This window comes from Triturus cristatus, chromosome 1_1 (assembly GCF_964204655.1).
Source record: "Triturus cristatus chromosome 1_1, aTriCri1.1, whole genome shotgun sequence".
In the NCBI taxonomy this organism is placed as follows: domain Eukaryota; kingdom Metazoa; phylum Chordata; class Amphibia; order Caudata; family Salamandridae; genus Triturus; species Triturus cristatus.
The window spans coordinates 1,043,237,816-1,043,381,994 of record NC_140579.1 but is presented as its reverse complement, the minus strand read 5'-3'; positions in this window follow the sequence as shown (position 1 = coordinate 1,043,381,994).

The following is a 144,179-nucleotide window of genomic DNA, read 5'->3' as shown; positions in this document are numbered from 1 at the left end:
TGGTTTTCACCAGAAAATTTTCTAATTGTCCATTTTTGAAATGTACTAATATTCCTCTAAAATGAGCCGAACTACGAATTCCGATTTACTCACCTGTAATCAGGAGAGAACCCAGTGCTGCATCTTTTAGCCCAGCACTGACCCTGAAAAGTAATTCTAAGCGTACTTACCAGTAACTTGTATCTCCTTCCATAGGAATCCAATGTGTGGTTTTCACCAGAAAAGTTTCTAAGTGTCTATTTTCACAAACTAAAAATATTCCTAAAAAATCGTCTGTATGACTTAAACACATTCTTTCAACTGTTTACAGGAGGTTGGCCAGTGCTGGATCCATGATCCACCACTGAGTAAGAAAAAGTAACAATAACACTACTTACCTGTAAAGTGAATTTTCTGCCATAGGATAACATTGGTGATTCTATGGGAAAAAGTTTCTAAGTGTCAACTTTTAAAATACAATAATATTCCTTAAAAATTACTACTGTAACCAAAGTGCTTTTACTCAACTGTTTACAGGAGATGTCCAAGGACTGAATCTAGGATCCAGTCCTGTGGTTAGAAAAGTAATCCATAAAGTAACTAATTTTATTTAACTAGAAATTCACATTGAGCTCAATGTTGCTTTGTGTTTGAAATTGTGTTGCCCATTGCAACAACTGTAACTACTGTAATTAAAAGTCTGCTGCCTATTTGCCAAGTATTTAAACTAAAGTAATTCATTCTGAGAAAGTATATTTTGTATTGTAATGTATAATGTAATTAAAAAAATATATCTAAAAATAAATAGTTTAAAAAATGTAGTAGATCAGTATCAAAAAAATCAGTTTAACAATTAATACATTCAAAATTGTCATTTACAAAACCTTTGAAATTCACTGAAAAAAACATAGGTTTCAACCAGATATAGTTAGGAATTAGCATTTAAAAAACCTTTGAAATTCACTGAAAAAACTATAGGTTTCAGGGGCGCTATAGTTAGGAATTGGAATTTAAAAAACCTTAGAAATTCACTGAAAAAACCGTAGGTTTCAGGGGCGTTATAGTTAGTTGGACATTTCCCGCGTACCAAACCCTAGAAATTCCCCTGTTATAGTTAGTTCAGCTAACTATAACTCGCGCCCCCGCAATGCACTGCTGATGACGTCACATATTACATCACTCATGACATTTTCAGTGAATTTCAAAGGTTTTGTAAATGACAATTTTGAATGTATTAATTGTTATACTGATTTTTTTTATACTGATTTACTATATTTTTAACTATTTATTTTTAGATATATTTTTGGGAGTGGCTGTATGTGCCATAGTGCAAGGATATCTGTGTCATGTGCTGTTTGTTTTTTCTGCAGAAAGACACAGCATTTGTTAGTATTTTTATGAGTAAGTGAACTTGAGTGTGTTTAACTGTATAGGTGAGTAAATTGGACTGTGATTAATTATTTGCATGCTGACTAGATGTGTCAGTACCTCAATGGATGATTGGCGGTGTGTGAGTGTCTATATAGGTGTATAAATGCACAGAGTGACTGTAAGTATGAGTGACTGTAGAGGTGAGTGAGTGGACATGTATGTAGACCTAAAAGTCAATGAGTGGGTGAGTAGTTATTGGTATTGGAGTATCTATGGTTGTCAAAATGGCCGCCTGAAATTTTGAGTCAGTGTATCAAAGATTATATTAGGGTGTGAGAAGATGCACTAATTTATCACATGGATGACGTCATCAGTGATGTCATTTGAGATGTCATCAGTGATGTCATCAGTGATGTCACTGACCATGTCATGAGTGATGTAATATGTGACGTCAACAGCAGTGCATTGCGGGGGCGCGAGTTATAGTTAGCTGAACTAACTATAACAGGGGAATTTCTAGGGTTTTGTATGAGGGAAATGTCCAGCTAACTATAACGCCCCTGAAACCTATGGTTTTTTCAGTGAATTTCTAAGGTTTTTTAAATGCCAATTCCTAACTATAACATGCCTGAAACCTATGGTTTTTTCAGTGAATTTCAAAGGTTTTTTTAAATGCCATTTCCTAACTATAACGTGCATGAAACCTATGGTTTTTTCAGTGAATTTCAAAGGTTTTTTAAATGCTAATTCCTATCTATAACTTATCTCTGAAGATATCATGTTTAATGATTTGATTGGATTTCTATATTTTTCAAATTCAGTGTGTCATTTCATTAATTACATATTTTTTAAAATACTTTTTTATCACCATTTTTGAACGTATTTTTTCAATTAATTCTTTTAAAAATTAAAAAATATTATTTGAACTTAATGGGTTTTTCAATTTTTTTTAAATATTTTTCAAAATATTTTTTTAACTATATGTGCAAAACTTTATTTTATATATTTTTTTCCATGTTTTTGGATCTGCGCACCCTGCGCGCACCGTTCTCGGTCCCTACGCGATAGCATCCGCGCATGGTATGCGTCGGGTACATGGTTAGTGCGCGATTCCAATGCGACCGGTACGCGACTCCCAGCCTATACACGACAAGTTCGATGTACGTAACGCAACGTTTACGCGCTTCCGCGATGCGTCATCTGCGTCTATGACGCGGTGGGTGCGCGGATCCCGCGAAGTATTTAACATTTAAAAAAACATATTTATGTATTTCATCTGAATATTAATTGAAGACAAACTCTAAACTAGTCTTAAAAGTAATATATTTTGACATCTAATCCTATATTTCGCGGATGCGTGCTTGGTGCGTGCTGCCTACGCGCATGGTGCGCGGATCCCATGTGACCTCCAAAAAAAGAGATTTGATTGGATCATTACACTTCCTGTTCTAACTACTGAAAGACCCCACCCATTTCAATCATTCTTCTTTGAGCTTCTTTGGAGAACCACCTCTTTGGAGAGAAGAAGATTTTTTAAACTAAGTTTACACTTAGCTCTAACTTTTTTCAACCAAAAATGGCTTCTGGGCAGCAGGCATCACCTGCATCATCTCATAGTTCTGAGGATGAATTTTTGCTGGAGGCACCACTCAAAAAACGTTTTTCTTCAGTGGTGTGGAAATGTTTTACTTTTCCCGAGGGGCAGAATAAGACCAATGCCACAAGATTTGCAAAAGAGTACTATCGAGAGGGGATCCTAACAAGAAATACTCTTGCGGCACGGCAAGTATGATGAAGCTCATGAGGACCCTTCATCCACACAATCTTGCAAAAGAAGAGTGCCGACGGATGAGAAACACTCCTGCTCCTGCGCCATCCACCTCATCGCAGCCGAGCACATCAAGAGTGCATGCATCAGCCCAAACCTTGGACATCCCTCCTCAATTTAAATTTTTAAAAGTGCTCTGCACTAAGTGCAATAAGACTTTGTGCTATGGCGAGCAGTCGATCGATCTGATCTGCCGCCGCCAAGAAAGTCATATTTGCTAGTTTTTTTTCGTTTTTTTTATTGTTCCCTGAAGTTCATTGTTTGGTTTCTCCTGTTTTGTTTTTTGTTTTTGTTTTTTCAGAAAAACCAAAAAAATATATAAAAGAAGAAAGAAGAAAAAAAAAGTCCTTGTAAGAACTAACTTTCCTGGTTTAAAAAAAAGAGCTAAATTTCTTTGTTAGTGTGTGAAAGTTTAGATGAATGTATCTGTAGTACGTAATTGACTGAATGAATGCATTAGTAGCGTATGGTGAATGTATAAGTGCAGAACTATAAGGAAGTGCTGCAGCATCACACAGTAACCTCTTTAACTGCAGTGTGCTGTAGTACTTCCGAAGCACAGGGATGCAACATAGGTACATAAATATGTTGCAAATCTATGCTTCTCTCTGCACGGCTGCTTAAACTGCAGCCATGTGGTGACACAGGCACCCTTGCACCATAGTGCAAGGATATCTGTGTCATGTGCTGTTTGTTTTTCTACAGTAAGACACACCTTCCTGCACAAACACAATGAGAAAATGCATTTTTCTCCTTCAATGTATGCTGAACATTTCAGCATGCATTGAAGATTAAAAATGTGGAAAAATTAAAACAATTCTCTTTGTTGTGCTTTCCTACACCAATTTTAGAATGGTGCACCATTCACACACATATCGAGATTTATGATTTCTGATAGATCTAGACATGTGTCTTGTATTGAGTATTAAGTGCAATCATGCACAACAACACTTATAGAACACCCTTTCAACACAAAGTGGTCTAAATGATGAGGTTGTATTTACATGGAGTATAAAAAGTGCACAGAGTGCCTTTTCCTCTCTTTGTAAATACAAAAGAGTATCTTGCACAATAACTATGTTTCAAAAAGTGACATATTTCCGTTTTTAAATTTCCTTGCGAATGATAGAAGGTAATTATAGAGTTTTGTCTGCAAAGATGTTCAAAGAAGAATGATTGAAATGATTGTGGTCCTTCAACAGCTAAAAACGTAAAATATTATGAACCCCTCAAATCTCTTTTTTTGCAGGTCACATGATATCTGATTATGGTCAGATTTCAAAATTACATAAACAGAGTGTTTTTAGAGACGTGTTTCAACTTTATAGCTTCTTGCAGGCCTCTTCATTCTGCATATTGAGACTTAGTTAAACTTACCTTCACAGTAATAGGAATAAAAAATTGTATTCATTTTTTGCTGTTTTTCATTCAAATATAAATTCTTAAAAATTGCTTATTTTAAAATTTGGATCTGTGAAAGAAAAGAAAAAAAAATTATAACATATAATAATACATTTTTTACAACACAACATAATTTCCACAAAGTAATTTGTTTGCCTTTTTTGCTGTTCTCAGAATATATTGAATTTCACTCGAAATAGTGATTTCAATGGTACTCATCACTTAACAGTGGGCAAAAAAAAAAAACAATCAGAAAGATTGTTAAAAAAACCCAACATACTGTTCTCAGTAAAATACCAGAAAATACAAATCATACATATATGAAATGCTTACAGATTACAAAATTGTATACCTTTAACTTATAAAAATTGTAAATGTTGCCGCATTAAAATAATCACCGAATAAATGACCACCAAAAAGTCCATAATTCAAAAATATACCTTTCCTTGAGGCCAAATGGTATTTTTGCACTTCTTCTTTATGTAAATGGTCCAATGGTAGTCCTATTAAATTATAATAATAAATTCCTCAGAGAGTAAATTATCTTCCTAAAACGTTGGCTTTAAAAATATTAGGTAGGAATTTAGTAATTCCCTAGGCAAACGTTGTTTGAAAACCAACTGGGCATCATTACAAAGTGTCCAGCCTTTGTCACATTTTAGATAGGCAGTGTAATGACCCGATTTGGTGGAAGGACCATCATGGAAAATTATTGCAATTGCTACAAAAGTCCTTCCTGATATTGATAGTTGTGCTGCTACAAATTGTTTTATTAAAGTATCCAATTTTCTTCAGTCAGCTGTACAACGTTGCATCATTAAAATTATGTATTTTCCATATTTTCTTAAGAATAATGTGGATAACATTTCTGATTTACATTGGCTACACTCCATGTTTTGAATTGCACTAATTTATTGAAAGACACTGATTTAGAGTCTGGTAATGTTAAATACAGAAATCTCTCAGTGTCTACATTGGTGCTACATGTATACATGCAATTTTCACAATAATGTTCCCATTTAAAAGAAAGGCCCAAAATATTTTCTATTTCTACACCTTCATTTTCAAAAATTGTAAGCATATACATAAAAAATTCCTGAGCATCTTGTTGGATATTTTGTGTAAATTGTGTAGAACCAGAACACACATCCAAAAGATTACGAACATCTGAAACAGATTGTTTTTTACTTCCATCTGTTGTCAATTTTTCATAAACAGAATGCAACAGAGAACAAAATCTTTTTTCCCGATTCTGCATAATTTGTGCTTGCAAACCTTCCAGATAAAAAACAACATTGACCACTACATTAGCATAGCAGTTGACACCAGAACTATTTTCAAACTGATAACCAACAATCTCTTCAACAGTGTCCAATTTCTTTTTACCTGCAATCACAACATTATCTTGTTCTTTTCCCTTTTTGACATCTTCAGTACAGATATTCTCTAACCTTCTTTTTCGACCAACCACACGCTTTTCAAATACAGAATATTGACCTAAATTGGGAGCATACACCCTTCTTAACCTATTATACTCTTTTACACAGTTTGCATCTGCAGTAACCTTTGTCTCATCAAAATCAATCAAAAACAAACCAGATAATGTTCTGACTCGAGACAAAGCAACATATGCCATACCCTCTTTAAATACAGTAGATCCAATGTTCACCAATGCACTGTCTAACTTAATCCTTGAGATTTATGAATAGTCACTGCATATGCCAGAGAAAATGGAAATTGTTTCCTACGGACATATAAATCTTTAACAAGCAATAAACGAACTGAACAACGACCAATTTCTTTAACTTCATCAAGCTGATCAAATTTAATTTTTAAAAATTCAATTCCTTTTTTTTTCTGATAATTCACAAAATCCACCACTTTGCCCATTGCACCATTAACTAAACCTTTCTCTACATCCAAATTACGCCTTAAAATTTCCCGACAGTTTACACATACATACAGTGTCTTTTCCAAACCAGCAATTTTAGATTTTTTTTTTCTAAACAATCTAGTTTTGATCTCAACTTACCCGTCAAAATAATAGTGATTCCTTCATGTAGTATTTGATCGATGGCTTCCATTTTTACAATTTCTTCATTTTCCAATTTTAATAGTTCTTCGTTGAATATTGAACACTCACGCAGTGTCGGCATTAAGCAAATCACTGACTTATTTTTAGCAATTTCCACGTACACTTTTGCAGCAATAGCAACTGCATTTTCATTTGGAAAGACATTGCAAAGTAATCGACTCTCCAAAGCTTCTTTCCCTTTTTTTGAAAGAATTCCAATTCTTATATCTTGAAGAATACTTCCATATTCAGCATCATTTGCCTGTCGCATATTTGTTGTCAGTTCTTTGTATTCAAAATTACTCCACATGTTCACATTACCAACACTGCCAAGAGACTTTCTGGTATCTTCAAAGGCAAGTGTTTTAAATACCGGTTGTCCTTTTACCGGTGTCAGTTGCAGTAGATCTCCAAAAACTATGACATGTTTTCCTCAAAATAACACGTCATACTCTGTTTTAAGAATTTGCTGCATTCTTAAATGCACAAAGGCAAGCATCAAGTTTGAAACCATGCTCACCTCATCAATAATGAGAAGTTTCATTTTCTTCAGCACTCTTGAAACTTCACTACAAGCTTCTCCAGATAGCTTGTGGTATTCCAATTTGTTCTCATGCTCTACTGGCAGCATTAGTAAACGATGTAAAGTAATTCCTTTAATGTTATGTGCTGCCAACCCAGTTGGAGCAGTGACAACACAAGACAAATGCGACTCAGGTGTTTTTTGCAGATAACTTGTAATTACTTTAATTAAGAAACTCTTTCCTGTTCCAGCTTGACCACTCACATACATTCGGATAGGTTGAAATGATGTACATGAGCACACTCTCTTTTCATGAAGTAATCCATGGTCAATCTGCTCTTTCACTTGCTGATATATTTGTTTCTGTTCAACATTTAGTTGCTCTTCCAAGTTTCCTATCTGTATTGCATCTTCTTGTGCTTGATACATTGCTGTTTCCACCTCATTCATTGCAATCGCTGCTTCATTTTCAACAATTGGTTGTCCTAGTGGATCTTGACTCAGTGCAGCAGAACTTTGACTGTCTGGAGAACTGTCTTTAGCAATCTCCGCTGCAATTGTAGCTTCTTGATCAATTTCATCATTCAACATTTTCACATAATTTGCGAAAGCACAGCATTGTATGCTATCTTTACAAGCATTAAATGAATCTTCATAGCTGGGAAAATCTCCAAGTAATTCCAGTTCAGAGCGCCATGGTTTGAACATTTGCAAAAGGGCTAAATAGTAAAATTCCCTTTTGTCAGCAGTGTCGCAACTCAGTTTTCTGTGATTTATTAAATTTCCTTTCCTTTGTTAAACCTATTTTCCATCGTTGATGTTCTCTGTAATATTCCGTTTAAAAGTGTAGTTTTGCAGCACTTCATAGAGACACATGTTCTCAAGATGATGACTTCTCTTTGGATAGTATGTGTCCAACATATTGGTTTTCAAAATATCTGTACTTTCACGGTCATTTTCTGCTCAATATTCAATTTCTTGAACAGATTTCAGTACCCGATTTTGCATTCCTGCAAGACCTAGACTCACCCAAATGATTCTTCTACTTTTGGAATATAGACTTGCAGATGATAACCGATCTGAACATTCATATGCTCCAATTTCACGATGCGATAACATCTTCAAACTGAAACTGTATAATTTCTTACTTAGAGTCTTCTCGTGAGAAATCTCTTCCAACATTTCTTTCAATTCAGTCTTTTCTGATTTTGTCCGCAACATACTGAATATCCATGTTAGCGTTCCACATGGATAAAATAACTGGCTTGTAGTCATTTATGTATTTTGATTCTTCGCTTCTTCTTAAGTTGTAGGTGTTTTTCGGAGACTTTCTTGTGATAGTATGTCGTACAGCTGACATAAAACTGTTCACTCTTCCTTTGGCTAATACAGGACGTGGAAATCCAAAACGACATTTGGTATAGAACTTTGACGTGTACTTTTGTCTACAGTATTTTCCACACCTATGGCTTTGAAATCGTAAGACTTGTTTTAAGTTTTTCTCTTCTCTACTATTTGGAAGAGCACATGTAGCATAATCTTCAATGAAAGACAAAACAGTTTCATCTGAATCTGTTCCAAATTTGGGGGCGTCCTTGACCCATAACAACATATGTATGTGAGGAGCACCTCTTGCTTGATACTCCTTTCTCCAAAAGAAATCCACAACTTCTCCAAGAGGAGGATTCTTTTTATTGCAGATGAAAGACATCCTAGCTTCAAATCTATGATCGAAATATCTGCATACATTGACAGGATCCAAAGAGCACAATTCTCCAGGTGTCTTGTATTCAATATTTTTTATATTGGAATTTGCCTCTCGAAGAAATTCAAGTAAATCATCCCAGGCATACTCAGCACAGCTTAGTGTAACAAACCATGTAGGAGTTCCCAAGTTCAGTAGCATGCATTTCGGTTCTCCATGTCGATGGTACCAATATTCATTAGTGCCACGCTGACATGCCATCAGATTAATCAACTGAGATTCTAAATGATCATCTCTCTCTGCCTGGATGAATTTATAAGTGGTAGGCTTTTCGCACAGGGAATGGATTAGTACTTGGTACTGAATGGGTCACCAGTAGAGTGCAAAGGGAGTGACAGGATGTTTGCTGGATTATATGGATACTGACTAGGGAATTGAAAGTGTAAAAGACAAGTCTCTAGGTGGTTAAAAGACTGCATGCATAGTGCATATGGGTTTGAAGCAGTCCATGTGCTAAGGCCTGGCTCAGTGCATGAATACTTAGACAGTGACTGAATCATTAGAGTACTGGAAAGAGAGTGTCTTGGTGAATTTATAAGTGTTTGGGTTTTGGCACAGTGAATGGATTACTACATGGTGCTGAATGGGTCACTAGAAGACTGCAAAGGGAGTGACAGGGTGTTTCCTGAAAGTGTATAAATACTGACTAGGGAATTGAAGGTGTGAAAAACAACTGTGTAGGTGGTTAGAGAACTACATACATACTGCATAGACATTTGAAGCAGTCTATTTGGTAATGAATGGTTCACAACATAAGTACTTAGAAACTGACTAAATCATCAGACTACTTCTAGGACAGTGCCTGGGTAAACATTTTAAATTTTCAGTTCTGGTGCAGTGAAGACAATACTACATGGTACTGCACTTTAGTGTCAAAGCATGACTCATTTTATCAATGCATAAGCAAACACTGGCTTCTAATGCTACTAAAACTTGACAACATGACAGGTTTTATAACAGTTATCTGTCATCAAATACACAATGTTACCAAACGCTTCTCTCACAGTGGTTCCCAAATGCACACAGACTCACTGTGTGATTCTAGACAAGCACCACTATCCCTAGGAGTTTACCAAAACTCATTCACTACACTGGAAGTGGTAAGGGAACTGCACACAATCTACATATTTCACGACTACACTTTACTGTCAATACCTAACTCATTTAATGAAAGCATAAGCCATAACTGTCTTCTAATGCTACTAAAACTTCACAACATGGCATGTTGTAAAACAGTTATCTGTCAGCAAATACACGATGTTACCAAACGCTTCTCTCACAGTGGTTCCAAAATGTACACAGACTCACAGTGTGATTCTAGACAAGCACCACTATCCCTAGGAGTTTATCAAAACTCATTCACTACTGTGGAAGAGGTAAGGGAACTGCACACAATCTACATGTTTCCACAACTGCACTTTAGTGTCAATGCCTGACTCATTTAATCAATGCATAAGCAATGACTGGCTTCTAATGCTACTAAAACTTGACAACATGACAGGATTTAAAATAGTTATCTGTCTGCAAATACACGATGTTACCATATGCTTCTCTCATATTGGTTCCCAAATGTACACAGACTCACAGTGTGATCTAGACAACAACCACTATCCCTACGAGTTTACCAAACCCTATTTACTACTATGGAAGTGGTAAGGGAACTGCACACAATGTGCATATTTCAAAAGTGCACTTTTGTATCAAAGCCTGGCTCATTTAATCAACGCATAAGCAAAGACTGGCTTCTAATGCTACTAAAGCTTGACAACATGACAGGTTTTAAAAGAGTTATCTGTCAGCAAATACAAGATATTACTAAACGCTTCTCTCACAGTGGTTCCCAAATGCATACAGGCTCTCTGTGTGATTCTAGACAAACAACACTATCCCTTGCACTATACCAAAACACATTTCTTCATCTACAAGGAGTACTACATTTTACTGCAGAAACATAACTCATTTCACAAATTCATAAACAATGACTGGTTTCTAATTCTACCAAAATATAAAAACTGCATAGTTATTTCTCTACAAACACATGAAAAAACAAATCCTTATCACAAAATGGTTTCTACATGCACACACACTGTCAATAAGATTGTAGAGAAAAAAAAGTACTCCCTACACTTTAGCAGAAGAAATACATTACTCTGATTAAAATAAAAATAGTCTACATACATCCCCTCAAAATTAAATACCTCACCTTTCAAGATGTTTTGTAGATTAAGAAGTATATCAGTCACACACCAGATATCAGTCACACACCAGATTTTCTTATACAGAATCTCTGCACTGTGCACCTGTCAGCAGAACCAAAGAATGGCAAAGTTTCCCTCTAATTTTCCACACGTATACATGTAAACATCAAATCACATTCCTTCCCACATAAATTCAAAAAGCAAACACGCATTTCTATTGGTTAAACATTTCAACCTTTTCCAAATGACATAAACTTCAACCCTTCCCCCAATCTGCCTTCTGCCCGTTACCATAGAAACAGGTCATGGAACACTGTACTGAGCACACAGGTCCCAAGTTCAGCACACACAATGTTTCTAATCAAAACAGCAATTGTGCTTGACTTCTCAACATATCAGCTTATCATATATAATGTTCCTTACAATCAGTTTTTGTTAACCAATAAGAATCATGCGTTTAAAAAACAGAAATATGCACCCTACCTTTCAGTGTAGAAGGTTGTTAAACAACCAATGATTTCTTGTCTTTTATAAAATTGCATCTTAGCCACCATTTTAGAAACATCTTACTTTCCATACTGCCATTTCATTCACAGAGACCATCTGAGTGCATCCAGACCTCCTTACAAGATGCTTACAGTGTGGATTGTGGGACACAGCTACATTTTCTGGAGCCAAAGGTATGCAGAAAACAAAGGCATTCACAAAGACCTAGGTTTGCCAAATGTAGACATTAAATGGATTGGACAGAGAGTTAAAGTGGCACCAATTGATGCCATTGGTGAAATCCTTCATGCAAATCCAACACCCTGACCTCATAATAGTGCACTGTGGTGGCAATGACCTAGGCACTTTGACTGGGGTAGGTCTGGAAATGCTTATGAAGGACACCTTTGCAGAACTGATTTCACTTTTCCCTAAAACTGCCTTTGTGTACTCTAACATATGCCAAAGGCAAAAATGGAACTGGTCCGATCATTTTTGTCCACAGATTGAGAAAGCTAGGAAACATGTGCATAAATCTGTTTCTGCTTTTCTCCGAGACTACAGAATGGGGTCCATTTACAATAACAATCTGCGCTTTCATATGAAAGAGATGTATAGGAGAGATGGAGTACACTTTACTGATGAAGGAAACAGAGTCTTCCTCAACAACGTTAGACTCTGTATAGGTACTTACTTATAAGTACCAAAAACTCTCAATGAACACAACGGCTCTTTTTAGAGCCACTCAAGAACAAAACACTTAAGCTTAATCTTTATCTCCCGACAATTTCATTTTTTTCCCTTGGATCCGCGAACCCACCGCGAGAGGATCCGAGCCTCCAAGGCGATAGGATGCGCGCATTTTGCCGTTTTTGTTTTTAAAATAAGGGGGCCCCAGGGGGTCCCAGAAGGACCTCTAGAGGGTCAGAGTATTTCCACTCTGCCCCCTTTCTATGTTTTACACACTTATTCCCCTTGCTTCTTCAGCCTCGCTTCTACCGAGGCAGAAAATGGCCACCAACAGTTCCTGGTTTTGAATGTAGAAAGACACTCAACAGCCAATTAGCATTCAGCGCACGATCGGGAGGGTGCGCGCTTGGTTCGGGGAGGGTGCGCTTACGGTGTGTGTACGGTCCGCGGATCCCCTCGGCCATAGATATCACTAAGTGTTTTACCTTCATTTTCTCAGGAACTACTGAACAGATTCACACCATTTATGCAAAAGGCATGAGTCTGAACTGAGGACTACCTCTTTGCCAAATTTGGTGTCATTCCGTTCAGCGGTTCAGGCTGTAGCTGCGACAACAGATCCTATGGGAAATTGCATGTGGAAAACGCGTTTTGGGACCCCCCTTTTTTCTCGGCCCCCGCTTGACGAATCACCACAAAAAATTCAGGGTAGGAGCGGAGCGGAGCTGGCCAAAAGTTTGGAAAATTTCACGAAGATTCGTCAATCGGCGCCAGACTTATTGGGAATAGAATGCTGCGGGTTTCCTATGGAAAATAGGTCCTACCTATAACTATCTACTGGCGACCGCCAGTAGATAATATGTATGTGTATAGGTATGTGAATGCATATTTTTTTGAAGATGTATTTTAATGCATATATCTTTATTATCTACTGGCGGTCGCCATTAGAATGTTATAGTTAGGACCGACTTCCCATAGGAAATCTGAAAATTCTATTTTGAATAACTTTGGCGCCGGTTGACTTATCTTCGTGAAATTTTTAAAACTAATGAGGCGCTCTGCTCAGCTCCTACCCTGAAAGTCTCGGGGTGATTCGTCAAGCGGGGGCTGAGAAAAAAGGGGGGTCCTAAAACACGTTTTCCCGATGCATTTTCCCATAGGACCTTGAGTCGAAGGTACAGCCCGAACGGCTGAACAGAATTACTTGAAATTTGGCAAAGAGGTAGTCCTCAGGTCAGGCATGTGCCTTTTTGCTTAAATGGTGTAAATCCGTTCAGTAGTTCCTGATAAAATCAAAAGTAAAATCACATATATATCTGGGCGGAGCCTGACCACACATCTCATCGTGAGATCTGATTGGCTGTCAGCACTTCATCCAAGAAGTGTTGGCAGCCATCTTGGGACCAATATACATGATAGCACCTCATTAAAAAGCATTGCAGTTAATAGAAGGTTTAAGACTTTAGTTACATTATAAATCATTTGTTGATGGTACCATACTCATTTTAGGAATTGTGGTGTGTTCTAAGGTAATTTTACCATGTGAAAAAGCCTTCTGCTGTGATATCATGAATCATGTTTGAGAGAAAACTATTTTCTCATGCTTTTCCCACAGAGGTTTAGAAGGTGATCTATAGGCTAACTGAGAGCATATTTTCTGTAAATTCACATTATCTTTCTCAGTCATGTGAGAATGAAGTCTGACATTCTCAGTAAAACATGTATATCCAACAAGGGCAGAGACTGTCAGTTGATTCCTTTGTGTTCTACTGCAGCTTCCCAGAGTGTTCTAAAGAACAACTAGAGCGCTAACAGTCCTACTTATGACAAATGTATGGCACACCTGAAGCCATCTTGGTTGGAATAAAGTGGTAATTCTTAAAACATTTAATTTAAAAAGGAACAAAATGAGGGGGTTCGTTTTGCCATAGAAAGTATGATTAGTGCTGCAGAAAGAAAAATTAGGGCACATTTTGAGTGACTTCTCAAATCCTCTTCTATTTCATTAAAAAATTCTGACATACAGACTGAAACATGCACTTTCAATACCAGCAGCAGACTTCCCTGGTGAGCAGTAGCTTTACTACAGTGATCTAATAAGCAACTAGAGTGCTAACATTCTGAATTTATGGCAGATTTGTGACACATCTGAATGCCTTCTTGAAGGAATCAAAGTAAAAATTTTGTTACAAAGGAACAAAATGAGGGGGTTCATGTTGCCATAGAAATTATGATTAGTTCTGCAGAAAGAAAGATTAGGGCACATTTTGACTTCTCAAATCCTCTTCTATATCATAAACAAATTCTGACATGCAGACTGAAACATGCACTATCAATACCAGCAGCAGACTTCCCTGGTGAGCAGTAGCTTTACTACAGTGATCTAATAAGCAACTAGAGTGCTAACATTCTGAATTTATGGCAGATTTGTGACACATCTGAATGCCTTCTTGAAGGAATCAAAGTAAAAAACTGAAAGTATTTCCTACTGAGGAGACTGTAGTAAATGAGGAAATTAGGAAACATCATAACAAATAAGTCTCCCAAAATGACCACCAGAGACAAAAGAGCCCAAATGTAGCCCAAATATCACCCAGATGTAGCCCAAGAATAGCCCAATGACAGAATGTCCCAGAGTGTTCTAACGAACAACTAGAGCGCTAACAGTCTTACTTATGACAAAAGTATGGCACACCTGAAGCCAATCTTGAATGGAATAAAGTGGTAACACTTAAAACATTTAATTTACAAAGGAACAAAATGAGGGGGTTCATGTTGCCATAGAAATTATGATTAGTTCTGCAGAAAGAAAGATTAGGGCACATTTTGACTTCTCAAATCCTCCTCTATATCATAAACAAATTCTGACATGCAGACTGAAACATGCACTTTGAATACCAGCAGCAGACTTCCCTGGTGAGCAGTAGTTTTACTACAGTAATCTAATGAGCAACTAGAGTGCTAACATTCAGAATTTATGGCAAATGTGTGACACATCTGAATGCCTTCTTGATGGAACCAAAATAAAAAACTGATAGTATTCCCACTGAGGAGACTGCAGTAAATGAGGAAATTAGGAAACTTCATAACAAATAAGTCTCCCAAAATTGGCACCAGAGACAAAACAGCCCAAATGTAGCCCAAATATCACCCAGATGTAGCCCACGTATAGCCCAATGACAGAATGTCCCAGAGTGTTCTAACGAACAACTAGAGCGCTAACAGTCTTACTTATGACAAAAGTATGGCACACCTGAAGCCATCTTGAATGGAATAAAGTGGTAACACTTAAAACATTTAATTTACAAAGGAACAAAATGAGGGGGTTAATTTTGCCATAGAAATTATGATTAGTTCTGCAGAAAGAAAGATTAGGGCACATTTTGACTTCTCAAATCCTCTTCTATATCATAAACAAATTCTGACATGCAGACTGAAACATGCACTTTGAATACCAGCAGCAGACTTCCCTGGTGAGCAGTAGTTTTACTACAGTGATCTAATGAGCAACTAGAGTGCTAACATTCAGAATTTATGGCAAATGTGTGACACATCTGAATGCCTTCTTGATGGAACCAAAATAAAAAACTGATAGTATTCCCACTGAGGAGACTGCAGTAAATGAGGAAATTAGGAAACTTCATAACAAATAAATCTCCCAAGATGGCCAGCAGAGACAAAAAAGCCCAAATGTAGCCCAAATATCACCCAGATGTAGCCCAAGTATAGCCGAATGACAGAATGTCCCAGAGTGTTCTTAAGAACAACTAGAGCGCTTACTGTATTACTTATGACAAAAGTATGGCACACCTGAAGCCATCTTGATTGGAATAAACTGGTAACACTTAAAACATTTAATTTAAAAAGGAACACAATGAGGGGGTTCATTTTTCCATAGAAATTATGATTAGTGCTGAAGAAAGAAACATTAGGGCACATTTTGAGTGACTTCTCAAATCCTCTTCTATTTCATTAAAAAATTCTGATATGCAGACTGAAACATGCACTTTTAATACCAGCAGCAGACTTCCATGGTGAGCAGTAGCTTTACTACAGTGATCTAATGAGCAACTAGAGTGCTAACATTCAGAATTTATGGCAAATGTGTGACATATCTGAATACCTTTTTGATGGAATCAAAGTAAAAAACTGAAAGCATTTCCTACTGAGGAGACTGCAGTAAATGAGGAAATTAGGAAACTTCATAACAAATAAATCTCCCAAGATGGCCACCAGACACAAAAGAGCCTAAATGCAGCACAAATATCACCCAGATGTAGCCCACATGTAGCCCAATGACAGAAGTGTGTGAAACACTTATTTTTTGTGTATTTGCAGTTTTATATAGTGCAGACTTGTCAGGTATTGGAATGCTTTAAATGAGCATTGGTTACATCACACAAGATCAACAGAGGCAACAATTTGACCACACTGGGCAGGCAGGAAGGGCAGTGGCAGCACAACAGACTATGGAGGGCAGTGGAAAGGGGGGCAGGGGCAACAAACCAACAATACAGGACTGGCAAGAGAGGCTGTGGCAATATAATAGACCATTGTTGGCAGAAGGAAGAGGCAGTGGTAGTACAACCATACATGCCAACAGACCCGTTTCAGCCAGGAAACGTCCAATGTTTTTAAGCTCAAATGGGCTTTATTTGATCTGTCTCCTGTCTACAATCTCCTCTTTTTCAATGTAACTCAAAGGGTAAAATCAATACCCCAGTTTAATTTCAAAATCTCCCTCTTACCAAGTTCAAAATGTTCGCAAGTATGGTACATTGAATCATGGTAGGCAGGAGGAATTGGGGTAGGGACATGGACTCGGATAACAGAGGACAGGAGGGACATGGAGAGGTGCACCAAACTGACCCTACAGGGCAGGCATCAGGGTTTGCAGCAGCACAATACACCACACAGCGCATGCGGGACGGGAGTGCAGCACAATAATCCATAGAAAGCAATAGGGAGGGGACAGGACCATGCACATGGACAACAGAGAGCAGATGGGAAAGAGGCAATGGTAGCTAGCAGCCACCAGGTGCTTCCAGTAAGCACCACTCCGCTGCATTGCAGAGAGGTGGTCTAGGCCGTGCCCCTTTTTACATCTCTCTGCAACGCAGCTCTGTGGCGCTTACTGGAGGTACCTAGTGGTCTAGTTGGACCCTAGGGACCCTCAGGATTCAAGGGGACTTAATCTCCCAACTTAAAATGGCCACAGGGCGTGTTTACACAGTGGGGAAGTGAGGGGACGGGGCCTGAGGTGACGTGTGCAAACACGCCCTGTGGCGCGTTTTAAGAGGTAGTTTTAATCCCCTGCCCTATTATATACTAGGGGCTTATAGAGGAGGTCATGCTGATCACAGGGGACCCCAATGCATAGTGTTCCCTAGTGTATGTAGGTGTTTTCACTGTATTCTGAGTGTCTTTTAACATAGCACTGGCTCTAGGACTGGTTAGTCAGACTCAGTTACCACCAGTATCCGTCTGAAAAAGTTGAGGGTACAGGATGATTTTGCAACAAGGCTTCTTTCTGCTCTTCTGTTTGTTCTTTCTGCACGTTATCCTTCTTCCTGCACTTTTCTTCGTCTTTGAGGACTTCTGTTGCTTCTTTATGCATTTCTGTTTTTTTCTTTCTGTGCATTTTTTCTTCTTTCTTCACATGTCCTATCTCTGTAGGCATAGTTAGAAATTAGCATTTAAAAAACCTTTGAAATTCACTGAAAAAACCATAGGTTTCAGTCACGTTATAGTTAGGAATTAGCATTTAAAAAACCTTAGAAATTCACTGAAAAAACCATAGGATTCAGGGGCGTTATAGTTAGCTGGACTTTTCACTCGTACAAAACCATTGAAATTCCCCCGTTATAGTTAGTTCAGCTAACTATAACTCGCGCGCCCGCAATGCACTGCTGATGACGTAACATATTACATCACTCATGACATGGTCAGTGACATCACTGAAGGGGTTAAAACGTGCCATAGTGCGTGTTTGCACACGTCACCTCAGGCCCCGTCCCCTCCCTTCACCACTGTGTAAACGTGCCCTGTGGCTGTTCTAAGTTGAGAGATTAAGTCCCCTTGAATCCTAAGGGTCCATAGGGTCAAACTAGACCACTAGGTACCTCCAGTAAGCGCCACAGAGCTGCGTTGCAGAGAGTTGTAAAAAGGGGATTGGCCTCAGAACACCTGTCTGCAGCACAGCTCCCCGGCGCATACTGGAGATGCCTGTTGGGCTAGTTGGCCCTCAGGGACCCTCAGTATTGAAGAGGAATTAATTCCCGAATTTACAACTCGCCAGGGGGCGCGTTTGCAGAGTGCTGCAAGGAGGGGGCGTGGCCTCCGGCACGATGCCAGTCTTTTATTTATTTTATTTTTTTAAGAAGGGGGGCTGTGTGGTTCCCCTTCTTATTCTAATTTATTGGCCCTGATGACCCCATCCCCCAGGGCCTGTCTCCTAATTATATTTTTTTGAGAAAAAAAATTTGGAAGGGCGCCGCGTGGCCCCCCTCCCAAGGCCTTAATCGGCCCCAGGGACCCCAATCCCCAGGGACGGCCACTGTTTTTTAATATTTTTAAAAATATATATTTATAGACACACCTAGGACATGCTGGACAAACCGTACGTACCTATCACCATGACGATTTGCGTGATATTCATTAAAAGGCGACTATGCATGCAATGAATCCACGTGGAATGTATTTACACCACTAGTGAAGCTCTGACATGTCTGATGCCCTACCGTGCCTAATCCCGGTAGACACCCTTGTCGTTTTTTTATACAAACATGGGTAGCTATTGACAGGCACATTTAATACACACGCAAAGCAAGCCATTCAAAGGGGATTCGACAAAAATTCGACCAAAACTATGCAAGAAACCCCCCTCACGGTTAATAAAACACACATCCACTGCCGGATGTGTAATACTTTTTATTTTACTCTCTGGAAAGGGGACGAACATCACTTGAGAGTCACAGCGCGCTCCTGGCAGAGCCCAATGCTGTGTTCCACCCACAATTGCCTGCCGAGTGCCACACACCTCTGTGTTGTATTCCACTAGCTAGTGCATATGCTATGACACTCTCTAGCCCATATGCACTGTAACACCACCCCGTGAATATGTCATGCCACACTTGTCTTCGCACGGGTTATATTGCCCCATCTAACGTGCCTTCCTCGATGCCTATGTTATAACGCACAGTGCTATGCCATACATATTACAATCTGGGATCCATATCTTTGTCACAGTGCATATGCAACGTTACACTCCCCAGCACATATTTTATATTACAACTTTAGAGACTAGCTAGGTTACACAACACTGCCCTGTGCATATTACACTCCAAGGCGCATATCGCATAGCACGCGCTAGTGCCTGTGCTATCTCGCGCTCTCCAATGAATCTGTCACTGCGCACAATGTATTGCATATTATATCACGCCCGGTTCATCTTATATCACACTTTTTGGTGCATAGTTTAAACCATACACTATATCTAGTTTTCATTTTCAATCGTGCTCTCAGGACTATGTTCTATATAACACTGTGTGCACCTACCCTTTTCACTGGCATTACATTTTGCGATAGGGGGTGGAGGGTCAGGGGGTGTTTCTGCCAAGTGAGCCCGGAGTCACAGTCACAAACGTCCTCTTCTTTCTGAATAAAAGTGAGATTATGCTGCATACTTGTTCATATTTTAAGGAGTTCGCACAGACACGCGTTTTAAAAACAATATAGTTCCTAATACCCGCCTTCTCTGAACAGTTAGCTTGCTGCCCCATCCCCCTCCTCCCTATCCTCTGTTGTGTGAATCCATGGACTAGCCTCCTCCCTCCTGCCATGCATGGTCTGATGTGCTGCCACTGCCCTCAATTTAGTATGATGTACCAGTCCACTCCTCCTGCCCTCCATTGCCCAATTCTATGCCCCATCATTGACCTCCTGCTTAAACTCTGTGCTTAGCTTGCTGCCCCTATTCTCCTTCCCCCTGCCCTCTGATTTTTGTGCATGCCCCTGCTCCATCCTTTTTGCCCACCATGTTCCATGGACCTGACACTCCTATCTACTCTGAGTGTTCTGTTGAGCTGCCACTCCCCTCCCACCTGCCTAGCATTGTCAGATGACTGTAACCTGTCCCTGCCACCTTCACCCTGCCTGTCCACATGCCATGCCCCTATCCTCTTCCTCCTGTCCTACATGGTCCATTGTACTGCCACACCCTTCTGCCCTCCCTGGTCTGTTGTGCTGCAACTGCTCCTCCTGCCTGCACCGTGTGGTCTGTTGTGAGGTCCCTTCCCCTGAACTTTCTTGTCTTTGCACAGGTCCTGACCCTCCCTTCTATCCTCCATCGTCCTTTGTGCATGCCCCTGCACCCACCTTCTTGCCCATCATAGCCATTGTGCTGCCACTAACCCTCCCACTTGCCATGCATGGTCTTCTGTGCTGCCATGGCCCCTCCCAACTTCCCTGTGTGGTCTGTTAGCTGCCCCTGACCCCCTCCCACCTTCCTTCCATGGTCTGTGTGTATGCCATCACAGTCTCACTCTTGCTCTTCATGGTGTGTTTTGCTTCTAGTGCCCATCCTGCCTGACCTCCATGGTTATCTTGCTGCTCCTGCCCTGCCCCCTTACCCCCAGCCCTCTGTTTACATGTGCAGACCCATACTCCCTCCCTCCTGGCTTGTCTGTTCCATTGTAATGCCCCTGATCTGTCCCTCCTGCCCTTTATGGTCTGTTATGCTGCAGATTTCTCTCCAGTCTGCCATTATGGTCATCTAGCTACCATTGCCTCTTGCCCTTCTGTTGTCTGTTGTCCATGTGCATGGTCCTGTCCCCTCCCTCTTGCTTTCTATGGATTGTTGTGCTGCACTCCCGTCCCGCATGCCCTGTGTGGTGTATTGTGCTGCTGCAAACCCTGAAGCCTGCCCTGCAGGGTCTGTTTGGTGCACCTCTCCATGTCCCTCCTGTCCTCTGTTATCCAAGTCCATGTCCCTACCCCATTTCCTTCCATGATCCAATGTACCATACTTGCGAACATTTTGAACTTGGTAAGAGGGAGATTTTGAAAAAAAACTGGGGTATTGATTTTCCCCTTTGAGTTACATTGAAAAAGAGGAGATTGTAGACAGGAGACAGATCAAATAAAGCCCATTTGAGCTTAAAAACATTGGACGTTTCCTGGCTGAATCGGGTCTGTTGGCATGTATGGTTTTACTACCATTGCCTCTTCCTTCTGCCCACAATGGTCTATTACATTGCCACAGCCTCTCTTGCAAGTCCTGTATTGTTGGTTTGTTGCCCCTGCCCCCCATTCCACTGCCCTCCATAGTCTGTTGTGCTGCCACGGCCCTTCCTGCCTGCTCAGTGTGGTTAAATTGTTGCCTTTGCACCCTCCTACCTGCCTTCAATTTTCAGAGTCCGTGCCCCTGGCCTCTGCCTCTCAACCGTATCCTAATGAACAACTAGATTGCTAACATTCTATATTTATTACAAAAGTGTGGAACGCCTGACGTCATCTTGATGTAATCAAATCTGTAATACCTAGAGCATTTACTTTAGAAATTACATATATGAGAGGGTCTTATTTGCATCAAAATTATGGTTAGTGCTCTAAAAGACTAAAATAAGGACATATTTTCTGAGTTTTCAAATAGCGACAAAGCACTTTTAAATTATTTGTTATCTTTATGTTTTTTTATCCAGTTGACCACTTGATTAAATGTTGCACTTATGGGAGAGGATGTGGTGTTACTTCCAGAACTGCAGACTTTGCAACTGGGGAACCAGGTTGGAGTTTCTGCTTCAGCTCGACATTCTGTTTTTCTGGTCAAATCACTTAATCTCCCCATGTCTACAACCAAAATGAATTTGTTCTTGTGTGGTGTAACCAATGCTCATGTAAAGCACTCCAATACCTGACAAGTCTGCACTATATAAAACTGCAAAAACACAAAATAATAAGTGTTTTGCACACTTCTGTCATTGGGCTATATTTGGGCTACATCTGGGTGATTTTGGGCTACATTTGGGCTCTTTTGTCTCCGGTGGCCATCTTGGGAGATTTATTTGTTATGAAGTTTCCTAATTTCCTCATGTACTGCAGTCTCCTCAGTAGGAAATGCTTTCAGTTTTTTACTTTGATTCCATCATGAAGGTATTCAGATATGTCACACATTTGCCATAAATTCTGAATGTTAGCACTCTAGTTGCTCATTAGATCACTGTAGTAAAACTACTGTTCACCATGGAAGTCTGCTCCTGGTAGTAAAAGTGCATGTTTCAGTCTGCATGTCAGAATTTTTTAATGAAATAGAAGAGGATTTGAGAAGTCACTCAAAATGTGCCCTCATTTTTCTTTCTTCAGCATTAATCATAATTTCTATGGAAAAATGAACCCCCTCATTGTGTTCCTTTTTAAATTAAATGTTTTGTGTTACCAGTTTATTCCAATCAAGATGGCTTCAGGTGTGCCATACTCTTGTCATAATGAAGACAGTAAGCGCTCTAGTTGTTTTTAAGAACACTCTGGGACATTTTGTCATTGGGCTATACTTGGGCTACATCTGGGTGATATTTGGGCTACATTTGGGCTCTTTTGTCTCTGGTGGCCATCTTGGGAGACTTATTTGTTATGAAGTTTCCTAATTTCCTCATTTACTGCAGTCTCCTCAGTAGGAAATACTCTCAGTTTTTTACTTTGATTCCATTAAGAAGGCATTCAGATGTGTCACACATTTGCCGTAAATTCAGAATGTTAGCACTCTTTTTGCTCATTAGATCACTGTAGTAAAGCTACTGCTCACCAGGGAAGTCTGCTGCTGGTATTGAAAGTGCATGTTTCAGTCTGCATGTCAGAATTTTTAATGAAATAGAAGAGGATTTGAGAGGTCACTCAAAATGTGCCCTAATTTTTCTTTCTGCAGCACTAATCATACTTTCTATGGAAAATTGAACCCCCTCATTGTGTTCCCTTTTAAATTAAATGTTTTAAGAGTTACCACTTTAATCCAATCAAGATGGCTTCAGGTGTGCCATACGTTTATCATAAGTAGGACTGTTAGCGCTCTAGTTGTTCTTTGGAACACTCTGGGAAGCTGCAGTAGAACACAGAGGAATCAACTGACAGTCTGTGCCCTTGTTGGATGTACATGTTTTACTGAGAATGTCAGACTTCATTCTCACATGACTGAGAAAGATAATGTGAATTTACAGAAAATAAGCTCTCAGTTTAGCTTATAGATCACCTTCCAAACCTGTGTGGGAAAAGCATGAGAAAATATTTTTCTCTCAATCATGATATCCCAGCAGAAGGCTTTTTCACATGGTGAAATCACCTTAGAACATACCACAATTCCTAAAATGAGTATGGTACCATCAACAAATGATTTATAATGTAACTAAAGTCTTAAAATCTTCTATTAACTGCAATGCTTTTTAATGAGGTGCCATCATGTATATTGGTCCCAAGATGGCTGCCAACACTTCTTGAATGAAGTGCTGACAGCCAATCAGATCTCAGGATGAGATGTGTGGTCAGGCTCCGCCCAGATATGTATGTGATTTTACTTTTGATTTCCTCAGGAACTACTGAACATATTGACACCATATATGCAAAAGGCACATCCCTGAACTGAGGACTACCTCTCTGCCAAATTTCAATTAATTCTGTTCAGCCGTTCGGGCTGTACCTTGGACTAAAGGTCCCTATGGAAAATTGCATGGGGAAAACGCGTTTTGGGACCCCCCTTTTTTCTCAGCCCCTGCTTGACGAATCCCCCCGAGACTTTCAGGGTAGGAGCGGAGCGGAGCGCCCCACCTATTTTGAAAATTTCGCGAGGGTTCGTCAACCGGCGCCAAAGTTATTCCAAATAGAATGTTGCGGATTTCCTATGGAAACACGGTCCTAACTATAACTATCTACTGGCGACCGCCAGTAGATAATATATATATTTTGCATAAAGAGAGACAGTTGCTGGTACGTGCCTATTCCCTCACCACGAGCCCTGGAAGAAGAAAAGATATTTTCGAAACGCGTCGGCGAGAGTGGTGTTTGACTGTGAAAGGGAGCTGGTTGGCGCCATCTGCACCGATAAGGGGGCTAGTGCTTGGAGCCCCGAGTTGATGTTCGAGTGCACCTCAAGCCTTTTGGACCCAAGCCTGAGCATTGATATTTGGCGGTGGCCATAACCGCCGAGTGTGCACCACCTCAGTAACCCATGGGGGCCACGGGGGCCAGTATACTACAGCCTCTGCATGTGGAGCATCAATGTTGGATTGAGGTGACGCTTGCCAGCTGAGAACTCATTCAGCGTTCTTTGTTTACCCACAGATAATGTACGCACGGATTGAAATGCATCTGGCACTGCAACCTCCAGGATGCCTAGCGCGGACTCATCCAGAGCAGCCCATCAGAGGGCGCGCTTATTTTGCATAAAGAGAGACAGTTGCTGGTACGTGCCTATTCCCTCACCACGAGCCCTGGAAGAAGAAAAGATATTTTCGAAACGCGTCGGCGAGAGTGGTGTTTGACTGTGAAAGGGAGCTGGTTGGCGCCATCTGCACCGATAAGGGGGCTAGTGCTTGGAGCCCCGAGTTGATGTTCGAGTGCACCTCAAGCCTTTTGGACCCAAGCCTGAGCATTGATATATATATATATATATATATATTACCTACTGGCGGTCGCCAGTAGGTAGTTATAGTTAGGACCCTGTTTCCATAGGAAATCCGCAACATTCTATTTGGAATAACTTTGGCGCCGGTCGACCGATCCTCGCAAAATTTTCAAAATAGGTGGGGCGCTACGCTCCGCTCCTACCCTGAAAGTCTCGGGGGGATTCGTCAAGCAGGGGCCGAGAAAAAAGGGGGGTCCCAAAACGCGTTTTCCCCATGCATTTTTCCATAGGACCTTTAGACACAGCTACAGCCCGAACGGCTGAACAGAATTACTTGAAATTTGGCAGAGAGGTAGCCATAAGGTCAAGGAAGTGCCTTTTGCAGGTCTGGTGTAAATCTGTTCAGTATTTCCTGAGAAAATAGCATTTAAATCAATATATATATGTGGGCGGAGCCTAACCACACATCTCATCCTGAGATCTGATTGGCTGTCAGCACTTCATCCAAGAAGTGTTGGCAGCCATCTTGGGACCAATATACATGATAGCACCTCATTAAAAAGCATTGCAGTTAATAGAAGGTTTTAAGACTTTAGTTACATTATAAATCATTTGTTGATGGTACCATACTCATTTTAGGAATTGTGGTATGTTCTAAGGTGATTTCACCATGTGAAAAAGCCTTCTGCTGGGATATCATGATTGAGAGAAAAATATTTTCTCATGCTTTTACCACAGAGGTTTGGAAGGTGATCTATAGGCTAAACTGAGAGCTTATTTTCTGTAAATTCACATTATCTTTCTCAGTCATGTGAGAATGAAGTCTGACATTCTCAGTAAAACATGTACATCCAACAAGGGCAGAGACTGTCAGTTGATTCCTTTGTGTTCTACTGCAGCTTCCCAGAGTGTTCCAAAGAACTACTAGAGCGCTAACAGTCCTACTTATGATAAACGTATGGCACACCTGAAGCCATCTTGCTTGGATTAAAGTGGTAACTCTTAAAACATTTAATTTAAAAAGGAACAAAATGAGGGGGTTCATTTTTCCATAAAAAGTATGATTAGTGCTGCAGAAAGAAAAATTAGGGCACATTTTGAGTGACTTCTCAAATCCTCTTCTATTTCATTAAAAAATTCTGACATGCAGACTGAAACATGCACTTTCAATACCAGCAGCAGTTTTCCCTGGTGAGCAGTAGCTTTACTACAGTGATCTAATGAGCAAAAAGAGTGCTAACATTCTGAATTTATGGCAAATGTGTGACACATCTGAATGCCTTCTTGATGGAATCAAAGTAAAAAACTGAAAATATTTCCTACTGAGGAGACTGCAGTAAATGAGGAAATTAGGAAACTTCATAACAAATAAGTCTCCCAAGATGGCCACCAGAGACAAAAGAGCCCAAATGTAGCCCAAATATCACCCAGATGTAGCCCAAGTATAGCCCAATGACAGAATGTCCCAGAATGTTCTTAAAAACAACTAGAGCGCTTACTGTCTTCATTATGACAAAAGTATGGCACACCTGAAGCCATCTTGATTGGAATAAACTGGTAACACTTAAAACATTTAATTTAAAAAGGAACACAATGAGGAGGTTCATTTTGCCATAGAAATTATGATTAATGCTGAAGAAAGAAAATGAGGGCACATTTTGAGTGACTTCTCAAATCCTCTTCTATTTCATTAAAACATTCTGACATGCAGACTGAAACATGCACTTTTAATACCAGGAGCAGACTTCCATGGTGCAGTAGTTTTACTACAGTGATCTAATGAGCAACTAGAGTGCTAACATTCAGAATTTATGGCAAATGTGTGACATATCTGAATACCTTCATGATGGAATCAAAGTAAAAAACTGAAAGCATTTCCTACTGAGGAGACTGCAGTACATGAGGAAATTAGGAAACTTCATAACAAATAAATCTCCCAAGATGGCCACCGGAGACAAAAGAGCCCAAATGTAGCCCAAAATCACCCAGATGTAGCCCAAATATAGCCCAATGACAGAAGTGTGCAAAACACTTATTATTTTGTGTTTTTGCAGTGTTATATAGTGCAGACTTGTCAGGTATTGGAGTGCTTTACATGAGCATTGGTTACATCACACAAGAACAAATTCATTTTGGTTGTAGACATGGGGAGACTAAGTGATTTGACCAGAATCACAGAATGTCGAGCTGAAGCAGAAACTTCAACCTGGTTCCCCAGTTGCAAAGTCTGCAGTTCTGGAAGTAACACCACATCCTCTCCCCTAAGTGCAACATTTAATCAAGTGGTCAACTGGATAAAAAAACATAAAGATAACAAATAATTTAAAAGTGCTTTGTCGCTATTTGAAAACTCAGAAAATATGTCCTTATTTTAGTCTTTTAGAGCACTAACCATAATTTTGATGCCAATAAGACCCTCTCATATTTGTAATTTCTAAAGGAAATGCTCTAGGTATTACAGTTTTGATTACATCAAGATGATGTCAGGCGTTCCACACTTTTGTAATAAATATAGAATGTTAGCAATCTAGTTGTTCATTAGGATACTGTTGAGAGGCAGAGGCCAGGGGCACGGACTCTGAAAATTGAAGGCAGGTAGGAGGGTGCAAAGGCAACAATTTAACCACACTGAGCAGGCAGGAAGGGCCGTGGAAGCACAACAGACTATGGAGGGCAGTGGAAAGGGGGGCAGGGGCAACAAACCAACAATACAGGACTTGCAAGAGAGGCTGTTGGAGGGAAGATCTATTACGGGTCAAGGAAGCTAGGGGCGGTCCCCAGATCCCCGGGAGCCACCACAGAACTGAGCAGGAGAGTGAGTCAGGGACAAAAGGGGCACCTTAATTTGAGCCGGGGTGCCTAGGAACGCTTGCTCCAAAAATGAAGAAAACAGACATATGAGACATGGAATTGGAGGCAGAATACAATGGCAGTTTAATGAGAAGATGCAACTTCAAAGAAACCGCAGAATAGAGACATAAAGTACAAAATACAGAATCCAGATAATCATACAGCTGTCATAATATTCTCTGTATCTCAATTAATGTACTGACAGAGAGAGAGAGAAAACACATCTATAAATGCATCATGAGAAACAAGTTACACCAAGGAAAATGTTACCTAGGAACACTCACGTTTACTCTTAGAGCAAGCATTCCTGCAATTACAATACAAAATCTTTTAAATGCAAAAGTAAAGAGAACAATGGTTAAACATAACATGACATTTCATATAGGTAAAATAGAATAAGATACTTCAAGCAAAGCAGAGCAAGACATTTTAAGCAAAGGAAGACAAGAGCTCCCAGCTCTTGGGGAAAACCTGCACTGCCTGTTAACCTACATACAGACGGCGAGGTAGTCCGTCGATATCTGTGGGTGCTCCCTTTTTATATCATTTTGTGGGCTCCTTTGCACGCTACATCTACCTACGTATGCTACCCAAAAGCTTCGTCTGCAGATTTTACCAGACATTTCGTCATTTACCCACTTAATGCTGACAATGGACTGGGTGAAAAGGTCAGTCTCTCAGGCCAATCGCTTATCGTAAGTTCCATAGAGCAAGCAGAAAATAATGGGTATTGTACGGGAATTCAATATATTCATGTATAAAATCTCCTCAGTTCTCCTAACTTGACGCTCTGCGGTTGCCACTTCCTTAAAAGGGGGAAACCTGCCCAGGAAGCAAGTACCAGTCCAGGATGCAGCCTACTGTATGTCGACAGCTTCAGGGGGATGTTGAACTTTGATACCGAGCACGGAGCACTCGGGTAGGGTGGGGGCTACTAGTTTGGATCAGAAGGCCTCGCAGACCTGCCTTCAGACTGCTATACACTAAAATTGCAGAGCTATGGTCAATTTAACAAAGAGGCCTACATATTGAACAGAAGGGCCTACACAGGGGTTTTATGCTGGCTGAGTGGTAAGGATGTCTCAGGATAATTATATAGCAACACAGGACCCGCTGGTCAATTTAATACGGCCTACAAATGCAGCTGGCAGGGCAAGGACAAGGGTCTCATACTTCAGGTGTGGACAGAACGGGTCAGGGGCCCCCTGTGATACAAAATCTACCCTCCTTCAAGGCTGTGGCAATGTAATAGACCATTGTGGGCAGAAGGAAGAGGCAATGGTAGTACAACCATACATGCCAACAGACCCGATTCAGCCAGGAAACGTCCAATGTTTTTAAGCTCAAATGGGCTTTATTTGATCTGTCTCCTGTCTACAATATCCTCTTTTTCAATGTAACTCAAAGGGGAAAATCAATACCCCAGTTTTTTTTCAAAATCTCCCTCTTACCAAGTTCAAAATGTTCGCAAGTATGGTACATTGGATCATGGAAGGAAATGGGATAGGGACATGGACTTGGATAACAGAGGACAGGAGGGACATGGAGAGGTGCACCAAACTGACCCTGCAGGCCAGGCATCAGGGTTTGCAGCAGCACAATACACCACACAGGGCATGCAGGACGGGAGTGCAGCACAACAATCCATAGAAAGCAAGAGGGAGGGGACAGGACCATGCACATGGACAACAGAGAACAGAGGGGCAAGAGGCAATGGTAGCTAGCTGACCATAATAGACAGACAGGAGAGAAAGCTGCAGCATAACAGACCATAAAGGGCAGGAGGGACGGATCAGGGGCATTACAATGGAACAGACAAGCCAGGAGGGAGGGAGTAGGGCTGGGGGCAAGGGGGCAGGGCAGGAGCAGCAAGATAGCCATGGAGGTCAGGCAGGATGGGCACTAGAAGCAAGACACACCATGAAGAGCAACAGTGAGACTGTGATGGCATACACACAGACCATGGAGGGAAGGTGGGAGGGGGTCAGGGGCAGCTAACTGACCACACAGGGAAGGTGGGAGGGGCCATGGCAGCACAGAAGACCATGCATGGCAAGTGGGAGGGTTAGTGGCAGCACAATGGCTATGATGGGCAAGAAGGAGGGTGGAGGGGCATGCACAAAGGACGATGGAGGATAGAAGGGAGGGTCAGGACCTGTGCACAGACAAGAAAGTTCAGGGGAAGGGACCTCACAACAGACCACACGGGGCAGGCAGGAGGAGCAGTTGCAGCACAACAGACCAGGGAGGGCAGAAGGGTGTGGCAGTACAATGGACCATGTAGGACAGGAGGAAGAGGATAGGGGCATGGCATGTGGACAGGCAGGGTGGAGGTGGCAGGGACAGGTTACAGTCATGTGACAATGCTAGGCAGGTGGGAGGGGAGTGGCAGCTCAACAGAACACTCAGAGTAGATAGGAGTGGCAGGTCCATGGGACATGGTGGGCAAACAGGATGGAGCAGGGGCATGCACAATGACATCGGAGGGCAGGGGGAAGGAGAATAGGGGCAGCAAGCTAAGCACAGAGTTTAAGCAGGAGGTCAATGATGGGGCATAGAATTGGGCAATGGAGGGCAGGAGGAGTGGACTGGTACATCATACTAAATTGAGGGCAGTGGCAGCACATCAGACCATGCATGGCAGGAGGGAGGAGGCTAGTCCATGGATTCACACAACAGAGGATAGGGAGGAAGGGTATGGGGCAGCAAGCTAACTGTTCAGAGAAGGCGGGTATTAGGAACTTTATTGTTTTTAAAACATTGTGTCTGTGCGAACTACTTAAAATATGAACAAGTATGCAGCATAATCTCACTTTTATTCAGGAAGAAGAGGACATTTGTGACTGTGACTCCGGGCTCACTTGGCAGAAACACCCCCTGACCCTCCACCCCCTATCGCAAAATGTAATGCCCGTGAAAAGGGTAGGTGAACACAGTGTTATATAGAACATAGTCCTGAGAGCACGATTGAAAATGAAAACTAGATATAGTGTATGGTATAAACTATGCACCAAAAAGTGTGATATAAGATGAACCGGGCGTGAAATATAATATGCAATACATTGTGCGCAATGACAGATTCATTGGAGAGCGCGAGATAGCACAGGCACTAGCGCGTGCTATGCGATATGCGCCTTGGAGTGTAATATGCACAGGGCAGTGTTGTGTAACCTAACGAGTCTCTAAAGTTGTAATATAAAATATGTGCTGGGGAGTGTAACGTTGCATATGCACTGTGACAAAGATATGGATCCCAGATTGTAATATGTATGGCATAGCACTGTGCGTTATAACATAGGCATCGAGAAAGGCACGTTAGATGGGGCAATATAACCCGTGCGAAGACAAGTGTGGCATGACATATTCACGGGGTGGTGTTACAGTGCACATGGGCTAGAGAGTGTCATAGCATATGCACTAGCTAGTGGAATACAACACAGAGGTGTGTGGCACTCGGCAGGCAATGGTGGGTGTAACACAGCATTGGGCTCTGTCAGGAGCACGCTGTGACTCTCAAGTGATGTTCGTCCCCTTTCCAGAGAGTAAAATAAAAAGTATTACACATCCGGCAGTGGATGTGTGTTTTATTAACCGTGAGGGGGGTTTCTTGCATAGTTTTGGTCGAATTTTTGTCGAGTCCCCTTTGAATGGCTTGGTGTGCATGTGTATTAAATGTGCCCGTCAATAGCTACCCATGTTTGTATAAATAAACGACAAGGGTGTCTACCAGGATTAGGCACGGTAGGGCATCAGACATGTCAGAGCTTCACTAGTGGTGTAAATACATTCCACGTGGATTCATTGCATGCATAGTCGCCTTTTAATGAATATCACGCAAATCGTCATGGTGATAGGTACGTACGGTTTGTCCAGCATGTCCTAGGTGTGTCTATAAATATATATTTTTTAAAAATAATAAAAAACAGTGGCCGGCCCTGGGGATTGGGGTCAAAAAAATATAATTAGGAGACTGGCCCTGGGGGATGGGGTCATCAGGGCCAATAAATTAGAATAAGAAGGGGAACCAAACAGCCCCCCTTCTTAAAAAACTAAAATAAATAAAAGACTGGCATCGTGCCGGAGGCCATGCCCCCTCCGTGCAGCACTCTGCAAACGCGCCCCCAACAGGCATCTCCAGTATGCGCCAGGGAGCTGCGCTGCAGCCAGGTGTTCTGAGGCCAAGCCCCTTTTTACACCTCTCTGCAACGCAGCTCTGTGGCGCTTACTGGAGGTACCTAGTGGTCTAGTTTGACCCTAGGGACCCTTAGGATTCAGGGGGACTTAATCTCTCAACTTAGAACAGCCACAGGGCGCGTTTACACAGTGGTGAAGGGAGGGGACGGGGCCTGAGGTGACGTGTGCAAACACGCACTATGGCACGTTTTAAATTGGGGATATAATTTCCCTTCAATACTGAGGGCCCCTGGGGGCTAACTAGCCCACCAAGTGCTTCCAGTAAGCGCCACTGAGCTGCATTGCAGAGAGGTGGTCCAGGCCATGCCACTTTTTACACCTCTCTGCAACGCAGCTCTGTGGCACTTACTGGAGGTACCTAGTGGGCTAGTTGGACCCTAGGGACCCTCAGGATTGAAATGAACTTAATCTCCCAACTAAAAATGGACACAGGGCGTGTTTACACAGTGGTGAAGGGAGGGGACGGGGCCTGAGTTAACGTGTGCAAAAACGCCCTGTGGCCTGTTTTAAGAGGTAGTTTTAATCCCCATGCCCTATTATACACTAGGGGCTTACAGAGGAGGTCATGCTAATCACAGGGGGACCCCCACGCATAATGTTCCCTAGTGTATGTAGGTGTTTTCACTGTATTCTAAGTGTCTTTTAACATAGCACTGGCTCTAGGACTGGTTAGTCAGACTCAGTTACCACCAGTATCCGTCTGAAAAAGTTGAGGGTACAGGATGATTTTGCAACAAGGCTTCTTTCTGCTCTTCTTTTTGTTCTTTCTGCACGTTATCCTTCTTCCTGCACTTATCTTCGTATTTGAGGACTTCTGTTGCTTCTTTCTGCACTTCTTTTGTTTCTTTCTGTGCATTTTTTCTTCTTTCTTCACATGTCCTATCTCTGTAGGCATAGTTAGAAATTAGCATTTAAAAAACCTTTGAAATTCACAGAAAAAACCATAGGTTTCAGGCACGTTATAGTTAGGAATTAGCATTTAAAAAACCTCAGAAATTCACTGAAAAAACCATAGGTTTCAGGGGTGTTATAGTTAGCTGGACTTTTCACTTGTACAAAACCATTGAAATTCCCCCGTTATAGTTAGTTCAGCTAACTATAACTCGCGCGCCCGCAATGCACTGCTGATGACGTCACATATTACATCACTCATGACATGGTCAGTGACATCACTCATGACATCACTGATGACATCTCAAATGACATCACTGATGACATCACTGATGACATCATCCTTGTGATAGAGTGGCAGACCTCCTCTCACCCTAATATAACCTTTGATACACACATTCAAAAATAGAGACTAAAATTTTCAAAACAATGGACATACCAATACCAGTTACAACAACCTCTTCAGTAATTCTAAGATCCACATACACATCCACTCATTCACCAACAGTCCTATACAGTCACTCATACATGTACTCACTCATCATATGTACTCATACACCTATACATCCTGTTACACAATGCCACTCATCCATAGAGTTACTCACACACATAGTCACTCATGCTAATAAAGAATCAAACATACATTTACTTGCATATACAGTTATACACACACCACCATACTTACTTCTACGGAAACTTACACATACTTAGTCTTTTAAACAATCACTTATAGAAACACATACTTATTCATACAGGAACTCTTTCAATCTCTCACTCTCACATATACTCACATATATACACCAATAGTCACATATACTAGTTTAAAACATATGTAGTTACTCATAAAGACACTATTGAGACAGTCATTCACTCACTAACACACCCATACACACACTCATCCACCCATACAGTCCTGCACACATGCTGTGTTCAACACATACAAACAGTGAGTCACTCATTCATGCACCTATGCACTACGTAATACCCCCCACCGAACCATGCAGACACTCAGACTGATACTCAAAAAACCAACTAATAACCTATATAGACACCCATGTAGCTACTCACCAACCCATGCAGCCACTTATACACAAAGTGAGAGACTGATACAGATATTTACATATTTAAACATTACTCACTAAGCCATGTATTCACTATGATACACTTAATCAGTCAGTTACACAATCAATTTTTCAAAAACAAATCATCCAATTAGACACTTATATACCCATTTATTCTTCCATCGACCTTGAGATATACATATATAAAACATATTTAATTTTCAGAAAAACACACATTCACTGGATGATGTCATCAGTGATGTCATCAGTGATGTCATTTGAGATGTCATCAGTGATGTCATGAGTGATGTCACTGACCATGTCATGAGTGATGTAATATGTGACGTCATCAGCAGTGCATTGCGGGCGCGCGAGTTATAGTTAGCTGAACTAACTATAACGGGGGAATTTCAATGGTTTTGTACAAGTGAAAAGTCCAGCTAACTATAACACCCCTGAAACCTATGGTTTTTTCAGTGAATATATATATATATATATATATATATATATATATAACCTACTGGCGGTCGCCAGTAGGTAGTTATAGTTAGGACCCTGTTTCCATAGGAAAACCGCAACATTCTATTTTGAATAACTTTGGCGCCGGTCGACGAATCCTCGCCAAATTTTTAAAATAGGTGGGGCGCTGCGCTCCGCTCCTACCCTGAAAGTCTCGGGGGGATTCGTCAAGCGGGGGCTGAGATAAAAGGGGGTCCCAAAACACGTTTTTCCCATGCATTTTTCCATAGGACCTTTAGACACAGCCACAGCCCGAACGGCTGAACAGAGTTAAATAAAATTTGGCAGAGAGGTAGTCCTCAGGTCAAGGAAGTGCCTTTTGTAGGTTTGGTGTAAATCTGTTCAGTAGATTCTGAGAAAATAGCCTTTAAATCAATATATATATCTGAGCCAGCTTACGGTGCGCTTACGGTGCGCTTACGGTGCGCTTACCGTACGCGTACGGTGACGTGCGCGAGCGCGATTCTGATTGGCTGTTAGATCTTAGTAAACATTCGAATCGGTCGAAACCAGGAAGCGGCGGCCGCCATTTTGTGTGTTTCACTCAGAAAAAAAAGGGTGATAACTTGAAAAGGGGGCAAGGAATTGAGTTACAGACCCCATAACATTTGAAAGGGGGTCAAAGAAGGACAGAAAAGTACAAAAAAAACATTTATTAATTTTAAAAAAAAAAGCGGGGTACGCGTACGGTAAGCTTACGGTAAGCTTACCGTACGCGTACGGTAGAAAAAAAATAAAAAAAGAAATGAAATGCAGATTTAAGTGTTTAGATATTAGGGGGCTCTAAAAAGAGCCGTTGTGTTTATGAAGTGATTTTTTAGTGGTACCTACAAGTAAGTACCGATGCAGAGTCTAAGGTTCAAGAGGAAGACTCTGTTCCCTTCATCATTGAAGTGTACACCATCTCCTCTATAAATGTCTTGCATGTCGTAACGCAAGTTGTTGTGGTAAATGGAACCCATACCATAGTCTCTGAGGAAAGCAGAAACAGATTTGTTGACGTGCTTTCTTGCTTTGTCAATCTGTGGACAGAAATGATTGGACCAGTTCCATTTTTGCCTTTGGCATATGTTAGAAAACACAAAGGCAGTTTTAGGGAAAAGTGAAAACAGTTGTGCAAAGGTGTCCTTCATAAGCATTTCCAGACCTACCCCAGTCAAAGTGCCTAGGTCATTGCCACCACAGTGCACTATTATGAGGTCAGGGTGTTGGATTTGCATGAAGGATTTCACCAATGGCATCAATTGGTACCACTTTAACCCTCTCTGACCAATCCATTTAATGTCTACATTTGGCAAAGCAAGGTCTCTCACCATACCTGTTTTCTCTGCATACTTTTCACTCCAGAAGACATAGCTGTGCCCTACAATCCACACTGTGAACATCTTCAAAGGAGAACTGGATGCACTCAGGAGGTGTAACTCAGTAGAATGGTAAAAACAAATGAAAGACAGTTTGGAAATGGAGGCATACATATATTTTTTTTTTTTAAACTGATTGGCTGTTTCATACCATTCTACAATAAAAACTAGGCTGTATGTGTAAATTTATAGAAGCATGTTTTGTATTGGTACAGAAAAATGTGTTACCAAAAACAGTACTATGGATTTGCTGTTAGGTTTGAAAAGTCAAGCACTCTTGCACTTTGAAAATGAAACATTGTCTGCTGAACTTCTGACCTGACACCACACAGCAGTGTTCCATGAGCTGTTGCTATGGTAGCAGGCAGAAGTCAAGTTGGGGGAAGGGTACTAGGCAGAAGTCAAGTTGGGGGAAGGGTACTTTTTGAAAAGGGTTGGTTTTCAACCAATAGAAATGTGTGATTACATTTGAAAAAAAGGGGGAAGCACTGAGATTTGAAATTAACATGTATATGTGTGGAAAAAGAGAGGGAAACATTGCCATTATCTGGTTCTGCTGAGAGGAGAGAGGTGTACAGAACAGAGATCCTGGCTCTGATAATCTGCTGTTTGAGTGCCACATTTCTTTCACAGCTAACTAATTTTAAAGGTGAGTTTAGAGTTTGAGAGGGGATGTATATGGTAAATTAAGAAATGAATAATAGAATTGGAATTCCTTTTGTTGAAGTTGTGTTTATCATTTTCTGTTTTGGGAGAAATTTAAATGTGAGGAACATGTAAAATAATATGGACTATGTTTTCACGATAAATTAAGGTGTACTGGTATAAATAAGGAATACTTTAAGGGTTTGAGGTTGCACTCAGTAATGCAAATACATTCAGCATCAGTAAGGCTGGTTGCCCTTGCTGGAGTGTAGTCAGTCACCCAGGCTACACATGTTGCTGGTCTCAGAAAGCTGTTTGGTATTGCTCTGGTGATTTTACATTTGCATTAGATGGAAAGGGGGAGGTATTTTTTTCTGCAGAAGCAGACTCTTAGCACACAGCTAGCTGCATATCCTGTGGAATCATGCATAGTATTCACAACCGAGTGGGGTTTGAGGTTTCAGTCAGTAATGCAAATACATTCAGCATCACTAAGGCTGGTTGCCCTTGCTGGAGTGTAGTCAGTCACCCAGGTTACACATGTTGCTGGTCTGAAAATGTTGTTTGGACATGTGCTTTTTTAAGAATCTGAAAAGTGGATTCATAATGTGTCAGTCTGTAAAAGTACTTATCACTTGCCAAAAAAAAGAGTAGTAAGTGTGCTTTCAAATTGGCAAAGAAATTTCGTTTTGTGACTAATATGAAAACATGACTCTGTGTGCAAATAGGAATTACAGGCAGAGATTTATTGCGTATTGCTCTGGTGATTTTACATTTGCATTAGATGTAAAGGGGGAGCTATTTTTTTGTGCAGAAGCAGACTCTTAGCACACAGCCAGCTGCTTATCCTGTGGAATCATGCACAGTATTCACAACCGAGTGGGGTTTGAGGTTGCACTCAGTAATGCAAATACATTCAGCATCACTAAGGCTGGTTGCCCTTGCTGGAGTGTACTCAGTCACCCAGGTTACACATGTTGCTGGTCTGAAAATGTTGTTTGGACATGTGCTTTTTTAAGAATCTGAAAAGTGGATTTAAAATGTGTCAGACTGTAAAAGTATTTATCACTTGCCAAAAAAAAGAGTAGTAAGTGTGGTTTCAAATTGGCAAAGAAATTACGTTTTCAGACTAATATGAAAACATGACTCTGTGTGCAAATAGGAATTACAGGCAGAGATTTATTGCGTATTGCTCTGGTGATTTTACATTTGCATTAGATGTAAAGGGGGAGCATTTTTTTTATGCAGAAGCAGACTCTTAGCACACACCCAGCTGCTTATCCTGTGGAATCATACACAGTATTCACAACCGAGTGGGGTTTGAGGTTGCACTCAGTAATGCAAATACATTCAGCATCACTAAGGCTGGTTGCCGTTGCTGGAGTGTACTCAGTCACCCAGGTTACACATGTTGCTGGTCTGAAAAAGCAGTTTGGACATGTGCTTTTTTAAGAATCTGAAAAGTGGATTTTAAATGTGTCAGACTGTAAAAGTATTTATCACTTTCCAAAAAAAAGAGTAGTAAGTGTGGTTTCAAATTGGCAAAGAAATTACGTTTTCAGACTAATATGAAAACATGACTCTGTGTGCAAAGAGGAATTACAGGCAGAGATTTATTGCGTTATGCTCTAGTGATTTAACATTTGCATTAGATGTAAAGGGGGAGCTATTTTTTTATGCAGAAACAGACTTTTAGCACACACCCAGCTGCTTATCCTGTGGAATCATGCACAGTATTCACAACCGAGTGGGGTTTGAGGTTGCACTTAGTAATGCAAATACATTCAGCATCACTAATGCTGGTTGCCCTTGCTGGAGTGTAGTCAGTCACCCAGGTTACACATGTTGCTGGTCTCAGAAAGCTGTTTGGTATTGCTCTGGTGATTTTACATTTGCATTAGATGGAAAGGGGGTGTTATTTTTTTATGCAGAAGCAGACTGTTAGCACACAACCAGCTGCTTATCCTGTGGAATCATGCACAGTATTCACAACCGAGTGGGGTTTGAGGTTGCAGTCAGTAATGCAAATACATTCAGCTTCACTAAGGCTGGTTGCCCTTGCTGGAGTGTACTCAGTCACCCAGGTTACACATGTTGCTGGTCTGAAAATGTTGTTTGGACATGTGCTTTTTTAAGAATCTAAAAAGTGGATTCATAATGTGTCAGACTGTAAAAGTACTTATCATTTGGCAAAAAAATGAGTAGTAAGTGTGCTTTCAAATTGGCAAAGAAATTTTGTTTTTTGACTAATATGAAAACATGACTCTGTGTGCAAAGAGGAATTACAGGCAGAGATTTATTGCGTATTGCTCTGGTGATTTTACATTTGCATTAGATGTAAAGGGGGAGCTATTTTTTTGTGCAGAAGCAGACTCTTAGCACACAGCCAGCTGCTTATCCTGTGGAATCATGCACAGTATTCACAACCGAGTGGGGTTTGAGATTGCAGTCAGTAATGCAAATACATTCAGCATCACTAAGGCTGGTTGCCCTTGCTGGAGTGTACTCAGTCACCCAGGTTACACATGTTGCTGGTCTGAAAAAGCAGTTTGGACATGTGCTTTTTTAAGAATCTGAAAAGTGGATTTAAAATGTGTCAGACTGTAAAAGTATTTATCACTTGCCAAAAAAAAGAGTAGTAAGTGTGGTTTCAAATTGGCAAAGAAATTACGTTTTCAGACTAATATGAGAACATGACTCTGTGTGCAAAGAGGAATTACAGGCAGAGATTTATTGCGTACTACTCTGGTAATTTTACAGTTGCATTAGTAGGAAAGAGGGAGCTATTTTTTTATGCAGAAGCAGACTCTTAGCACACACCCAGCTGCTTATCCTGTGGAATTATGCACAGTATTCACAACCGAGTGGGGTTTGAGGTTGCACTTAGTAATGCAAATACAAACATGTAAAATAATATGGACTATGTTTTCACCATAAATTAAGGTGTAGTGGTATAAATGAGGAATACTTTTAGGGTTTGAGGTTGCAGTCAGTAATGCAAATACATTGAGCATCAGTAAGGCTGGTTGCCCTTGCTGGAGTGTAGTCAGTCACCCAGGTTACACATGTTGCTGGTCTCAGAAATCTGTTTGGTATTGCTCTGGTGATTTTACATTTGCATTAGATGGAAAGGGGGAGTTTTTTTTTATGCAGAAGCAGACTCTTAACACACACCCAGCTGCTTATCCTGTGGAATCATGCACAGTATTCACAACCGAGTTGGGTTTGAGGTTGCAGTCAGTAATGCAAATACATTCAGCATCACTAAGGCTGGTTGCCCTTGCTGGAGTGTAGTCAGTCACCCAGGTTACACATGGTGCTGGTCTCAAAAAGCAGTTTGGACATGTGCTTTTATCAGAATCTGAAAAGTGGATTCAAAATGTGTCAGACTGTAAAAGTACTTATCACTTGCCAAAAAAGTAGTAGAATGTGTGCTTTCCAATTGGCAAAGAAATTTTGTTTTCTGCCTAATTTCAAAGCATGACTCTGTGTGCACACAGGAATTGTTTTTAGATATTTAATTTGTGAAGGTGTTATTGTGATTTTCACTTCTAGGAAAGGGGTACTTAGTATTTTAAGATTTGAAAAGATCATAAAAAATGTAGTAATATATTTAAATAAAAAAAGGAATTTTTATAAAGTTTTTTTCAGGTATTGCTGAAGAGCAGTGAACAAAATTTAAGATGCCTACAAAATCCAGAGTAAGGAAAAACCACAAAAAAAAACTATATTTGAAGACAACTGGAGGACCTAAGTTAGTTGGAGATGCTCATGTTGGGAAAAAGAGAAAGTCTTCTGGTAAGCAGACAAAAGATTTTTTAAAGAACATCTTCAAAAAAAGGAAAAATGTACAAAATGTCTGTACTGGAAAGAATGTTTTCAATAGAAAAGAACAGGAAAAAATTGAGAATTTAGTTAATGCAAATATACCTTCTGCAATAACAAAGATTAACTTAAACAGCAAAACAGCGTTTAAAGAGATACGTAGAAAAATGTTTCAGAGAAGAGTTATGTCCAATTTGATAAAGGATGTGAAGAAATATAAGAAAAAGGCAAAATATTACAAGAGAAAAAAAGAAATTGAAGCCATTGCAGCAAAGGCATTAGAATTAAAAAGGAAACTATTCATTTTAATTTTGAATAGGATGCGTACATTAGATAAAATGGTTAATGTACTGAAATCACAAAGCAAAAGGAAAAGAGTAGTGAAATGAACAAACTTTTGTAAAGTGTTTTTAGGAGAATGGGTGCATAGTTCAAGTAGTGAACCTTTTTTTAATGAAGAGAGTTATTTTCAAAGTAATAGTTTGCTGCATGCAGTTGACACCAGAGGTCGTGCTTATGAAGTGAAAAATGGTTGCATAATGGAGAAGGAGATAATGGTTCCAAGAGATGAGGTACAAGTGATGGCGGATGAGGCTATGGGGAGACGTCCTAAAGCCCCAGTGTACACTTGGAATTGTAGTAGTATTTGCACTGTGCGTCAGGAATCTATTGATAAATTTCGTGAGTTTCTAAGAGAATATAGTAAAAAAAGTGTAAAACAGAAGATTAAGGTGCTTCAAAGTCTAGATCCATGCAGAGTGAGAGAGAATACTGGTTTGCAGGGTCATTCTCTGGCTTGTCTATCTAGAAAAGTGTGTAATAGTGTTTTCCATCATTTTAGGATGCTGGCTGTTCATCATACTGAAATGAGAAAGTTTGTGAGACGGTTGTATTTTGCTAAAAGTCCAGCAATAAAGTTAGATGAATTGAATAGGGCTCTGTTCCGTGGATCGGTATCAGATGTAGAGAAGGTTATTGATGAAATTCAGTTTTGTTACTTTGGTCCTGAACAAGACAGTGCAGAAAAGGACACAGTAAATGAGGAAGAAGTGGAAGAGAATGTAGAACCCTCTGTAAGTAAAACATTTAATGATCACATAACAAAATTTGCAATAATCTCTAATGAAAGACCAAATATAACTTGTATTTGTTGCCGCAGAACTCATTATAGAAAACAAACTAGGAATGTTGATCTCTACAGAAAGAGTGAAAATTAAGATAATTATAAGTGGAAGGATTTTGCCACATATATATTTCTTGAAAATTGTTTTGAATTGGGTGAAGATCAGCGTATTTGTAAATACTGTTACAACAAGTTAGAGGAAAATAGAATGCCAACCAGAGCTGTACATAATAATTTAGAATTGGATGTTATTCCTGCCGAACTTTCTGAATTAAATACATATGAGTCTATACTTATTCAATGTGTTCATCCGTTCCAGACCATAGTATGTATGGAGCCCAAAACTGGTAAATTACCTCCTTCAGATTTACTGAGAGGTTTAAAAGGTAGAGTGGTGTATTTGCCCTTGGATTTGAAAAAAAAATATGGAAACTATTGATGCAGATACTTTGGAAACTGAACCATTAGTTATTCTGGTTAGTGGTGTACCTACAAAGAATAAGAAGATTTGGCAGGAGCTGGTAGATGTACGGAAAGTACAAAGAGCAAATTTGTATTTGAAAAAGAATAACAAATGGTATGAATCAATTTATATAGAAGAAGAAGAAGATTTACAAGAAGACACAGAAACACCAACTGGACAAATTGAAAAAATGGACAAGTCAAAGGAAGAAGAAATTTATGAACATTTTAGCATACATCCTCTACATTCAAAAGAAGTTATGGGAGACGATATTGATCTGTTTCAGATGAAGAAAGCAAAAGGAACTCCCGTGAGTGTATGGGAGGAGAGCTTAGAAGCTCGATGTTTTCCCCAGCTGTTTCCTAAAGGAAAAGGAGGACGATACGATGAACGTCCAGAACAGATTCCAGCTTCTGAGTATCGGACTACAAGACTATATGCAGAAGATCCCAGATTTCGGCAAAGTATTCCTTATTTGTTCCATCTTTTATTTGAAAGCGACTTGTCTGCACTATCTTATGCAGTAAATCACATTTTAAAAAGTGGAGTACATTTACAAAATGTGTCTGCTAAGGATTTTATGGAGAAAGTGCAGCACCGAGATGATCATTTGGAAACACAACTGATCAATCTGATGGCTTGTCAGCGTGGGACAGATGAATATTGGTACCGACGCCATGGTGAATTAAAATGCATGTTACGGAATTTAGGAACACCAACATGGTTCCTTACCCTAAGCTGTGCTGAGTACGCTTGGGATGATTTACTGGATTTTCTACGAGAGGCAAATTCAAACATTAAAAACATCGAATACAAGACAGCAGGAGAACTGTGCTCATTGGATCCGGTTAATGTTTGCAGATATTTCAATCATAGATTTGAGGCTATGATGTCCTTCATCTGCAATAAAAAAAATCCACCTCTTGGAGAAGTAGTGGATTTCTTTTGGAGAAAAGAGTACCAGGCAAGAGGTGCTCCTCATATTCATATGCTGTTGTGGATCAAGGATGCCCCAAAGTTTGGAACAGATACTGATGAAGCAGTGTTATCTTACATTGAAGAATATGCAACATGTGCTATACCAGAAAGCACAGAAGAGAAAAAGTTAAAGGAGCAAGTTTTACGTTTCCAAAGTCATCGGTGTGGAAAATACTGTCGACGGAAATACAAGAGCAAAGATAAATACTACACTAAATGTCGATTTGGATTTCCTAGACCTGTTCTTTCAAATGGAAGAGTAAACAGTTTTATGTCATCTGCGAGACATACTATCACAAGAAAATCACCTAAGAATACCTACAACCTAAAAAGAAAAGAAGAATCAAAAAATATAAATGACTACAACCCAGTCATTTTATCCATGTGGAATGCTAACATGGATATACAGTATGTAGCTGACAATTCCATTGCTGTTGCTCGATATGTAACGTCTTACATTACTAAATCTGAAAAAACTGAATTGAAAGAAATGTGGGAAGAGATTTCTCACGAAAAGACTGTCAGTAAGAAGCTGTACAGTTTCAGTTTAAAGATGTTATCGCATCGAGAAATTGGATCCTACGAATGTTCAGATAGGTTATCTTCTGCAAGTCTCTACTCGAAATCAAGAAGAATAATTTGGGCAAGTTTAGGCCTTGCAGCAATGAGAAATCGGGTACTGAAATCTGTTGGAGAAATTGAATATTTGGCCGAGAATGACCCAGAAAGTACAGATATTTTGAAATCAAACATGTTGGACACATATTATCCAAAAAGAAGTCATCATCTGGAGAACATGTGTCTCTATGAAGTGCTGCAGAACTACATTTATTCACGGAAAGCCGCAGAAGACATCAACAATGGAAAATATAAAGTCATTGGTGAGGAAGGATGTTTGGTGAAGCAAACAAAAGGAAGTTTGATAAATCACAGGAAGCTGAGTTGCGACACTACTGACAAAAAGGAATTTTACTACTTGGCTCTTTTACAGCTGTTTAAACCATGGCGTACAGAGGATGAACTACTGGGAGAATTTCAAAGCTATGAAGATTCTTTTAATGCTTGCAAAGACAGCATACAATGCAGTACATTCTCAACTTATCTGCAAATGTTAAATGAAGAAATTGAACAGGAAACTACAATTGCGGCTGAAGTAGCTAGAGACAGTTCTCAAGACAGCCAAAGTTCAGGAACACTCAGTCAAGATCCCCTAGGACAACCAATCGTTGAAAATGAAGCATCAATAGCCATGAATGAAGTGGAAACGGCTATGAATCAAGCTCAAGAAGAATTTATAGACTTACAAAATTTGGAAAGACAACTGAATGAAGAGCAGCAACAAATTTATGAAGAGATCAGAAGCAAAATTGATCACGGATTTCTACATGAAAAAAAAGAGTGCTCATGCACATCATTTCATCCAATCAGGATGTATGTAAGCGGACAAGCTGGAACTGGAAAAAGTTTCCTAATAAAAGTCATCAGAAGCTACCTACAGCAAAAAACGGATTCTACTTTGTCTTGTGTGGTTACTGCTCCAACTGGGTTAGCAGCATATAACATAAAAGGAATCACCTTACATTGTTTGCTAATGTTACCAGTGGAGCATGAGAACAAAATACAATACAACAAGCTAACTGGAGAAGCATGCTTGGAAGTTTCAAGAGTATTGAAGAAGATGCAAGTTCTCATTATTGATGAGGTGAGCATGGTATCAAACTTAATGCTTGCCTTTGTGCATTTAAGAATGCAGCAAATTCTAAGGACAGACTATGACGTGTTATTTGGTGGAAAACATGTCATAGTTTTTGGGGATCTTCTACAACTTACTCCAGTTAAAGGACAACCAGTGTTTAATACTGTGACACATGAAGACACAAAGAAGTCATTGGGAAGCATCGGTAATGCAAATATTTGGTCCTTCTTTGAGTACAAGGAACTTACTACTAATATGAGGCAAGCAAACGATGAAGAATATGGAAGTATTCTGAAAGATATAAGAATTGGACTACTCACAGAAGTTGGCAAAAAAGCATTACAGAGTTGGCTGCTACATAATTTATTTCCAAAGGAAGAAATAGTTGCAGAGAAGATATACAAGAACATTGCAGAAAAGAAAAGTGTCATCTGCTTAATGTCAACTCTACGTGAATGCTCAATATTCAATGAGGAGCTTTTAAAATTGGAAAAGGAAGATATCAGGAAATTGGAAGCAGTGGACAAAATTGAGGATGGAAGAAATACTATCACATTAACAGGCACACTGAAAAATAAATTGGATTCACTAGAGAAGAACATTTCCAAAACAGCTGGATTAGAAAAAAATCTATATGTTTGCATGAACTGTAGAGTATTTTTAAGGAGAAATTTGGATGTTGAAAAAGGTCTAGTTAATGGAGCTATGGGAAGAGTTGTGGGTTTTATTAATTATCAGAAAAAAGATGGAATTGAATGTTTAAAAATAAAATTTGATCAGATAGAAGAAGTTAAACACATTTGTCGTTGTTCAGTTCGTTTCATGCTTGTGAAAGACTTATATGTACGTAGGAAGCATTTTCCGTTTTCGCTAGCATATGCTGTAACTATTCACAAGTCTCAAGGATTGACTGTAGATTGTGCTTTTGTGAACATTGGTTCAACTGTGTTCAAAGAAGGTATGGCTTATGTAGCTTTGTCACGAGTGAAAACATTATCTGGTTTATTCATGATAGACTTTGATGACTCAAAAGTTAGTGCTGAGACAAATTGTGTAAAGGAGTATAATAGATTAAGAAGAACCTATGCTCCTCATTTAGGTCAGTATCCTGTGTTGGAGAAACGTGTAGTTTCTCGTAAAAGGAGAAATGAGAATATCTGTAATGAAGATGTAGAGAGGAGGAAAAAAAAGAGGAGTGATGTAATTGCAAGCAAAAAGAAAAAGGAAAATGAAGAAGAGGTTGTAGGATGTCATTTTGAAAATAGCTCTGGTGTCAACTGCTACGCTAATGTAGTGCTGAATGTTGCATTTTATCTGGAAAGTGTGCAAGAGCAGATAATAGAAAATCAGAAAAAAAGATTCTGTTCTGAGTTGAGTCTCCTTTTTCAAAAGCTGAGTAATGATAAAACTCAAATAGAAAGTGCTACTGAAATTAGAAAACTTTTAGATGTATGTTCAGGACGAACACAGTTTTCTCAAAATGTACAGCAAGACGCACAGGAATTCTTGATGTTTTTTCTTCAGGTACTGGAAGAAGAAGGGGTTCCCATTGAAAATATGTTTGGTGTCTCTTATAAATGGGAACATAGTTGTGAAAACTGTTACAATACATGTGGCTCTAATGTTGATTCTGAAAGGTTTATTTATTTAACATTGCCAGAAAGTAAAACAGTCACTTTTGCTAAGTTAGTTAAAGATGCTAATCATAACATGGAATGCAGTGAGTGTCAATCTGAAATGTTTTCAACGTTAATTTTAAAGGAATACGGACAATATGTAATTTTAATGATGCAACGATGTAAAGCTGATGGTTCAAAATTGGATACTTTAATAAAGAAGTTTACAGGACAGCAATTATCAATTTCAGGAAAAACCTTTGTAACTGTTGCAATAATTTTCCATGAAGGACCTACTGTTACTTCTGGACATTACACAGTTTATCTTAAATGTGAAAAAGGCTGGACACTGTGTAATGATTCCCAATTGATTTTCAAGCAACGTTTGCCTTTTGATTTAGCAAATTCCTATCTAATCTTCCTGAAACCTAAATTTTAGAGAGACTTGGCAAGATCTGTACAAAACACCTTTACCATTTTATTGGATTACCATTGGAATTTTCAAAAAAAATGATTTTTCAAATTATCATTTGGCCTAATGGAAAGGTAACCAATTGTAATGTGGACTTTTTAAATTTTTAATGAAACTTTGGAAAACCAAAAATTTAGACAAAATCGGTAACATCTGCACAATTTAAATTTTGGAATGTTATTGGATTGCCATTGGAAATTTATTCAAAAAAGATTTTTAAAATTACTATTTGGCCATGAGGAAAGGTAAACAATTGTATTGTGGACTTATTTAATTATTAATTAATCTTTCGGAAACCAAAATGTTACAAAGAATCAGTGAGATCTGTACAATTTAAACTTTAGAATTTTATTGGATTACCATTGGAAATTTAATCAAAAAAGAATTTAAAAATTACTATTTGGCCTAAAGGAAATGGAACCAGATGTATTGTGGAGTTATTTGAGATATATTTTTGTGATTATACTTCTGAAACAAAAATGTCAGACGGTATTTTAAAGAAATAAGTATTGATATTAGATGATATTTTTTTAGAATATTATGCATTTCTATGATGTTATGTTTAAGTAAAAAGAGATTGTGGGCTTTTTTTATACAATCTTTGAGATTGTTATTTTTTTTTTGCCCGCTGTTAAATGATGAATGCAATTGCTTTCACAATTTATAGTGAAATGCAATATATTCTGAAAACAGCAAAAAAAAGGCAAAACATTTTTTTGGAAAAATATGTAAATACGTGTACTGTGTTATATATTGATTTATTAAATATTAATACTTTTTTCTTTTTTTTCAGATTGTGAAAGAAAATTTTAAAAAAAAAAACAACCATTTTTTCAAGTAATTTCAATTACATTTTAATTAAAAATTAAATTGTTGGGTGGGACAGGTAACTGAGAAATTAGAAGGTCTCTTTCTTCCACTTTATCTCAAAAAGATTTTTAGTATTTAGTTATTAATTCCTCAAGGATCTTGAGATGTGGTAATTGATTTTTAGTGTTTTTAAAAAAAAAAAAAAAAAAAAAAGTTTTAAAGAAAAAATAAAAAAAAGTTGAGAGGTAAGGTTGGCTCTTAAAAGAGCCGTTGTGTTCATGCAGGGACAGAGGAAAGGAAGTATGGGAACATTAGCTGGTTGGACATTTGTGCTGGTCTATCTTGTTGTTAATGAGGGGAACACTGGTCTCCCTATGAACAATTAGATCATGGCAAAATGAACACCGCATAGTAACCCTACCAAACCGAGGGTTCGTTTCCAGAGGATCAGAAAAAGGTGATTGTGCCCCCACAGATGAAGGGCTCTGCTGAGCTTCCGAAGAAGGACTCGGCTGAGCTGCTGTGGATGTGCTTGCTCGACTTACTGAAGTGTTGCCCCTAGTATGTCGTGCATGTGTCCTAGGATGCACATCCTCAAGGTGTCTCAACATAGTGTGATTCCCGAAGGAATACTTCTTGTTGGGATTACCTCGCGAAAGTACACGCTGGCACAGCTTGCAAGTCACCAAGGCAGCATTGACTTTTTTCTCACCCTCTGGAAAACTGAAATACTCATATGAAAGAGCTCTTCTGTTTCCTCTTTCTCTGCCTGATGGTGGTGCTGCTAGCCTCACTCTCAGTAGAAGAGTGCTGGTCTGCCATCGTATCACAAAGACAAGTCAGCTCCTTCTCCTAAGGGATCACAAGCAGAAATGAGGGGAATGGGTGTGGTGTAGGAGAGTTCTAGAACTGAAAGTATTTTCAACCAATCAAAAGCTGTGTTTCATGATCACATGACCCACCGTGCGCGTACGTTACGCTTACGTTACGCTTACGGTGCGCTTACGGTGCACTTGCGGTAAAAGTGCGCATGCGCGTAAAAAAGACATGCGCAAAACAGTCACTCCACAACACTTCCGCATAACGTGCGCGTTTAGCGTACACGCCTACGCGCCCCACGCACAGTACGCGCGGCTATGCAAATTGCGTAACTATACGCAAACAGAGTAGATAAATTACGGACATTGCGTAAACCGTACGCTTACCGTACGCTTACCGTACGCGCACTAAAAAAAAAAAAATATATATATATATTTTCTATGTTATACTAATATATCTTACCTGTATGGTAAAAAAAAAAAGAGAAAACTTGATATATTGCAGATTTTTTTTAAAAAAACATAGTGTTTTAAGAGAATAAAAAGTTAAAAAAAAACTTGTTTTTTTTTTAAAAAAAAACACATTTAATATAAGAATTTATAATAAAAAAATCATACAAAATCAATAAAAAAAAATTGGAATCACATATGTTATAGGTAAGAATTAGCATTTAAAAAACCATACAAATTCACTGAAAAAACCATGGGTTTCACACACGTTATAGTTAGAAATTAGCATTTAAAAAACCTTGCAAATTCACTGAAAAAAACATAGGTTTCACACATGTTATAGTTAGGAATTAGTTTTTAAAAAACCTTGCAAATTCACTGAAAAAACCATATGTTTCACACATGTTATAGTTAGGAATTAGCATTTAAAAAACCTTGCAAATTGAGTGAAAAAACCATAGGTTTCACACACGTTATAGTTAGCTGGACATTTCACTCGTAAAAAACCAATGAAATTTCCCCAATATAGTTAGTTAAGCTAACTATAACTCGCGCGCCCGCAATGCACTTGTGGTAAATAATTTAATTACCGGGACTTAATTTGATACGGAAACATAATAAAAATAGCTCAGTAAATAAGAGGCAGGATCCGTGGTATTAGAGGTTCTAAATGGGCTTTATTCCAATGGTCGATTATAATCGGTTGCTCCAGGTTCCATCACCACGAAGGTTCAGGAAGTGAAGTACATACGTTATTGACAATCAATTACTTTTATACAATAGGCATTACAGTGAGGCCAATACAAGAGGCGTAACAATTGATAGTGGTGATAATATATTCATACGTAGCAAAAATAGGCGTAACTGGGAGTGATGAAAGAACGTCATCAGATGTGATGTCATAAGAGGGTGGTTACATGAAAGAATTTCGCAATGTCAGCAGAAATATTTGGCAGATATGCGCGCGCAGCAGTATGACGTGTGATTGACGTGCAACTAGGGGGTGAAGGGGACTTGATATTTAGCTCTACATGTGGCGACAGAAGTCTGGAGGGTCAAGTCAACCTAATCCCAAATCATATCTAACATCCTATGTTTAAAGAACTATGTTATCCAAAAGAGAGGTCTCTTAGAGTAGAATCTTATTCTATACTGACTATACTGACGGTTAGTGCGTGTACAAGCGTCTAAGTGTCTACACTAGATGCGAGGGCGGAATCTTCCATAGTAACAGGGCTATGAATTACTTGTATGAAGACAGAGAAGTCGGGCCTTTGCTTGGTAGCTGGAAGAATGTTTACTTAAGCTACTAGACAGGAATGCATTGGGCAGGGAGCGGAGCAGATAATTTTCGAAGGTGAAATACAGTTCTTGGCAGGCAGCAAGCTGATGTCAGGCTTCGTGAGCCGCGCAGAGAATGAGACAAAGTTCATGGTCACAGATGCAGGCTCGGACTGGAGCTTCAAAGACAGAAAGCAAGAAGAGTTCGATGACAGAATCAGGGCCTACTTGCCTGGACTGTAAAAATGGCATAAGTGAACCATATAAAGGCAGTGGCCTTTCGTACTTAGGAATGGAATATCCGGCCCATTCATGGCGGATCAACAGAGGACATGTTAACGGTGGACGCACATGTATTTGCGTCTTCATAACTGGAACTGGAGGGAACATACATGTACTTGTAACATGCACATAGAACCGTTGGGGTCCAAGATAGGGGACATAACTGACCAGAAAAATCCATATTTCCACATTCCCTCCTTGTCCCCTACTTGCCCGTCAAGAGATATCAATCTTCATTAATCCATTGATCTGTTCATATAGCATCATTTGTTCTTCTTTCTTCTTCCGGGATCTTGAATGAAAATCTTGATGTGGAATGCACGATGTGGCACACAGACCACAAATCGCTGGTCCACATTGCAGGCATAAGCAGCAACTGAATAATATGAGAAGGCCAATACCTAGGAAGGATAGAACTCTCCATCCCCAGGCTGATATCACGCTCCAAAACCAACCGGACCAAGTCCAGGTGCCTGGATTCTGGTGTATCTGGCTTACAATCTTATGAAGGCGGGTTATGGCCTTATATACAGATGGCGAATTTTCTGGTATGAATATGCAACAGCTTGATCCGATGACCCTACAAGCTCCGCCCCTATCGGCCAGGATGACGTCAAGGACAAGACGATTTTGAAGCACAACAATCCGCATAGCAGACTGCTCTTCTGTTAAATTGCCTAAGGCGGAAATAGTTTCGTTCACTACTGCTTCAAGGGTTCTAGTCAATCTACGTATCAGCTTACTATTAGTAACGGTACCTATATAGGGAAAGAGACCTTTATTGAAATCTGTGTATTTTTCCCATGCCGTTTCAGTGTAATCGACTATTGGGAGATCTCTCCTTTCTCTATTGTGTACTAAATGAGTATTTCTGTGATAATCAGGAGGAGCTAGGAAAACAGGTGGCAAAAGGAATCCAATGTAGCAGGTACCATCCCAATCTAGAGGCAAACGTACATATGCCGTCTGACCACATATAAAATAGGAATGGCGGGAAGCTCTAAATGTAGACTTGCCTTGATCACTAAATTCTACTACAGTGGTGCATCTACTATGGCCCATATGTATGGAACCATTCTTTCTTACACATAATTCACCTTTTACTGGAAATATTGACATAGCGGGCAAAATTGGAGTAGCTTCGGATTCGACATTTAGGATCATAAGATTAAGCGTAAAATTACCTAATCCATATACTTCATTTTCTAGATCAGTTCCTGTTCTTTTGGGAAGTCCCTCCTTGTTAGGATAGCAGACCTTAAGTAAAACTAAATTCAAATGTCCCCATACCCAGTTATCTTGATAAACTGCAGAATTCGAATCCAGAGAATTAATTAGGCTAAACCATGCTCCACAGGAGCCGTTGTGTGTGAACGGGTATGGAAAAAGAGGTAGAATTCCTTTATAGTTCTGATGGGGAGGGAGTCGGCCACATATCCAACAATTTGTAGCATTGCTAACCTGATGGGAATGATGTAACATACTAATAAAAGTGTTATTGCGCAGCGCAAATCTGTATGACAATTCAAGCGGAGGTAATTCACTAAAAGAATGTTCAGCAGTAACATTGTAAACATGTCTAGAAATAGGATAATATATGTGCAACAATATACTTGCAGTAATTATTAAAAGACTTGAGAAAAACAAAATTAATAACGTCACTATGCAATGACTACGCAGTGATTTACAGTACGCCTGTCGTTTCAACATTTTTCGGGTGCTTTCTCTATTCAGGTCCAAGGGATACATGTCAGAGACAATTCAACCGCTTCACCTTGGAGAGGACTTAAACAATCAAATTGCTCGACTGATTGGGCCTGAGCTTTAATTTATAAAGTTCGGAGTCACTTTTTTCCACAAAAGGAAGTTTTGAGTCAATGGGTGAAGACACACAAGGTGTGCTATTCACATCTGATTTCAGTCCATGAAATTTCTTGATATGACTTGAATGAATCCATCCTTTTCTGCCTTCGATCTTCACGGCTGTTCTTGTTGTGAGCAACACCAGCTGAGGTGACCTCCACCTAGGTTCCAGCTGCGTCTTTCGATCAAAGTTCCTCACGAGGACTAAGTCTCCCGGAACCACGTCATGGGGTTTCACCTCAGTGTTGTCAGGAAAAGCTGCAGCTACCTGTGAACGACAAGATTGTAGTGCAGACATCAAGGAAGCCAAGTAATCTGTCAGCATGTTACAGTCAATATCAGTTATTTTGCGTGGTATAGGCGTCCCCCACATATTTGGTGGTCTGCCGAAGATCACTTCATACGGGGATAGCCCTGTTCGAGAGTGTGCTACCATTCTTGTGTAAAAGAGTGCAACTGGTAATGCTACTACCCAGTCGACACCTTTTTCTCTGCATATTTTGGATAATCTTATTTTCAGAGTCTGATTATGTCTTTCTACGAGACCCGCTGCTTCGGGGTGTCGGACACAGTGGAATTTCCACTGATAGCCTAACAAAAGTGAAACGTGTTTCATTAATTCGGATGAGAACGGCTGGCCGTTATCTGAGTGAACAACACGTGGTAAACCGTATCGTGGGAAGAATTCTCGAACCAACTGTTTGGCAGTAGTCGGGGCAGTGTAATCTGAAACCGGGTATGCCTCCGTCCAACGGGAAAGAGCACACACAACTACGAGAACATATTTGAATCCTCTGCATCGTTCCATCTGGATATAATCCATCTGGAGGACTTCAAAAGGGTGATCAGGAGGCTGAAATCCACCCTGTTCTACGGGAACGCTTTTTCCTGGGTTGAACTGGCAACAGATCAGACAGGTACGAACCTTTTGTTTGGCTGCAGCTCGTAAATGCTTGTTGAACCAAATATGTTGAATGCTGTCTAGCATAGCTTTCTCTCCTAGATGCGCTGGACTATGGATAGTGTTAATAATGACTTGGACCATTGAATCAGGAAGGAACCACACAGACTTTTCCTTCATCAACCATCCTTGATCCGTTTGGATCCCTCCTAATTCCGTCCATTTCTTTATTTCTTCTGGTGTAGCATGTGTCTGTATATCAATTACGTCAAGAGTAGGATCTTTAACCGTCATACAATGTGTTGGCGTCGGGACTATTGTCTTTGTCATATCGGATGTTTGAGTTTGAGCAGTCTGTTTAGCTGTTCTATCAGCTAGATCATTGCCTTGAGAAATGATATCAGTAACTTTCGTATGTGCTTTGCATTTCATAATCGATATTGCAATGGGTAAATGTATTGCATCTAATAAGGCATGAATGAGGGGTCCGTGCTGAATGTGGGCACCGTGAGAAGTTAAATAACCTCTCTCTCGCCACAGCACGCCGAAGTCATGTACGACTCCGAATGCATAACGTGAATCAGTGTATATGTTGACTTTTTTATTTGTGGCTCGAATACAGGCTTGTGTCAGAGCGACGAGCTCTGCTGCTTGAGCGGACAAGGTATTTATGCAATTTGTTTCAATGATTTCAGTATCTGTTGTGACTGCGTAAGCGGCCACTAACTCTCCTGTACTTGTTCTCATACATGAACCATCTACATACAACGTCAGGTCTGGGTCTGACAATGGGACATCTGTCAAGTCTTGTCTGGGTTTCGTTGTGATTGTAATAACATCAATACAGTCATGGGCTAGTGGGTCTGTTCCATTTACAGGTAAAAGTGTGGCAGGATTCAATGTGTTACAACGTCTGATTTCTATATGTGGCTGAAACAGTGTTAGTTCATACCCTGTAAGTCTTGCTATAGTCAAATGTTGTGTTTGCGTTCGATTCACAAGAACCTCCACTGCATGTGGTACTTGTACTGTCAATGGATGTCCTAACACTATGGCATCGCTTTGTCTGATTGCTAAAGCTGTCGCTGCCACTGATTTTAGGCACGCAGGCAGAGCCTGAGCTACGGGATCTAATGTACTAGAAAAATAAGCACATGGTTTGTGTGATCCTGCTTGTTCCTGTGTGAGTACTGACAAGGCAGTACCTTCGCGTTCTGTAATAAAGAGTGTAAACTGTTTACTGTAACATGGTGTTGCTAAAACAGGTGCTTGGCATAGAGCTTTCTTTAAGCTTTCAAAAACTTGTGTATGTTCCTGAGTCCAAGGGAGAACAGTCGATGTGGCTGCCTCCTGTGTTGTCAACTGAATGAGTGGTTTTGCTAGAAATGCATACTGAGGGATCCACTGTCTACAATATGAAGTGAGGCCTATAAAAGCCCGCACCTCCTTTTGTGTCTTGGGTATTGGCATGTTAGCTATTAACTGAATGCGGTCTGGTGTAAGCTGCCTTCCCTCCTTGGACAGCGAGTGACCAAGGTAAATAACTCGCTGGACACAGAATTGCAGCTTAGAAGGGGACACCTTGTGCCCCTTTTCGGCTAGAAATTGTAAAACTGTCAGTGATGCTTTTTCACATTCAGGTTCGCTTCGGGCGGTGATCAGCAGATCATCGACATATTGAAGCAAGGCAGTGTTAACTGGCATGTGGATGCTGTCGAGTTCTCGTTTCAGTGCTTGGCTATAGATGCTGGGGCTTTCTGTAAATCCTTGAGGTGCGCGTGAGAATTTGAAGCTACGTCCATTTAAACTAAATCCGAACAAATATTGGCTTTCCGGATCTATTGGGACGCTGAAAAAGGCATTTTTGAGATCAATTACAGTAAAGAATGTTGCTTCGGAATCAATAGCTGTCAGTAATGATGAGATATCGGGGACCACAGGGAATTGTGGCACAATACACTTATTTAATTCGCGCAGATCAACAACCAATCGATATACTGGCGGGGCCTTCGGATCTGTTCGTTTGAGAATCGGAATTATCGGTGAATTACATATATTGGAGTTGGTTTCTACAACCACTCCTTGGGCAATGAGTTCGTCAATGATTTGCAGTAAAGCCACTACAGCATCTGGTGGTAACTTGTATTGTCGCATTCGTGGTAGTACCACTCCTGCCTTTAGTGTGACTCGATATGGTGTAATATTCATACAACCAACATCAGTAGGGCCTTGTGCCCATAAATATGTAGGTAAAGTCTGCAATCGGGGATCCATGTCTCTAGACACATAATGACCTTTAAAATCACGTAAAAACAATCTTACTCCTTCCGGAGAACAACATATTATAGCTCCTAGAGCCTTCAGTGTTTTTATTCCTAACAGGTTTTCTGGACATGATTTAGTAAGCAATAAATCTGTAGTTCGGGTCAAAGGTCCTATCGTAAGTGGAAGAGGTTGTGACACTTCATTAACAATAGGTTTTCCTGAAAAACCAAGGGAAATATTCTGTGAGCCTGAGAGGGGTGCCCCTGGAACTTCACTACGTTTTATGGTTGTTCGACTTGCCCCTGTATCGAGTAAAAATTTCCTGTCTTGGCCTAATAATTCACTATGTACATAAGGTCCTTCTTGATCTACAGGGATCTCGATAAGGGGTAAGTCAACTTCCCTCTCTAGGCTGGTTCATGCATATCGTTGATAATCAGGATAGTCATACTGTGCGGTCTGGTACAGTTGTCGTGTCGTGGTTTGCGTGGCAGCAACAGGCAGCGCTGGTGCAGCTGGCACAAACTGTATAGTCTGTTGTGGAGCTGGCATGGACTGTGCATGCTGCAAGGCTCCTTGTTCATTCTGATCCTGTCTAAGTGGCCGTGGTCTTTCTTTTGTAATGCCCGTGGCGATATTACGCTTCAGGACTGGACAATCGTGTACATGATGACCTAGTTGTTTACAATAGTTGCATGTCCCTTTTACAGGTCCCGCTAAATCGCCAGAATGTGTCGTACCCTTTTTATGTCCTTCAACTGGAACTGTCTGGGAGACTAGCATTTTCATTTTCGTGTCTTTCATGCGTCTTTGTTCATGATCTTGTTCCTCTCTAATTCTATTGTGATGATACTGTAACATTTGTAAGATTTGTGATGGAGTGTTACCTTGCCAGGTACTCTCGAATTTTAATACTCTGTTCTTCACTTGGGGCAAGGAATTTCCAACTAATTTTGTCACAAACAGATGTGGGTATGATTCGCTACTTGCTTTTATACCACTATTTATACCAAAACATTTTTCAAATCGTGCATAGAAATCACTAGTGTCTTCATCTTGCTTTTGTTTACAGGCTGAAATTGCACCCCAGTCTTCCTTTTTCGTGGTTAATAAACGTGGCAGTACCTGTACTAGTAGACCTGGTAGTGCTTTAGTTTTGTCCCCAAGCCCCGAACCTGGACCTCGGGCCTTTTCTTCTGCTTCTAATGCTGTCCAATCTATCTTTTGTTCTCCTACCTCCCACTCTTTTTCCTTGAGTTTTTCATAAATGCCAGCAGGCATCAATACCTTTAATATTGTCATAATGTCGGGATAGGTATACTCTCCCATGAGTAACATGTCTTTAATTTCTCGGTGGAAACCCGCTGGGTCTTTGTCATGACTGGGTACCACTTTCTTCATTTCCAACAATTCTATTTTCGATATGGGCGTATATACATATACACGTTTAAACTCATTGTCCTCGCCCTTTATTGGGTGCACTTCTCGTAAGGGATTCTGTCTGTCCATGTAATACGTGGTTCTTTCCTTGATGGGCAGTGAGACATGTTCTGGGCATATAAAAAGAATGTACTGCTTTCTTGATTCTAGTATTTCTTTAATTAGCTTAGTACCTGAACCTCTCCATCTATTCGTGAGTAATTCGGTCAATATATCAGGTAAGGGACCAGGATCTGAATGTTGGCTTTTATATAGTATAAGAAGTTGTTGAATCATATAAATCCCAGCTAAACGCTGTTCATCTGGGGTGAGATTCAAAAATGTGTGTGCTACTGTGTCATCACTATACTTCCCGGGACTGTCAACCCAATGGACAGCTGACCTGGCTAATTCTTGTTCATCCATAGAATCGAGAAAATGATAACCCCTTCGTTCTCGGAGTAATTTATCTGCTGCTTGGAATGAATGCTCGTTAGACCTTATATTTATTATTGGTGTTTGAAATTTCCTGTTATTTTCTAGACACATCGGACGTATCGGATCAGTAAGACATCTAGTACTATTACAAGATCTTCTTCTACCTACATAGGCTATAGTTTCTGACTGTCCTGTGGGCAGTCCTGATGCTTCTTCCTCGCTTTGTTCGAACTGGTCTACCGCTAATCTTTCTTCGTGTAGGCGTTCTATTTCTTTACGGATCTTTCGGCACATGGCTATTATACAGTTTTGCTTATCATGTCTCCCTTCTGATATATTCTGGCTCCATCTGGTAAGAATCTGCATTGCTTCCGGGTCTACCCCCGGTCGGTCTTGATTTCTGATCACACAATTTATGAGGAAACGCAACAGTTCCCCCTGTATTTCCACTTTCTGGTATTCCATAGCTCTGTTAATACATTCAGAATCTCGCCCGGTTTGGACAAAATGATATATATTATCTAGATGTGCAGTCATTCCTGGTAATTTCCCTAAATACACTGCGGCTCGTCTGATACGTAATGATGCTAGGGTCATTTCGTCCTCTTTTCCGGGCACAGGGTCATATCTACAATCTATAAGAAGTTCCTTAAGCGTACGGGCATTTATGAGTTTGGGGGTACGTGAATGTGCTGACTCTTGAAAAGTAAGTTTATTTATTCTAGGTGGCGTAGAAAAGATATTGGTAGCACCTCCGGTAGCCCCATCTGGGGTATCGGGTGTGAAAGGATTCGTTGAACGTGATACAGCAACTATAGGCGTGGATACAGCTATAGAAGTAGCTGTAGGAACAGATGCAGAAACAGATGTGCTTGCCGGAACTTGTGTCAGAACTTGTTGCTGTAGCGATACGGGTACTGGATCTTGGCGTTGAACCTCCCTGGCAGGCGGTCTATGTGGGGCGGGATGAGCATACTCGGGAGCTGCGTCATCTAAATATGAGGAAAGAAAAACATCTTCTGCGGTTCTAGGATGCCCCTTAGGATGTACCTTTATTGGAAATAATAGGGTTGGCAAGTCTTTTGGTATCCCTGGGGTAGCCTTAGGTAATCCTTCGGCCAGAAGGGGATACATACCATTCATAAGGGCATTTCTTTGTCTGTCTACTTGTTCTGATTTCACTCGTGCACCTTCTTCAATTTACAGATTTTCTCGGACTTCATTGGAATTCTCTTTACTCTTCTCTTCCTGTCTACGTGCTTTTTCTGTACGTCTATATGATTCTTTACGCCATAATTCAATGGCGTCTTTCTGTGATTGTCTAGCTTTCTTTTTCCATAATTCTTCCTCTACTTTCACGATGCACTCTGCATCCCAGGTCCCCGCTGCGGGCCACCTCTGACTTTCTGGTAATTCCTTAGTGTAGTCTACCCATAGATCAAGAAATAATATGGCGTCTAGGCCATGTTTATGATACATGAAGTACCCTGGAGTGTCCCTAGGAGGAATAGGAACAGCTTCTTCGAGTACCCCTTTTCTAGTTGTGATCTGTCTTAATTTCGAAAAGAGTGGCATATTGAGAACTGATCTGATACTTGATCTTGAACAAACTTAATACAGTAATCACAATAATGAACAGTCATTCATACCACAATATGCAGAACGTACTAAAAAACATTTAACATTTAACATTTAACTGAGCAACAATAATGATGACGATCTAAAGAAAACTTAATCACTAAACATAATACTCGACTTGAACTGAATTATTCTGAATTTATATACTTGATATACTAGATATACTGCTAAACAGTACAGATACACTGCTGAAACAGTGCAGACCGGGTTTGTGTACCCAAACCCGTCTGGACCGGCACAACTTATGTGCACGCCAGAACGCCTCCCCAGTAATGGTACTCACCGGGTAGCTCGGAACGGAAGGCCTCGGAACGGATCTGAACTGAACTTGAACCGGACTGGACTCGATTTGAACACTTCGGAAACCGGACTTGACTTGGGACTTCGGAAACTGGTGGGCCTCTGTATACCTCGGATCTTGCTCTTTCAGCTAGGCTCTGGTCGGGATACTTCGCACTTCTCACCGCCTCGTCTGGGTGTTGATCGCAGCCTCAGTCGCCCCCGCTTGACCGGAGGGAGACACAGGAAATCCTGCTGGTACGCGTTATTGTCCGTCCAGCTGTGGCAGGAGACCGGGCCTGCAACGCACCGCCGGCGCGTGAGATGAGAAAGTGTCCCTATTCGGGCGCCATTCATGTGGTAAATAATTTAATTACCGGGACTTAATTTGATACGGAAACATAATAAAAATAGCTCAGTAAATAAGAGGCAGGATCCGTGGTATTAGAGGTTCTAAATGGGCTTTATTCCAATGGTCGATTATAATCGGTTGCTCCAGGTTCCATCACCACGAAGGTTCAGGAAGTGAAGTACATACGTTATTGACAATCAATTACTTTTATACAATAGGCATTACAGTGAGGCCAATACAAGAGGCGTAACAATTGATAGTGGTGATAATATATTCATACGTAGCAAAAATAGGCGTAACTGGGAGTGATGAAAGAACGTCATCAGATGTGATGTCATAAGAGGGTGGTTACATGAAAGAATTTCGCAATGTCAGCAGAAATATTTGGCAGATATGCGCGCGCAGCAGTATGACGTGTGATTGACGTGCAACTAGGGGGTGAAGGGGACTTGATATTTAGCTCTACATGTGGCGACAGAAGTCTGGAGGGTCAAGTCAACCTAATCCCAAATCATATCTAACATCCTATGTTTAAAGAACTATGTTATCCAAAAGAGAGGTCTCTTAGAGTAGAATCTTATTCTATACTGACTATACTGACGGTTAGTGCATGTACAAGCGTCTAAGTGTCTACACTAGATGCGAGGGCGGAATCTTCCATAGTAACAGGGCTATGAATTACTTGTATGAAGACAGAGAAGTCGGGCCTTTGCTTGGTAGCTGGAAGAATGTTTACTTAAGCTACTAGACAGGAATGCATTGGGCAGGGAGCGGAGCAGATAATTTTCGAAGGTGAAATACAGTTCTTGGCAGGCAGCAAGCTGATGTCAGGCTTCGTGAGCCGCGCAGAGAATGAGACAAAGTTCATGGTCACAGATGCAGGCTCGGACTGGAGCTTCAAAGACAGAAAGCAAGAAGAGTTCGATGACAGAATCAGGGCCTACTTGCCTGGACTGTAAAAATGGCATAAGTGAACCATATAAAGGCAGTGGCCTTTCGTACTTAGGAATGGAATATCCGGCCCATTCATGGCGGATCAACAGAGGACATGTTAACGGTGGACGCACATGTATTTGCGTCTTCATAACTGGAACTGGAGGGAACATACATGTACTTGTAACATGCACATAGAACCGTTGGGGTCCAAGATAGGGGACATAACTGACCAGAAAAATCCATATTTCCACACACTGCTGATGACGTCACATATTACATCACTCATGACATGGTCAGTGACATCACTCATGACATCACTGATGACATCTCAAATGACATCACTGATGACATCACTGATGACATCATCCATGTGATAGAGTGGCAGACCTCCTCTCACCCTAATATAACCTTTGATACACACATTCAAAAATAGAGACTGAAATTTTCAAAAAAATTGGACATACCAATACCAATTACAACAACCTCTTCAATAATTCTAAGATCCACATAAACATCCACTCATTCACCAACAGTCCTGTACAGTCACTCATTTGTGTACTCACACATCATATGTACTCATACACCTATACATCCTGTAACACAATGCCTCTCATCCATAGAGTTACTCACACACATAGTTACTCATGCTAATAAAGAATCAAACATACATTTATTTGCATATACAGTTATACACACACCACCACACTTACTTCTATGGAAATTTACACATACTTAGTCTTTTAAACAATCACTTATAGAAACACATACTTATTCATACAGGAACTCTTTCAATCTCTCACTCTCACATACACTCACTTATATACACCAATAGTCACATATACTAGTTTAAAACATATGTAGTTACTCATAAAGACACTATTGAGACAGCCATTCACTCACTAACACACCCATACACACACTCTTCCACCCATACAGTCCTGCACATATGCTGTCTTCAACACATACAAACAGTGAGTCACTCATTCATGCACTTATGCACTACGTAATACCCCCCACCGAACCATACAGACACTCAGACACTCATACTGATACTCAAAAAACCAACTAATAACCTATATAGACACTCATGTAGCTGCTCACCAACCCATGCAGCCACTTATACACAAAGTGAGAGACTGATACAGGTATTTACACATTTAAACATTACTCACTTAGCCATGTATTCAATAAGATACACTTAATCAGTCAGTAATACAATCAATTTTTCAAAAACAAATCATCCATTTAGACACTTATATACTCATTTATTCTTCCATCGACCTTGAGATATACATATATAAAACATATTTAATTTTCAGAAAAACACACATTCACTGGATGATGTCATCAGTGATGTCATCAGTGATGTCATTTGAGATGTCATCAGTGATGTCATGAGTGATGTCACTGACCATGTCATGAGTGATGTAATATGTGACGTCATCAGCAGTGCATTGCGGGCGCGCGAGTTATAGTTAGCTTAACTAACTATAACGGGGAAATTTCATTGGTTTTTTACGAGTGAAATGTCCAGCTAACTATAACGTGTGTGAAACCTATGGTTTTTTCACTGAATTTGCAAGGTTTTATAAATGCTAATTCCTAACTATAACATGTGTGAAACCTATGGTTTTTTCAGTGAATATATATATATATATATATATTACCTACTGGCGGTCGCCAGTAGGTAGTTATAGTTAGGACCCCTTTTCCATAGGAAATCCGCAACATTCTATTTTGAATAACTTTGGCGCCGGTCGATAAATCCTCGCGAATTTCTCAAAATAGGTGTGGCGCTACGCTCCGCTCCTACCCTGAAAGTCTCGGGGGGATACGTCAAGCGGGGGCTGAGATAAAAGGGGGGTCCCAAAACGCGTTTTTCCCATGCATTTTTCCATAGGACCTTTAGAACGAGCTACAGCCCGAATGGCTGAACAGAATTACTAGAAATTTGGCAGAGAGGTAGTCCCTATGTCAAGGAAGTGCCTTTTGTAGGTTTGGTGTAAATCTGTTCAGTAGATTCTGAGAAAATAGCCTTTAAATCAATATATATATCTGAGCCCGCTTACGGTACGCTTACCGTACGCTTACGGTAAGCTTACGGTACGCGTACGGTGGCGTGCGCGAGCGCGATTCTGATTGGCTGTTAGATCTTAGTAAACATTCGAATCGGCCAAAACCAGGAAGCGGCGGCCGCCATTTTGTGTGTTTCACTCAGAAAAAAAAGAGTGAAAACAAGAAAAGGGGGCAATGAGGAGAGTTACAGACCCCCTTACATTTGTGAGGGGGTCAAAGAAGGACAGAAAAGTACAAAGAAAACATTTATGGATTTTAAAAAAAATCACGGGGTACGCGTACGGTAAGCTTACGGTAAGCGTACGGTAGAAAAAAAAAATAAAAAAATAAATGAAATTCAGATTTAAGTGTTTAGATATTAGGGGGCTCTAAAAAGAGCCGTTGTGTTTATGAAATGATTGTCCTCCATGTGCGCACGGTGCGCGAAGCGCATCGTGCGTACATGGCCCATCTAGCGTAACGTGGGCACGCGGTGCGCGTAGCGCACCGCGTGCCCACCGTGCGTGCACGGCACTAACTGCGTAAAGTGGGCGCGCGGTGCGCGAAGCGCACCGCGTGCTTACTGTGCGCGCACGGTGCGCGAAGCGCACCGTGCGCCTACGGAACGAACTGCGTTAAGTGGGCGCGCACGCCACGAATGGCGTAAAGTAACTTAGCATTTAAAAAACCGTACAAATTCACTGAAAAAACCATAGGTTTCACACACGTTATAGTTAGGAATTAGCATTTAAAAAACCTTGCAAATTCACTGAAAAAACCATAGGTTTCACACATGTTATAGTTAGCGGAAATTTTACTGATAAAAAACCAGTGAAATTCCCCCGTTATAGTTAGTGTAGGCAACTATAACTCACGCGACCGCAATCTTCTGCTGATGACATATGTGTCTTTATGAAAAAAAAATATTTGAAATATATGTATAGCTAAAAATGTATGGAAGAAGACATGGGCAAATAAGTGTCTAAATACAGTATTAGCATCAGCAGAGGATTGCGGTCGCGTGAGTTATAGTTGCCTACACTAACTATAACGGGGGAATTTCACTGGTTTTTTATCAGTAAAATTTCCGCTAACTATAACATGTGTGAAACCTATGGTTTTTTCAGTGAATATATATATATATATTACCTACTGGCGGTCGCCAGTAGGTAGTTATAGTTAGGACCCCTTTTCCATAGGAAATCCGCAACATTCTATTTTGAATAACTTTGGCGCCGGTCGACGAATCCTCGCGAATTTCTCAAAATAGGTGGGGCGCTACGCTCCGCTCCTACCCTGAAAGTCTCGGGGGGATTCGTCAAGCGGGGGCTGAGATAAAAGGGGGGTCCCAAAACGCGTTTTTCCCTTGCATTTTTCCATAGGACCTTTAGACAGGGCTACAGCCCGAACGGCTGAACAGAATTACTAGAAATTTGGCAGAGAGGTAGTCCCTAGGTCAAGGAAGTGCCTTTTGTAGGTTTGGTGTAAATCTGTTCAGTAGATTCTGAGAAAATAGCCTTTAAATCAATATATATATCTGAGCCAGCTTACGGTACGCTTACCGTAAGCTTACCGTACGCGTACGGTGGCGTGCGCGAGCGCGATTCTGATTGGCTGTTAGATCTTAGTAAACATTCGAATCGGCCGAAACAAACCAGGAAGCGGCGGCCGCCATTTTGTGTGTTTCACTCAGAAAAAAAAGAGTGAAAACAAGAAAAGGGGGCAAGGAGGAGAGTTACAGACCCCCTTACATTTGTGAGGGGGTCAAAGAAGGACAGAAAAGTACAAAGAAAACATTTATTGATTTTTAAAAAAATCACGGGGTACGCGTACGGTAAGCTTACGGTAAGCGTACGGAAGAAAAAAACAATTAAAAAAGAAATGAAATGCAGATTTAAGAGTTTAGATATTAGGGGGCTCTAAAAAGAGCCGTTGTGTTTATGAAGTGATTTTTTAAGTGGTACCTACAAGTAAGTACCGATGCAGAGTCTAAGGTTCAAGAGGAAGACTCTGTTCCCTTCATCATTGAAGTGCACACCATCTCCTCTATAAATGTCTTGCATGTCATAACGCAAGTTGTTGTGGTAAATGGCACCCATACCATAGTCACGGAGGAAAGCAGAAACAGATTTGTTGACGTGCTTTCTTGCTTTGTCAATTTGCGGACAGAAATGATTGGACCAGTTCCATTTTTGCCTTTGGCATATGTTGGAAAACACAAAGGCAGTTTTAGGGAAAAGTGAAAACAGTTGTGCAAAGGTGTCCTTCATAAGCATTTCCAGACCTACCCCAGTCAAAGTGCCTAGGTCATTGCCACCACAGTGCACTATTATGAGGTCAGGGTGTTGGATTTGCATGAAGGATTTCACCAATGGCATCAATTGGTGCCACTTTAACCCTCTCTGACCAATCCATTTAATGTCTACATTTGGCAAAGCAAGGTCTCTCACCATACCTGTTTTCTCTGCAAACTTTTCACTCCAGAAGACATAGCTGTAACCTACAATCCACACTGTGAACATCTTCAAAGGAGAACTGGATGCACTCAGGAGGTGTCTTTCAGTAGAATGGCAATATGAAAAGAAAGACAGTTTGGAAATGGAGGCATACATATTTTTTTCAAAACAAAAAGAACTGATTGGCTGTTTCATACCATTCTAGAATAAAAACTAGGCTGTATGTGTAAATTAATAGAAGCATGTTTTGTATTGGTACAAAAAAATGTGTTACCAAAGAACAGTACTATGGATTTGCTGTTAGGTTTGAAAAGTCAAGCACTCTTGCTCTGTGGAATTGAAACATTGTCTGGCGAACTTCTGACCTAACTCCACACAGCAGTGTTCCATGAGCTGTTGCTATGGTAGCAGGCAGAAGTCAAGTTGGGGGAAGGGTACTAGGCAGAAGTCAAGTTGGGGGCAGGGTACTTTTAGAAAAGGGTTGGTTTTCAACCAATAGAAATGTGTGATTACATTTGAAAAAAAGGGGGAAGCACTGAGATTTGAAACTTACATGTATATGTGTGGAAAAATAGAGGGAAAGTTTGCCATTATCTGGTTCTGCTGAGAGGAGAGAGGTGTAGAGAACAGAGATCCTGGCTCTGATAATCTGCTGTTTGAGTGCCACATTTCTTTCACAACTAACTAATTTTAAAGGTGAGTTTAGAGTTTGAGAGGGGATGTATATGGTAAATTAAGAAATGAATAATAGAATTGGAATTCCTTTTGTAGAAGTTGTGTTTATTATTTTCTGTTTTGGGAGAAATTTAAATGTGAGGAACATGTAAAATAATATGGACTATTTTTTCATGATAAATTAAGGTGTACTGGTAAAAATAAGGAATACTTTAAGGGTTTGAGGTTGCAGTCAGTAATGCAAATACATTCAGCATCACTAAGGCTGGTTGCCCTTGCTGGAGTGTAGGCAGTCACCGAGGATACACATGGTGGTGGTCTGAAAAAGCAGTTTGGACATGGGCTTTTTAAAAAAATCTAAAAAGTGGATTCATAATGTGTCAGTCTGTAAAAGTGATTTTCACTTGCCAAAAAAAAAGAGCAGTAAGTGTGCATTTAAATTGGCAAAGAAATTTCGTTTTGTGACTAATGTGAAAACATGACTCTGTGTGCAAATAGGAATTACAGGCAGAGATTTATTGCGTTTTGCTCTGGTGATTTCACAGTTGCATTAGTAGGAAAAAGGGGGAGCGATTTTTTGGGGGAAGAAGCAGACTCTTAGCACACACCCAGCTCCTTTCCATGTATAATCATGCACAGTATTTAGAAGCGAGTGGGGTTTTGAGGTTTCAGTCTGTAATGCAAATACATTCAGCATCACTAAGGCTGGTTGCCCTTGCTGGAGTGTAGGCAGTCACCGAGGATACACATGGTGGTGGTCTGAAAAAGCAGTCTGGACATGTGCAATTAAAAAAATCTAAAAAGTGGATTCATAATGTGTCAGTCTGTAAAAGTGATTTTCACTTGCCAAAAAAAAAGAGCAGTAAGTGTGCATTTAAATTGGCAAAGAAATTTCGTTTTGGGACTAATGTGAAAACATGACTCTGTGTGCAAATAGGAATTACAGGCAGAGATTTATTGCGTTTTGCTCTGGTGATTTCACAGTTGCATTAGTAGGAAAAAGGGGGAGCGATTTTTTGGGGGAAGAAGCAGACTCTTAGCACACACCCAGCTCCTTTCTATGTATAATCATGCACAGTATTTAGAAGCGAGTGGGGTTTTGAGGTTTCAGTCTGTAATGCAAATACATTCAGCATCACTAAGGCTGGTTGCCCTTGCTGGAGTGTAGGCAGTCACCGAGGATACACATGGTGGTGGTCTGAAAAAGCAGTCTGGACATGGGCTTTTTTAAAAAAATCTGAAAAGTGGTTTCATAATGTGTCAGTCTGTAAAAGTGATTTTCACTTGCCAAAAAAAAGAGCAGTAAGTGTGCATTCAAATTGGCAAAGAAATTTCGTTTTGGGACTAATGTGAAAACATGACTCTGTGTGCAAATAGGAATTACAGGCAGAGATTTATTGCGTTTTGCTCTGGTGATTTCACATTTGCATTAGTAGGAAAAAGGGGGAGCGATTTTTTGGGGGAAGAAGCAGACTCTTAGCACACACCCAGCTGCTTGCCATATGGTATCATGCACAGTATTTAGAAGCGAGTGGGGTTTTGAGGTTTCAGTCTGTAATGCAAATACATTCAGCATCACTAAGGCTGGTTGCCCTTGCTAGAGTGAAGGCAGTTACCGAGGATACACATGGTGGTGGTCTGAAAAAGCAGTCTGGACATGGGCTTTTTTAAAAAAATCTGAAAAGTGGTTTCATAATGTGTCAGTCTGTAAAAGTGATTTTCACTTGCCAAAAAAAAAGAGCAGTAAGTGTGCATTTAAATTGGCAAAGAAATTTCGTTTTGGGACTAATGTGAAAACATGACTCTGTGTGCAAATAGGAATTACAGGCAGAGATTTATTGCGTTTTGCTCTGGTGATTTCACAGTTGCATTAGTAGGAAAAAGGGGGAGCGATTTTTTTGGGGAAGAAGCAGACTCTTAGCACACACTCAGCTGCTTACCATGTGGAATCATGCACAGTATTTAGAAGCGAGTGGGGTTTTGAGGTTTCAGTCTGTAATGCAAATACATTCAGCATCACTAAGGCTGGTTGCCCTTGCTGGAGTGTAGGCAGTCACCGAGGATACACATGGTGGTGGTCTGAAAAAGCAGTCTGGACATGGGCTTTTTAAAAAAATCTAAAAAGTGGATTCATAATGTGTCAGTCTGTAAAAGTGATTTTCACTTGCCAAAAAAAAAGAGCAGTAAGTGTGCATTTAAATTGGCAAAGAAATTTCGTTTTGTGACTAATGTGAAAACATGACTCTGTGTGCAAATAGGAATTACAGGCAGAGATTTATTGCGTTTTGCTCTGGTGATTTCACAGTTGCATTAGTAGGAAAAAGGGGGAGCGATTTTTTGGGGGAAGAAGCAGACTCTTAGCACACACCCAGCTCCTTTCCATGTATAATCATGCACAGTATTTAGAAGCGAGTGGGGTTTTGAGGTTTCAGTCTGTAATGCAAATACATTCAGCATCACTAAGGCTGGTTGCCCTTGCTGGAGTGTAGGCAGTCACCGAGGATACACATGGTGGTGGTCTGAAAAAGCAGTCTGGACATGTGCAATTAAAAAAATCTAAAAAGTGGATTCATAATGTGTCAGTCTGTAAAAGTGATTTTCACTTGCCAAAAAAAAAGAGCAGTAAGTGTGCATTTAAATTGGCAAAGAAATTTCGTTTTGGGACTAATGTGAAAACATGACTCTGTGTGCAAATAGGAATTACAGGCAGAGATTTATTGCGTTTTGCTCTGGTGATTTCACAGTTGCATTAGTAGGAAAAAGGGGGAGCGATTTTTTGGGGGAAGAAGCAGACTCTTAGCACACACCCAGCTCCTTTCTATGTATAATCATGCACAGTATTTAGAAGCGAGTGGGGTTTTGAGGTTTCAGTCTGTAATGCAAATACATTCAGCATCACTAAGGCTGGTTGCCCTTGCTGGAGTGTAGGCAGTCACCGAGGATACACATGGTGGTGGTCTGAAAAAGCAGTCTGGACATGGGCTTTTTTAAAAAAATCTGAAAAGTGGTTTCATAATGTGTCAGTCTGTAAAAGTGATTTTCACTTGCCAAAAAAAAGAGCAGTAAGTGTGCATTCAAATTGGCAAAGAAATTTCGTTTTGGGACTAATGTGAAAACATGACTCTGTGTGCAAATAGGAATTACAGGCAGAGATTTATTGCGTTTTGCTCTGGTGATTTCACATTTGCATTAGTAGGAAAAAGGGGGAGCGATTTTTTGGGGGAAGAAGCAGACTCTTAGCACACACCCAGCTGCTTGCCATATGGTATCATGCACAGTATTTAGAAGCGAGTGGGGTTTTGAGGTTTCAGTCTGTAATGCAAATACATTCAGCATCACTAAGGCTGGTTGCCCTTGCTAGAGTGAAGGCAGTTACCGAGGATACACATGGTGGTGGTCTGAAAAAGCAGTCTGGACATGGGCTTTTTTAAAAAAATCTGAAAAGTGGTTTCATAATGTGTCAGTCTGTAAAAGTGATTTTCACTTGCCAAAAAAAAAGAGCAGTAAGTGTGCATTTAAATTGGCAAAGAAATTTCGTTTTGGGACTAATGTGAAAACATGACTCTGTGTGCAAATAGGAATTACAGGCAGAGATTTATTGCGTTTTGCTCTGGTGATTTCACAGTTGCATTAGTAGGAAAAAGGGGGAGCGATTTTTTGGGGGAAGAAGCAGACTCTTAGCACACACTCAGCTGCTTACCATGTGGAATCATGCACAGTATTTAGAAGCGAGTGGGGTTTTGAGGTTTCAGTCTGTAATGCAAATACATTCAGAATCACTAAGGCTGGTTGCCCTTGCTGGAGTGTAGGCAGTCACCGAGGATACACATGGTGGTGGTCTGAAAAAGCAGTCTGGACATGGGCTTTTTAAAAAAATCTAAAAAGTGGATTCATAATGTGTCAGTCTGTAAAAGTGATTTTCACTTGCCAAAAAAAAAGAGCAGTAAGTGTGCATTCAAATTGGCAAAGAAATTTCGTTTTGTGACTAATGTGAAAACATGACTCTGTGTGCAAATAGGAATTACAGGCAGAGATTTATTGCGTTTTGCTCTGGTGATTTCACAGTTGCATTAGTAGGAAAAAGGGGGAGCGATTTTTTGGGGGAAGAAGCAGACTCTTAGCACACACCCAGCTGCTTACCATGTGGAATCATGCACAGTATTTAGAAGCGAGTGGGGTTTTGAGGTTTCAGTCTGTAATGCAAATACATTCAGCATCACTAAGGCTGGTTGCCCTTGCTGGAGTGTAGGCAGTCACCGAGGATACACATGGTGGTGGTCTGAAAAAGCAGTCTGGACATGGGCTTTTTAAAAAAACTGAAAAGTGGTTTCATAATGTGTCAGTCTGTAAAAGTGATTTTCACTTGCCAAAAAAAAAGAGCAGTAAGTGTGCATTCAAATTGGCAAAGAAATTTCGTTTTGTGACTAATGTGAAAACATGACTCTGTGTGCAAATAGGATTTACAGGCAGAGATTTATTGCGTTTTGCTCTGGTGATTTCACAGTTGCATTAGTAGGAAAAAGGGGGAGCGATTTTTGGGGGGAAGAAGCAGACTCTTAGCACACACCCAGCTCCTTTCCATGTATAATCATGCACAGTATTTACAAGCGAGTGGGGTTTTGAGGTTTCAGTCTGTAATGCAAATACATTCAGCATCACTAAGGCTGGTTGCCCTTGCTGGAGTGTAGGCAGTCACCGAGGATACACATGGTGGTGGTCTGAAAAAGCAGTCTGGACATGGGCTTTTTTTAAAAAAATCTGAAAAGTGGTTTCATAATGTGTCAGTCTGTAAAAGTGAATTTCACTTGCCAAAAAAAAAGAGCAGTAAGTGTGCATTCAAATTGGCAAAGAAATTTCGTTTTGGGACTAATGTGAAAACATGACTCTGTGTGCAAATAGGAATTACAGGCAGAGATTTATTGCGTTTTGCTCTGGTGATTTCACAGTTGCATTAGTAGGAAAAAGGGGGAGCGATTTTTTGGGGGAAGAAGCAGACTCTTAGCACACACCCAGCTGCTTACCATGTGGAATCATGCACAGTATTTAGAAGCGAGTGGGGTTTTGAGGTTTCAGTCTGTAATGCAAATACATTCAGCATCACTAAGGCTGGTTGCCCTTGCTGGAGTGTAGGCAGTCACCGAGGATACACATGGTGGTGGTCTGAAAAAGCAGTCTGGACATGGGCTTTTTAAAAAAACTGAAAAGTGGTTTCATAATGTGTCAGTCTGTAAAAGTGATTTTCACTTGCCCAAAAAAAAGAGCAGTAAGTGTGCTTTCAAATTGGCAAAGAAATTTCGTTTTGTGACTAATGTGAAAACATGACTCTGTGTGCAAATAGGATTTACAGGCAGAGATTTATTGCGTTTTGCTCTGGTGATTTCACAGTTGCATTAGTAGGAAAAAGGGGGAGCGATTTTTTGGGGGAAGAAGCAGACTCTTAGCACACACCCAGCTCCTTTCCATGTATAATCATGCACAGTATTTACAAGCGAGTGGGGTTTTCAGGTTTCAGTCTGTAATGCAAATACATTCAGCATCACTAAGGCTGGTTGCCCTTGCTGGAGTGTAGGCAGTCACCGAGGATACACATGGTGGTGGTCTGAAAAAGCAGTCTGGACATGGGCTTTTTTTAAAAAATCTGAAAAGTGGTTTCATAATGTGTCAGTCTGTAAAAGTGATTTTCACTTGCCAAAAAAAAAGAGCAGTAAGTGTGCATTCAAATTGGCAAAGAAATTTCGTTTTGGGACTAATGTGAAAACATGACTCTGTGTGCAAATAGGAATTACAGGCAGAGATTTATTGCGTTTTGCTCTGGTGATTTCACAGTTGCATTAGTAGGAAAAAGGGGGAGCGATTTTTTGGGGGAAGAAGCAGACTCTTAGCACACACCCAGCTGCTTACCATGTGGAATCATGCACAGTATTTAGAAGCGAGTGGGGTTTTGAGGTTTCAGTCTGTAATGCAAATACATTCAGCATCACTAAGGCTGGTTGCCCTTGCTGGAGTGTAGGCAGTCACCGAGGATACACATGGTGGTGGTCTGAAAAAGCAGTCTGGACATGGGCTTTTTAAAAAAACTGAAAAGTGGTTTCATAATGTGTCAGTCTGTAAAAGTGATTTTCACTTGCCCAAAAAAAAGAGCAGTAAGTGTGCTTTCAAATTGGCAAAGAAATTTCGTTTTGGGACTAATGTGAAAACATGACTCTGTGTGCAAATAGGAATTACAGGCAGAGATTTATTGCGTTTTGCTCTGGTGATTTCACAGTTGCATTAGTAGGAAAAAGGGGGAGCGATTTTTTGGGGGAAGAAGCAGACTCTTAGCACACACCCAGCTGCTTGCCATGTGGAATCATGCACAGTATTTAGAAGCGAGTGGGGTTTTGAGGTTTCAGTCTGTAATGCAAATACATTCAGCATCACTAAGGCTGGTTGCCCTTGCTGGAGTGAAGGCAGTCACCGAGGAAACTCATGGTGGTGGTCTGAAAAAGCAGTCTGGACATGGGCTTTTTTAAAAAAATCTGAAAAGTGGTTTTATAATGTGTCAGTCTGTAAAAGTGATTTTCACTTGCCAAAAAAAAAGAGCAGTAAGTGTGCATTCAAATTGGCAAAGAAATTTCGTTTTGTGACTAATGTGAAAACATGACTCTGTGTGCAAATAGGATTTACAGGCAGAGATTTATTGCGTTTTGCTCTGGTGATTTCACAGTTGCATTAGTAGGAAAAAGGGGGAGCGATTTTTTGGGGGAAGAAGCAGACTCTTAGCACACACCCAGCTCCTTTCCATGTATAATCATGCACAGTATTTACAAGCGAGTGGGGTTTTCAGGTTTCAGTCTGTAATGCAAATACATTCAGCATCACTAAGGCTGGTTGCCCTTGCTGGAGTGTAGGCAGTCACCGAGGATACACATGGTGGTGGTCTGAAAAAGCAGTCTGGACATGGGCTTTTTAAAAAAACTGAAAAGTGGTTTCATAATGTGTCAGTCTGTAAAAGTGATTTTCACTTGCCCAAAAAAAAGAGCAGTAAGTGTGCTTTCAAATTGGCAAAGAAATTTCGTTTTGGGACTAATGTGAAAACATGACTCTGTGTGCAAATAGGAATTACAGGCAGAGATTTATTGCGTTTTGCTCTGGTGATTTCACAGTTGCATTAGTAGGAAAAAGGGGGAGCGATTTTTGGGGGGAAGAAGCAGACTCTTAGCACACACCCAGCTCCTTTCCATGTATAATCATGCACAGTATTTACAAGCGAGTGGGGTTTTGAGGTTTCAGTCTGTAATGCAAATACATTCAGCATCACTAAGGCTGGTTGCCCTTGCTGGAGTGTAGGCAGTCACCGAGGATACACATGGTGGTGGTCTGAAAAAGCAGTCTGGACATGGGCTTTTTTTAAAAAAATCTGAAAAGTGGTTTCATAATGTGTCAGTCTGTAAAAGTGAATTTCACTTGCCAAAAAAAAAGAGCAGTAAGTGTGCATTCAAATTGGCAAAGAAATTTCGTTTTGGGACTAATGTGAAAACATGACTCTGTGTGCAAATAGGAATTACAGGCAGAGATTTATTGCGTTTTGCTCTGGTGATTTCACAGTTGCATTAGTAGGAAAAAGGGGGAGCGATTTTTTGGGGGAAGAAGCAGACTCTTAGCACACACCCAGCTGCTTACCATGTGGAATCATGCACAGTATTTAGAAGCGAGTGGGGTTTTGAGGTTTCAGTCTGTAATGCAAATACATTCAGCATCACTAAGGCTGGTTGCCCTTGCTGGAGTGTAGGCAGTCACCGAGGATACACATGGTGGTGGTCTGAAAAAGCAGTCTGGACATGGGCTTTTTAAAAAAACTGAAAAGTGGTTTCATAATGTGTCAGTCTGTAAAAGTGATTTTCACTTGCCCAAAAAAAAGAGCAGTAAGTGTGCTTTCAAATTGGCAAAGAAATTTCGTTTTGTGACTAATGTGAAAACATGACTCTGTGTGCAAATAGGATTTACAGGCAGAGATTTATTGCGTTTTGCTCTGGTGATTTCACAGTTGCATTAGTAGGAAAAAGGGGGAGCGATTTTTTGGGGGAAGAAGCAGACTCTTAGCACACACCCAGCTCCTTTCCATGTATAATCATGCACAGTATTTACAAGCGAGTGGGGTTTTCAGGTTTCAGTCTGTAATGCAAATACATTCAGCATCACTAAGGCTGGTTGCCCTTGCTGGAGTGTAGGCAGTCACCGAGGATACACATGGTGGTGGTCTGAAAAAGCAGTCTGGACATGGGCTTTTTTTAAAAAATCTGAAAAGTGGTTTCATAATGTGTCAGTCTGTAAAAGTGATTTTCACTTGCCAAAAAAAAAGAGCAGTAAGTGTGCATTCAAATTGGCAAAGAAATTTCGTTTTGGGACTAATGTGAAAACATGACTCTGTGTGCAAATAGGAATTACAGGCAGAGATTTATTGCGTTTTGCTCTGGTGATTTCACAGTTGCATTAGTAGGAAAAAGGGGGAGCGATTTTTTGGGGGAAGAAGCAGACTCTTAGCACACACCCAGCTGCTTACCATGTGGAATCATGCACAGTATTTAGAAGCGAGTGGGGTTTTGAGGTTTCAGTCTGTAATGCAAATACATTCAGCATCACTAAGGCTGGTTGCCCTTGCTGGAGTGTAGGCAGTCACCGAGGATACACATGGTGGTGGTCTGAAAAAGCAGTCTGGACATGGGCTTTTTAAAAAAACTGAAAAGTGGTTTCATAATGTGTCAGTCTGTAAAAGTGATTTTCACTTGCCCAAAAAAAAGAGCAGTAAGTGTGCTTTCAAATTGGCAAAGAAATTTCGTTTTGGGACTAATGTGAAAACATGACTCTGTGTGCAAATAGGAATTACAGGCAGAGATTTATTGCGTTTTGCTCTGGTGATTTCACAGTTGCATTAGTAGGAAAAAGGGGGAGCGATTTTTTGGGGGAAGAAGCAGACTCTTAGCACACACCCAGCTGCTTGCCATGTGGAATCATGCACAGTATTTAGAAGCGAGTGGGGTTTTGAGGTTTCAGTCTGTAATGCAAATACATTCAGCATCACTAAGGCTGGTTGCCCTTGCTGGAGTGAAGGCAGTCACCGAGGAAACTCATGGTGGTGGTCTGAAAAAGCAGTCTGGACATGGGCTTTTTTAAAAAAATCTGAAAAGTGGTTTTATAATGTGTCAGTCTGTAAAAGTGATTTTCACTTGCCAAAAAAAAAGAGCAGTAAGTGTGCATTCAAATTGGCAAAGAAATTTCGTTTTGTGACTAATGTGAAAACATGACTCTGTGTGCAAATAGGATTTACAGGCAGAGATTTATTGCGTTTTGCTCTGGTGATTTCACAGTTGCATTAGTAGGAAAAAGGGGGAGCGATTTTTTGGGGGAAGAAGCAGACTCTTAGCACACACCCAGCTCCTTTCCATGTATAATCATGCACAGTATTTACAAGCGAGTGGGGTTTTCAGGTTTCAGTCTGTAATGCAAATACATTCAGCATCACTAAGGCTGGTTGCCCTTGCTGGAGTGTAGGCAGTCACCGAGGATACACATGGTGGTGGTCTGAAAAAGCAGTCTGGACATGGGCTTTTTAAAAAAACTGAAAAGTGGTTTCATAATGTGTCAGTCTGTAAAAGTGATTTTCACTTGCCCAAAAAAAAGAGCAGTAAGTGTGCTTTCAAATTGGCAAAGAAATTTCGTTTTGGGACTAATGTGAAAACATGACTCTGTGTGGAAATAGGAATTACAGGCAGAGATTTATTGCGTTTTGCTCTGATGATTTCACAGTTGCATTAGTAGGAAAAAGTGGGAGCGATTTTTTGGGGGAAGAAGCAGACTCTTAGCACACACCCAGCTCCTTTCCATGTATAATCATGCACAGTATTTAGAAGCGAGTGGGGTTTTGAGGTTTCAATCTGTAATGCAAATACATTCAGCATCACTAAGGCTGGTTGCCCTTGCTGGAGTGTAGGCAGTCACCGAGGATACACATGGTGGTGGTCTGAAAAAGCAGTCTGGACATGGGCTTTTTAAAAAAACTGAAAAGTGGTTTCATAATGTGTCAGTCTGTAAAAGTGATTTTAACTTGCCAAAAAAAAAGAGCAGTAAGTGTGCATTCAAATTGGCAAAGAAATTACGTTTTGTGACTATTGTGAAAAGAAATGTAGTAATATATTTAAATAAAATAAAGGAATTTTTTTTTAGTTTTTTTCAGGTATTGCTGAAGAGCAGTGGACAAAATTTAAGATGCCTACAAAATCCAGAGTTCAAAAAACGCAAAAAAAAAACCTATATTTGAAGACAACTAGAGGACCAAAGTTAGTAGAAGATGCTCATGTTGGGAAAAAGAAAAAATCTTCTGGTAAGCAGAAAAACAATTTCTAAAAAATATATTCAAAAGAATGAAAAATGTACAAAATGTACAAAATGTCTGTACTCGAAAGGATGTTTTGAAAAAAGGAGATTGACAATTTAGTTAATGCAAATATACCTTCAGCAACTGAAAAGATTTATATAAATAGAAAAACAGCGTTTAAAGAGATACGTAGAAAAATGTTTCAGAGAAGAGTTATGTCCAATTTGATGAAGGATGTGAAGAAATATAAGAAAAAGACAAAGTTTTATAAAAGAAAAAAAGAAATAGAAGCCATTGCAGCAAAGGCATTAGAATTAAAAAGGAAACTATTCATTTTAATTTTGAATAGGATGCGTACATTAGACAAAATGGTTAATGTACTGAAATCACATAGCAAAAGGAAAAGAGTAGTGAACAGAACAAACTTTTGTAAAGTGTTTTTAGGAAAGTGGATGCATAGTTCAAGTAGTGAACCTTTTTTTAATGAAGAGAGCTATTTTCAAAGTAATAGTTTGCTGCATGCAGTTGACACCAGAGGTCGTTCTTACGAAGTAAAAAATGGTTGCATAATGGAGAAGGAGATAATGGTTCCAAGAGATGAGGTACAAGTGATGGCAGATGAGGCTATGGGGAGACGTCCTAAAGCCCCAGTGTACACTTGGAATTGTAGTAGTATTTGCACTGTGCGTCAGGAATCTATTGACAAATTTCGAGAGTTTCTAAGAGAATATAGTAAAAAAAGTATAAAACAGAAGATTAAGGTGCTTCAAAGTCTGGATCCATGCAGAGTGAGAGAGAATACTGGTTTGCAGGGTCATTCTCTGGCTTGTCTATCTAGAAAAGTGTGCAATAGTGTTTTCCATCATTTTAGGATGCTGGCTGTTCATCATACTGAAATGAGAAAGTTTGTGAGACGGTTGTATTTTGCCAAAAGTCCAGCAATAAAGTTAAATGAATTGAATAGGGCTCCGTTCCGAGGAACGGTATCAGATGTAGAGAAGGTTGTTGATGAAATTCAGTTTTGTTACTTTGGTCCTGAACAAAACAGTGCAGAGAAGGACACAGTAAATGAGGAAGAAGTGGAAGAGAATGTAGAACCCTCTGTAAGTAACACATTTAATGATCACATAACAAAATTTGCAATAGTCTCTAATGAAAGACCAAATTTTACTTGTATTTGTTGCCGCAGAACTCATTATAGAAAACAAACTAGGAATGTTGATCTCTACAGAAAGAGTGAAAATGAAGATAATTATAAGTGGAAGGATTTTGCCACATATATATTTCTAGAAAATTGTTTTGATTTGGGTGAAGATCAGCGTATTTGTAAATACTGTTACAACAAGTTAGAGGAAAATAGAATGCCGACCAGAGCTGTACATAATAATTTAGAATTGGATGCTATTCCTGCTGAACTTTCTGAATTAAATACATATGAGTCTATACTCATTCAATGTGTTCATCAGTTCCAGACCATAGTACGTATGGAGCCCAAAACTGGTAAATTACCTCCTTCTGATTTACTGAGAGGTTTAAAAGGAAGAGTGGTGTATTTGCCCTTGGATTTGAAAAAGAATATGGAAACTATTGATGCGGATACTTTGGAAACTGAACCATTAGTTATTCTGGTTAATGGTGTACCTACAAAGAATAAGAAGATTTGGCAGGAGCTGGTAGATGTGCGGAAAGTACAAAGAGCAAATTTGTATTTGAAAAGGAATAACAAATGGTATGAATCAATTTATATAGAAGAAGAAGAAGAAGAAGATTTACAAGAAGACACAGAAACACCAACTGGACAAATAGAAAAAGTGGACAAGTCAAAGGAAGAAGAAATTTATGAACATTTTAGCATACATCCTCTTCATTCAAAAGAAGTTATGGGAGATAATATTGATCTCTTTCAGATGAAGAAAGCAAAAGGAACTCCCGTGAGTGTATGGGAGGAGAGCTTGGAAGCTCGATGTTTTCCCCAGCTGTTTCCTAAAGGAAAAGGAGGACGATACGATGAACGTCCAGAACAGATTCCAGCTTCTGAGTATCGGACTACAAGACTATATGCTGAAGATCCCAGATTTCGACAAAGTATTCCTTATTTGTTCCATCTTTTATTTGAAAGCGACTTGTCTGCACTGTCTTATGCAGTAAATCACATTTTAAAAAGTGGAGTACATTTACAAAATGTGTCTGCTAAGGATTTTATGGAGAAAGTGCAGCACCGAGATGATCATTTGGAAACACAACTGATCAATCTGATGGCTTGTCAGCGTGGGACAAATGAATATTGGTACCGACGCCATGGTGAATTAAAATGCATGTTACGGAATTTAGGAACACCAACATGGTTTGTTACCCTAAGCTGTGCGGAGTACGCTTGGGATGATTTACTGGATTTTCTACGAGAGGCAAATTCAAACATTAAAAACATCGAATACAAGACAGCAGGAGAACTGTGCTCATTGGATCCGGTTAATGTTTGCAGATATTTCAATCATAGATTTGAGGCTATGATGTCCTTCATCTGCAATAAAAAAAATCCACCTCTTGGAGAAGTAGTAGATTTATTTTGGAGAAAAGAGTACCAGGCAAGAGGTGCTCCTCATATTCATATGCTGTTGTGGATCAAGGATGCCCCAAAGTTTGGAACAGATACTGAAGAAGCAGTGTTATCTTTCATTGAAGAATATGCAACATGTGCTATACCAAAAAGCACAGAAGAGAAAAAGTGAAAGGAGCAAGTTTTACGTTTCCAAAGTCATCGGTGTGGAAAATACTGTCGACGGAAATACAAGAGCAAAGATAAATACTACACTAAATGTCGATTTGGATTTCCTAGACCTGTTCTTTCAAATGGAAGAGTCAACAGTTTTATGTCAGCTGTGAGACACACTATCACAAGAAAATCACCTAAGAATACCTACAACCTAAAAAGAAAAGAAGAATCAAAAAATATAAATGACTACAACCCAGTCATTTTATCCATGTGGAACGCTAACATGGATATACAGTATGTAGCTGACAATTCCATTGCTGTTGCTCGATATGTAACGTCTTACATTACGAAATCAGAAAAAACAGAATTGAAGGAAATGTGGGAAGAGATTTCTCACGAGAAGACTGTCAGTAAGAAGCTGTACAGTTTCAGTTTGAAGATGTTATCGCATCGAGAAATTGGATCCTACGAATGTTCAGATAGGTTATCTTCTGCAAGTCTCTACTCGAAGTCAAGAAGAATAATTTGGGCAAGTTTAGGCCTTGCAGCAATGAGAAATCGGGTACTGAAATCTGTTGGAGAAATTGAATATTTGGCCGAGAATGACCCAGAAAGTACAGATATTTTGAAATCAAACATGTTGGACACATATTATCCCAAGAGAAGTCAACATCTGGAGAACATGTGTCTCTATGAAGTGCTGCAGAACTACATTTATTCACGGAAAGCCGCAGAAGACATCAACAATGGAAAATATAAAGTCGTTGGTGAGGAAGGATGTTTGGTGAAGCAAACAAAAGGAAGTTTGATAAATCACAGGAAGCTGAGTTGCGACACTACTGACAAGAAGGAATTTTACTACTTGGCTCTTTTACAGTTGTTTAAACCATGGCGTACAGAGGATGAACTACTGGGAGAATTTCAAAGCTATGAAGATTCTTTTAATGCTTGCAAAGACAGCATACAATGCAGTACATTCTCAAGTTATCTGCAAATGTTAAATGAAGAAATTGAACAGGAAACTACAATTGCAGCAGAAATAGCTAGAGACAGTTCTCAGGACAGCCAAAGTTCAGGAACACACAGTCAAGATCCCCTAGGACAACCAATCGTTGAAAATGAAGCATCAATAGCCATGAATGAAGTGGAAACGGCTATGAATCAAGCTCAAGAAGAATTTATAGACTTAGAAAATTTGGAAAGACAACTGAATCAAGAGCAGCAACAATTTTATGAAGAGATCAGAAACAAAATTGATCACGGATTTCTACATGAAAAAAAAGAGTGCTCATGCACATCATTTCATCCAATCAGGATGTATGTAAGCGGACAAGCTGGAACTGGAAAAAGTTTCCTTATAAAAGTCATCAGAAGCTACCTACAGCAAAAAACAGATTCTACTTTGTCTTGTGTGGTTACTGCTCCAACTGGGTTAGCAGCATATAACATAAAAGGAATCACTTTACATCGTTTGCTAATGTTACCAGTGGAGCATGAGAACAAAATACAATACAACAAGCTAACTGGAGAAGCATCCTTGGAAGTTTCAAGAGTATTGAAGAAGATGCAAGTTCTCATTATTGATGAGGTGAGCATGGTATCAAACTTAATGCTTGCCTTTGTGCATTTAAGAATGCAGCAAATTTTGAAGACAGACTATGACATGTTATTTGGTGGAAAACACGTCATAGTTTTTGGAGATCTTTTGCAACTTACTCCAGTTAAAGGACAACCAGTGTTTAATACTGTCACACATGAAGACACGAAGAAGTCATTGGGAAGCATCGGAAATACAAATATTTGGTCCTTCTTTGAGTACAAGGAACTTACTACTAATATGAGGCAAGCAAGCGATGAAGAATATGGAAGTATTCTGAAAGATATCAGAATTGGACTACTCACAGAAGTTGGCAAAAAAGCATTACAGAGTCGGCTGCTACATAATTTATTTCCAAAGGAAGAAATAGTTGCAGAGAAAATATACAAGAACATTGCAGAAAACAAAAGTGTCATCTGCTTAATGCCAACTCTACGTGAATGCTCAATATTTAATGAGGAGCTTTTGAAATTGGAAAAGGAAGAGATCAGGAAATTGGAAGCAGTGGACAAAATTGAGGATGGAAGAATTACTGTCACAGTAACAGGCAAACTGAAAAATAAATTGGATTCACTAGAGAAGAACATCTCCAAAACAGCTGGATTAGAAAAAAATCTGTATGTTTGCATGAACTGTAGAGTATTTTTAAGAAGAAATTTGGATGTTGAAAAAGGTTTAGTTAATGGAGCTATGGGAAGAGTTGTGGGTTTTATTAATTATCAGAAAAAAGATGGAATTGAATGTTTAAAAATAAAATTTGATCAGATAGAAGAAGTTAAAGATATTTGTCATTGTACAGTTCGTTTCATGCTTGTGAAAGACTTATATGTACGTAGGAAGCAGTTTCCGTTTTCTCTAGCATATGCTGTAACTATTCACAAGTCTCAAGGATTGACTGTAGATTGTGCATTTGTGAACATTGGTTCAACTGTGTTCAAAGAAGGTATGGCATATCTTGCTTTGTCACGAGTGAAAACATTATCAGGTTTATTCATGATAGACTTTGATGATTCAAAAGTTAGTGCTGATACAAACTGTGTAAAGGAGTATAATAGATTAAGAAGAAGCTATGCTCCTCATTTAGGTCAGTATCCTGTGTTGGAGAAACGTGGAGTTTCTCGTAAAAGAAAAAATGAGAATATCTGTAATGAAGATGTAGAGAAGAGGAAAAAAAAGAGGAGTGATGTAATTGCAAGCAAAAAGAAAAAGGAAAATGAAGAACAGGTTGTAGGATGTCATTTTGAAATAGCTCTGGTGTCAACTGCTACGCAAATGTAGTGCTGAATGTTGCATTTTATCTGGAAAGTTTGCAAGAGCAGATAATAGTAAATCAGGGAAAAAGATTCTGTTCTGAGCTGAGTCTCCTTTTTCAAAAGCTGAGTAAAGATAAAACTCAAATAGAAAGTGCTACTGAAATTAGAAAACTTTTAGATATATGTTCAGGACGAACACAGTTTTCTCAAAATGAACAGCAAGATGCACACGAATTTTTGATGTATTTTCTTCAAGTACTGGAAGAAGAAGAAGTTGCAATTGATATTTTATTTGGTCTCTCTTATAAATGGGAACATAGTTGTGAAAACTGTTATAATATATGTGGCTCTAATGTTGATAATGAAAGGTTTATTTATTTGACATTGCCAGAGAGTAAAACAGTCACTTTTGCAAAATTAGTTAAAGATGCTAATCATAGCATGAAATGCGGTGAGTGTAAATCTGACATGTTTTCAACATTAATTTTAAAGGAATACGGACAGTATGTAATTTTAATGATGCAACGATGTAGAGCTGATGGTTCAAAATTGGATACTTTAATAAAGAAGTTTACAGGACAGCAATTATCAATTTCAGGAAAAACTTTTGTAACTGTTGCAATAATTTTCCATGATGGACCTGCTGTTACTTCTGGACATTACACAGTTTATCTTAAATGTGAAAAAGGCTGGACACTGTGTAATGATTCCCAATTGATTTTCAAACAACGTTTGCCTTTTGATTTAGCAAATTCCTATCTAATCTTCCTGAAACCTACATTTTAGAGAGACTTGGCAAGATCTGGACAAAATAATTTTACCATTTTACTGGATTACCATTGGAATTTTCTTAAAAAAAGATTTTTTAAATTATCATTTGGCCTAATGGAAAGATAACCAATTGTAATGTGGACTTTTTTAATTTTTAATGAAACTTTCAAAAACCAATAATTTAGAGAAAATCGGTAACATCTGCACAATTTAAATTTTGGAATGTTATTGGAGTGCCATTGGAAATTTTTTCAAAAAAGATTTTAAAAATTACTATTTGGCCATGCGGAAAAGTAACCAATTCTATTGTGGACTTAATAAATTATTAAAAAAAATTTCGGGAACCAAAATGTTACAGAGAATCGGTGAGATTTGGACAAATTAAACTTTAGAATTTTATTGGATTACCATTGGAAATGTAATCCCAAAAATTTTTTTAAATTACTATTTGGCCTAAAGGAAATGGAATCAGATGTATTGTGGAGTTATTTGAGATATAATATTGTGATTATACTTCTGAAACAAAAATATCAGACGGTATTTTAAAGAAATAAGTATTGTTTTTTGATGATATTTTTTTAGAATATTATCAGTGATGTCATTTGAGATGTCATCAGTGATGTCATGAGTGATGTCACTGACCATGTCATGAGTGATGTAATATGTGACGTCATCAGCAGTGCATTGCGGGCGCGCGAGTTATAGTTAGCTTAACTAACTATAACGGGGGAATTTCAATGGTTTTTTACGAGTAAAATGTCCAGCTAACTATAACGTGTGTGAAACCTTTGGTTTTTTCATTGAATTTCTAAGGTTTTTTAAATGCTAATTCCTAACTATAACGTGTGTGAAACCTATGGTTTTTTCATTGAATTAGCAAGGTTTTTTAAATGCTAATTCCTAACTATAACGTGTGTGAAACCCATGGTTTTTTCAGTGAATATATATATATGTATTACCTACTGGCGGTCGCCAGTAGATAATTATAGCTAGGACCATGTTTCCATAGGAAATCTCAAAATTTTATTTTGAATAACTTTGGCGCCGGTTGACGAATCCTCGCGAAATTTTCAAAACTAATGGTGTGCTCCGCTCAGCTTCTATCATTAAAGTGTCGGGGGGATTCGTCAAGGGGGGGCCGAGAAAAAAGGGGTGTCCCAAAACGCATTTTCCCCATGCATTTTCCCATAGGACCTTTAGTCGAAGGTACAGCCCGAACGGCTGAACAGAATTACTTGAAATTTGGCAAAGAGGTAGTCCTCAGGTCAGGCATGTGCCTTTTGCATATATGGTGTCAATCTGTTCAGTAGTTCCTGAGAAAATTGCATTTAAAAGCATATACATATCTATAGCCGTGCACCGTCCGCGCACCGTACATGCACGGTGTGCGCACCCTAACGTGCACGAGCGTAATTCTGATTGGTGGATTCATGACAGCTAACATTCGAATCGTTCGAAATCAGGAAGTGTCCGCCGACATTTTGTGTGTTGTGTGTGTGAATGGGAAAAAGAAAGGTGGAGAACGTGAAAAGGGGGCAGGGTAGAGAGTTCCTGACCCCCTAGCCTTTGTCAGAGGGTCCCTGAAGGACCCCGAAGGGTGAAAAAAACATTTTATTTTTTTTCAAAAAATCGCGGGTTGCGCGCACGGTGCGCGCACCCCCAGCCGCCATTTTGAGTTTTAGAGGTAGAAGAGAGCTAAAAAGACAAGTGGAGAACGTGAAAAGGGGGCAGGGTAGAGAGTCCCTGACCCCCTAAGCCTTCTCATGGGGACCATGAAAGACCTCTTAGGTCTCAAAAAAAAAAAATTGTAAAAAATATCGCGGGGTGCGCGCACGGTGGCAAAAAAACCCATAAAAAAATAGATTAAAAAATCAAGTTTAAGTGTTTAGATGTTGGTTTGCTCTAAAAAGAGCCGTTGTGTTTATTGAGTGTTTTTTGGTACCTACAAGTAAGTACCGATGCAGAGTCTAAAGTTCAAGAGGAAGGCTCTGTTGCCTTCATCTGTGAAATGAACACCGTCTCCTCTATAAATGCATTGCATGTTGTAAGGCAAGTTGTTGTGGTATATAGAACCCATACCATAGTCTCTGAGGAAAGCAGAAACAGACTTATTGACGTGCTTTCTTGCTTTGTCAATCTGCAGACAATATTGGTTGGACCAGTTCCACTTTTGCCTTTGGCATATATTAGAATATACAAAGGTAGTTTGCGGAAAAAGTGACATCAATTGCACAAAGGTGTCCTTAACAAGCATTTCCAGACCTACCCCAGTTAAAGTGCCTAGGTCATTTCCACCACAGTGCACAATTATAAGGTCAGGCTGTGGAAGATGTAGAAAGGATTTCACCAAAGGCATTAATTGGTGCCACTTAAACCCTCTCTGACCAATCCATTTAATGTCTACATTTGGCAAAGCAAGGTCTTTGAAAATACCTCTTTTTAACCTCTGACCTCTCTGCTCACACTAGTGTTCCATGACCTGTTGCTATGGTGGAAGGCAGAAGTCATGTTGGGGGTAGGGATCATTTTGAAAGGGTTGAAATTTGCAACCAATAGAAATGTGTGTTTCCATTTGAAAAAATGTGGGAAGCACTGTGATTTGAAGTTAACATGTATATGTATGAAAAAAGAGAGGGAAACATTGCCATTTACTGGTTCTGCTGAGAGGTGTACAGTTCAGAGATTCTGGCTCTGATAATCTGCTATGTGAGTGTCACATTTCTTTCTCAACTAACTACTTTTAAAGGTGAGTTATGAATTTGAGAGGGGATGTATGTGGTGCATATTGATAAAAAAATGTAAATGAGATTCTTGTTTTAAAGTTGTGTTTTACATTTTATGTTTTGGAAGATATTGAACTGCCTTGAACTTGTCAGATATTATGGAGTATGTCTTAACCATAAGTAAAGGTGTACTGGTATCACCCAGGAATATTGTTTTCTGCCTAGAATCACACCATGAGTCTGTGTGCACACAGGAATTTGTTGTCAGAGATTTAAATTGTGTTGGTCAGGTTCTGTAAGACTTGCATTCGTAGGAAAGGGGCAGCTTGTTTTCTTGAACTGTGATGGTTTGCATTCAGCAGAAATCACTTTCTCACAAATGAGAGGCAAATGCTAACACATTTGAAAACATCAGGGTAGATTTTCCTTCCAGTCCTGCCATGGGTGAGGTAGATCCTACATGTTCAAAACTGCAATTAACCCTTACCCCACATGTTCTCTTACATACATCTGTGCAGTCTTCATGCAGTTCTGCAAGCGTCCATGCAGATCTCTCTTGCACCTGACAATACACAGTCTCCAGAAGCAGGCTCTTAGCACACAGACAGTTGCTTCTCCTGCACTCCCATGCAAAGTATTCAGCACTGTGTGGTATTTTAGATAGAAGTGTGTAACGCTAACACATTCAATGTCACCAAGGCTCATTTCCTTTGCTCTAGTCTAATCACTCTCTCAGGTTCCACATGCTCATGCTCATAAGTAGCTGTTAGGACATGTGCTATTTTCTGCCTCTATAAACTATAAGGAAAATGTGTCAGGCTCTTACAGTATTTATCACTTGCAAAACCACAGTGGTAAAAGTGCTTTGAAAATGGAAATGAAAAAAACTTTTCTGCCTAGAATCACACCATGAGTCTGTGTGCACACAGGAATTTGTTGTCAGAGATTTAATTTGTGTTGGTCTGGTTCTGTAAGACTTGCATTCGTAGGAAAGGGGCAGCTTGTTTTCTTGAACTGTGATGGTTTGCATTCAGCAGAAATCACTATCTCACAAATGAGAGGCAAATGCTAACACATTTGAAAACAACAGGGTAGATTTTCCTTCCACTCCTGCCATGGGTGAGGTAGATCCTACATGTTCAAAACTGCAATTAACCCTTACCCCACATGTACTCTTACGTACATCTGTGCAGTCTTAATGCAGTTCTGCAAGCGTCCATGCAGATCTCTCTTGCACCTGACAATACACAGTCTCCAGAAGCACGCTCTTAGCACACAGGCAGCTGCTTCTCCTGCACTCCCATGGTAAGTATTCAGCACTGTGTGGTATTTCAGATAGTAGTGTGTAACGCTAACACATTCAACATCACCAAGGCTCATTTCTTTAGCTCTAGTCTAATCACTCACTCAGGTTCTACATGCTCATGCTCTCAAGTAGCTGTTATGACATGTGCTGTTTTCTGCCTCTCTAAACTATAAGGAAAATGTGTCACGCTCTTACAGTAATTATCACTTGCAAAACCACAGCGGTAAATGTGCTTTGAAATTGCCAATGAAAAATCGTTTTCTGCCTAGAATCACACCATGAGTCTGTGTGCACACAGGAATTGTTGTCAGAGATTTAATTTGTGTAGCTTTCATTGTGTAAGACTTGCAGTCGTAGGAAAGGGATAGCTCATATGATATGTTTTAAAAAGCTCTTAAAAAATATAGTAATATATATAAATTACATAAAGGTATTTTTTTTTTGTTTCTTTCAGGTATTGCTGAACAAGACTGAAATAAATTAAAGATGCCTATAAAATCAAGAAAGAGAAAAGAACAGCAACAACATGTATATTTGAAGACAACTGGACAAAAAAAATTGTTGAAGAACCTCATGTTGGAAAAAAGAAAAAGCCTTCTGGTAAGCAGACTAAGGAGTTTTTTGACAAATATACTCAAGCCAAGAAAAAATTTAAAAAATATATCCTCTGGAAATAGTGTTTCAAGTAGAAAACAACAAGACAATCGTCAGAATATACTAAATGCTAATGTACAAACAGAAGTAAGAAAGAATGACTTAAAAAGAAAAATAGATTTTAAAAACATTCGTGGAAAAATGTTTGAGAGAAGAGTGATGTTCAATTTGCTAAAGGATGTGAAAAAATGTAGGAAGAAAGCCAAATTTTATAAGAAAAAAAAACATATTGAATCAATTGTTGCAAAGGCTTTGGAATTGAAAAGAAAACTATTCATTTTAATTTTGAACAGGATCCGTACATTAGATAAATTAGTGAATGTAATGAAGTCAAAAAGCAAAAGAAAAAGAGAAGTGAAAAAAAAACTTTTGTAAAGTGTTCTTAGGAGAATGGAAGCATAGTTCAAGTACTGAACCATTTTTTAATGAAGAGAGTTATCTTCAAAGTAATAGTTTGCTGCATGCAGTTGACACCAGTGGTCGAGCTTATGGAGTAAAGGATGGTTGTGTAATGGAAAAGGAGAAAATGGTTCCAAGAAATGAGGAAGAAGTGTTAGCTGATGAGGTTATGGGGAGACGTCCTAAAGCCCCAGTGTACACTTGGAATTGTAGTAGTATTTGTACTGTACGACAGGAATCTATTGATACATTTCGTGACTTTCTAAGAGAATATAGTAAAAAAAGTGTTAAACAGAAGATTAAGGTGCTTCAAAGACTAGATCCATGCAGAGTGAGAGATAATACTGATTTGCAAGGACATTCTCTGGCTTGTCTTTCTAAGAAAGTTTGTCAAAGTGTTTTTCACCATTTTAGGATACTGGCTGTTCATCATACTGAAATGAGAAAGTTTGTGAGAAGATTGTATTTTGCTAAAAGTCCAGCACTAAAGTTACATGAGTTGAATAGTGCTCTGTTCCATGGATCTGTAACAGATGTGAAGAAGGTTTGTGAGGATATTGAGTTTTGTTACTTTGGTCCAGAGCAAGAAAGTGCAGGAAATGACACAGTTATTGAAGAAAATGTGGAAGAGAATGTAGAACTCACTGTTAGTAAAACATTTGAAGATCAAATGACAAAATTTACTATCATCTCTAATGAAAGACCAAATATTACTTGTATTTGTTGCCGGAGAATCCATTACAAAAATCAAACAAGGAATTTTGAACTCTCTAAAAAAAGTGAAAAAGAAAATAATTCTAAGTGGATGGATTTTGCTACATATTTATTTCTGGAAAATTGTTTTGATGTGGGTGAAGATCACCGTATTTGTAAATACTGTTATAACAAGTTAGAAGAAAATAAAATGCCTGCTAGAGCTGTACATAATAATTTAGAATTGGCTGATATTCCTGCAGAACTTAGTGATTTAAATACGTATGAGTCTATACTCATTCAATGTGTCCATCCGTTTCAGACTATAGTTCGTATGGAGCCCAAAACAGGCAAATTACCTCATACAGATTTACAAAGAGGTTTAAAAGGAAGAGTTGTCTATTTGCCATTAGATTTGAAAAAAAATATTGAAACAATTGATGCAGATAGTTTGGAAACTGAACCATTAGTTATTCTGGTTAATGGTGTACCTACAAAGAATAAGACAATTTGGCAGGAGCTGGTAGATGTACGAAATGTACAAAGCGCAAATTTATATTTGAAAAGAAATAATAAATGGTATGAAACAGTTTATATGGAAGAAGATGAAGAAGATTTACTAGCAAACACAGGAATTCCAACTGGGCAAATTGAAAAAGTGGATAAGTCAAAAGAAGAAGAAATTTATGAACATTTCAGCATACATCCTCTTCATTCTAACGAAGTTATGGGAAACACTATTGATCTCTTTCAGACGAAAAAAGCAAAAGGAACTCCCGTGAGTGTATGGGAGGAGAGCTTGGAAGCTCGTTGTTTTCCCCAGCTGTTTCCTACAGGAAAAGGTGGACGATATGATGAAAGTCCTGTACAGATTCCTGCTTCTGAGTATCGGACTACAAGATAATATGCAGAAGATCCAAGATTTTGTCAAAGTATTCCTTATTTGTTCCATCTTTTATTTGAAAGTGACTTATCAGAACTATCTAATGCAGTAAATCACATTTTGAAAACTGGAGTACATCTACATAATGTGTCTGCAAAGGATTTTATGAACAAAGTGCAACAGCGAGATGATCATTTGGAATCTCCATTGATTAATCTAATGGCTTGTCAGCGTGGGACTAATGAATGTTGGTACCGATGCCATGGAGAATTGAAATGTATGTTACGGAATTTAGGACCTCCTACATAGTTCCTTACCCTAAGCTGTGCAGAGTTCGCTTGGGATGATTTACTGGATTTTCTTCGAGAGGCAAATTCAAATATTGAAAACATCCAATACAAGACAGCAGGAGAATTGTGCTCATTGGATCCGGTTAATGTTTGCAGATATTTCAATCATAGATTTGAGGCTATAATGTCCTTCATCTGCAATAAAAAAAATCCACCTCTTGGAGAAGTTGTGGATTTCTTTTGGAGAAAAGAGTACCAAGCAAGAGGTGCTCCTCATATTCATATGCTGTTGTGGATCAAGGATGCCCCAAAATTTGGAACAGATTCTGATGATGCAGTTTTATCTTTCATTGAAGGATATGCAACATGCGCTATACCTAAAAGCACAGAAGAAAAAAAATTAAAAGAGCAAGTTTTACGTTTCCAAAGTCATCGGTGTGGTAAATACTGTCGACGAAAGTACAAGAGTAAAGATAAATTCTACACAAAATGTCGATTTGGATTTCCACGACCTGTTCTTTCAAAAGGAAGAGTAAACAGTTTTATGTCAGCTGTGCGACATACTATTACAAGAAAATCACCTAAGAATACCTACAACCTAAGAAGAAAAGAAGAGTCAAAATATATAAATGACTACAACCCAGTCATTTTATCCATGTGGAATGCTAACATGGATATTCAGTATGTAGCTGACAATTCTATTGCTGTTGCTCGGTATGTCACATACATCACTAAATCTGAGAATACGGAATTGAAAGAAATGTGGGAAGAGATTTCTCACGAGATGACTGTCAGTAAAAAGCTATACAGTTTCAGTTTAAAGATGTTATCGCATCGAGAAATTGGCTCTTACGAATGCTCAGATAGGTTATCATCTGCAAGTCTGTACTCCAAATCCAGAAGAATAATTTTCGTAAGTTTAGGCCTTGCAGGAATGCGAAATCAGGTACTGAAATCTATTTGAGAAATTGAATATTTAGCAGAGTACGAACCTGAAAGTACAGACATTTTAAGAACAAACATGTTGGACACATATTACCCAAAGAGAAGTCATCATCTTGAGAACATGTGTCTCTATGAAGTGCTGCAGAACTACATTTATAAACGGAATGCCACAGAAGACATCAACAATGGAAAATATAAAGTCATTGGTGAAGAAGGATGTTTGGAAAAACAAACAAAAGGAAGTTTGATTAATCACGGGAAGCTGAGTTGCGACACTACAGACAAGAAGGAATTTTACCACTTAGCACTTTTACAGTTGTTTAAACCATGGCGCTCAGAGGATGAATTACTTGGACATTTTCAAAGCTATAAAGATTCCTTTAATGCATGCAAAGATACCATTGAATGCAGTACTTTCACAACTTATGTACAAATGTTAAATGAAGAATTTGAACAAGAAGCAACAATTGCAGCTGAAGTAGCTAGAGACAGTTCTCAAGACAGTCAAAGCTCTGGGACACTCAGTCAAGATCCCCTAGGACAACCAATCGTAGAAAATGAAGCTGCAATAGCCATGACTGAAGTGGAAACAGCTATGAATCAAGCTCAGGAAGATTTAATAAACTTACCAAATTTGGAACAGCAACTGAATGATGAACAACAACAAATTTATGAGGAAGTCACAAAACAAATTGATCATGGATTACTACATGAAAATAAAGAGTGCTCATGCACATCATTTGAACCAATCAGAACGTATGTGAGTGGACAAGCTGGAACTGGAAAAAGTTTCTTGATTAAAGTAATTAGAAGCTACCTACAGAAAAAAACTGATTCTACTTTGTCTTGTGTTGTTACTGCTCCAACTGGGTTAGCAGCATATAACATAAAAGGAATTACCCTCCATCGTTTGCTAATGTTACCAGTAGAGCATGAGAACAAAATACAATACCACAAGCTAACAGGAGAAGCATGTTTTGAAGTTTCAAGAGTATTGAAAAAAATGAAACTTCTCAATATTGATGAGGTAAGCATGGTATCAAACTTAATGCTTGCCTTTGTGCATTCAAGAATGCAGCAAATTCTAAAGACAAACTATGACGTGCTATTTGGAGGAAAACATGTTATAGTTTTTGGGGATCTACTGCAGCTCACTCCAGTTAAAGGACAACCAGTATTTCCTACTCTTACACATGAAGACACGAAAAAGTCGTTAGGAAGTATAGGTAATGTGAATATTTGGACATACTTTGAGTACAAAGAACTCATTACCAATATGCGGCAAGCAAATGATGATGATTATGCAAGTATTCTCAAAGATATCAGAATTGGACTACTCACAGAACATGGCAGAAAAGCTTGACAGAGGCGATTGCTATGTAATTTGTTTCCAACAGAACAAATAGTTCCAGACAAAATATACACGAAAATTGCTGGAAAAAATACTGTAATCTGCTTAATGCCAACACTACATGAATGCTCTATATTCAATCAAGAACTTTTGAAATTGGAAAATGAAGAGATTGTAAAACTGGAAGCTGTGGATAAAATACAATATGAAGGAATAACTATTATATTGACAAGCAAATTGACAACTAAATTGGATTCTCTAGAGAAAAACATCTCGAGAACAGCTGGTTTAGAAAAGAATCTTTATGTATGTATGAACTGTCGAGTAATTTTAAGACGTAATTTGGATGTAGAAAAAGGTTTAGTGAATGGAGCTATGGGTAAAGTTGTGGGTTTTGTTAATTACCAGAAAAAAGTTGGAATTGAATTTTTAAAAATAAAATTTGATCAGATTGAAGAGGTTAAAGACATTAGTCGTTGTTCAGTTCGTTTCTTGCTTGTGAAAGACGTTTATGTACGTAGGAAGCAGTTTCCGTTTTCTCTAGCATATGCTGTAACTATTCACAAATCACAAGGATTAACTGTAGATAGTGCTTTTGTAAACATTGGATCTACTGTGTTTAAAGAAGGTATGGCATATGTTGCTTTGTCACGCGTGAAAAAAATATCTGGTTCATTCATGATACACTTGGATGAGTCAAAAGTTAATGCTGATGCAAACTGTGTAAAGGAATATAATAGATTAAGAAGAAGCTATGCTCCTCATTTAGGTCAGTATCCTGTGTTTGAAAAACGTGTTGTTTGTCAGAAAAGGAGAATTGAGAATATCTGTAATGAGGATGTACAGAAGAGAAAACAAAAGGAGAGTGATGTGATTCCAAGCAAAAAGAAAAAGGACAATGTTGAAGAGGTTGTTGGTTGTCATTTTGAAAATAGCTCTGGTGTCAACTGCTACGCTAATGTAGTGCTGAATGTTGTATTTTATCTTGAAAGTTTGCAAGAGCAGATAATACTAAATCATGAAAAAAGATTCTGTTCTCTGCTGAGTTTTCTTTATGAGAAGCTGAGTAATGATAAAACTAAAATAGAAAGTGCTTCTGATGTTAGAAATCTTTTAGATGTATGTTCAGCATGTACACAGTTTACTCAAAATGTCCAGCAAGATGCACAGGAATTCTTAATGTATAAGCTTATGGTACTGGAAGATAAAGGGGTAGAAATAGAAAATATGTTTAGTCTCTGATATAAATGGGAAGATAGTTGTGAAAACTGTTTGAACACATGCAGCTCTAATGTTGATTCTGAAAGGTTCATATATTTAACATTACCAGAGAGTAAATCATTGACTTTTAGTAAATTAGTTAAAGATGCAAATCACAACATGGAATGTTCTCAATGTAAATCAGACATGTTATCAACGTTATTTTTAAAGAAATATGGACAGTATGTAATTTTAATGATGCAACATTGTAGAGCTGATGGATCAACATTGGACACTTTAATAAAGAAGTTTACAGGACATCAATTATCAATATCAGGAAAAACTTTTGTTGCAGTTGCAATAATTTTCCATGATGAACCTTCTATAACTTCTGGTCATTACACAGTTTATCTAAAATGTGAAAGAGGCTGGACACTGTGTAATGATTCTAAATTGATTTTCAAGCAACATTTGCCTGCAGAATTACCAAATTCCTACTTAATTTTTCTAAAACCAAAATTTTAGATACAAATTGCAGTATCGGAAGAAACCATTATTTCGATTTTATAGGATTAACATTGGATATTTCACCAAAAAAGAATTTTAAAATTACCATTTGGCCTCATGGAAAGGTAAAAATTTCTATTGTGGATTTCTTTGACAGATATTATTTTTGTGTATGAGCTTAAGCAACAAGATTTAAAGACGTTATTTATTGCAAATAGTTATTGTTCTTAGATGATATTTTTCATATATATGTTACATTTCTATCAAGGTATGTTTTACTGAGAAGAGATTCAGGGCTTTTTTTAAACAATCTTTCAGATTGTTAATTTTTTTGCCCGCTGTTAAGTGATGAATGCAATTGATTTCACAATTTGCAGTGAAATTCAATATATTCTGAAAACAGCAAAAAAAAGGGCAAAAAATGACTTTGTTAAATATGAAAATATGTGTACTGTATTCTAAAATGTATTCTTAAATATTAATACTTTTTTTCTTTTTTTTCAGATCGAGAAAGAAAATGTAGGAAATTTAATCATTTTTTCTAGCAATTAAAAAAAACCATTTATTTATAATTAAGTTATTTTGTTGGTCAGGTAAGTTTGAAATATCTGTATTTCTCACCCCTTCACTTTCATGCTCCCTTTCCTTCACTTCTCCTCACTGTGCTTTTCTCATTCCCCTTCTCTCTGTCTTCTTCCTTTACTGCTCTTTCTTAACTCCCTTACTCCTTCTGTACTACTCCCCTAGGTTTACTGCCTCCATCACTACTTTTTCAACCATGTATCTCTCCCTGTCTCCATGTGTCTCAGTCATTCTAACTGCCTTACTCCTTCTCAGTTCCTTGCTCTCTGTCTCTGTTTCTGTCTCTCTCCCTTTGTCTGTCTTACCCTTAATTTCCTTAACATCTCTGGAGCAGATTAACAAGGCCTCTGCGCCACCACTACGTCACTTTTCATAACGTACTGGTGGCGCAGGGAGCTCCTTCATATTTACAAGGAGAGGAAAAGCCACCCTGCGTGACTTTTCCTCTCCACATAAATACAGCCACTTCACACGCAGCACTGTGTGTTGAAGGGGCGTTCCATGGGTGTTGTTGTGGGTGTTCCCACGCAACACACAAAGAACTAGACACATCTCCTGGTTTACGAGAAATCGTAACTTTGGAGATGCGTGTGAATGCTACGCCACCCTAGAGGTGGTGTTGCGAGGCACAACGAGGAGAAATGTTTTTATTTCTCCTCGTTTTTTTCTCTTTTAGTGTGTCCTCCATTCTACAGCACGCATTGAAAGAGGAAAAAGCCTCTTGTGATTGTTTTTGTGCAGGAAGGTGTCCCTTCCTGCACAAGAACAATCTCCCCACCACGCAGGCATCCTTGTACCATGGTGCAAGGGAGCCTGCGCCGGCGCATGGCTGCAGTTTGTTTGCCTGCGCAGGGGAAGCATAGAGATGCGACAAAAAAATCGTAAAAAAAAAGAAATTTATAAAAAAGTTTAAGTGTTTGGATGTTGGTTGGCTCTAAAAAGAGCCATTGTGTTAATTGAGTGTTTTTTGGTACCTATAAGTAAGTATCGATGCAGAGTCTAAAGATCAAAAAGAATACTCTGTTCCCTTCATCTGTGAAAGGTACTCTTGCTCTTTGGATTAGAAACATTATGTGATGAACTTCTGACTTCTCTGCACACACAAGTGTTACATGATCTAATGCTATACTAGCAGGCAAAAGTCATGTTGGGGGTAGAAATCATTTAGAAAGGGTTAAAATATGCAAAAAAAAGAAATGTGTGTTTACATTTTAAAAAAAAAGTGGAGAACGTGAAAAGGGAGCAAGGTACAGAGTTCCTGACCCCCTACCTTTTGACAGGAGGTCCCTGAAGGACCATGAAGGGTGAAAAAAACTTTATTTTATTTAAAAAAAATCGAGGGGTGCACGTACCGTGCGCGCACGGTACGCCCACATCGGGGATTTAAAAAAAACAAAAAAATGATTAAAAAAAAAAAGTGTTTAGATGTTAGGTGGCTCTAAAAAGAGCCGTTGTGTTAATTGAGGGACAGAGGAAGGAAAGAATGGCAAAAATTATAGGGTGTCGCACATGTGCTGCTGTATCTTGATCTCTATTAGGGGAATGCTGGTCTCCCCCAAAGCAAGAAGAACATTACACGTATTGCACCTTATATGCACCCTCTCAAACAGAGGGTGTATGTCCAGAGGAGCTGAAGAAGGTGAAGCTGCCACCGCAGATAGAGGGCTTGGCTGAGCTGCCGATGATGTACTCGGCTGAGCTGCTGCAGATGTGCTCGGCTGAGCTGCAGGAGGGTTTTCTCTAGTAGCTCGAGCATAAGCCACAGGATGTACATCCCTAACGTGCCTGATCACAGTGAAGATACTAAAAGAGTACTTCTTTTTAGGATCTCCTCTTGATAAGACACGACCACAAAGAGTGCAGGTGACTTTGGGAGCATTCACCTTCTTCTGCCCCTCTGGAAATGTGAAATATTGCCAGATAAAAGAATCTTTCTGTTTCCTCTGTCTCTGTCTCACAAGAGTCTCCTGCTCACTCCCAGAAGATGACTGCTGCTCTGCCATTGTATCACAAAAACAGTTCAGCTCCTTCTCCCAGGGAATCAGAAGAAATAATGAGGGGAGTGGGTGTGGTGTTGGAAGTTTCTGGAACTGAAACTACTATAAACCAATGAAAAGTGTTGTTTCTTGATCACATGACTTACCGTGCGCACACCGTACGCTTACGGTGCGCGCACAGTACAAGTACGCAAAGAACACGCGCGCATGCACGTACAAATCACGTGCGTACGCATGACGAACGAAGTACGCATGCCACGTAAATCACATACGCATGCACACACGGAGCACGTACGCATGCAAGCCACATGCGCGCACCGTACGCGTACCGTACCGTACGCGTACGGTACGCGGACGGTGAGCGCACGGTAAAAACCCTTTAAAAAAAAAAAATGTTTAGAGATTTATAGAAGATATTAACTATGCTGTTCAACTATATCTAAAATTTTTAAAAAACAGCTGAGCCATTCCATATTGCAGGATACAGTAAATCTATAATTATATACATAGGTAGCATATTGTAAAATAAATAAATAAAAAATATAATAAAAGATCGATAAATTAGCATTTAAAAAACCTTGCAAATTCACTAAAAAACCATAGGTTTCACACACGTTATAGTTAGGAATTAGCATTTAAAAAACCTTGCAAATTCACTGAAAAAACCATAGGTTTCACACATGTTATAGTTAGCTGGACATTTTGTTCGTAAACCAATGAAATTCCCCCGTTATAGTTAGTTCAGCTAACTATAACTCGCGCGCCCGCAATCCACTGCTGATGACGTCACATATTACATCACTCATGACATGGTCAGAGACATCACTCATGACATCACTGATGTCAAGATGTCATCAGTGATGTCATGAGTAATGTCACTGACCATGTCATGAGTGATGTAATATGTGACGTCATCAGCAGTGGATTGCGGGCGCGCGAGTTATAGTTAGCTGAACTAACTACAACGGGGGAATTTCATTGGTTTTTTACGAGCGAAATGTCCAGCTAACTATAACATGTGTGAAACCTATGGTTTTTTCAGTGAATATATATATATATATATATATATCAATTTCAATTAATTCAATTTATTAAGTCTTTATTTCTACCAGTCTGATCATAAAAGACAATTAATAAGTAAAATCACCACAATATTTCAATCATAAGCTCCAATAATTAACAAGCTATACATGACATGAGTGTAAACCATGTTACGAAGCGAACAGGTTCATGTTTGTCTAAAATAAACTATACAAACTTTGTGCTTTAAAAAAATTTAAAAGGTTCATAAAAAGTATTAACAATTCATCTAAAGTTCTAAACCCGTATGACCCTGTGCTTACTAAATGATACAGTACAGAACCATGCGAAAGATGCTAAGTAGAAGACTGTGCTTAATATGGTCACTGTCGCAGTCTACCCTCTTTAAATCTTGTGTCGAATTCCCCACACCCATCCTAAAAACTTTGCAAGGGCAATCACAATTACCTCCTGAGTGCTGGTCTTTAATATTCGCAGGGCAGTGGCACTCGACCTAGTACCCATATTCATACAGATTGGTTTGAGCCATTTACTTTGTGGTGAGCTGTATGCGGGACAAACAAATAAAATGTAAGATATTGTTTTGTCCGCAATCTGGCAGAATGAGCATTTACTGTTTTGAGAAGGTTACCAGGTATTAGTGAAAACTTTTGTCGGTAGTGTACCTATCCAGAACTGAAAATAGCGTTTCCTATCAATGGGCTTTGCTATGGAGTCCCAGAAGTCTTCATAAGTTGGATTCAGAAAAATGCTGATCAAAGATGTTGATTTGGGGGAGCACAGGTTACCAGCTCTGATCATAGCCCAATATGCTTCTTTATAAGCTTTTTTGGGGGAAACGTATTATTCATCGGGTCTTCCCATAAATGCCTCATGCCCATGTTCACCAGGGAACTGTTGCTATGGTAGCAGGCAGAAGTCATGTTGGGGGTAGGAATCATTTGGAAAGGGTTGAAATTTGCAACCAATAGAAATGTGTGTTTCCATTTAAAAAAATGTGGGAAGCACTGTGATTTGAAGTTAACATGTATATGTGTGAAAAAAGAGAAGGACATTTTGCCATTTGGTGGTTCTGGTGAGAGGAGTACAGCTCAGAGATTCTGACTCTGATAATCTGCTGTGTGAGTGGCACATTTCTTTCTCAACTAACTACTTTTAAAGGTGAGTTATGAATTTGAGAGAGGATGTATGTGGTGTATTTTGATCTAAATAATAGAAATGTGTTCCTTCTTTTAAAGTTGTGTTTTACATTTTATGTTTTGGAAGATATTTAACTGCCTTGAACTTGTAAGATATTATGGAGTATGTCTTCACCATAAGTTAAGGTGTACTGGTATCACCCAGGAATACTGTTTTGTGCCTAGAATCATATCATGAGTCTGTGTGCACACAGGAATTGTTGTCAGAGATTTAATTTGTGTTGCTCTTGTTCTGTAAGACTTTCACTCGTAGGAAAGGGGCAGCTTGTTTTCTTGAACTGTGATGGTTAGCATTCAGCAGAAATCACTATCTCACAGATGAGAGGCAAATGCTAACACATTTGAAAACAACAGGGTAGATTTTCCTTCCACTCCTGCAATGGGTGAGGTAGTTCCTACATGTTCAACACTCCAATTAACCCTTACCACAGGTGATCTTACATAAATCTCTGCAGTCTTCATGCAGTTGTGCAAGCGTCCATGCAGATCTCTCTTGCACCTGACAATACACAGTGTCCAGAAACACACTCTTAGCACACAGCCAGCTGCTTCTCCTGCACTCCCATGCTTACTATTCAGCACTGTGTGGTATTTCAGATAGCAGTGTGTAACGCTAACACATTCAACATCACCAAGGCTCATTTCCTTTGCTCTAGTCTAATCACTCACCCAGGTTCCACATGTTCATGGTCTCAAGTAGCTGTTAGGACATGTGCTCTTTTCTGCCTCTCTAAACTATAAGGAAAATGTGTCAGGCTGTTACAGTAATTATCACTTACTCTACCACAGTAGTAAATGTGCTTTGAAATTGCCAATCAAATATCGTTTTCTGCCTAGAATCACACCATGATTCTGTGTGCACACTGGAATTGTTGTCAGAGATTTAATTCATGTTGCTCTTGTTCTGTAAGACTTGCACTCGTAGGAAAGGGGCAGCTTGCTTTCTTGAACTGTGATGGTTAGCATACAGCACACATCACCATCTCACAGATGAGAGGCAAATGCTAACACATTTGAAAACAACAGGGTAGATTTTCCTTCCACTCCTGCAATGGGTGAGGTAGTTCCTACATGTTCAACACTCCAATTAACCCTTACCACAGGTGATCTTACATACATCTCTGCAGTCTTCATGCAGTTGTGCAAGCGTCCATGCAGATCTCTCTTGCACCTGACAATACACAGTGTCCAGAAACACACTCTTAGCACACAGCCAGCTGCTTCTCCTGCACTCCCATGCTTACTATTCAGCACTGTGTGGTATTTCAGATAGCAGTGTGTAACGCTAACACATTCAACATCACCAAGGCTCATTTCCTTTGCTCTAGTCTAATCACTCACCCAGGTTCCACATGCTCATGGTCTCAAGTAGCTGTTAGGACATGTGCTCTTTTCTGCCTTTCTAAACTATAAGGAAAATGTGTCAGGCTGTTACAGTAATTATCACTTACTCTACCACAGTAGTAAATGTGCTTTGAAATTGCCAATCAAATATCGTTTTCTGCCTAAAATCACACCATGATTCTGTGTGCACACTGGAATTGTTGTCAGAGATTTAATTCATGTTGCTCTTGTTCTGTAAGACTTGCACTCGTAGGAAAGGGGCAGCTTGCTTTCTTGAACTGTGATGGTTAGCATACAGCACACATCACCATCTCACAGATGAGAGGCAAATGCTAACACATTTGAAAACAACAGGGTAGATTTTCCTTGCAGTACTGTAATGAGTGAGGTAGTTCCTACATGTTCATAAGCCCAATTAACCCTTACCACATGTGCTCTTACATACATCTCTGCAGTGTTCATGCAGTTGTGCAAGCGTCCATGCAGATCTCTCTTGCACCTGACAATACACAGTCTCCAGAAACACACTCTAAGCACACAGGCAGCTGTTTCTCCTGCACTCCCATGCTTACTATTCAGCACTGTGTGGTATTTCAGATAGCAGTGTGTAACGCTAACACATTCAACATCACCAAGGCTCATTTCCTTTGCTCTAGTCTAATCACTCACCCAGGTTCCACATGCTCATGGTCTTAATTAGTTGTTAGGACATGTGCTCTTTTCTGCCTCTCTAAACTATAAGGACAATGTGTCAGGCTGTTACAGTAATTATCACTTGCTCTACCACAGTAGTAAATGTGCTTTGAAATTGCCAATCAAATATCGTTTTCTGCCTAGAATCACACCATGATTCTGTGTGCACACTGGAATTGTTGTCAGAGATTTAATTCATGTTGCTCTTGTTCTGTAAGACTTGCACTCGTGGGAAAGGGGCAGCTTGTTTTCTTGAACTGTGATGGTTAGCATACAGCACACATCACCATCTCACAGATGAGAGGCAAATACTAACACATTTGAAAACAACAGGGTAGATTATCCTTGCAGTACTGTAATGAGTGAGGTAGTTCCTACATGTTCATAAGCCCAATTAACCCTTACCACATGTGCTCTTACATACATCTCTGCAGTCTTCATGCAGTTGTGCAAGCGTCCATGTAGATATCTCTTGCACCTGACAATACACAGTCTCCAGAAACACACTCTTAGCACACAGGCAGCTGTTTCTCCTGCACTCCCATGCTTACTATTCAGCACTGTGTGGTATTTCAGATAGCAGTGTGTAACCGAACACATTCAACATCACCAAGGCTCATTTCCTTTGCTCTAGTCTAATTACTCACCGAGGTCGCACATGCTCATGGTCTCAAGTAGCTGTTAGGACATGTGCTCTTTTCTGCCTCTCTAAACTATAAGGAAAATGTGTCAGGCTGTTACAGTAATTATCACTTGCTCTACCACAGTAGTAAATGTGCTTTGAAATTGCCAATCAAATTTCGTTTTCTGCCTAGAATCACACCATGATTCTGTGTGCACACTGGAATTGTTGTCAGATATTTAATTCATGTTGCTCTTGTTCTGTAAGACTTGCACTCGTAGGAAAGGGGCAGCTTGTTTTCTTGAACTGTGATGGTTAGCATACAGCACACATCACCATCTCACAGATAAGAGGCAAATGCTAACACATTTTTTAAACAACAGGGTAGATTTTCCTTGCAGTACTGTAATGAGTGAGGTAGTTCCTACATGTTCATAAGCCCAATTAACCCTTACCATATGTGCTCTTACATACATCTCTGCAGTCTTCATGCAGTTGTGCAAGCGTCCATGCAGATCTCTCTTGCACCTGACAATACACAGTCTCCAGAAACACACTCTTAGCACACAGGCAGCTGTTTCTCCTGCACTCCCATGCTTACAATTCAGCACTGTGTGGTATTTCAGATAGCAGTGTGTAACGCTAACACATTCAACATCACCAAGGCTCATTTCCTTTGCTCTAGTCTGATCACTCACCCAGGTTCCACATGCTCATGGTCTCAAGTAGCTGTTAGGACATGTGCTCTTTTCTGCCTCTCTAAACTATAAGGAAAATGTGTCAGGCTGTTACAGTAATTATCACTTGCTCTACCACAGTAGTAAATGTGCTTTGAAATTACCAATCAAATATCGTTTTCTGCCTAGAATCACACCATGAGTCTGTGTGCACACAGGAATTGTTGTCAGAGATTTAATTTGTGTTGCTCTTGTTCTGTAAGACTTGCACTCGTAGGAAAGGGGCAGCTTGCTTTCTTGAACTGTGATGGTTAGCATTCAGCAGAAATCACTATCTCACAGATGAGAGGCAAATGCTAACACATTTGAAAACAACAGGGTAGATTTTCCTTCCACTCCTGCAATGGGTGAGGTAGTTCCTACATGTTCAAAGCTCCAATTAACCCCTACCACAGGTGATATTACATACATCTCTTCAGTCTTCATGCAGTTGTGCAACCGTCCATGCAGATCTCTCTTGCTCCTGACAATACACAGTCTCCAGAAACACACTCTTAGCACACAGCCAGCTGCTTCTCCTGCACTCCCATGATTACTATTCAGCAATGTGTGGTAGTTCAGATAGCAGTGTGTAACGCTAACATATTCAACATCACCAAGGCTCATTTCCTTTGCTCTAGTCTTATCACCCACCCAGGTTCCTCATGCTCATGGTCTCTAGTAGCTGTTAGGACATGTGCTCTTTTCTGCCTCTCTAAACTATAAGGAAAATGTGTCAGGCTGTTACAGTAATTATCACTTGCTCTTCCACAGTAGTAAATATGCTTTGAAATTGCCAATAAAATATTGTTTTCTGCCTAGAATCACACCATGAGTCTGTGTGCACACAGGAATTGTTGTCAGAGATTTAATTTGTGTTGCTCTTGTTCTGTAAGACTTGCACTCGTAGGAAAGGGGCAGCTTGTTTTCTTGAACTGTGATGGTTAGCATTCAGCAGAAATCACTATCTCACAGATGAGAGGCAAATGCTAACACTTTGGAAACAACAGGGTAGATTTTCCTTCCACTTCTTCAATGGGTGAGGTAATTCCTACATGCTCAAAACTCCAATTAACCCATACCACAGGTGATCTTAGATACATCTCTGCAGTCTTCATGCAGTTGTGCAAGCGTCCATGCAGATCTCTCTTGCACCTGACAATACACAGTCTCCAGAAACACACTCTTAGCACACAGGCAGCTGTTTCTCCTGCACTCCCATGCTTACAATTCAGCACTGTGTGGTATTTCAGATAGCAGTGTGTAACGCTAACACATTCAACATCACCAAGGCTCATTTCCTTTGCTCTAGTCTGATCACTCACCCAGGTTCCACATGCTCATGGTCTCAAGTAGCTGTTAGGACATGTGCTCTTTTCTGCCTCTCTAAACTATAAGGACAATGTGTCAGGCTGTTACAGTAATTATCACTTGCTCTACCACAGTAGTAAATGTGCTTTGAAATTGCCAATCAAATATCGTTTTCTGCCTAGAATCACACCATGATTCTGTGTGCACACTGGAATTGTTGTCAGAGATTTAATTCATGTTGCTCTTGTTCTGTAAGACTTGCACTCTTAGGAAAGGGGCAGCTTGTTTTCTTGAACTGTGATGGTTAGCATACAGCACACATCACCATCTCACAGATGAGAGGCAAACGCTAACACATTTGAAAACAACAGGGTAGATTTTCCTTGCAGTACTGTAATGAGTGAGGTAGTTCCTACATGTTCATAAGCCCAATTAACCCTTACCACATGTGCTCTTACATACATCTCTGCAGTCTTCATGCAATTGTGCAGGCATCAATGCAGATCTCTCTTGCACCTGACAATACACAGTCTCCAGAAACACACTCTTAGCACACAGGCAGCTGTTTCTCCTGCACTCCCATGCTTACTATTCAGCACTGTGTGGCATTTCAGATAGCAGTGTGTAACGCTAACACATTCAACATCGCCAAGGCTCATTTCCTTTGCTCTAGTCTAATCACTCACCCAGGTTCCACATGCTCATGGTCTTAAGTAGCTGTTAGGACATGTGCTCTTTTCTGCCTCTCTAAACTATAAGGAAAATGTGTCAGGCTGTTACAGTAATTATCACCTGCTCTACCACAGTAGTAAATGTGCTTTGGAATTGCCAAACAAATATCGTTTTCTGCCTAGAATCACACCATGAGTCTGTGTACACAGGAATTGTTGTCAGAGATTTAATTTGTGTTGCTCTTGTTCTGTAAGACTTGCACTCGTTGGAAAGGGGCAACTTGTTTTCTTGAACTGTGATGGTTAGCATTCAGCAGAAATCACTATCTCACAGATGAGAGGCAAATGCTAACACATTTGAAAACAAAAGTGTAGATTTTCCTTCCACTCCTGCAATGGGTGAGGTAGTTCCTACATGTTCAAAACTCCAATTAACCCTTACCACAGGTGATCTTACATACATCTCTGCAGTCTTCATGCAGTTGTGCAAGCGTCCATGCAGATCTCTCTTGCACTTGACAATACACAGTCTCCAGAAACACACTCTTAGCACACAGCCAGCTGCTTCTCCTGCACTCCCATGCTTACTATTCAGCACTGTGTGGTATTTCAGATAGCAGTGTGTAACGCTAACACATTCAACATCACCAAGGCTCATTTCCTTTGCTCTAGTCTGATCACTCACCCAGGTTCCACATGCTCATGGTCTCAAGTAGCTGTTAGGACATGTGCTCTATTCTGCCTCTCTAAACTATAAGGAAAATGTGTCAGGCTGTTACAGTAATTATCACTTGCTCTACCACAGTAGTAAATGTGCTTTGAAATTACCAATCAAATATCGTTTTCTGCCTAGAATCACACCATGAGTCTGTGTGCACACAGGAATTGTTGTCAGAGATTTAATTTGTGTTGCTCTTGTTCTGTAAGACTTGCACTCGTAGGAAAGGGGCAGCTTGCTTTCTTGAACTGTGATGGTTAGCATTCAGCAGAAATCACTATCTCACAGATGATAGGCAAATGCTAACACATTTGAAAACAACAGGGTAGATTTTCCTTCCACTCCTGCAATGGGTGAGGTAGTTCCTACATGTTCAAAACTCCAATTAACCCTTACCACAGGTGATATTACATACATCTCTGCAGTCTTCATGCAGTTGTGCAACCGTCCATGCAGATCTCTCTTGCACCTGACAATACACAGTCTCCAGAAACACACTCTTAGCACACAGCCAGCTGCTTCTCCTGCACTCCCATGATTACTATTCAGCAATGTGTGGTATTTCAGATAGCAGTGTGTAACGCTAACATATTCAACATCACCAAGGCTCATATCCTTCGCTCTAGTCTAATCACTCACCCAGGTTCCACATGCTCATGGTCTCTAGTAGCTGTTATGACATGTGCTCTTTTCTGCCTCTCTAAACTATAAGGAAAATGTGTCAGGCTGTTACAGTAATTATCACTTGCTCTTCCACAGTAGTAAATATGCTTTGAAATTGCCAATAAAATATCGTTTTCTGCCTAGAATCACACCATGAGTCTGTGTGCACACAGGAATTGTTGTCAGAGATTTAATTTGTGTTGCTCTTGTTCTGTAAGACTTGCACTCGTAGGAAAGGGGCAGCTTGTTTTCTTGAACTGTGATGGTTAGCATTCAGCAGAAATCACTATCTCACAGATGAGAGGCAAATGCTAACACTTTGGAAACAACAGGGTAGATTTTCCTTCCACTCCTTCAATGGGTGAGGTAGTTCCTCAATGTTCAAAACTCCAATTAACCCATACCAAAGGTGACCTTACATACATCTCTGCAGTCTTCATGCAGTTGTGCAAGCGTCCATGCAGATCTCTCTTGCACCTGACAATACACAGTCTCCAGAAACACACTCTTAGCACACAGGCAGCTGTTTCTCCTGCACTCCCATGCTTACAATTCAGCACTGTGTGGTATTTCAGATAGCAGTGTGTAACGCTAACACATTCAACATCACCAAGGCTCATTTCCTTTGCTCTAGTCTGATCACTCACCCAGGTTCCACATGCTCATGGTCTCAAGTAGCTGTTAGGACATGTGCTCTTTTCTGCCTCTCTAAACTATAAGGACAATGTGTCAGGATGTTACAGTAATTATCACTTGCTCTACCACAGTAGTAAATGTGCTTTGAAATTGCCAATCAAATATTGTTTTCTGCCTAGAATCACACCATGATTCTGTGTGCACACTGGAATTGTTGTCAGAGATTTAATTCATGTTGCTCTTGTTCTGTAAGACTTGCACTCGTAGGAAAGGGGCAGCTTGTTTTCTTGAACTGTGATGGTTAGCGTACAGCACACATCACCATCTCACAGATGAGAGGCAAATGCTAACACATTTGAAAACAACAGGGTAGATTTTCCTTGCAGTACTGTAATGAGTGAGGTAGTTCCTATATGTTCATAAGCCCAATTAACCCTTACCACATGTGCTCTTACATACATCTCTGCAGTCTTCATGCAATTGTGCAAGCGTCCATGCAGATCTCTCTTGCACATGACAATACACAGTCTCCAGAAATACACTCTTAGCACACAGGCAGCTGTTTCTCCTGCACTCCCATGCTTACAATTCAGCACTGTGTGGTATTTCAGATAGCAGTGTGTAACGCTAACACATTCAACATCACCAAGGCTCATTTCCTTTGCTCTAGTCTAATCACTCACCCAGGTCCCACATGCTCATTGTCTCAAGTAGCTGTTAGGACATGTGCTCTTTTCTGCCTCTCTAAACTATAAGGAAAATGTGTCAGGCTGTTACAGTAATTATCACTTGCTCTACCACAGTAGTAAATGTGCTTTGAAATTGCCAATCAAATATTGTTTTCTGCCTAGAATCACACCATGAGTCTGTGTGCACACAGGAATTGTTGTCAGAGATTTAATTCGTGTTGCTCTTGTTCTGTAAGACTTGCACTCACAGGAAAGGGGCAGCTTGTTTTCTTGAACTGTGATGGTTAGCATACAGCACACATCACCATCTCACAGATGAGAGGCAAATGCTAACACATTTGAAAACAACAGAGTAGATTTTCCTTGCAGTACTGTAATGAGTGAGGTAGTTCCTACATGTTCAAAAGTCCAATTAACCCTTACCACAGGTGATCTTACATACATCTCTGCAGTCTTCATGCAGTTGTGCAAGCGTCCATGCAGATCTCTCTTGCACCTGACAATACACAGTCTCCAGAAACACACTCTAAGCACACAGCCAGCTGCTTCTCCTGCACTCCCATGCTTACTATTCAGCACTGTGTGGTATTTCAGATAGCAGTGTGTAACGCTAGCACATTCAACATCACCAAGGCTCATTTCCTTTGCTCTAGTCTAATCACTCACCCAGGTTCCACATGCTCATGGTCTCAAGTAGCTGTTGGGACATGTGCTCTTTTCTGCCTCTCTAAACTATAAGGACAATGTGTCAGGCTGTTACAGTAATTATAACTTGCTCTACCACAGTAGTAAATGTGCTTTGAAATTGCCAATCAAATATCGTTTTCTGCCTAGAATCACACCATGATTCTGTGTGCACACTGGAATTGTTGTCAGATATTTAATTCATGTTGCTCTTGTTCTGTAAGACTTGCACTCGTAGGAAAGGGGCAGCTTGTTTTCTTGAACGTTGATGGTTAGCATACAGCACACATCACCATCTCACAGATGAGAGGCAAATGCTAACACATTTGAAAACAACAGGGTAGATTTTCCTTGCAGTACTGTAATGAGTGAGGTAGTTCCTACATGTTCATAAGCCCAATTAACCCTTACCACATGTGCTCTTACATACATCTCTGCAGTCTTCATGCAGTTGTGCAAGCGTCCATGCAGATCTCTCTTGCACCTGACAATACACAGTCTCCAGAAACACACTCTTAGCACACAGGCAGCTGCATCTCCTGCACTCCCATGCTTACTATTCAGCACTGTGTGGTATTTCAGATAGCAGTGTGTAACACTAACACATTCAACATCACCAAGGCTCATTTCCTTTGCTCTAGTCTAATCACTCACCCAGGTTCCACATGCTCATGGTCTCAAGTAGCTGTTAGGACATGTGCTCTTTTCTGCCTCTCTACACTATAAGGAAAATGTGTCAGGCTGTTACAGTAATTATCACTTGCTCTACCACAGTAGTAAATGTGCTTTGAAATTGCCAATAAAATATCGTTTTTTGCCTAGAATCACACCATGAGTCTGTGTGCACACAGGAATTGTTGTCAGATATTTAATTTGTGTTGCTCTTGTTCTGTAAGACTTGCACTCGTGGGAAAGGGGCAGCTTGTTTTCTTGAACTGTGATGGTTAGCATTCAGCAGAAATCACTATCTCACAGATGAGAGGCAAATGCTAACACTTTGGAAACAACAGGGTAGATTTTCCTTCCACTCCTGCAATGGGTGAGGTAGTTCCTACATGCTCAAAACTCCAATTAACCCCTACCACAGGTGATATTACATACATCTCTTCAGTCTTCATGCAGTTGTGCAACCGTCCATGCAGATCTCTCTTGCTCCTGACAATACACAGTCTCCAGAAACACACTCTTAGCACACAGCCAGCTGCTTCTCCTGCACTCCCATGATTACTATTCAGCAATGTGTGGTAGTTCAGATAGCAGTGTGTAACGCTAACATATTCAACATCACCAAGGCTCATTTCCTTTGCTCTAGTCTTATCACCCACCCAGGTTCCTCATGCTCATGGTCTCTAGTAGCTGTTAGGACATGTGCTCTTTTCTGCCTCTCTAAACTATAAGGAAAATGTGTCAGGCTGTTACAGTAATTATCACTTGCTCTTCCACAGTAGTAAATATGCTTTGAAATTGCCAATAAAATATTGTTTTCTGCCTAGAATCACACCATGAGTCTGTGTGCACACAGGAATTGTTGTCAGAGATTTAATTTGTGTTGCTCTTGTTCTGTAAGACTTGCACTCGTAGGAAAGGGGCAGCTTGTTTTCTTGAACTGTGATGGTTAGCATTCAGCAGAAATCACTATCTCACAGATGAGAGGCAAATGCTAACACTTTGGAAACAACAGGGTAGATTTTCCTTCCACTTCTTCAATGGGTGAGGTAATTCCTACATGCTCAAAACTCCAATTAACCCATACCACAGGTGATCTTAGATACATCTCTGCAGTCTTCATGCAGTTGTGCAAGCGTCCATGCAGATCTCTCTTGCACCTGACAATACACAGTCTCCAGAAACACACTCTTAGCACACAGGCAGCTGTTTCTCCTGCACTCCCATGCTTACAATTCAGCACTGTGTGGTATTTCAGATAGCAGTGTGTAACGCTAACACATTCAACATCACCAAGGCTCATTTCCTTTGCTCTAGTCTGATCACTCACCCAGGTTCCACATGCTCATGGTCTCAAGTAGCTGTTAGGACATGTGCTCTTTTCTGCCTCTCTAAACTATAAGGACAATGTGTCAGGCTGTTACAGTAATTATCACTTGCTCTACCACAGTAGTAAATGTGCTTTGAAATTGCCAATCAAATATCGTTTTCTGCCTAGAATCACACCATGATTCTGTGTGCACACTGGAATTGTTGTCAGAGATTTAATTCATGTTGCTCTTGTTCTGTAAGACTTGCACTCTTAGGAAAGGGGCAGCTTGTTTTCTTGAACTGTGATGGTTAGCATACAGCACACATCACCATCTCACAGATGAGAGGCAAACGCTAACACATTTGAAAACAACAGGGTAGATTTTCCTTGCAGTACTGTAATGAGTGAGGTAGTTCCTACATGTTCATAAGCCCAATTAACCCTTACCACATGTGCTCTTACATACATCTCTGCAGTCTTCATGCAATTGTGCAGGCATCAATGCAGATCTCTCTTGCACCTGACAATACACAGTCTCCAGAAACACACTCTTAGCACACAGGCAGCTGTTTCTCCTGCACTCCCATGCTTACTATTCAGCACTGTGTGGCATTTCAGATAGCAGTGTGTAACGCTAACACATTCAACATCGCCAAGGCTCATTTCCTTTGCTCTAGTCTAATCACTCACCCAGGTTCCACATGCTCATGGTCTTAAGTAGCTGTTAGGACATGTGCTCTTTTCTGCCTCTCTAAACTATAAGGAAAATGTGTCAGGCTGTTACAGTAATTATCACCTGCTCTACCACAGTAGTAAATGTGCTTTGGAATTGCCAAACAAATATCGTTTTCTGCCTAGAATCACACCATGAGTCTGTGTACACAGGAATTGTTGTCAGAGATTTAATTTGTGTTGCTCTTGTTCTGTAAGACTTGCACTCGTTGGAAAGGGGCAACTTGTTTTCTTGAACTGTGATGGTTAGCATTCAGCAGAAATCACTATCTCACAGATGAGAGGCAAATGCTAACACATTTGAAAACAAAAGTGTAGATTTTCCTTCCACTCCTGCAATGGGTGAGGTAGTTCCTACATGTTCAAAACTCCAATTAACCCTTACCACAGGTGATCTTACATACATCTCTGCAGTCTTCATGCAGTTGTGCAAGCGTCCATGCAGATCTCTCTTGCACTTGACAATACACAGTCTCCAGAAACACACTCTTAGCACACAGCCAGCTGCTTCTCCTGCACTCCCATGCTTACTATTCAGCACTGTGTGGTATTTCAGATAGCAGTGTGTAACGCTAACACATTCAACATCACCAAGGCTCATTTCCTTTGCTCTAGTCTGATCACTCACCCAGGTTCCACATGCTCATGGTCTCAAGTAGCTGTTAGGACATGTGCTCTATTCTGCCTCTCTAAACTATAAGGAAAATGTGTCAGGCTGTTACAGTAATTATCACTTGCTCTACCACAGTAGTAAATGTGCTTTGAAATTACCAATCAAATATCGTTTTCTGCCTAGAATCACACCATGAGTCTGTGTGCACACAGGAATTGTTGTCAGAGATTTAATTTGTGTTGCTCTTGTTCTGTAAGACTTGCACTCGTAGGAAAGGGGCAGCTTGCTTTCTTGAACTGTGATGGTTAGCATTCAGCAGAAATCACTATCTCACAGATGAGAGGCAAATGCTAACACATTTGAAAACAACAGGGTAGATTTTCCTTCCACTCCTGCAATGGGTGAGGTAGTTCCTACATGTTCAAAACTCCAATTAACCCTTACCACAGGTGATATTACATACATCTCTGCAGTCTTCATGCAGTTGTGCAACCGTCCATGCAGATCTCTCTTGCACCTGACAATACACAGTCTCCAGAAACACACTCTTAGCACACAGCCAGCTGCTTCTCCTGCACTCCCATGATTACTATTCAGCAATGTGTGGTATTTCAGATAGCAGTGTGTAACGCTAACATATTCAACATCACCAAGGCTCATATCCTTCGCTCTAGTCTAATCACTCACCCAGGTTCCACATGCTCATGGTCTCTAGTAGCTGTTATGACATGTGCTCTTTTCTGCCTCTCTAAACTATAAGGAAAATGTGTCAGGCTGTTACAGTAATTATCACTTGCTCTTCCACAGTAGTAAATATGCTTTGAAATTGCCAATAAAATATCGTTTTCTGCCTAGAATCACACCATGAGTCTGTGTGCACACAGGAATTGTTGTCAGAGATTTAATTTGTGTTGCTCTTGTTCTGTAAGACTTGCACTCGTAGGAAAGGGGCAGCTTGTTTTCTTGAACTGTGATGGTTAGCATTCAGCAGAAATCACTATCTCACAGATGAGAGGCAAATGCTAACACTTTGGAAACAACAGGGTAGATTTTCCTTCCACTCCTTCAATGGGTGAGGTAGTTCCTCAATGTTCAAAACTCCAATTAACCCATACCAAAGGTGACCTTACATACATCTCTGCAGTCTTCATGCAGTTGTGCAAGCGTCCATGCAGATCTCTCTTGCACCTGACAATACACAGTCTCCAGAAACACACTCTTAGCACACAGGCAGCTGTTTCTCCTGCACTCCCATGCTTACAATTCAGCACTGTGTGGTATTTCAGATAGCAGTGTGTAACGCTAACACATTCAACATCACCAAGGCTCATTTCCTTTGCTCTAGTCTGATCACTCACCCAGGTTCCACATGCTCATGGTCTCAAGTAGCTGTTAGGACATGTGCTCTTTTCTGCCTCTCTAAACTATAAGGACAATGTGTCAGGATGTTACAGTAATTATCACTTGCTCTACCACAGTAGTAAATGTGCTTTGAAATTGCCAATCAAATATTGTTTTCTGCCTAGAATCACACCATGATTCTGTGTGCACACTGGAATTGTTGTCAGAGATTTAATTCATGTTGCTCTTGTTCTGTAAGACTTGCACTCGTAGGAAAGGGGCAGCTTGTTTTCTTGAACTGTGATGGTTAGCGTACAGCACACATCACCATCTCACAGATGAGAGGCAAATGCTAACACATTTGAAAACAACAGGGTAGATTTTCCTTGCAGTACTGTAATGAGTGAGGTAGTTCCTATATGTTCATAAGCCCAATTAACCCTTACCACATGTGCTCTTACATACATCTCTGCAGTCTTCATGCAATTGTGCAAGCGTCCATGCAGATCTCTCTTGCACATGACAATACACAGTCTCCAGAAATACACTCTTAGCACACAGGCAGCTGTTTCTCCTGCACTCCCATGCTTACAATTCAGCACTGTGTGGTATTTCAGATAGCAGTGTGTAACGCTAACACATTCAACATCACCAAGGCTCATTTCCTTTGCTCTAGTCTAATCACTCACCCAGGTCCCACATGCTCATTGTCTCAAGTAGCTGTTAGGACATGTGCTCTTTTCTGCCTCTCTAAACTATAAGGAAAATGTGTCAGGCTGTTACAGTAATTATCACTTGCTCTACCACAGTAGTAAATGTGCTTTGAAATTGCCAATCAAATATTGTTTTCTGCCTAGAATCACACCATGAGTCTGTGTGCACACAGGAATTGTTGTCAGAGATTTAATTTGTGTTGCTCTTGTTCTGTAAGACTTGCACTCACAGGAAAGGGGCAGCTTGTTTTCTTGAACTGTGATGGTTAGCATACAGCACACATCACCATCTCACAGATGAGAGGCAAATGCTAACACATTTGAAAACAACAGAGTAGATTTTCCTTGCAGTACTGTAATGAGTGAGGTAGTTCCTACATGTTCAAAAGTCCAATTAACCCTTACCACAGGTGATCTTACATACATCTCTGCAGTCTTCATGCAGTTGTGCAAGCGTCCATGCAGATCTCTCTTGCACCTGACAATACACAGTCTCCAGAAACACACTCTAAGCACACAGCCAGCTGCTTCTCCTGCACTCCCATGCTTACTATTCAGCACTGTGTGGTATTTCAGATAGCAGTGTGTAACGCTAGCACATTCAACATCACCAAGGCTCATTTCCTTTGCTCTAGTCTAATCACTCACCCAGGTTCCACATGCTCATGGTCTCAAGTAGCTGTTGGGACATGTGCTCTTTTCTGCCTCTCTAAACTATAAGGACAATGTGTCAGGCTGTTACAGTAATTATAACTTGCTCTACCACAGTAGTAAATGTGCTTTGAAATTGCCAATCAAATATCGTTTTCTGCCTAGAATCACACCATGATTCTGTGTGCACACTGGAATTGTTGTCAGATATTTAATTCATGTTGCTCTTGTTCTGTAAGACTTGCACTCGTAGGAAAGGGGCAGCTTGTTTTCTTGAACGTTGATGGTTAGCATACAGCACACATCACCATCTCACAGATGAGAGGCAAATGCTAACACATTTGAAAACAACAGGGTAGATTTTCCTTGCAGTACTGTAATGAGTGAGGTAGTTCCTACATGTTCATAAGCCCAATTAACCCTTACCACATGTGCTCTTACATACATCTCTGCAGTCTTCATGCAGTTGTGCAAGCGTCCATGCAGATCTCTCTTGCACCTGACAATACACAGTCTCCAGAAACACACTCTTAGCACACAGGCAGCTGCATCTCCTGCACTCCCATGCTTACTATTCAGCACTGTGTGGTATTTCAGATAGCAGTGTGTAACACTAACACATTCAACATCACCAAGGCTCATTTCCTTTGCTCTAGTCTAATCACTCACCCAGGTTCCACATGCTCATGGTCTCAAGTAGCTGTTAGGACATGTGCTCTTTTCTGCCTCTCTACACTATAAGGAAAATGTGTCAGGCTGTTACAGTAATTATCACTTGCTCTACCACAGTAGTAAATGTGCTTTGAAATTGCCAATAAAATATCGTTTTTTGCCTAGAATCACACCATGAGTCTGTGTGCACACAGGAATTGTTGTCAGATATTTAATTTGTGTTGCTCTTGTTCTGTAAGACTTGCACTCGTGGGAAAGGGGCAGCTTGTTTTCTTGAACTGTGATGGTTAGCATTCAGCAGAAATCACTATCTCACAGATGAGAGGCAAATGCTAACACTTTGGAAACAACAGGGTAGATTTTCCTTCCACTCCTGCAATGGGTGAGGTAGTTCCTACATGTTCAAAACTCCAATTAACCCTTACCACAGGTGATATTACAAACATCTCTGCAGTCTTCATGCAGTTGTGCAACCGTCCATGCAGATCTCTCTTGCACCTGACAATACACAGTCTCCAGAAACACACTCTTAGCACACAGCCAGCTGCTTCTCCTGCACTCCCATGATTACTATTCAGCAATGTGTGGTATTTCAGATAGCAGTGTGTAACGCTAACACATTCAACATCACCAAGGCTTATTTCCTTTGCTCTAGTCTGATCACTCACCCAAGTTCCACATGCTCATGGTCTCAATTAGCTGTTAGGACATGTGCTCTTTTCTGCCTCTCTAAACTATAAGGACAATGTGTCAGGCTGTTACAGTAATTATCACTTGCTCTACCACAGTAGTAAATGTGCTTTGAAATTGCCAATCAAATATCGTTTTCTGCCTAGAATCACACCATGATTCTGTGTGCACACAGGAATTGTTGTCAGAGATTTAATTTGTGTTGCTCTTGTTCTTTAAGACTTGCACTCGTAAGAAAGGGGCAGCTTGTTTTCTTGAACTGTGATGGTTAGCATTCAGCAGAAATCACTATCTCACAGATGAGAGGCAAATGCTAACACATTTGAAAATAACAGGGTAGATTTTCCTTCCACTCCTGCTATGGGTGAGGTAGTTCCTACATGTTCAAAACTCCAATTAACCCTTACCACAGGTAATCCTACATACATCTCTGCAGTCTTCAGGCAGTTGTGCAAGCGCCCATGCAGATCTCTCTTGCACCTGACAATACACAGTCTCCAGAAACACACTCTTAGCACACAGCCAGCTGCTTCTCCTGCACTCCCATGATTACTATTCAGCAATGTGTGGTATTTCAGATAGCAGTGTGTAACGCTAACATATTCAACATCACCAAGGCTCATTTCCTTTGCTCTAGTCTAATCACTCACCCAGGTTCCACATGCTCATGGTCTCAAGTAGCTGTTAGGACATGTGCTCTTTTCTGCGTCACTAAACTATAAGGAAAATGTGTCAGGCTGTTACAGTAATTATCACTTGCTCTTCCACAGTAGTAAATATGCTTTGAAATTGCCAATCAAATATCGTTTTTTGCCTAGAATCACACCATGAGTTTGTGTGCACACAGGAATTGTTGTCAGATATTTAATTTGTGTTGCTCTTGTTCTGTAAGACTTGCACTCGTGGGAAAGGGGCAGCTTGTTTTCTTGAACTGTGATGGTTAGCATTCAGCAGAAATCACTATCTCACAGATGAGAGGCAAATGCTTACACTTTGGAAACAACAGGGTAGATTTTCCTTCCACTCCTGCAATGGGTGAGGTAGTTCCTATATGTTCAAAACTCCAATTAACCCACACCACAGGTGATCTTACATACTTCTCTGCAGTCTTCATGCAGTTGTGCAAGCGTCCATGCAGATCTCTCTTGCACCTGACAATACACAGTCTCCAGAAACACACTCTTAGCACACAGCCAGCTGCTTCTCCTGCACTCCCATGCTTACTATTCAGCACTGTGTGGTATTTCAGATAGCAGTGTGTAACGCTAACACATTCAACATCACCAAGGCTCATTTCCTTTGCTCTAGTCTAATCACTCACCCAGGTTCCACATGCTCATGGTCTTAATTAGCTGTTAGGACATGTGCTCTTTTCTGCCTCTCTAAACTATAAGGACAAAGTGTCAGGCTGTTACAGTAATTGTCACTTGCTCTACCACAGTAGTAAATGTGCTTTGAAATTGCCAATCAAATATCGTTTTCTGCCTAGAATCACACCATGATTCTGTGTGCACACTGGAATTGTTGTCCGAGATTTAATTCATGTTGCTCTTGTTCTGTAAGACTTGCACTCGTAGGAAAGGGGCAGCTTGTTTTCTTGAACTGTGATGGTTAGCATACAGCACACATCACCATCTCACAGATGAGAGGCAAATGCTAACACATTTGAAAACAACAGGGTAGATTTTCCTTGCAGTACTGTAATGAGTGAGGTAGTTCCTACATGTTGATAAGCCCAATTAACCCTTACCACATGTGCTCTTACATACATCTCTGCAGTCTTCATGCAGTTGTGCAAGCGTCCATCCAGATCTCTCTTGCACCTGACAATACACAGTCTCCAGAAACACACTCTTAGCACACAGCCAGCTGCTTCTCCTGCACTCCCATGCTTACTATTCAGCACTGTGTGGTATTTCAGATAGCAGTGTGTAACGCTAACACATTCAACATCACCGAGGCTCATTTCCTTTGCTCTAGTCTAATCACTCACCCAGGTTCCACATGCTCATGGTCTCAGATAGCTGTTAGGACATGTGCTCTTTTCTGCCTCTCTAAACTATAAGGAAAATGTGTCAGGCTGTTACAGTAATTATCACTTTCTCTACCACAGTAGTAAATGTGCTTTGAAATTGCCAATCAAATATCGCTTTCTGCCTAGAATCACACCATGAGTCTGTGTGCACATAGGAATTGTTGTCAGAGATTTAATTTGTGTTGCTCTTGTTCTGTAAGACTTGCACTCGTACGAAAGGGGCAGCTTGTTTTCTGAACTGTGATGGTTAGCATTCAGCACAAATCACTATCTCACAGATGAGAGGCAAATGCTAACACATTTGAAAACAACAGGGTAGATTTTCCTTCCACTCCTGCAATGGGTGAGGTAGTTCCTACATGTTCAAAACTCCAATTAACCCTTGACACAAGAAATCTTACATACATCTCTGCAGTCTTCATGCAGTTGTGCAAGCGCCCATGCAGATCTCTCTTGCACCTGACAATACACAGTCTCCAAAAACACACTCTTAGCACACAGGCAGCTGCATCTCCTGCACTCCCATGCTTACTATTCAGCACTGTGTGGTATTTCAGATAGCAGTGTGTAACACTAACACATTCAACATCACCAAGGCTCATTTCCTTTGCTCTAGTCTAATCACTCACCCAGGTTCCACATGCTCACGGTCTCAAGTAGCTGTTAGGACATGTGCTCTTTTCTGCCTCTCTACACTATAAGGAAAATGTGTCAGGCTGTTACATTAATTATCACTTGCTCTACCACAGTAGTAAATGTGCTTTGAACTTGCCAATCAAATATCGTTTTCTGCCTAGAATCACACCATGATTCTGTGTGCACACAGGAATTGTTGTCAGAGATTTAATTTGTGTTGCTCTTGTTCTGTAAGACTTGCACTCGTAAGAAAGGGGCAGCTTGTTTTCTTGAACTGTGATGGTTAGCATTCAGCAGAAATCACTATCTCACAGATGAGAGGCAAATGCTAACACATTTGAAAATAAAGGGGAGATTTTCCTTCCACTCCTGCTATGGGTGAGGTAGTTACTACATGTTCAAAACTCCAATTAACCCTTACCACAGGTAATCTTACATACATCTCTGCAGTCTTCAGGCAGTTGTGCAAGCGCCCATGCAGATCTCTCTTGCACCTGACAATACACAGTCTCCAGAAACACACTCTTAGCACACAGCCAGCTGCTTCTCCTGCACTCCCATGCTTACTATTCAGCACTGTGTGGTATTTCAGATAGCAGTGTGTATCGCTACCACATTCAACAGCACCAAGGCTCATTTCCTTTGCTCTAGTCTAATCACTCACCCAGGTTCCACATGCTCATGGTCTTAATTAGCTGTTAGGACATGTGCTCTTTTCTGCTTCTCTAAACTATAAGGACAATGTGTCAGGCTGTTACAGTAATTATCACTTGCTCTACCACAGTAGTAAATGTGCTTTGAAATTGCCAATCAAATATCGTTTTCTGCCTAGAATCACACCATGAGTCTGGGTGCACACAGGAATTGTTGTCAGAGATTTAATTTGTGTTGCTCTTGTTCTGTAAGACTTGCACTCGTAGGAAAGGGGCAGCTTGTTTTCTTGAACTGTGATGGTTAGCATTCAGCAGAAATCACTATCTCACAGATGAGAGGCAAATGCTTACACTTTGGAAACAACAGGGTAGATTTTCCTTCCACTCCTGCAATGGGTGAGGTAGTTCCTATATGTTCAAAACTCCAATTAACCCACACCACAGGTGATCTTACATACTTCTCTGCAGTCTTCATGCAGTTGTGCAAGCGTCCATGCAGATCTCTCTTGCACCTGACAATACACAGTCTCCAGAAACACACTCTTAGCACACAGCCAGCTGCTTCTCCTGCACTCCCATGCTTACTATTCAGCACTGTGTGGTATTTCAGATAGCAGTGTGTAACGCTAACACATTCAACAGCACCAAGGCTCATTTCCTTTGCTCTAGTCTAATCACTCACCCAGGTTCCACATGCTCATGGTCTTAATTAGCTGTTAGGACATGTGCTCTTTTCTGCCTCTCTAAACTATAAGGACAATGTGTCAGGCTGTTACAGTAATTATCACTTGCTCTACCACAGTAGTAAATGTGCTTTGAAATTGCCAATCAAATATCGTTTTCTGCCTAGAATCACACCATGAGTCTGGGTGCACACAGGAATTGTTGTCAGAGATTTAATTTGTGTTGCTCTTGTTCTGTAAGACTTGCACTCGTAGGAAAGGGGCAGCTTGTTTTCTTGAACTGTGATGGTTAGCATTCAGCAGAAATCACTATCTCACAGAAGAGAGGCAAATGCTAACACATTTGAAAACAACAAGGTAGATTTTCCTTCCACTCCTGCAAAGGGTGAGGTAGTTCCTACATGTTCAAAACTCCAATTAACCCTTACCACAGGTGATCTTACATACATCTCTGCAGTCTTCATGCAGTTGTGCAAGCGTCCATGCAGATCTCTCTTGCACCTGACAATACACAGTCTCCAGAAACACACTCTTAGCACACAGGCAGCTGCATCTCCTGCACTCCCATGCTTACTGTTCAGCACTGTGTGGTATTTCAGATAGCAGTGTGTAATGCTAACACATTCAACATCACCAAGGCTCATTTCCTTTGCTCTAGTCTAATCACTCACCCAGGTTCCACATGCTCATGGTCTTAATTAGCTGTTAGGACATGTGCTCTTTTCTGCCTCTCTAAACTATAAGGACAATGTGTCAGGCTGTTACAGTAATTGTCACTTGCTCTACCACAGTAGTAAATGTGCTTTGAAATTGCCAATCAAATATCGTTTTCTGCCTAGAATCACACCATGATTCTGTGTGCACACTGGAATTGTTGTCAGAGATTTAATTCATGTTGCTCTTGTTCTGTAAGACTTGCACTCGTAGGAAAGGGGCAGCTTGTTTTCTTGAACTGTGATGGTTAGCATACAGCACACATCACCATCTCACAGATGAGAGGCAAATGCTAACACATTTGAAAACAACAGGGTAGATTTTCCTTGCAGTACTGTAATGAGTGAGGTAGTTCCTACATGTTCATAAGCCCAATTAACCCTTACCGCATGTGCTCTTACATACATCTCAGCAGTCTTCATGCAGTTGTGCAAGCGTCCATGCAGATCTCTCTTGCACCTGACAATACACAGTCTCCAGAAACACACTCTTAGCACACAGGCAGCTGTTTCTCCTGCACTCCCATGCTTACTATGCAGCACTGTGTGGTATTTCAGATAGCAGTGTGTAACGCTAACACATTCAACATCACCAAGGCTCATTTCCTTTGCTCTAGTCTAATCACTCACCCAGGTTCCACATGCTCATGGTCTCAAATAGCTGTTAGGACATGTGCTCTTTTCTGCATCTCTAAACTATAAGGAAAATGTGTTAGGATGTTACAGTAATTATCACTTGCTCTACCACAGTAGTAAATGTGCTTTGAAATTGCCAATGAAATATCGTTTTCTGCCTAGAATCACACCATGAGTCTGTGTGCACACAGGAATTGTTGTCAGAGATTTAATTTGTGTTGCTCTTGTTCTGTAAGACTTGCACTCGTAGGAAAGGGGCAGCTTGTTTTCTTGAACTGTGATGGTTAGCATTCAGCAGAAATCACTATCTCACAGATGAGAGGCAAATGCTAACACATTTGAAAACAACAGGGTAGATTTTCCTTCCACTCCTGCAATGGGTGAGGTAGTTCCTACATGTTCAAAACTCCAATTAACCCTTACCATAGGTGATCTTACATACATCTCTGCAGTCTTCATGCAGTTGTGCAAGCGTCCATACAGATCTTTCTTGCACCTGACAATACACAGTCTCCAGAAATACACTCTTAGCACACAGCCAGCTGCTTCTCCTGCACTCCCATGCTTACTATTCAGCACTGTGTGGTAATTCAGATAGCAGTGTGGAACGCTAGCATATTCAACATCACCAAGGCTCATTTCCTTTGCTCTAGTCTAATCACTCACCCAGGTTCCACATGCTCATGGTCTCAAGTAGCTGTTAGGACATGTGCTCTTTTCTGCCTCTCTAAACTATAAGGACAATGTGTCAGGCTGTTACAGTAATTATAACTTGCTCTACCACAGTAGTAAATGTGTTTGAAATTGCCAATCAAATATTGTTTTCTGCCAAGAATCACACCATGATTCTGTGTGCACACTGGAATTGTTGTCAGAGATTTAATTCATGTTGCTCTTGTTCTGTAAGACTTGCACTCGTAGGAAAGGGGCAGCTTGTTTTCTTGAACTGTGATGGTTAGCATACAGCACACATCACCGTCTCACAGATGAGAGGCAAATGCTAACACATTTGAAAACAACAGGGTAGATTTTCCTTGCAGTACTGTAATGAGTGACGTAGTTCCTACATGTTCATAAGCCCAATTAACCCTTACCACATGTGCTCTTACATACATCTCTGCAGTCTTCATACAGTTGTGCAAGCGTCCATGCAGATCTCTCTTGTACCTGACAATACACAGTCTCCAGAAACACACTCTTAGCACACAGGCAGCTGTTTCTCCTGCACTCCCATGCTTACTATTCAGCACTGTGTGGTATTTCAGATAGCAGTGTGTAACGCTAACACATTTAACATCACCAAGGCTCATTTCCTTTGCTCTAGTCTAATCACTCTCCCAGGTTCCACATGCTCATGGTCTCAAGTAGCTGTTAGGACATGTGCTCTTTTCTGCCTCTCTAAACTATAAGGAAAATGTGTCAGGCTGTTACAGTAATTATCACTTGCTCTACCACAGTAGTAAATGTGCTTTGAAATTGCCAATCAAATATCGTTTTCTGCCTAGAATCACACCATGAGTCTGTGTGCACATAGGAATTGTTGTCAGAGATTTAATTTGTGTTGCTCTTGTTCTGTAAGACTTGCACTCGTAGGAAAGGGGCAGCTTGTTTTCTTGAACTGTGATGGTTAGCATTCAGCAGAAATCACTATCTCACAGATGAGAGGCAAATGCTAACACATTTGAAAACAACAGGGTAGATTTTCCTTCCACTCCTGCAATGGGTGAGGTAGTTCCTACATCTTCAAAACTCCAATTAACCCTTACCACAGGTGATCTTACATACATCTCTGCAGTCTTCATGCAGTTGTGCAAGCGTCCATGCAGATCTCTCTTGCACCTGACAATACACAGTCTCCAGAAACACACTCTTAGCACACAGCCAGCTGCTTCTCCTGCACTCCCATGCTTACTATTCAGCACTGTGTGGTATTTCAGATAGCAGTGTGTAACGCTAACACATTCAACATCACCAAGGCTCATTTCCTTTGCTCTAGTCTAATCACTCACCCAGGTTCCACATGCTCATGGCCTCAAGTAGCTGTTAGGACATGTGCTCTTTTCTGCCTCTCTAAACTATAAGGACAATGTGTCAGGCTGTTACAGTAATTATAACTTTCTCTACCACAGTAGTAAATGTGCTTTGAAATTGCCAATCAAATATCGTTTTCTGCCTAGAATCACACCATGATTCTGTGTGCACACTGGAATTGTTGTTAGAGATTTAATTCATGTTGCTCTTGTTCTGTAAGACTTGCACTCGTAGGAAAGGGGCAGCTTGTTTTCTTGAACTGTGATGGCTAGCCTACAGCACACATCACCATCTCACAGATGAGAGGCAAATGCTAACACATTTGAAAACAACAGGTTAGATTTTCCTTGCTGGACTGTAATGAGTGAGGTAGTTCCTACATGTTCAAAACTCCAATTAACCCTTACCACAGGTGATCTTACATACATCTCTGCAGTCTTCATGCAGTTGTGCAAGTGTCCATGCAGATCTCTCTTGCACCTGACAATACACAGTCTCCAGATACACACTCTTAGCACACAGCCATCTGCTTCTCCTGCACTCCCATGCTTACTATTCAGCACTGTGTGGTATTTCAGAGAGCAGTGTGTAACGGTAACACATTCAACATCACCAAGGCTCATTTCCTTTGCTCTAGTCTAATCACTCACCCAGGTTCCACATGCTCATGGTCTCAAGTAGCTGTTAGGACATGTGCTCTTTTCTGCCTGTCTAAACTATAAGGAAAATGTGTCAGGCTGTTACAGTAATTATCACTTGCTCTACCACAGTAGTAAATGTGCTTTGAAATTGTCAATCAAATATCGTTTTCTGCCTAGAATCACACCATGATTCTGTGTGCACACAGGAATTGTTGTCAGAGATTTAATTTGTGTTGCTCTTGTTCTGTAAGACTTGCACTCGTAGGAAAGGGGCAGCTTGTTTTCTTGACCTGTGATTGTTAGCATTCAGCAGAAATCACTATCTCACAGATGAGAGGCAAAGGCTAACACATTTGAAAACAACAGGGTAGATTTTCCTTCCACTCCTGCAATGGGTGAGGTAGTTCCTACGTGTTCAAAACTCCAATTAACCCTTACCACTGGTGATCTTACACACATCTCTGCAGTCTTCATGCAGTTGTGCAAGCGTCCATGCAGATCTCTCTTGCACCTGACAATACACAGTCTCCAGAAACACACTCTTAGCACACAGCCAGCTGCTTATCCTGCACTCCCATGCTTACTATTCAGCACTGTGTGGTATTTCAGATAGCAGTGTGTAACGCTAACACATTCAACATCACCAAGGCTCATTTCCTTTGCTCTAGTCCAATCACTCACCCAGGTTCCACATGCTCATGGTCTCAAGTAGCTGTTAACATGTGCTCTTTTCTGCCTCTCTAAACTATAAGGACAATGTGTCAGGCTGTTACAGTACTTATAACTTGCTCTACCACAGTAGTAAATGTGCTTTGAAATTGCCAATCAAATATCGTTTTCTGCCTAGAATCACACCATGATTCTGTGTGCACACTGGAATTGTTGTCAGAGATTTAATTCATGTTGCTCTTGTTCTGTAAGACTTGCACTCGTAGGAAAGGGGCAGCTTGTTTTCTTGAACTGTGATGGTTAGCATACAGCACACATCACCATCTCACAGATGAGAGGCAAATGCTAAAACATTTGAAAACAACAGGGTAGATTTTCCTTGCAATACTGTAATGAGTGAGGTAGTTCTTACATGTTCATAAGCCCAATTAACCCTTACCACATGTGCTCTTGCATACATCTCTGCAGTCTTCATGCAGTTGTGCAAGTGTCCATGCAGATCTCTCTTGCACCTGACAATACACAGTCTCCAGAAACACACTCTTAGCACACAGGCAGCTGTTTCTCCTGCACTCCCATGCTTACTATTCAGCACTGTGTGGTATTTCAGATAGCAGTGTGTAACACTAACACATTCAACATCACCAAGGCTCATTTCCTTTGCTCTAGTCTAATCACTCACCGAGGTTCCACATGCTCATGGTCTCAAGTAGCTGTTAGGACATGTGCTCTTTTCTGCTTCTCTACACTATAAGGAAAATGTGTCAGGCTGTTACAGTAATTATCACTTGCTGTACCACAGTAGTAAATGTGCTTTGAAATTGCCAATCAAATATCGTTTTCTGCCAAGAATCACACCATGATTCTGTGTGCACACAGGAATTGTTGTCAGAGATTTAATTTGTGTTGGTCTTGTTCTGTAAGACTTGCACTCGTAGGAAAGGGGCAGATTGTTTTCTTGAACTGTGATGGTTAACATTCAGCAGAAATCACTATCTCACAGATGAGAGGCAAATGCTATCACATTTGAAAACAACAGGGTAGATCTTCCTTGCAATACTGCAATGGGTGAGGTAGCTCCTACATGTTCAAAACTCCAATTAACCTTTACCACAGGTGATCTTACATACATCTCTGCAGTCTTCAGGCAGTTGTGCAAGCGCCCATGCAGATCTCTCTTGCACCTGACAATACACAGTCTCCAGAAACACACTCTTAGCACACAGCCAGCTGCTTCTCCTGCACTCCCATGCTTACTATTCAGCACTGTGTGGTATTTCAGATAGCAGTGTGTAACGCTACCACATTCAACAGCACCAAGGCTCATTTCCTTTGCTCTAGTCTAATCACTCACCCAGGTTCCACATGCTCATGGTCTTAATTAGCTGTTAGGACATGTGCTCTTTTCTGCCTCTCTAAACTATAAGGACAATGTGTCAGGCTGTTACAGTAATTATCACTTGCTCTACCACAGTAGTAAATGTGCTTTGAAATTGCCAATCAAATATCGTTTTCTGCCTAGAATCACACCATGAGTCTGGGTGCACACAGGAATTGTTGTCAGAGATTTAATTTGTGTTGCTCTTGTTCTGTAAGACTTGCACTCGTAGGAAAGGGGCAGCTTGTTTTCTTGAACTGTGATGGTTAGCATTCAGCAGAAATCACTATCTCACAGATGAGAGGCAAATGCTTACACTTTGGAAACAACAGGGTAGATTTTCCTTCCACTCCTGCAATGGGTGAGGTAGTTCCTATATGTTCAAAACTCCAATTAACCCACACCACAGGTAATCTTACATACTTCTCTGCAGTCTTCATGCAGTTGTGCAAGCGTCCATGCAGATCTCTCTTGCACCTGACAATACACAGTCTCCAGAAACACACTCTTAGCACACAGCCAGCTGCTTCTCCTGCACTCCCATGCTTACTATTCAGCACTGTGTGGTATTTCAGATAGCAGTGTGTAACGCTAACACATTCAACAGCACCAAGGCTCATTTCCTTTGCTCTAGTCTAATCACTCACCCAGGTTCCACATGCTCATGGTCTTAATTAGCTGTTAGGACATGTGCTCTTTTCTGCCTCTCTAAACTATAAGGACAATGTGTCAGGCTGTTACAGTAATTATCACTTGCTCTACCACAGTAGTAAATGTGCTTTGAAATTGCCAATCAAATATCGTTTTCTGCCTAGAATCACACCATGAGTCTGGGTGCACACAGGAATTGTTGTCAGAGATTTAATTTGTGTTGCTCTTGTTCTGTAAGACTTGCACTCGTAGGAAAGGGGCAGCTTGTTTTCTTGAACTGTGATGGTTAGCATTCAGCAGAAATCACTATCTCACAGAAGAGAGGCAAATGCTAACACATTTGAAAACAACAAGGTAGATTTTCCTTCCACTCCTGCAAAGGGTGAGGTAGTTCCTACATGTTCAAAACTCCAATTAACCCTTACCACAGGTGATCTTACATACATCTCTGCAGTCTTCATGCAGTTGTGCAAGCGTCCATGCAGATCTCTCTTGCACCTGACAATACACAGTCTCCAGAAACACACTCTTAGCACACAGGCAGCTGCATCTCCTGCACTCCCATGCTTACTGTTCAGCACTGTGTGGTATTTCAGATAGCAGTGTGTAATGCTAACACATTCAACATCACCAAGGCTCATTTCCTTTGCTCTAGTCTAATCACTCACCCAGGTTCCACATGCTCATGGTCTTAATTAGCTGTTAGGACATGTGCTCTTTTCTGCCTCTCTAAACTATAAGGACAATGTGTCAGGCTGTTACAGTAATTGTCACTTGCTCTACCACAGTAGTAAATGTGCTTTGAAATTGCCAATCAAATATCGTTTTCTGCCTAGAATCACACCATGATTCTGTGTGCACACTGGAATTGTTGTCAGAGATTTAATTCATGTTGCTCTTGTTCTGTAAGACTTGCACTCGTAGGAAAGGGGCAGCTTGTTTTCTTGAACTGTGATGGTTAGCATACAGCACACATCACCATCTCACAGATGAGAGGCAAATGCTAACACATTTGAAAACAACAGGGTAGATTTTCCTTGCAGTACTGTAATGAGTGAGGTAGTTCCTACATGTTCATAAGCCCAATTAACCCTTACCGCATGTGCTCTTACATACATCTCAGCAGTCTTCATGCAGTTGTGCAAGCGTCCATGCAGATCTCTCTTGCACCTGACAATACACAGTCTCCAGAAACACACTCTTAGCACACAGGCAGCTGTTTCTCCTGCACTCCCATGCTTACTATGCAGCACTGTGTGGTATTTCAGATAGCAGTGTGTAACGCTAACACATTCAACATCACCAAGGCTCATTTCCTTTGCTCTAGTCTAATCACTCACCCAGGTTCCACATGCTCATGGTCTCAAATAGCTGTTAGGACATGTGCTCTTTTCTGCATCTCTAAACTATAAGGAAAATGTGTTAGGATGTTACAGTAATTATCACTTGCTCTACCACAGTAGTAAATGTGCTTTGAAATTGCCAATGAAATATCGTTTTCTGCCTAGAATCACACCATGAGTCTGTGTGCCCATAGGAATTGTTGTCAGAGATTTAATTTGTGTTGCTCTTGTTCTGTAAGACTTGCACTCGTAGGAAAGGGGCAGCTTGTTTTCTTGAACTGTGATGGTTAGCATTCAGCAGAAATCACTATCTCACAGATGAGAGGCAAATGCTAACACATTTGAAAACAACAGGGTAGATTTTCCTTCCACTCCTGCAATGGGTGAGGTAGTTCCTACATGTTCAAAACTCCAATTAACCCTTACCATAGGTGATCTTACATACATCTCTGCAGTCTTCATGCAGTTGTGCAAGCGTCCATACAGATCTTTCTTGCACCTGACAATACACAGTCTCCAGAAATACACTCTTAGCACACAGCCAGCTGCTTCTCCTGCACTCCCATGCTTACTATTCAGCACTGTGTGGTAATTCAGATAGCAGTGTGGAACGCTAGCATATTCAACATCACCAAGGCTCATTTCCTTTGCTCTAGTCTAATCACTCACCCAGGTTCCACATGCTCATGGTCTCAAGTAGCTGTTAGGACATGTGCTCTTTTCTGCCTCTCTAAACTATAAGGACAATGTGTCAGGCTGTTACAGTAATTATAACTTGCTCTACCACAGTAGTAAATGTGTTTGAAATTGCCAATCAAATATTGTTTTCTGCCAAGAATCACACCATGATTCTGTGTGCACACTGGAATTGTTGTCAGAGATTTAATTCATGTTGCTCTTGTTCTGTAAGACTTGCACTCGTAGGAAAGGGGCAGCTTGTTTTCTTGAACTGTGATGGTTAGCATACAGCACACATCACCGTCTCACAGATGAGAGGCAAATGCTAACACATTTGAAAACAACAGGGTAGATTTTCCTTGCAGTACTGTAATGAGTGACGTAGTTCCTACATGTTCATAAGCCCAATTAACCCTTACCACATGTGCTCTTACATACATCTCTGCAGTCTTCATACAGTTGTGCAAGCGTCCATGCAGATCTCTCTTGTACCTGACAATACACAGTCTCCAGAAACACACTCTTAGCACACAGGCAGCTGTTTCTCCTGCACTCCCATGCTTACTATTCAGCACTGTGTGGTATTTCAGATAGCAGTGTGTAACGCTAACACATTTAACATCACCAAGGCTCATTTCCTTTGCTCTAGTCTAATCACTCACCCAGGTTCCACATGCTCATGGTCTCAAGTAGCTGTTAGGACATGTGCTCTTTTCTGCCTCTCTAAACTATAAGGAAAATGTGTCAGGCTGTTACAGTAATTATCACTTGCTCTACCACAGTAGTAAATGTGCTTTGAAATTGCCAATCAAATATCGTTTTCTGCCTAGAATCACACCATGAGTCTGTGTGCACATAGGAATTGTTGTCAGAGATTTAATTTGTGTTGCTCTTGTTCTGTAAGACTTGCACTCGTAGGAAAGGGGCAGCTTGTTTTCTTGAACTGTGATGGTTAGCATTCAGCAGAAATCACTATCTCACAGATGAGAGGCAAATGCTAACACATTTGAAAACAACAGGGTAGATTTTCCTTCCACTCCTGCAATGGGTGAGGTAGTTCCTACATCTTCAAAACTCCAATTAACCCTTACCACAGGTGATCTTACATACATCTCTGCAGTCTTCATGCAGTTGTGCAAGCGTCCATGCAGATCTCTCTTGCACCTGACAATACACAGTCTCCAGAAACACACTCTTAGCACACAGCCAGCTGCTTCTCCTGCACTCCCATGCTTACTATTCAGCACTGTGTGGTATTTCAGATAGCAGTGTGTAACGCTAACACATTCAACATCACCAAGGCTCATTTCCTTTGCTCTAGTCTAATCACTCACCCAGGTTCCACATGCTCATGGCCTCAAGTAGCTGTTAGGACATGTGCTCTTTTCTGCCTCTCTAAACTATAAGGACAATGTGTCAGGCTGTTACAGTAATTATAACTTTCTCTACCACAGTAGTAAATGTGCTTTGAAATTGCCAATCAAATATCGTTTTCTGCCTAGAATCACACCATGATTCTGTGTGCACACTGGAATTGTTGTTAGAGATTTAATTCATGTTGCTCTTGTTCTGTAAGACTTGCACTCGTAGGAAAGGGGCAGCTTGTTTTCTTGAACTGTGATGGCTAGCCTACAGCACACATCACCATCTCACAGATGAGAGGCAAATGCTAACACATTTGAAAACAACAGGTTAGATTTTCCTTGCTGGACTGTAATGAGTGAGGTAGTTCCTACATGTTCAAAACTCCAATTAACCCTTACCACAGGTGATCTTACATACATCTCTGCAGTCTTCATGCAGTTGTGCAAGTGTCCATGCAGATCTCTCTTGCACCTGACAATACACAGTCTCCAGATACACACTCTTAGCACACAGCCATCTGCTTCTCCTGCACTCCCATGCTTACTATTCAGCACTGTGTGGTATTTCAGAGAGCAGTGTGTAACGGTAACACATTCAACATCACCAAGGCTCATTTCCTTTGCTCTAGTCTAATCACTCACCCAGGTTCCACATGCTCATGGTCTCAAGTAGCTGTTAGGACATGTGCTCTTTTCTGCCTGTCTAAACTATAAGGAAAATGTGTCAGGCTGTTACAGTAATTATCACTTGCTCTACCACAGTAGTAAATGTGCTTTGAAATTGCCAATCAAATATCGTTTTCTGCCTAGAATCACACCATGATTCTGTGTGCACACAGGAATTGTTGTCAGAGATTTAATTTGTGTTGCTCTTGTTCTGTAAGACTTGCACTCGTAGGAAAGGGGCAGCTTGTTTTCTTGACCTGTGATTGTTAGCATTCAGCAGAAATCACTATCTCACAGATGAGAGGCAAAGGCTAACACATTTGAAAACAACAGGGTAGATTTTCCTTCCACTCCTGCAATGGGTGAGGTAGTTCCTACGTGTTCAAAACTCCAATTAACCCTTACCACTGGTGATCTTACACACATCTCTGCAGTCTTCATGCAGTTGTGCAAGCGTCCATGCAGATCTCTCTTGCACCTGACAATACACAGTCTCCAGAAACACACTCTTAGCACACAGCCAGCTGCTTATCCTGCACTCCCATGCTTACTATTCAGCACTGTGTGGTATTTCAGATTGAAGTGTGTAACGCTAACACATTCAACATCACCAAGGCTCATTTCCTTTGCTCTAGTCCAATCACTCACCCAGGTTCCACATGCTCATGGTCTCAAGTAGCTGTTAACATGTGCTCTTTTCTGCCTCTCTAAACTATAAGGACAATGTGTCAGGCTGTTACAGTACTTATAACTTGCTCTACCACAGTAGTAAATGTGCTTTGAAATTGCCAATCAAATATCGTTTTCTGCCTAGAATCACACCATGATTCTGTGTGCACACTGGAATTGTTGTCAGAGATTTAATTCATGTTGCTCTTGTTCTGTAAGACTTGCACTCGTAGGAAAGGGGCAGCTTGTTTTCTTGAACTGTGATGGTTAGCATACAGCACACATCACCATCTCACAGATGAGAGGCAAATGCTAAAACATTTGAAAACAACAGGGTAGATTTTCCTTGCAATACTGTAATGAGTGAGGTAGTTCTTACATGTTCATAAGCCCAATTAACCCTTACCACATGTGCTCTTGCATACATCTCTGCAGTCTTCATGCAGTTGTGCAAGTGTCCATGCAGATCTCTCTTGCACCTGACAATACACAGTCTCCAGAAACACACTCTTAGCACACAGGCAGCTGTTTCTCCTGCACTCCCATGCTTACTATTCAGCACTGTGTGGTATTTCAGATAGCAGTGTGTAACACTAACACATTCAACATCACCAAGGCTCATTTCCTTTGCTCTAGTCTAATCACTCACCGAGGTTCCACATGCTCATGGTCTCAAGTAGCTGTTAGGACATGTGCTCTTTTCTGCTTCTCTACACTATAAGGAAAATGTGTCAGGCTGTTACAGTAATTATCACTTGCTGTACCACAGTAGTAAATGTGCTTTGAAATTGCCAATCAAATATCGTTTTCTGCCAAGAATCACACCATGATTCTGTGTGCACACAGGAATTGTTGTCAGAGATTTAATTTGTGTTGGTCTTGTTCTGTAAGACTTGCACTCGTAGGAAAGGGGCAGATTGTTTTCTTGAACTGTGATGGTTAACATTCAGCAGAAATCACTATCTCACAGATGAGAGGCAAATGCTATCACATTTGAAAACAACAGGGTAGATCTTCCTTGCAATACTGCAATGGGTGAGGTAGCTCCTACATGTTCAAAACTCCAATTAACCTTTACCACAGGTGATCTTACATACATCTCTGCAGTCTTCATGCAGTTGTGCAAGCGTCCATGCAGATCTCTCTTGCACCTGACAATACACAGTCTCCAGAAACACACTCTTAGCACACAGGCAGCTGATTCTCCTGCACTCCCATACTTACTATTGAGCACTGTGTGGTATTTCAGATAGCAGTGTGTAACACTAACACATTCAACATCACCAAGGCTCATTTCCTTTGCTCTTGTCTAATCACTCACCCAGGTTCCACATGCTCATAGTCTCAAGTAGCTGTTAGGACATGTGCTCTTTTCTGCCTCTCTAAACTATAAGGAAAATGTGTCAGGCTGTTACAGTAATTATCACTTGCTCTACCACAGTAGTAAATGTGCTTTGAAATTGCCAATCAAATATCGTTTTCTGCCTAGAATCACACCATGAGTCTGTGTACACAGGAATTGTTGTCAGAGATTTAATTTTTGTTGCTCTTGTTCTGTAAGATTTGCACTCGTAGGAAAGGGGCAGCTTGTTTTCTTGAACTGTGATGGTTAGCATTCAGCAAAAATCACTATCTCACAGATGAGAGGCAAATGCTAACACATTTGAAAACAACAGGGTAGATTTTCCTTCCACTCCCGCAATGGGTGAGGTAGTTCCTACATGTTCAAAACTCCAATTAACCCTTACCACAGGTGATCTTACATACATCTCTGCAGTCTTCATGCAGTTGTGCAAGCGTCCATGCAGATCTCTCTTGCACCTGACAATACACAGTCTCCAGAAACACACTCTTAGCACACAGCCAGCTGCTTCTCCTGCACTCCCATGCTTCCTATTCAGCACTGTGTGGTATTTCAGATAGCAGTGTGTAACGCTAACATATTCAACATCACCAAGGCTCATTTCCTTTGCTCTAGTCTAATCACTCACCCAGGTTCCACATGCTCATGGTCTCAAGTAGCTGTTAGGACATGTGCTCTTTTCTACTTCTCTAAACTATAAGGACAATGTGTCAGGCTGTTACAGTAATTATTACTTGCTCTACCACAGTAGTAAATGTGCTTTGAAATTGCCAATCAAATATCATTTTCTGCCTAGAATCACACCATGATTCTGTGTGCACATTGGAATTGTTGTCAGAGATTTAATTCATGTTGCTCTTGTTCTGTAAGACTTGCACTCGTAGGAAAGGGGCAGCTTGTTTCCTTGAACTGTGATGGTTAGCATATAGCACACATCACCATCTCACCGATGAGAGGCAAATGCTAACACATTTGAAAACAACAGGGTAGATTTTCCTTGCAGTACTGTAATGAGGGAGGTAGTTCCTACATGTTCATAAGCCCAATTAACCCTTACCACATGTGCTCTTACATACATCTCTGCAGTCTTCATGCAGTTGTGCAAGCGTCCATGACGATCTCTCTTGCACCTGACAATACACAGTCATCAGAAACACACTCTTAGCACACAGGCAGCTGCATCTCCTGCACTCCCATGCTCACTATTCAGCACTGTGTGGTATTTCAGATAGCAGTGTGTAACGCTAACACATTCAACATCACCAAGGCTCATTTCCTTTGCTCTAGTCTAATCACTCACCCAGGTTCCACATGCTCATGGTCTCAAGTAGCTGTTAGGACATGTGCTCTTTTCTGCCTCTCTACACTATAAGGAAAATGTGTCAGGCTGTTACAGTAATTATCACTTGCTCTACCACAGTAGTAAATGTGCTTTGAAATTGCCAATCAAATATCGTTTTCTGCCTAGAATCACACCATGATTCTGTGTGCACACAGGAATTGTTGTCAGAGATTTAATTTGTGTTGCTCTTGTTCTGTAAGACTTGCACTCGTAGGAAAGGGGCAGCTTGTTTTCTTGAACTGTGATGGTTAGCATTCAGCACAAATCACTATCTCACAGATGAGAGGCAAATGCTAACACATTTGAAAACAACAGGGTAGATTTTCCTTCCACTCCTGCAATGGGTGAGGTAGTTCCTACATGTTCAAATCTCCAATTAACCCTTACCACAGGTGATCTTACATACATCTCTGCAGTCTTCATGCAGTTGTGCAAGCGTCCATGCAGATCTCTCTTGCACCTGACAATACACAGTCTCCAGAAACACACTCTTAGCACACAGCCAGCTGCTTCTCCTGCACTCCTATGCTTACTATTCAGCACTGTGTGGTAATTCAGATAGCAGTGTGTAACGCTAGCATATTCAACATCACCAAGGCTCATTTCCTTTGCTCTAGTCTAATCACTCACCCAGGTTCCACATGCTCATGGTCTCAAGTAGCTGTTAGGACATGTGCTCTTTTCTGCCTCTCTAAACTATAAGGACAATGTGTCAGGCTGTTACAGTAATTATAACTTGCTCTACCACAGTAGTAAATGTGTTTGAAATTGCCAATCAAATATTGTTTTCTGCCAAGAATCACACCATGATTCTGTGTGCACACTGGAATTGTTGTCAGAGATTTAATTCATGTTGCTCTTGTTCTGTAAGACTTGCACTCGTAGGAAAGGGGCAGCTTGTTTTCTTGAACTGTGATGGTTAGCATACAGCACACATCACCATCTCACAGATGAGAGGCAAATGCTAACACATTTGAAAACAACAGGGTAGATTTTCCTTGCAGTACTGTAATGAGTGACGTAGTTCCTACATGTTCATAAGCCCAATTAACCCTTACCACATGTGCTCTTACATACATCTCTGCAGTCTTCATGCAGTTGTGCAAGCGTCCATGCAGATCTCTCTTGCACCTGACAATACACAGTCTCCAGAATCACACTCTTAGCACACAGGCAGCTGTTTCTCCTGCACTCCCATGCTTACTATTCAGCACTGTGTGGTATTTCAGATAGCAGTGTGTAATGCTAACACATTCAACATCACCAAGGCTCATTTCCTTTGCTCTAGTCTAATCACTCACCCAGGTTCCACATGCTCATGGTCTCAAGTAGCTGTTAGGACATGTGCTCTTTTCTGCCTCTCTAAACTATAAGGAAAATGTGTCAGGCTGTTACAGTAATTATCACTTGCTCTACCACAGTAGTAAATGTGCTTTGAAATTGCCAATCAAATATCGTTTTCTGCCTAGAATCACACCATGAGTCTGTGTGCACATAGGAATTGTTGTCAGAGATTTAATTTGTGTTGCTCTTGTTCTGTAAGACTTGCACTCGTAGGAAAGGGGCAGCTTGTTTTCTTGAACTGTGATGGTTAGCACTCAGCACAAATCACTATCTCACAGATGAGAGGCAAATGCTAACACATTTGAAAACAACAGGGTAGATTTTCCTTCCACTCCTGCAATGGGTGAGATAGTTCCTAAATGTTCAAAACTCCAATTAACCCTTACCGCAGGTGATCTTACATACATCTCTGAAGTCTTCATGCAGTTGTGCAAGCGTCCATGCAGATCTCTCTTGCACCTGATAATACACATTCTCCAGAAACACACTCTTAGCACACAGGCAGCTGTTTCTCCTGCACTCCCATGCTTACTATTCAGCACTGTGTGGTATTTCAGATAGCAGTGTGTAACGCTAACACATTCAACATCACCAAGGCTCATTTCCTTTGCTCTAGTCTAATCACTCACCCAGGTTCCACATGCTCATGGTCTCAAGTAGCTGTTAGGACATGTGCTCTTTTCTGCCTGTCTAAACTATAAGGAAAATGTGTCAGGCTGTTACAGTAATTATCACTTGCTCTACCACAGTAGTAAATGTGCTTTGAAATTGCCAATCAAATATCGTTTTCTGCCTAGAATCACACCATGATTCTGTGTGCACACAGGAATTGTTGTCAGAGATTTAATTTGTGTTGCTCTTGTTCTGTAAGACTTGCACTCGTAGGAAAGGGGCAGCTTGTTTTCTTGAACTGTGATTGTTAGCATTCAGCAGAAATCACTATCTCACAGATGAGAGGCAAATACTAACACATTTGAAAACAACAGGGTAGATTTTCCTTCCACTCCTGCAATGGGTGAGGTAGTTCCTACGTGTTCAAAACTCCAATTAACCCTTACCACAGGTGAACTTACACACATCTCTGCAGTCTTCATGCAGTTGTGCAAGCGTCCATGCAGATCTCTCTTGCACCTCTCAATACACAGTCTCCAGAAACATACTCTTAGCACACAGCCAGCTGCTTATCCTGCACTCCTAAGCTTACTATTCAGCACTGTGTGGTATTTCAGATAGCAGTGTGTAACGCTAACACATTCAACATCACCAAAGCTCATTTCCTTTGCTCTAGTCTAATCACTCACCCAGGTTCCACATGCTCATGGTCTCAAGTAGCTGTTAGGACATGTGCTCTTTTCTGCCTCTCTAAACTATAAGGACAATGTGTCAGGCTGTTACAGTAATTATAACTTTCTCTACCACAGTAGTAAATGTGCTTTGAAATTGCCAATCAAATATCGTTTTCTGCCTAGAATCACACCATGATTCTGTGTGCACACTGGAATTGTTGTTAGAGATTTAATTCATGTTGCTCTTGTTCTGTAAGACTTGCACTCGTAGGAAAGGGGCAGCTTGTTTTCTTGAACTGTGATGGCTAGCCTACAGCACACATCACCATCTCACAGATGAGAGGCAAATGCTAACACATTTGAAAACAACAGGTTAGATTTTCCTTGCTGGACTGTAATGAGTGAGGTAGTTCCTACATGTTCAAAACTCCAATTAACCCTTACCACAGGTGATCTTACATACATCTCTGCAGTTTTCATTCTGTTGTGCAAGTGTCCATGCAGATCTCTCTTGCACCTGATAATACACAGTCTCCAGAAACACACTCTTAGCACACAGCCAGCTGCTTCTCCTGCACTCCCATGCTTACTATTCAGCACTGTGTGGTATTTCAGAGAGCAGTGTGTAACGGTAACACATTCAACATCACCAAGGCTCATTTCCTTTGCTCTAGTCTAATCACTCACCCAGGTTCCACATGCTCATGGTCTCAAGTAGCTGTTAGGACATGTGCTCTTTTCTGCCTGTCTAAACTATAAGGAAATTGTGTCAGGCTGTTACAGTAATTATCACTTGCTCTACCACAGTAGTAAATGTGCTTTGAAATTGCCAATCAAATATCGTTTTCTGCCTAGAATCACACCATGATTCTGTGTGCACACAGGAATTGTTGTCAGAGATTTAATTTGTGTTGCTCTTGTTCTGTAAGACTTGCACTCGTAGGAAAGGGGCAGCTTGTTTTCTTGACCTGTTATTGTTAGCATTCAGCAGAAATCACTATCTCACAGATGAGAGGCAAAGGCTAACACATTTGAAAACAACAGGGTAGATTTTCCTTCCACTCCTGCAATGGGTGAGGTAGTTCCTACGTGTTCAAAACTCCAATTAACCCTTACCACAAGTGATCTTACACACATCTCTGCAGTCTTCATGCAGTTGTGCAAGCGTCCATGCAGATCTCTCTTGCACCTGACAATACACAGTCTCCAGAAACACACTCTTAGCACACAGCCAGCTGCTTATCCTGCACTCCCATGCTTACTATTCAGCACTGTGTGGTATTTCAGATAGCAGTGTGTAACGCTAACACATTCAACATCACCAAGGCTCATTTCCTTTGCTCTAGTCTATGCACTCACCCAGGTTCCACATGCTCATGGTCTCAAGTAGATGTTAACATGTGCTCTTTTCTGCCTCTCTAAACTATAAGGACAATGTGTCAGGCTGTTACAGTACTTATAACTTGCTCTACCACAGTAGTAAATGTGCTTTGAAATTGCCAATCAAATATCGTTTTCTGCCTAGAATCACACCATGATTCTGTGTGCACACTGGAATTGTTGTCAGAGATTTAATTCATGTTGCTCTTGTTCTGTAAGACTTGCACTCGTAGGAAAGGGGCAGCTTGTTTTCTTGAACTGTGATGGTTAACATTCAGCAGAAATCACTATCTCACAGATGAGAGGCAAATGCTAACACATTTGAAAACAACAGGGTAGATCTTCCTTGCAATACTGCAATGGGTGAGGTAGCTCCTACATGTTCAAAACTCCAATTAACCCTTACCACAGGTGATCTTACATACATCTCTGCAGTCTTCATGCAGTTGTGCAAGCGTCCATGCAGATCTCTCTTGCACCTGACAATACACAGTCTCCAGAAACACACTCTTAGCACACAGGCAGCTGATTCTCCTGCACTCCCATACTTACTATTGAGCACTGTGTGGTATTTCAGATAGCAGTGTGTAACACTAACACATTCAACATCACCAAGGCTCATTTCCTTTGCTCTTGTCTAATCACTCACCCAGGTTCCACATGCTCATGGTCTCAAGTAGCTGTTAGGACATGTGCTCTTTTCTGCCTCTCTAAACTATAAGGAAAATGTGTCAGGCTGTTACAGTAATTATCACTTGCTCTACCACAGTAGTAAATGTGCTTTGAAATTGCCAATCAAATATCGTTTTCTGCCTAGAATCACACAATGAGTCTGTGTACACAGGAATTGTTGTCAGAGATTTAATTTGTGTTGCTCTTGTTCTGTAAGATTTGCACTCGTAGGAAAGGGGCAGCTTGTTTTCTTGAACTGTGATGGTTAGCATTCAGCAAAAATCACTATCTCACAGATGAGAGGCAAATGCTAACACATTTGAAAACAACAGGGTAGATTTTCCTTCCACTCCTGCAATGGGTGAGGTAGTTCCTACATGTTCAAAACTCCAATTAACCCTTACCACAGGTGATCTTACATACATCTCTGCTGTCTTCATGCAGTTGTGCAAGCGTCCATGCAGATCTCTCTTGCACCTGACAATACACAGTCTCCAGAAACACACTCTTAGCACACAGCCAGCTGCTTCTCCTGCACTCCCATGCTTCCTATTCAGCACTGTGTGGTATTTCAGATAGCAGTGTGTAACGCTAACATATTCAACATCACCAAGGCTCATTTCCTTTGCTCTAGTCTAATCACTCACCCAGGTTCCACATGCTCATGGTCTCAAGTAGCTGTTAGGACATGTGCTCTTTTCTACTTCTCTAAACTATAAGGACAATGTGTCAGGCTGTTACAGTAATTATTACTTGCTCTACCACAGTAGTAAATGTGCTTTGAAATTGCCAATCAAATATCATTTTCTGCCTAGAATCACACCATGATTCTGTGTGCACATTGGAATTGTTGTCAGAGATTTAATTCATGTTGCTCTTGTTCTGTAAGACTTGCACTCGTAGGAAAGGGGCAGCTTGTTTCCTTGAACTGTGATGGTTAGCATATAGCACACATCACCATCTCACAGATGAGAGGCAAATGCTAACACATTTGAAAACAACAGGGTAGATTTTCCTTGCAGTACTGTAATGAGGGAGGTAGTTCCTACATGTTCATAAGCCCAATTAACCCTTACCACATGTGCTCTTACATACATCTCTGCAGTCTTCATGCAGTTGTGCAAGCGTCCATGACGATCTCTCTTGCACCTGACAATACACAGTCATCAGAAACACACTCTTAGCACACAGGCAGCTGCATCTCCTGCACTCCCATGCTCACTATTCAGCACTGTGTGGTATTTCAGATAGCAGTGTGTAACGCTAACACATTCAACATCACCAAGGCTCATTTCCTTTGCTCTAGTCTAATCACTCACCCAGGTTCCACATGCTCATGGTCTCAAGTAGCTGTTAGGACATGTGCTCTTTTCTGCCTCTCTACACTATAAGGAAAATGTGTCAGGCTGTTACAGTAATTATCACTTGCTCTACCACAGTAGTAAATGTGCTTTGAAATTGCCAATCAAATATCGTTTTCTGCCTAGAATCACACCATGATTCTGTGTGCACACAGGAATTGTTGTCAGAGATTTAATTTGTGTTGCTCTTGTTCTGTAAGACTTGCACTCGTAGGAAAGGGGCAGCTTGATTTCTTGAACTGTGATGGTTAGCATTCAGCACAAATCACTATCTCACAGAGGAGAGGCAAATGCTAACACATTTGAAAACAACAGGGTAGATTTTCCTTCCACTCCTGCAATGGGTGAGGTAGTTCCTACATGTTCAAATCTCCAATTAACCCTTACCACAGGTGATCTTACATACATCTCTGCAGTCTTCATGCAGTTGTGCAAGCGTCCATGCAGATCTCTCTTGCACCTGACAATACACAGTCTCCAGAAACACACTCTTAGCACACAGCCAGCTGCTTCTCCTGCACTCCTATGCTTACTATTCAGCACTGTGTGGTAATTCAGATAGCAGTGTGTAACGCTAGCATATTCAACATCACCAAGGCTCATTTCCTTTGCTCTAGTCTAATCACTCACCCAGGTTCCACATGCTCATGGTCTCAAGTAGCTGTTAGGACATGTGCTCTTTTCTGCCTCTCTAAACTATAAGGACAATGTGTCAGGCTGTTACAGTAATTATAACTTGCTCTACCACAGTAGTAAATGTGTTTGAAATTGCCAATCAAATATTGTTTTCTGCCAAGAATCACACCATGATTCTGTGTGCACACTGGAATTGTTGTCAGAGATTTAATTCATGTTGCTCTTGTTCTGTAAGACTTGCACTCGTAGGAAAGGGGCAGCTTGTTTTCTTGAACTGTGATGGTTAGCATACAGCACAAATCACTATCTCACAGATGAGAGGCAAATGCTAACACATTTGAAAACAACAGGGTAGATTTTCCTTCCACTCCTGCAATGGGTGAGATAGTTCCTAAATGTTCAAAACTCCAATTAACCCTTACCGCAGGTGATCTTACATACATCTCTGCAGTCTTCATGCAGTTGTGCAAGCGTCCATGCAGATCTCTCTTGCACCTGATAATACACATTCTCCAGAAACACACTCTTAGCACACAGGCAGCTGTTTCTCCTGCACTCCCATGCTTACTATTCAGCACTGTGTGGTATTTCAGATAGCAGTGTGTAACGCTAACACATTCAACATCACCAAGGCTCATTTCCTTTGCTCTAGTCTAATCACTCACCCAGGTTCCACATGCTCATGGTCTCAAGTAGCTGTTAGGACATGTGCTCTTTTCTGCCTGTCTAAACTATAAGGAAAATGTGTCAGGCTGTTACAGTAATTATCACTTGCTCTACCACAGTAGTAAATGTGCTTTGAAATTGCCAATCAAATATCGTTTTCTGCCTAGAATCACACCATGATTCTGTGTGCACACAGGAATTGTTGTCAGAGATTTAATTTGTGTTGCTCTTGTTCTGTAAGACTTGCACTCGTAGGAAAGGGGCAGCTTGTTTTCTTGAACTGTGATTGTTAGCATTCAGCAGAAATCACTATCTCACAGATGAGAGGCAAATGCTAACACATTTGAAAACAACAGGGTAGATTTTCCTTCCACTCCTGCAATGGGTGAGGTAGTTCCTACGTGTTCAAAACTCCAATTAACCCTTACCACAGGTGAACTTACACACATCTCTGCAGTCTTCATGCAGTTGTGCAAGCGTCCATGCAGATCTCTCTTGCACCTCTCAATACACAGTCTCCAGAAACATACTCTTAGCACACAGCCAGCTGCTTATCCTGCACTCCTAAGCTTACTATTCAGCACTGTGTGGTATTTCAGATAGCAGTGTGTAACGCTAACACATTCAACATCACCAAGGCTCATTTCCTTTGCTCTAGTCTAATCACTCACCCAGGTTCCACATCCTCATGGTCTCAAGTAGCTGTTAGGACATGTGCTCTTTTCTGCCTCTCTAAACTATAAGGACAATGTGTCAGGCTGTTACAGTAATTATAACTTTCTCTACCACAGTAGTAAATGTGCTTTGAAATTGCCAATCAAATATCGTTTTCTGCCTAGAATCACGCCATGATTCTGTGTGCACACTGGAATTGTTGTTAGAGATTTAATTCATGTTGCTCTTGTTCTGTAAGACTTGCACTCGTAGGAAAGGGGCAGCTTGTTTTCTTGAACTGTGATGGCTAGCCTACAGCACACATCACCATCTCACAGATGAGAGGCAAATGCTAACACATTTGAAAACAACAGGTTAGATTTTCCTTGCTGGGCTGTAATGAGTGAGGCAGTTCCTACATGTTCAAAACTCCAATTAACCCTTACCACAGGTGATCTTACATACATCTCTGCAGTCTTCATTCTGTTGTGCAAGTGTCCATGCAGATCTCTCTTGCACCTGATAATACACAGTCTCCAGAAACACACTCTTAGCACACAGCCAGCTGCTTCTCCTTCACTCCCATGCTTACTATTCAGCACTGTGTGGTATTTCAGAGAGCAGTGTGTAACGGTAACACATTCAACATCACCAAGGCTCATTTCCTTTGCTCTAGTCTAATCACTCACCCAGGTTCCACATGCTCATGGTCTCAAGTAGCTGTTAGGACATGTGCTCTTTTCTGCCTGTCTAAACTATAAGGAAAATGTGTCAGGCTGTTACAGTAATTATCACTTGCTCTACCACAGTAGTAAATGTGCTTTGAAATTGCCAATCAAATATCGTTTTCTGCCTAGAATCACACCATGATTCTGTGTGCACACAGGAATTGTTGTCAGAGATTTAATTTGTGTTGCTCTTGTTCTGTAAGACTTGCACTCGTAGGAAAGGGGCAGCTTGTTTTCTTGACCTGTTATTGTTAGCATTCAGCAGAAATCACTATCTCACAGATGAGAGGCAAAGGCTAACACATTTGAAAACAACAGGGTAGATTTTCCTTCCACTCCTGCAATGGGTGAGGTAGTTCCTACGTGTTCAAAACTCCAATTAACCCTTACCACAAGTGATCTTACACACATCTCTGCAGTCTTCATGCAGTTGTGCAAGCGTCCATGCAGATCTCTCTTGCACCTGACAATACACAGTCTCCAGAAACACACTCTTAGCACACAGCCAGCTGCTTATCCTGCACTCCCATGCTTACTATTCAGCACTGTGTGGTATTTCAGATAGCAGTGTGTAACGCTAACACATTCAACATCACCAAGGCTCATTTCCTTTGCTCTAGTCTAATCACTCACCCAGGTTCCACATGCTCATGGTCTCAAGTAGATGTTAACATGTGCTCTTTTCTGCCTCTCTAAACTATAAGGACAATGTGTCAGGCTGTTACAGTACTTATAACTTGCTCTACCACAGTAGTAAATGTGCTTTGAAATTGCCAATCAAATATCGTTTTCTGCCTAGAATCACACCATGATTCTGTGTGCACACTGGAATTGTTGTCAGAGATTTAATTCATGTTGCTCTTGTTCTGTAAGACTTGCACTCGTAGGAAAGGGGCAGCTTGTTTTCTTGAACTGTGATGGTTAGCATACAGCACACATCACCATCTCACAGATGAGAGGCAAATGCTAACACATTTGAAAACAACAGGGTAGATTTTCCTTGCAATACTGTAATGAGTGAGGTAGTTCTTACATGTTCATAAGCCCAATTAACCCTTACCACATGTGCTCTTGCATAAATCTCTGCAGTCTTCATGCAGTTGTGCAAGTGTCCATGCAGATCTTCCTTGCACCTGACAATACACAGTCTCCAGAAACACACTCTTAGCACACAGGCAGCTGTTTCTCCTGCACTCCCATGCTTACTATTCAGCACTGTGTGGTATTTCAGATAGCAGTGTGTAACACTAACACATTCAACATCACCAAGGCTCATTTCCTTTGCTCTAGTCTAATCACTCACAGAGGTTCCACATGCTCATGGTCTCAAGTAGCTGTTAGGACATGTGCTCTTTTCTGCTTCTCTACACTATAAGGAAAATGTGTCAGGCTGTTACAGTAATTATCACTTGCTGTACCACAGTAGTAAATGTGCTTTGAAATTGCCAATCAAATATCGTTTTCTGCCAAGAATCACACCATGATTCTGTGTGCACACAGGAATTGTTGTCAGAGATTTAATTTGTGTTGCTCTTGTTCTGTAAGACTTGCACTCGTAGGAAAGGGGCAGCTTGTTTTCTTGAACTGTGATGGTTAACATTCAGCACAAATCACTATCTCACAGATGAGAGGCAAATGCTAACACATTTGAAAACAACAGGGTAGATCTTCCTTGCAATACTGCAATGGGTGAGGTAGCTCCTACATGTTCAAAACTCCAATTAACCCTTACCACAGGTGATCTTACATACATCTCTGCAGTCTTCATGCAGTTGTGCAAGCGTCCATGCAGATCTCTCTTGCACCTGACAATACACAGTCTCCAGAAACACACTCTTAGCACACAGGCAGCTGATTCTCCTGCACTCCCATACTTACTATTGAGCACTGTGTGGTATTTCAGATAGCAGTGTGTAACACTAACACATTCAACATCACCAAGGCTCATTTCCTTTGCTCTTGTCTAATCACTCACCCAGGTTCCACATGCTCATGGTCTCAAGTAGCTGTTAGGACATGTGCTCTTTTCTGCCTCTCTAAACTATAAGGAAAATGTGTCAGGCTGTTACAGTAATTATCACTTGCTCTACCACAGTAGTAAATGTGCTTTGAAATTGCCAATCAAATATCGTTTTCTGCCTAGAATCACACAATGAGTCTGTGTACACAGGAATTGTTGTCAGAGATTTAATTTGTGTTGCTCTTGTTCTGTAAGATTTGCACTCGTAGGAAAGGGGCAGCTTGTTTTCTTGAACTGTGATGGTTAGCATTCAGCAAAAATCACTATCTCACAGATGAGAGGCAAATGCTAACACATTTGAAAACAACAGGGTAGATTTTCCTTCCACTCCTGCAATGGGTGAGGTAGTTCCTACATGTTCAAAACTCCAATTAACCCTTACCACAGGTGATCTTACATACATCTCTGCTGTCTTCATGCAGTTGTGCAAGCGTCCATGCAGATCTCTCTTGCACCTGACAATACACAGTCTCCAGAAACACACTCTTAGCACACAGCCAGCTGCTTCTCCTGCACTCCCATGCTTCCTATTCAGCACTGTGTGGTATTTCAGATAGCAGTGTGTAACGCTAACATATTCAACATCACCAAGGCTCATTTCCTTTGCTCTAGTCTAATCACTCACCCAGGTTCCACATGCTCATGGTCTCAAGTAGCTGTTAGGACATGTGCTCTTTTCTACTTCTCTAAACTATAACGACAATGTGTCAGGCTGTTACAGTAATTATTACTTGCTCTACCACAGTAGTAAATGTGCTTTGAAATTGCCAATCAAATATCATTTTCCGCCTAGAATCACACCATGATTCTGTGTGCACATTGGAATTGTTGTCAGAGATTTAATTCATGTTGCTCTTGTTCTGTAAGACTTGCACTCGTAGGAAAGGGGCAGCTTGTTTTCTTGAACTGTGATGGTTAGCATATAGCACACATCACCATCTCACAGATGAGAGGCAAATGCTAACACATTTGAAAACAACAGGGTAGATTTTCCTTGCAGTACTGTAATGAGGGAGGTAGTTCCTACATGTTCATAAGCCCAATTAACCCTTACCACATGTGCTCTTACATAAATCTCTGCAGTCTTCATGCAGTTGTGCAAGCGTCCATGACGATCTCTCTTGCACCTGACAATACACAGTCATCAGA